Genomic DNA, 144,179 nt, shown 5'->3' with positions numbered 1-144,179 from the left:
GAATTGTGGGGATTGGCACAGAGGCTTGTTGTTCGCCTGGCTAAGGAGCAACTGTACTCCAAAGGCAAGCATGCAGTCTTCATGACATTGCAGTTGTAATAACCAGCACCACCTCCTCCCACTTCTCGAACATCACAAACCAAAATGGCAGAACTAGCCCACTTGTGCTGTGTGTAAAAATGATAGTTAATAATCAAAAAATTGAATGGCTCATATGTAATGTTTAACCACACCTCAGAGTTCCCATGCCACCACTTGATCTACTATGTTTTATTACAAACAATTACCACCATCTGGACTACAATACAAATGTTTAAACAGTTCTAGACCATGCTGTGCCGAGTATCAGTAAGCTGCAGATTTCTGAGAGAGCTGTAGAATGGGCTACAAGCTCACCATGAAAGATCTGAACTAGTTCCATGGCATTCAGATAGCAGTCACACAGATACAAGGCAGATGGGGCATCCCGGCCAATGATGCTATGTGCTCATTTCATTTTTCCAGGGCTTTTGGAAATCACTCGGTCATTCACAGCTCCCAGCCACACCAATGCAGGCTAAGTCTAATGACACAGTGAGGTAAGGCAATGACTGAGCTAGGAATGGTGAGACACATAGTAAGCATAGCCGTAACCTTCATAATATATATCAAGCACAACTGGTGAAGACAAATACTGGCAGATATTTTACTAGTTGTATAATATTGGACTTCAACTATCAGAATCAGATACCTGCAAGACTTGTAATAGGCTGTACAACATACTTACCAATCCATGGAGTCCAAACGATGGGAAGAATGAGGTCCTTAAACAAAAAGGGCTGTATTTCAGAAGAGCTGAAGACTTGATGGTGAAACATGAATAACCAAGTGCCACAGCTAAACAATGCCCTGAAAACATACACACAATTTCTATTGATCAGCAGCAAACACTAACCACACCAAAAGTATCTTGTGGGCCAATTTTCATTTGAGCAAGACTTTAACAAATAATGTGAACACTCAAAACTGTGCCACAGATGTCAGAATTATCCTAATGTGGGAATGGAGTTTAGCTGCTATGGGCAGTAACAAGATGGGTAGCCGTTTATTGAAGTACATCCATAATATTAAGACACAAAGGAAGAGGATCATATTTCTGGACAGCTGTAATGGGCAGAATAAAAATTGCAATACGGTTGCCTTGTACAACTATTGTATACCTATATGGGACATAGAAAAAAATTTAACCTTGTTTTCTGACTCCAAGCCACTCTTTCATTTCATTCAACTGAAATTTTACAGAAATTGAGAAATGCTGAAGGAAATAGCTAGCTATTATCAACAAAACAGACCAGTCGAGGGTATAAAATGAAATTTATAGTTGCAGTTTTAACCAGTGAAGATGGTTTTGAGCATTTCAGATAGAAAACAAAACTGCACGCAACAAAGAAAAAGTGTATTGATGGAAAAACATCAAGTTCAAATGCATTGTTTGTGATAAATTTGAACATACAAACTGCATGTCAATGAAGGTCAAAATCACTTGAATGCAGATTTTTTAAATGTTTCATTACAAAAAAGAGGTAGGGAGCACCTTAGAGTTACCAAGAAAATGTAACAGAGTACATCCTGTCAATCAAAAAGTAATTGTGTGATATAAAACAGCTGTTTGCATACATACCACCTATACATAATTATTATTTTGAATACTTTCATGTTCAGTACTTCTCGAATAGACAGAGGAGATCTAGAAATACTATCTGGCTGTCAGTTTTATTGCATGTGTGGAATCTCCATGTATGTAAATGTGAGAAGTTTTGACTTTCAAGTATTCTGTTTTCTGATGTAAAAGAGGATGGTTGCAAAAGTTCAGAAAAGCTTTGTGTATTAATTTAGCCATTACAGACAAACTGATGTCATTACTTTGTGATTATATTAAGGCCCTTACTGTAATAGTAATTCTTTTTTCCTTTCTTTCTTATCTTAAGTGACTCTGGTATACTACTCTCTGAAGCAAGACAATAAAATCACACTCTTGCTCTAATAACTCTTCCGGGTGTTTTTTGAGGAACAATTTTTTTACCCATCTAACAGATTACATAGAAAAAAATAGTGTAATAATTTGTGGAAAAGTTACAAACAAGTCCATTGAGATTTACCACTTACAGTTTTAACCAAACGCACAACACAGAACTCAAAACTACGCTCTCTTGGGTTAGCACTTCCTTTCACCAACCCCTTCAATTTTTCCCACAGTCTCTGTTCCATTCTATTCATTCATTTGGCCTCATATTAATTCATTTTGGCTATTCACAAAAACTGCTGCTGTCTAGAAGGATGTTGCAATGGTAAAAGACTGAAGCAGACTGCAGGAACATCTGTGGAGGATTAATAATCGGTGCAGCAACTAAACCTGTCAATTACTATCAAAAAGAAATTTCCATTTTCAAATATTGCCTTCAAGTGAGCAACGCTTTCTTTCTTGGTGAATAGATTGCCTTGTGAAATATTGTCTATTTCTGTCAACTGAAGCCTTCACTAAAGAACTGCTTCCTAACATGGAGAGATACAGCTAAAACAATGTGATGTGGCTGCTTACGCATTTATGCAGCAAATTGACACACAGTCCATTAAGTACTTTGTTTCTTTGACAATGATAATTACATTGTAACTTTGGGTGTGCCCCAAAAAGTGTGTTGGGACACTTGCTGTTCACATTGTGTAGTAATGACCTTGCAGACAATAGTAAAATCAGGAATTTTGAAGGTGATGCAGCTCTCTATACTGAAGTATTATCTGAGAGAAGCTGCATAAATACTCAGGCAGATCTTGATAAGATTTTGACTCAGTATAGAGACTGGCAACTTGCTCTAAATGTTCAGAAATGTAAAATTTTGCACATTACAAAATCAGTGAATATAATATCAACGAGTCACTGTTGGAACTGGCCATCTCATACAAGTATTTGAATGTAGCACTTTGTAGGCTTATGAAATGGAATCATCACATAGGTTCAGTCATGGGTAAAGCAGGTGGTAGACTTTGATTTATGGGTAGAATACTGGGGAAGTGCAATCAGTCATCAAAGGAGATACATACAAATCACTCATGCAACCAGTCCTAGAATATTGCTGAAGTATGTGTTGCCCATACCAGATAGGACTAACAGGGGATACTGAACATATACCGAGAAGGGCAGCATAGATGGTCACAGGTTTGTTTAAACCTGAGAGAGTGACACAGAGATACCACAGGAACTGAACTGGCAGGCTCTTGAGTACTGTCCCAAGAAAGTCTATTAACAAAGTTTCAAGAACTGGCTTTAAATGATTACTCTGGGGATATACTACAACCCCCCCCCCCCCCCCCCCCCCCCCACATATCACTCACGTAGGGATCGTGAAGATAAGATTGGAATAATCACTGCATGCACAGAGGCATTCTTACTGCCCTCCATATGTGAATGAAACAAGAAGAAACCCTAATAACTGGTACAATGGGACGTATCCTCTGCCATGCACCTCACAGAGTACAGATGTATATGTCAATGTAGATCTCCTTTGCTGTAATGTCTAATTCTTCATACTTACTGATACACAGTTTAGCTTATGAATTTCCAATTATGCTGTATGTGGTATTAAGCGACATAATTATGAAGTACTAAAACCACTATAATGACAATGTTTTGACTGGACTTCTCAATAGTGCTCTTTAGGGAGCCCTAGAACAGACCACCACTAAGTCACTTGAAACGTCAGAATTTTTGTTGTCTGTCAGCATTCTGATATATGTCAAAGGTAAAATTACCTGCTAGGACAGGTTATGTGACGAGATTTTATCTGGAAAAAGCACTGCAATTTCCAAAATATATAGGATATTATAAGACAGGGTGTATACGCGGACAAGGAAAAAAAATTCCCGGATTTTTTCCGGATCTCCCAGTTAAAAATACATTTTCTCCAGGATGAAAATACACATTTTCCGTAGTAAGTGACACTATACTTTCCGTCGGAACTGTAAAATTTAATTAATCCTTTGAGTGAATATGGTTTTATACAGCAGCGTAGAATTTCTCGGTACTTCAGAAAACGAAACTCAGGGGAAAAAAAACACGTTTTGGAAAGATCTTTGAAGTGCAGCAACATGTACGCTATTTATTTTCGTATTACGGAAGTATAAATTCGAATTCCATCAACAGGAAAAGTTAATGGTTTAAGTTAATATACATAGTGTTGCTACAAGAAATGCAAAGCTTTCGCATGTAATATTTGTCTCTAAGATTAATAAGCTACAAAAGCTAAGCTTCCACATATAATGTTGATCTGTTTAGCGCATGTTACACTTTAAGATACATCACACAAATACGCCAGTAAAATTTTTAATACTGACAAATTTCTGATCTTCTGGTCTCGAAATTCTTCTAAATGCCTCGTCATCGAAGAGTTGAATTTTTAATGAGAGTAAACGCTCTGAGATTTAAGAAATTCATTGTACATTCTCGCACATAGTTCATCTTGTGTAAAAGGAAATTTACTTTGAAACTAACTCTTTTCGAACCGCAATTCGCAATATTTTCCCGCGACCTGTTAAAAATAGATTCATTTCAGCAGTTGCCAGAAAGCGCCAGGTAAGAGGCGTCGCAGCACTTGCGCAGCTACGGTGACGTAGGAAGCCCGTACGTTCGTAAAAACATTGAAAAATCTTTCCTAGATTATGTTATAAAAGAAACAAGACATCAGAGGACACTCCAAGAGCGTCGGAATTTTGTGAACCATACTAAAATGCATAGTTCGCCTTAAAGCGCACATTCGTTATGTCCAGATTCCAAATGACTTAGGCCTCGACCTGATATTAAGCTTTTCGGTGTGTTTTTCGGGATGTAAATTTTCTTGCAGTACCAGTACTGTATCATCTCATGTTTGGTTCTTTATTATGGCATAATGCCATACGTGCTAGAAGATGAAAACGTGCACTTGAAATGCAGCGAACAGTTGAAACTAGCCAATAGTGTGGAATTAAACACTTCGTTTCAAATAAATTAACTGCCTCAGCAGGAAAGTTTAATAAAACCCAAATTTCTTTAGCAAACCGACAAAAATAACTTCATTGTTCTGCAAGCCGATTAATGCTTGATTGTCAGAAAGGTGGAAATAAAATAAAATCTGAAACTAGTAACATATATTAGCCTTCCGTAATCATGTGAATGTGTTTTAGTCCACTCGATCGCTCCCAGCCACGGAAATCCGTCTTGTTTTCATTTGACGTGTGAGCAGTAAACGAAGAGGAAACAGAAAAATCACTAAATGTAAATACGAGTCACGTGGGGACTCTCCACCCCCCGCCCTCCCCCTCTCCACCACTATAACTGATCTGCGCATCGCTCTGTGGAACTCAAACATGTATATTTCGTAATGGATGCCATCAAACTATTTCAGGGCAGTGGAAATTAAAATGTCATGTAGTTCCTCTCCTGCTCCCAGTCGGCCGATTTGACATCCTGTCCCTCTTAAAAATTAAAAAAATCGCAATTAATACTGGATGGAATTATTTGTAACAGGGAGAAAAAGAACTCTTCAGAAAAATCTGACTCTTTATGCCTATTAGCTAATAACCTGCTTTCTGTGTGACATAAAATTAAATATAAGATACCTAAAACAAGTAAAGACAAGAGACAAGCCCGACAGTACACATTTCTTCAATCCTTAGGTCCTAGCGATTTTTCTCTCTAATCTTGCTACGGCTTAACTGGCGTGGTTTCCTTTCTGCGAAAGAACTATTACTTCATCAAAGTTCGTCAAACGTTTTGCTACATGAAAAATCGAAATGTCGTCGTCTAATACTGAAAAAGCTGTTAATACAAATAGCACCCAAGACTGGTGGGGCTTCTCAGTCTGATTACGTCTACTTGTCACTCTGTGCTGGATAAAACAAAATAGCCCTTTATAACGTTGCAACAGTTGTAACACAAACGACTGTTTTGCCAGTAATCATCATTTTTATAGTACGACAATATAATTCACTAAGTACCAATACGAAATACCTATTTGGCCTACTACAATCAAAAAGCTTTATGTTAGGAAATAGTTTCACATTTCATTCATACGCTCCAGTCTCTCATGCGCGAGACCAAAAAGTGGTAGAACGAAATTTTTGTATAAATTTGGAATAGTCATATTCTTCTATAGTTTGTGTGATGTCCCCGTTTCTTCTCCTTCCTCGTTCTGGAACAGCCGCCCGATGTGGCCGAACGGTTCTACGTGCTTTTGTCCGGAACCGCGTTGCTGCTAGTGTCGCAGGTTCGAATCCTGCCTCGGGCACGGATGCGTGTGATGTCCTTATGTTAGGTTTAAGTAGTTCTAAGTCTAGGGGACTGATGACATCAGATGTTAAATCCCATAGAGTCATTTTTCTAACAAACAATCTTGTTATCACTAATTCTGTAACTATTCCTACCACCGTCAAAACTCATTCCCCAGTTACCTTTACTAACCCCGCCACAATCACCGGTTTAGTTATCCAGTGATTATTCTCCGGTTAGGTGTTATTACGTGTTCGAAGAATGCGTTTTCCGCGCTGCTCCCAGAATGGAACTTAGCGGCTGCTAGTCGGGGACTACAACTGGCCCTGTCTAGTGTAGCGATCTGGCCAACAATTTTCTGTCAAAATTTCACTTTCTTGGATACACGGAGAAGATAATACATAATCTCTCTTACCTGTTATTCCTGTTAGTCGTTTATTTCCATCCTGGTAGTCTGAATCTATGGATTTCGCTAGGAATTATGACAACGCTGAACATTTGTAAACCGAATCAACCTCATAAACAAGCAGCAGTTGGCATTCACCGGTTCGGCTTTATTCTACTCAACCCGTATAGCCCGGTCCCGTTTTGTCTGCAGGAAAGTTCATTTCCAGCTGCGACAAGGATTCCCCTGGCAGAGACATCACGTACATTATGCACGCAATCAAAAATCAACTTACAATTCATTCAGAAATCAACTTAGGATGCGTTCAAAAATGTCCAAAAACCAGCAGGGGTGCGTTTGATGCTAGGTGCTTAGTGAAACAGGGTTTTTTCCTCTCAAGAATATGAATTTGACCACCCCCCTCCCCTTTCCCGAAATTGCCGTCCGGATCAGATACCCCGATTTGCCAGTCCCCCGTCTAGATCCGAGCCCACTGCGCACGCGTGAATCTGGCAGCTTGGTCGCACCAGTAAAATTTTTTCCGTGTACCCCATGTCGCTGGTTGCTGCTTACACAGCCAACAGCCACATTTCTGTAGCCAGAAGCGACTCAACTGCGCGTTTGCATGAGCCCGCTCGTAACTGTTTAATTGAATCTAATGTAAACAATTGTGACGTCACGCTCATCGGAGGCAATTTGTTGTTACGATGCATTGCATAGTATTCTAAAGCCTTTGACACATTTTGCTGTTGGCAGACGCTTGTACGCGCACTGCGTTATTTTATATGGCGCATTTCCTTTGCAATTTAAGTTTTATTTTCTTTTTTCCTCTCGTTGTTGTTTTAATGCTATAGTATTATCCTACAGTAGCGGTATACAGTGGTATCCTTTGTTAGAGTATCGGTTCTTACCAGTCAAAATTACAAAAATTTAACTGAAAACTAACACAACGAAAAATTCCCGGAATTTAAAAAATTCCCGGATTTTTCCGTTTTTCTCCCGGATGAAAAAATTCACGTGTTTTTCCCGGATCTCCCGGGTCGTATACACACTGTAAGAAAAATGTATATGTTTATATTTGTATGTTTATGAGGGTCAAAACTGAAGGAGGTAGCTCCAATTGCTGTGAAGGGCAAAAAAAAAAAACATAAAAAGGCTCTAACACTCTTTACCTATGTTAAAAGTCTTCAAAACAAAGCAGAAATTACTGATCATAAATTTCTTAAATCTAGGCATTCGTACCTTCCAGATGACATCGATTTTGGTTTAATTAACAAGAAAGCAAACCTTCAATGTGAAATTTGTTAATTCAGTGGTTGTTAGACATACTGATGGCAGCTAAAAGAAACCATTTCAACACACAGATTTCGTGTCAACTGAAGCCCTCGAAATTGTGTAACAGAATGAAACAAATCACTGTTGCTGGAAAGGATGTGAACTAGTTCAAAATTATGTAGTTGCAATTTGAGATGGGTGCAATTTACCACTAAGTTTGAAAAAACACACAACTCTGACTCTGAATTCTACTTGGTAAATCTGAAGATGGGAAGCACCCGTGGTATAGGGGTAGCGTCTTTGATTAATAATCAAAACGTCATTGGTCCTGAGTTCGAAGCCCACCACTGCTTAGATTTTGATTAATAGACTTCCAGCATAAGAAATCACCCTCATTCTGCCAACAGTCTTGTCAAAGAGCGCGTAGGAGCGAACAGACGTTCAGGGCACTCTCTTGTCTTTGAGGTAAGAAACTGCCCCTGAAAGGCGGAAGACTCAGCAATGATCAACGACATGAGGATGCAGAAGGCAATGAAAACCACTGCATTAAAGACACATAACGTCTATGCACAGTATATGTGACCTGTAATTGAAAAAGCGTTTGATGATCTCTCCATTGGCAAAAGAATCCGGAATAGTCCCCCATTCACATCTCTGGGAAGGGACTGCCAAGAGGGAGGTAACCATGAGAAAAAGATCGAATAACCAATGAAAGAATAACATTTTACGAGTCGTGACGCTGAACGTCAGAAGCTTGAATGTGATGGGGAAGCTAGAAAGTCTAAAAAGAGAAATGCAAAGGCTCAGTATAGATATAGTTGGGGTCAGTGAAGTCAAATGGAAAGACAACAAGAATTTATGGTCAGATGAGTATAGGGCAATATCAGCAGCAGCAGCAGCAGCAGAAAATGGAATAATGGGAGTAGGATTCATTATGAATAGGAAGGTAGGGCAGAGAGTGTGTTACTGTGGACAGTTCAGTGATAGGATTATTCTTATCCGAATCGTCAGCAAACCAACACCGACAACAATAGTTCAGATATACAAGCCGACGTCGAAAGCTAAAGATGAAAAGATAGAGAAAGTATATGAGGATATTGAAATGGTAATACAGTACATAAAGGGAGATCAAAATCTAATAGTCATTGGAAAGGGGGGGGGGGGCTAGATTGTAGTTGTAGGGGAAGGAGTACGAGAAAAGGTTACAGGAGAATAAGGGCTTGGGACAATGGATGAGAGAGGAGGAAGACTAATTGAGTTCAGATACAGATTTCAGCTAGTAATGGCGAATACTCTGTTCAAGAATCATAAGAAGAGGAAGTATACTTGGAAAAAGCCAAGTAATAAGGGAAGATTTCAGTTCTATTACATCATGGTCAGTCACAGATTCCGAAATCAGATGCTGGATTGTAAGGCATATCCAGAAGCAGATATAGACTCAGATCACAATGTATTAGTGATGAAGAGTAGACTGACAGGGTGTATACGGCCTGGGACATCCGGGACAAATCCGGGAAAAACCCAGGATTTTTTTCATCCGGGAAAAACCCGGGAATTTTTTAGAATTCCGGGATTTTTCATTGTTTTAGATTTCAGTTAAATTTTTGTAGGTTTGACGTGTAAGATCTGATACGCTGACAAAGAACTTTAGCCCACTACTGCTGAATAATAGGCCTACTGCAGCAATGAAACATAAATCAGAGAATAACACCAAAACAAAAGTTTAGTTACATAGAAAATGGGTAATTTACACAATGCACAGACCAGTATGCCGACACCGAAAAGTGCAAAAAGCTTTAGGTCGAAGATTATGCAGTACGTCCGTAACTAACGTGCATCCAATGTGCGTGACGTCACAATTGTTTACATTTCTAACAGATCACTGGAAAATATTACGAATAGTGGCTTGAGAAGCGTTACTTTCAAAGTAAATTTCCACGCAAGAAGATTTACGTTACGTGTGAGAATGTGCAGTGAATTCCTTAAATCACAGGGCGTTATAACTCTTATTCATAACGTAACACTTGAGGATCAGCCATTTGAAAAAGATGTCATTTATGTCACTATTTAAAATTTTACCGGCACATTGTATTTGATATGACTTAACGTGTAACAAACGTTAAAAAAAGACCGAGCTTCAAGTTGGTTTTCACATTTAATGTTGCTCATTCATAGATAAAAAAATTATGCAATCGATGGCAAAAAGTATAATTGACCTTCAAAAAAGGTGCATAATGTGTTACTGAACAATGTCACAAGTCTCTTCATGCCAGAACACTTCGTCTTTTCTATACTATACTATAGTATAGAAAAGACGAAGTGTTCTGGCATGCAGAGTAATACCAGTTAGCTTCTTTTCCACTTTTTTTGCCGGTGATTTGTCCATCTTCGTCTCCGAACAGCTCTAACGTTCGCTACTATTTCTAACTAATCCTATAAATGGGCAACAGAAAGCAGCACCAGTCAAGCGACAGGTAGCGGGACATCCGTACCTTGCTCTCGTACGAAATTAGTCCAGTTTTAGAGCGAAAACCTGTGTCAAGCGCAGCTATTATATTCCCCGCTCTAAAATTTGCTTTCAGTAAGGACAAGTATGTCTTTTACCTCTTCCATTCCTCAATTTTTCTGATATTTTTTTATTTAAATACAAAAGTTTGCGGTCTAATCGTTGTTACAGACGTTTAATTACTTTCTTTCGTTTTAGAATAATAAGAGATATTTTCCTTAAAATATTTTGTGCATTTTTACAGTCCTTTCTTTTCGGATTTTCGTGTTGCTTAATTTTACCTCTGGTCTTTATTTTAATACTTAATTTCTTAAATTTGGTTTATTTTTCAAATATTTTTTAATCACGAAAGTTATTGTTTGAAATGTATATTTAAACATCTGTGGGAGTTAGCAGTTTAAAATAAATAACGCTATAATATTCATTTGTTTTAAAAACATTTTAATTATTATTAGGCAATAATATTCATTTGTTTTAAAAACATTTTAATTATTATTAGGCAATACAACAAATAATTTAGAAGGAAGTACCATGTTTAACAACAAATACTGCAATTTAGAAATTGACTTTGGAGAATAACTCACTTGGAGCTGTGCACGAGAGCATTGAATAGTTCTGTAGTAGATTCTCGCTCTATCTGAGCGTTTTGAAGGGTCCCCTCAAGTTTTGCCTTCTTCTCTTTAAGCTGTCTTATTTCTGCGTCAACAATCTTCCTTTTAGTCAGATGATCTTTTTTCCTGGATGATTCGTCGTTTCGATTTTTGAGGTCTTCAGCGTATTGATCTCGTAAGTTTCTTACAGAGTGTATAAAGGACTTTGTTACAGGCACTCCTTCGACTCCGCCGTGGGTCTTGACTGCGTCGTACACCAGTCTTCTGCTCACTACAGATTGTTCCCTCATTTTCTCGAAGAGGCACTCTTTGTTCACCGAGAATCCTCGCTCCGCAGCTGCTTGACCTTGCGACAAAGTGAGCGCGATTTCCATTGCCTTCTGCAGCTCGTGTCACGTTGCATTCTGGTTCTTGAGACATTTCATCCAGAACTCATCCAGCCGTTGCTCCTTTTTGTTGAATGTTTCGAATTTTGTTTTGCAGTTCTTCTTTACAACAGAAGCGTATTGCGCTTCTGCTTTATCGGCACATACACCGTCCATCCAATTGCTCTCCACCATAATCTGTAGAAAGGAATGAAATCGTTTGGGACCAGCTTCCCTGCACGCTATTGTGGGATCAAAGCAGCTTACAGCTTTTGTCAGCCTGAAGCGTAGGGGAGATTTCTCCATCAACTTTGACACAAGTCTGATCATTCCTCTTCTGCATTCGTTCCGGAACTTAGCGATTTCAAGGGCTGTGAGAGACCTGCACTTTCTGAACTCATTCTTGACGGTGAACCCAATCTTGACGTGGTTCACACCCAAAAGATTGGATTCTTTGTCCAAATTAACTGACGGCGAGATTTTCGTCGGCTGGACAAATGGTGTAACCGTTGTTTCCATTATCTCTGTCAAAGCAGAGTGGAGGAACGGTGCTAGCAGCCAATCGGATTGGAAATCCTTTAGGAAAGGTGTCAAGTCTCCAGCAAGAGTCTTGAAAAAGGCAATTTTCGGACCGAGTAGCTTGTCCTTGAGGTGATGCTCCACCACTCTGTAGCTAGAACATTTTTTTTTTTTTTTTCTTCTTCCAGTTTTCCAACAAATATTCGCAGAAACGGAAGCATTACTAGAGCTCGCTCAGCAACTTCCACATTCTCCAGCCATCGGATCGCGCAAAACTTTAAGGGAAACAGTTCCGATTCCGTTGTCGAAATATTCAGAGCTCTTCTGGCAGGGACATCCTTAAAAAGACTGTACAAGGCACGTAAAAACTGAATTATCATCCACTGTGTTTCTTGAATTGCGGACATGAAGGCGCCGTGAACAGCGTGAAGCCCACACGTTCCAATTTCCAGTAAAACGGTGTCTACTCCTCCAATTACTTTCAAAAATTTTTTAAGTTCCCTTAAGAACGCGAAGTTGACGTTAGGGCCGTCCATCGATACTCGTGAAAGTTTTTTCATTGCTTCGCCGGGAATTTTTTTCTTCAAGGACTCGAGTAGTTTAGCTGCCGTCGAACTGCGTAGAGAAGCCGATGCGTAGTAACGGGTGCACAGTAGATTTTTTTTTAACGTCCCAATAACGCACTAAAATGTCCACCTGGATTCTTTTGCACACCTTGTTCAAGGATTCGTCAAAACAAACAATCCTTGATGCGTTTACGAGGTCAGATTTAATTTCAGACTCAAAGAAGGGAGCTAGTCCATACTGCACGATATAACCGATTTTGTCCTTTTGCAAAAGCATGCTCTTGGCCACTTCACTGCCGGGGAACATTGCGGGACAAAGCAACACGTCGTTCGCAGAACTACGCAGTGACTTGTGTGAAATGATGCACTCCGAACACCACAGCATTTCCGCCTTTGTTACTTCGTCCTTTATTGTCATCCAATGAATTCCTCTCAGTTTATCCCCGGGTTTTGACACTGCAGTGACATCCTTCTGCGGAGGCGCAAAAATTCCAGCCGCCAAAGCCGCTGTTGTTGACGCAGCTGAATCCGCAGATGTGGTAGTGGGAGTGAAGTCAGTCTGCTGGGTTGAAGTGGTCGCCGCCGGCCGGGTGTAGACGTGCGAACTTGCTGTGCTTCTCATGGCAGATGCTTTCGCTACGTGCTTCTTGGATTTTGTCATGTGACTTGTAAGAGCCAATCTTGCCTTAATACGGATGTTAATGAGGGTCCCTGGACATAATCCACATTTAGCACTATAAAGGACTGTGGGTACTTTCACCAACCAGTCCTTGAATGCTGGATCTGGATCTATCTGGATCTATCTTGAAAACCAATCGACATGGCGCAGTCGCAGTGATAGTTGGTGGGCAACCTTTATTGGAGAAAGAGGAACGATGGATGTAAATAAGACTGCGCCTCGTTATTACGCATAATGAAATACGACACAATGAGTGTTACCTACCTGGTCAGTTTACAAAACTTTGCCCCGCACGTACGCAGAACTGAATTCAACAGGTGAGCCGAGCACACTGACTACTGACAAAATGTGAGATTTGAAAAGCGAGCGAGGCAGGTTTGACAAAGCTGTCTCTGCCAAGCAACATCAGCGTTAATTACGATATTATTAGTAGCGCTGCGTTTGTTGACTCTTTAAGAAACTATGAATCACAAGATTTATCAACGAGTCTTACTCCAGTAATCTGTTGCAAGTATCTAGCTAATTTTACATGCACAGTACGGATCTCAGTTATAAAGACTAAAGATATTAAGGCCACCGCGCTAATCGACCAAAGTTCTGAAGGCTTCGCCACTTTTTCGTTCTAGCTTATTCCTTACCATGAGGCTTCTCTCGGCTGCTATTGGTTGCTTGCTCTCGTCTCCCATCCACGATTTCTAAGTTATGAAGTCTGCCGGTTACGAACGACTTGGCCTCCCAGTTACTTTACAGCTGAGGCGCTCTACTGTATGTAAAATTTCCGAAGTGCTTTAGGACTTGGCAGACCTTCTGTTGTACATATACCGACTTTAATTTGAAGTCTAGATTCTGTAGCAGCGTACATGATGATTTACTTGTAGAGGAATGATTTACTCGCTTAATTTTAAAATATGGTTTTACTTGACATCCAGTACATCGATAACGTCGCTTTTTTTGCATCCCTCCGTACCTAGAAACGTAATAAACGCTGTTCAGCTGTTATTGTTGTCTTCATGTTATGTTTTTTTGCTGTTCTTTGACGTACTTGCAAGCCCCCCCTCTCCATATTTTTTCTGCTAATCAAGTCCGCAGTAAAGGAAACACTCTGAATGATAATTCAGTTTGTACATGCCTTGTAAAACCTATTTAAGGATTTCCATTCCAGACTAACACTGTATATTTGGACCACGGAATTGGAACGTTTGCCCTTGAAGTTTTGCGTGATCCGATGGCTGGAGAACTTAGATGTTGCGGAGTGCGCTCTAGTAACTGTTTCTGCATTTGCGAATGTTTGTTGCAAAGATAGAGCACAAAAACAACCCGAAAGGTGCTAGCTACACGGTAGTCTATGATCATCTGAAGAACATGCTACTCGGCTCAATAAACTCGTATTTCAAGACTCTTGCTCCAGACTTTTCTTCTTTAATTATTGACCAACTTACGTAATGTTTTTGTTTACCACTTATCTGCCACCTAGTATTTTCCTGTAGTACTGTCTCGACGTTTTTTTTTCTCTCTTTACATATACCAAGTTATATTTTTTGGCAGTGGATGTATAAACGGCAATTGTTTTATTTGTATTTAATCACGGTAACAGCGGCTGTATTATTATGGCGTTTCACGGTATTGGGATTTTGTGCAGGCATGTAACTATGTTAGCTGCTGAAAGCGATGGCTCGTCTTTCGTGTGATCGATTGCTGGCTTGGTCGCCTCACCTCACCATCTCAGCTCGCAGTGATGTCTCTTCCCACTTCATCCAGTCACTGGATCGCTTTGCATTGACCAGCTGACGCCGTGGTGACTGCTCCTATTCTGTCCCATCCTTCATTTACACTCCAGTCCCAGTCAGGCAGAACGCAGAATGCTCTCAAAGATCCTTAGACCTTGCTGTGAGCGCTCGCAGCCTTACGTCAGTGGGTGTTTAAATGTTGTACAGTATATTCGGAGTTTCGAATAAACACAATGTAAAATTGGTTGCATCACTCTTCGAGAAACCATGACACCGACTACAGCTAAGTACAATCGCTGCACGAAATAAAAACTAAATAAATTGTGTTATTGGAAAACGGCTTATGGAAAGGTTAGGGGTTTTGTACTTCCGAGCATTTTAAGAAACGAAATCCAGAAAAAGACAACGCGTTTTGGAAAGATCTTTGATTCGCATCGGAATTTGGACTGCATGTTTGCATAATGCGAAAGTATATGTATGAAATACATCAAATACAGCAGTTTAGTTTCCGAAGCATTCCTAGGTTCCTGCCTAACCATGCCCTCCGAGAAAAAACAACAAAACATTGTTAATGCCCAATATTATACGTGAAAGTTCAGCTTTTCGTGAAGATATAGTGTACTTACATTACTTTAACCTATTAACCTTTCGTCTTTGTATGGTCGTGCTACGTAACAATGATGCTGCTAGTGGTTTAGTACATAACATGTCTTATGCACTGAACGAGGCCCACGAGAAAGACAGGCCGCGGCGCGTACGTCACGAAAAACGCGGCCTGAGCTCGCTTGTTCCCGTAACTCAGCGGGCAAAATGCGTTTTTAAATCAGTTAACTCGCAACCGGGTGCGTGCATACTAACGAGAATTGCATCTTGTACTGGAATCCGTTATAATGAAGTCTTACTGATTACTGTTTTTACAACAAAATTTAAAATCAATTCTCGATAGAAATGGTATAACCGCTCGTTTATAGCATTTAGTCTCTTCTTCGTAACAGTTCTCCTTTCATAGAAGATGTGGTGCCTTGCGCAACTGATAATCATTTTGGCATGATTTTAATTGCCAAATTAGAGCCTGTTAGTAGGCCTACGGACTTCCTATCATTGTAGGACTAATAATAGTGGATTCCAATAGACGATGCAACTCTCGTTCGTACATACACATTTACTTATGAGTTAACCGGTGTAGAAACGCACTTTGCTGAGCTGAGCGAGCTCGGCCTACGTTCGTAACGTACGCGCCTCGGCCTGTCTTTCTCGTAGGTCTCGTGCTCTGAATAACTGCCGTCATTCGCTAGCGAGATCACGTCACATGAGCTATGACTGGCTGACAAAAGTGCGTCGCTCAACGCAATCTCTGTTTTAAGGCTTCGGATCTTGTGGAATTTGTGTATATACTTTCGCAATACGAAAATAAACTCTGTCCATATTGTATCGCATCAAACGTATTTCCAAACGCATTGTTTTTCCTGTTTCCTAAAGTGCTGGGACGCCCTCCGCCGGTATAAGACCTTCACCATTCAAAGGACTGATAGGTTTTACAGCTCCGAGGGAAAGTATACTGTTGCTTAACACGGATGTATTTTCCCCCGCTTTATACGTAATTTCATCCGGGAGAAATTGTGTTTTTAACCGGGAAATCCGGGAATTTTTTTTCTTGTCTACGTACACACCTTGACTGAAGTTTAAGAGATTAGTCAGGATGAATCAATACGCAAAGAAGTGGGATATGAAAGTACTACAGAATGACAAGATACACTAGAAGTTGTCTGTGGCTATAGATACAGAAGTTAAGAATAGCCCAGTAGGCTGTACAGTTGAAGAGGAATGGACATCTCTAAAAAGAGCAATCACAGAAGTTGGAAGGAAAAACATAGGTGCAAAGTAGGTAACTGCTAAGAATTCGTGGGTAGTAGTAGAAATATTTCAGTTGATCGATGAAAGAATGAGGTACAAAAGTGTTCAGGGAAATTCAGGAATGCAGAAATACAAGTTCCTGAGGAGTGAAACGAATAAGAAGTGCAGGGAAGCTAAGATGAAATGGCTGCATGAAAAATATGAAGAAACTGTAAAAGAAATGATTATCACAAGGACTGACTCGTCATATACGAAAGTCAAAACAACCTTCGATGAAATTAAAAGCAAGGGTTGGTAACAATGTAACTTAACCTAACCCAACCCACGGAGTGCAATGGGAATTCCAGCATTAAATGCAGAGGAGAGAGCGGATAGGTGGAAAGAGTACATTGAAGGCCTCTATGAGGGGAAGATTTATCTGATGTGATAGAAGAAGAAGATCCAGTATTAGAATGAGTTTAAGAAAGCTTTGGAGGAATTAAGACCAACTAAGGCAGAAGGGATAGTTAACATTCCATCAGAATTTTTATCATCATTAGTAGTAGTGGCAACAAAACGACTATCCATGTTGGTGTGTAGAAGGTGAGTGTCTGGCTACATACCGTCTGACTTTCAGAAAAGTGTCATCCACACAATTCCAAAGGCTGCAAGAGCTGACAAGTGCAAGAATTATCGCACTATCAGCCTAACAGCTCATGCATACAAGAATAATATACAGAAAAATGGAAAAGAAAACTGAGGATGTGTTCAATGATGATCAGTTTGGCTTTAGCAAAGGTAAAGGCACCAGAGAGGCAATTCAGACAATGTGGTTGATAATGGAAGCAAGACTAAAGAAAAATCAAGACATGTTGATACATCTGTTGACCTGGAAAAAGCATTCAATAATGTAAAATGTTGCAAGATGTTCAAAATTCTGTAAGCTATAGGAAGAAAAAGGTAATATACAGTATGTACAAGAGCCAAGAAGAAATAATAAGAGTGGACCACCAAGAACGAAGTCTTCGAATTAAAAAGGTTGTAAGACGGGGATGTAGTCTTTCGCCCCTACTGTTCAATCTGCACATCGAAGATGCAATGATGGTATTAAGAAAAAGGTTCAGGACTGGAATTAAAATTGAAGGTGAGAGGATATCAATGATCCTGAACAGAATGAACGGTATAATGAATACAGAATATGGACTGAGAGTAAATCAAAGAAAGACGAGAGTAACGAGAAGTAGCAAAAATGAGAACATCTAGAAACTTAACATCAGGATTGGTGATCATGAAGTAGATGAAGCCTGGTGATCATGAAGTAGATGAAGCCTGATGTTCACGAAGTAGATGAAGTTAAGGAATTCTACTATCTAGGAAGCAAAATAAGCAGTGATGGACGAAGAAAGGACGACACCAAAAGCAAACTAGCACTGGCATAAAAGGCATTCCTGGCCAAGGGGAGTCTACTAGTATCAAACATAGGCCTTAATTTGAGGAAGAAATTTCTGAGAATGTACATTCAGAGCACAGCATTGTATGGTAGTGAAACATGGACTGTAGGAAAACCGGAACAGAAGAGAATCAAAGCATTTGAGATGTGGAGCTATAGATGAATGTTGAAAATTAGGCGCACTGATAACGTGAGGAATGAGGTGGTTCTGCACAGAATTGGAGAGGAAAGGAATATGTAGAATACACTGACAAGGAGAAGGGACAGGATGATAGGACATCTGTTAAGACATCAGGGAATAACTGCCATGGTACTAGAGGGAGCTGTAGAAGGCAAAAACTGTAGAGGAAGACAGAGATTGGAATGCAGCCAGCAAATAATTGAGGATGTAGGCTGCAAGTGTTACTGTGAGATGAAGAGGTTGGCACAGGAGAGGAATTCATGACAAGCCGTGTCAAACCAGTCAGAAGACTGATGACTCAAATAAATAAATAAATAAATAAATAAATATGAATGTATGAATCTGAAGATTGAGCAGAGTCGTCAATCAAGTTCTGTTGCCCTTGTTGATAAGGACAAACAGTATACCAACAGAAGGCTAGTGTCAGTTCAGGAAATGAATGACAATGCTTTCTTAAAAAATTTCCCACTAATTGTAAACGCAAATCAGGAAAAAAAAAGCATGTAGACATTGTAAGTGCACAGGAAGAAACAAACCGACATTATGATGAACCAGTTCCCAATATGTAACTTGTTATGATAGTTGCAGTTTAGATTCTTTATTCCAGCCTGTAGTCCAAGGCCTTCATCTTCAGAGCAAGGCCATTGTAAGTCCAGTTTATTTAAAGTTTCTCGGTTTACAAAGTAATGTTTACTTACCAGCACAATAATTTCTTTACCAACAGGTGAGTTGGTTCATTGTATATGTGACAATTTAAATAAAATATCTCTTCACCTTACATATAGTTTTGGTTTCACATTTCCACAAAACTCTCATTTTCGCAATATCATGTTTTTGGACTTGCACCTCTTCAGTTCTGCACCTGTCATATTCTCTTCTTTTACCACATTTACATCATCTCTTTTGTTGAATGCACTGCATCACACTTACATGTATAAAGCTGCCATTTATGTAGTAGTTATTACAGTTACAAATTTAGATTAAAGTGAAGCAGAAAAAATAACCTCATGCATGCGTGCGCGCCCACACACGCACGCACGCACGCACACACACACACACACACACACACACACACACACACACACAGACAGAGAGACAGAGAGAGAGAGAGAGAGAGAGAGAGAGAGAGAGAGAGAGAGAGAGAGGTGCAGCTATATTATGTCGGCTGAATACATAATGCTGGAATTGCAGTTTGGCAGGTGGACTATACTGTTTGTATAAAGCGTTTTTGTACTTATTTGCTGCGCTTAGCTTTTAAATAGTTTTTCTGGGAAAACCTAGCGTAGTTTTCGCGTCTCGTATTTCAGTGAGTGTTTCTTGATTATCAGAGTAGCTCATCAGAAGATTATCTTGGGAATTTGTCACCGTATAGAGTAGGGTAAACATAGTCATGTGTAGGGACTGTGGTTGTTGTGAGCGGACGCAAGGAGAATTGGCCACTCTTCGGGGGCAGGTGGAGGCTTTGTCTGTTAGGCTCATCGAGCTCGAGGCGCAGGCGTTGGCTCGTAGTGGCGTTGGGGCAACTGTGGTGAGACCTATGCCTACTTCGGTGGCCTTGGAATCACATGGAACCCCTGATGTCGCTGCGTCTTCCGGCAGTGAGCATCTTACCGGTCAGCCATCACTCCAGGGTGAATGGCGGACAGTGGTGGGCTCGCGCGTGCCTGGCCGAAAGGCGAAGGTGGGATCTGGCCGCGTGGCAGCTGCCTTACCCCTTTCCAACAGGTACGGGGTGCTTCCTAGTGGTGATGACATCGTTTCCGAGCCACCACAGGATGCCTCGCCTGTTGGGCCAGTGGCCGATTCTCCGGCAAGGTCCCGACAGTCACAGAGGGCGGGCCTATTAGTTATAGGGAGCTCCAACGTTAGGCGGGTTATGGAGCCCCTCAGGAAAATAGCGGGTAGGTCGGGGAAGAATGCCAGTGTGCACTCGGTGTGCTTGCCGGGGGGTCTCGTCCGTAATGTGGAGGAGGCCCTTCCGGCAGCTATTGAACGCACTGGGTGTGACCGGCTGCAGATAGTAGCACATGTCGGAACGAATGACGCCTGCCGCTTGGGTTCTGAGGTCATCCTTGGTTCCTTCCGGTGGCTGGCTGATTTGGTGAAGACAACCAGCATCGCACGCGGAGTGCAAGCTGAGCTTAATATCTGCAGCATAGTGCCCAGAGTCGATCGCGGTCCTCTGGTTTGGAGCCGTGTGGAGGGTCTAAGCCAGAGGCTCAGACGACTCTGCGACTATAATGGTTGCAAATTCATCGACCTCCGTTATTGGGTGGAGAACTGTAGGGCCCCCACTACACACTGGAAGCAGCTACTAGGGTAGCAGAGTACGTGTGGCGTGCAACGGGGATTTTTTAGGTTAGAGGGACCCCCCCTTGGGCGAAACGATAAAATACCTGACGGCTTACCAGAGAGGACATTATCATCGTTGATAAAGAACGTCCGTCCTCAGAGACCAAAAACAGGAAAAGTTAACGTAATATTGGTAAACTGCAGGAGTATCCAGGGCAAGGTTCCTGAATTAGTATCTCTTATTGAAGGAAATAGTGCGCATATAGTATTAGGAACGGAAAGTTGGTTAAAACCGGAAGTGAACAGTAACGAAATCCTAGACACAGAATGGAATATATACCGCAAGGATAGGATAAACGCCAATGGTGGAGGAGTATTTATAGCAGTAATGAATTCAATAATATCCAGTGAAGTTATTAGCGAATGCGAATGTGAAATAATCTGGGTTAAGTATCAAAGGTGGGTCAGATATGATAGTCGGATGCTTCTATAGACCACCTGCATCAGCAACCGTAGTAGTTGAGCGCCTCAGAGAGAACCTGCAGAACGTCGTGAAGAAGTTTCGTGATCATACTATTGTAATAGGGGGAGACTTCAATCTACCAGGTATAGAATGGGATAGTCACACAATCAGAACTGGAGCCAGGGACAGAGACTCTTGTGACATTATCCTGACTGCCTTGTCCGAGAATTACTTCGAGCAGATAGTTAGAGAACCAACTCGTGAAGCTAACGTTTTAGACCTCATAGCAACAAATAGACCGGAACTTTTCGACTCCGTGAATGTAGAAGAGGGTATCAGTGATCATAAGTCAGTGGTTGCATCAATGACTACAAGTGTAATAAGAAATGCCAAGAAAGGAAGGAAAATATATTTGCTTAACAAGAGAGATAGGGCACAAATCGCAGAATATCTGAGTGACCACCATCAAACGTTCATTTCTGAGGAAGAGGATGTGGAACAAAAATGGAAAAAATTCAGAAACATCGTCCAGTACGCCTTAGATAAGTTCGTACCGACTAAGGTCCAAAGTGAGGGGAAAGATCCATCGTGGTATAACAATCATGTACGAAAGGTACTACGTAAACAAAGAAAGCTTCATCATAGGTTTAAGAGTAGTCGAATCATAGCTGATAAGGAAAAGCTGAACGAAGCGAAAAAGAGCGTAAAGAGAGCAATGAGAGAAGCATTCAACGAATTCGAACATAAAACATTGGCAAACAATCTAAACAAGAACCCTAAAAAGTTTTGGTCATATGTAAAATCGGTAAGCGGATCTAAATCCCCTATTCAGTCACTCGTTGACCACGATGGCACCGAAACAGAGGACGACCGAAGAAAGGCAGAAATACTGAATTCAGTGTTCCGAAACTGTTTCACTGCGGAAAATCGTAACACGGTCCCTGACTTCAGCCGTCGCACGGACGCCAAAATGGAAAATATTGAAATAAACGATATCGGAATTGAAAAACAACTGCTATCACTTAGTAGCGGAAAAGCATCCGGACCAGACGAGATACCCTTAAGATTCTACAGTGATTATGCTAAAGAACTTGCCCCCTTTCTATCAGCAATTTATTGTAGATCGCTGGAAGAACGTAAAGTACCTAGCGACTGGAAGAAAGCGCAGGTCGTTTCCATTTTCAAGAAGGGTCATAAATCAGATGCGAATAATTATAGGCCTATTTCGCTTACGTCAATCTGTTGTAGAATAATGGAACATGTTTTGTGTTCTCGTATTATGACGTTCTTAGATAATACAAATCTCCTTCATCATAACCAACATGGATTCCGCAAACAGAGATCATGTGAAACTCAGCTCGCCCTATTTGCCCAAGAAATTCACAGTGCCGTAGACACTGGCGAGCAGATTGATGCCGTATTCCTGGACTTCAGGAAGGCATTTGATATGGTTCCGCACTTACGTTTAGTGAAAAAAATACGAGCTTACGGAATATCGGACCAGGTTTGTGATTGGATTCAGGATTTCCTAGAAGAAAGAACACAACATGTCATTCTTAACGGTTCAAAATCTGCAGATGTAGAGGTAATTTCGGGAGTACCGCAGGGAAGCGTGATAGGACCTTTATTGTTTACAATATACATAAATGACTTAGTTGACAACATCGGTAGCTCCGTGAGGCTATTTGCAGATGACACGGTTGTCTACAAGAAAGTAGCAACATCAGAAGACTCGTACGTACTCCAGGAGGACCTGCAGAGGATTAATGCATGGTGCGACAGCTGGCAGCTTTCCCTAAACGTAGATAAATGTAATATAATGCGCATACATAGGGGCAGAAATCCATTCCAGTACGATTATGCCATAGGTGGTAAATCATTGGAAGCGGTAACGACCGTAAAATACTTAGGAGTTACTATCCGGAGCGATCTGAAGTGGAATGATCACATAAAACAAATAGTGGGAAAAGCAGGCGCCAGGTTGAGATTCATAGGAAGAATTCTAAGAAAATGTGACTCATCGACGAAAGAAGTAGCTTACAAAACGCTTGTTCGTCCGATTCTTGAGTATTGCTCATCAGTATGGGACCCTTACCAGGTTGGATTAATAGAAGAGATAGACATGATCCAGCGAAAAGCAGCGCGATTCGTCATGGGGACATTTAGTCAGCGCGAGAGCGTTACGGAGATGCTGAACAAGCTCCAGTGGCGGACACTTCAAGAAAGGCGTTACGCAATACGGAGAGGTTTATTATCGAAATTACGAGAGAGCACATTCCGGGAAGAGATGGGCAACATATTACTACCGCCCACATATATCTCGCGTAATGATCACAACGAAAAGATCCGAGAAATTAGAGCAAATACGGAGACTTACAAGCAGTCGTTCTTCCCACGCACAATTCGTGAATGGAACAGGGAAGGGGGGATCAGATAGTGGTACAATAAGTACCCTCCGCCACACACCGTAAGGTGGCTCGCGGAGTATAGATGTAGATGTAGATGTAGAACAGGGGTGTGACAGATGGTGTGGATCAACAAAGAGGCTGGAAGAAGGATGAGTGATTGGGGATAGGTAGCTGGCAGTTCAGAGGAAGACAGCACATGGGCTAGGCATACGACACACAGGCATCATAGCCGGTGAGTTCTGTATTGAATACTATCTTTCACAACATCTTTCCAACTCTAAACCCACTACTTTATTTCTTATACACTCACCAGTTATATCCTCACACACAATTACTACTTCTTTGGCACAAATATGTAAAAACAAACCTGCAGTATGGCCTTGGACATCTGCATGGCACTCTCCTACGCTACTTTGTTTAAGGGCCATCTAGAGAGAAAGTCTTCCTAGCCTCACAAAACCGCGGGCTAGTTCAGGTTCATTGATGATATCTTCTCCATCCGGACACAGAGCCAACACATACTATTCTCATTCCTCCACAACCTCCAACACCTGTTTTCTTATCAAATAATGTGTAATAACTACAACTGTACCCCGAACTTTGTATTGATTTTCAAATTATGATGTTTATTGTGGAGCAGATGACAAACATCATTATCATTAGTATTTTATTTAGATTTTATCATTCACCTGCACAATCATGCAAGTATTAATTCTAAGCTAAGAAATGTTAATGAAAATTCACTTTCACATTAAAACATGCTTTTTGCAAGTGGAACATTATTGTTTTTGCTTCTGCAATGCTAGGTGTCATATGTCAGTGATTTTTCTACAGAAGATAATGCTAATTTTGATCGTCCGTTACAACTGCCGAAGAGTGAAAACCCATTCAAAACAAACAAACATAGCTGTCAACCTTGAGAAGAGGCAGTCAGTAATTACATAACAAACATGGATAGGTGTCTCGGGGCCCTTCCTTGGAATATTTTAAAAAATAGAAACCTCATTTAGACCTTTAAACACTATATTTCTGATACTTTCGGACCCTAAATAACAAAGATCTTCCAGGGATAAAAAGAACTGTAAATGGAAAAAAATCAAGTTAAGTGGAAAACTCTATAAATCAGTTTAGTAAACATCAAGGGTGCTTTAGAAACATTTCTGTAATTTTCAAATACTGCAATATTAATACACATATATCTCACAAATTAGTAATGAAAATAAAAGTAAACATGGAAACAAAATCCACTTACATTAGTAAATGAGAGGCCTATCTTCAGTGTTTTACACAAAAATATTCACAACCCTTCCTCATCCACTGCCTCTTCTTTCTGCATCTTCCAATACTTTTGTAATACAGAACAATGATTTCCACTGGTGACTGAAGATAATTTTTTCTTAGGCGATAATCTTGTTGCATTCTTCACAGAATTTGTGAAACTATTTTTGTAACATGCTCTGACACTAAAAACTCCATCACAGGCAGTATTACAGTAATGAAAGCATAAGTTTGCTCAGTGACAGATACTTCTTAATGTGTGATGTATCACATAGTAGATTTTTTGCATCAAGCAATATCTGCTCTCTTTTTCTACTCTTCAAAAGTTGTCAGACTTCACTTTCATGTTTTCTTTCCTTCTTATTACAATCAATGTAAGAAGTAAATCCATGACTGCTGTTACTTGGAACATCTACAGATGCTTCCACCTTTTTTATTTTTTTCACTTTCACTCCTGGTGTCATTTGCACTGTTTAATTTCAAATCTTCATTTGTATCACACTTGTCTTTATGGAAACTGTAAACAGTTGCCAAAGGCACAAGAAAGTCTAATTTCCTTGAATTTTTGACAAAACAACTAAAAAATCCTTAGCAGCTAACATCATATAAACAGCTTTTCTCTTCTAATAAGATCAATAATACCACCGAATACAGATGATGTCACAAAATTACTGGAAGTTTTATTAAGTGAATAACTGTATCAGATACTGTGCTGTGTGTAACAACCAAAGACGTTGCTCCTTGCATAAGAAAAGCAAACGTTATTATTGCACTATACCTGATTTTCCTTATCTCTGTTGTTGAAGGTAATGTTAATGTTTCTGACTTTCTTCTTGCTCTGATAAAGATGAAGAGAACTTATAATTGAGAATATTATGACTCATTAGTAAAAGTTGTATTCAAGATAGAAAGAAATGAGTGTTCACCTCTGACAAATAATTAAGTGAGACTTGAACGTAAATATTACTCTTTCCTCCTCTTTCTAATTGCTACAAGGAAGTTTCAGCTACACTGCATCGATTTGGAGTAGGAGAGACGCTGAGGAGATACAGCTCTTTACCAACATATTATCACATGACAAAACACATACAACATGAGCTTAGTTTCAATGAACATTTCGATACACTATTTGAAAACCAAGAATACATGCTTATCTTGTCTATAAAATATAAAGTACCTTAAAAATTTAATGTGTATTATTAAGAATGGATAAATAGGTGCCCTCTCGATACGGAAGTCATGTAGTTAAAAATACCGCAACAGCTCACAGGCGAATGCCTGGAACTTTGTGATGTTGTTCAGTTCCAAAGTCGTTTTATTCCTACTCTTTTAGCCTGACATGGACAGAATGAAAAATTTTGCCACTCAGCATATGCTACCTTAGTAAGCTGTGGTGACAAAATCATGCAGACAGGCTTACTACGTACACAGGAACAAAATCATTACAATCCATAAAACATTTTAGTAGCATATGATTGGTGAAATATAAACAGTACCTTTCCCAATTTTTGTATATCAAATTTTCGTAATTTTTTAGCAACCTCTCATAGTTCTGCAATTAAGGTGATACACCAATAATGATTATGGACAATCTGTAAAAGGTGACAGTTCTGCACAAGCAACATTGTATTAACATGTTACATATTACTAATGATGTCTCAATGGTTGTCAACCCATTACAGCTATTAATTATTTATGTTTATTATTCATTTATGTGTATATTAGAATATAAAGTATGTAATTCTAATTGGATGGGATAAATACGTAGTTAACCTGTCAATGACAGTCACAAAATGGTACTCCAATTTCATTGACAAAAACCCCATTGTATAAAAATGGATTGCTTTGTCACACCATTGGTCAATAATATACACAAACAACTCCGTTTTTATGTAGCTCAAAATACTTTGTCCAAAAACTTATGGTAGGTTTATGTTGTGAGTTTTTCAGGTTGGTTACGTCTTGTTGGACTCTAGGAGCAAATTTGCCACCGATTTCTGGAAATCAAACAAAATTTGTTGGTAACAGTTTTTCTTGAAATTCTAAACCCATAATGGGATGGATTTGAACACAGTACAGAAAAACTTGAAATTATGCTCTTAGCCACTGTAGCACCAATTCATTTCGTTTTATGCTGCATGAGCAGAGTGATAAAGTGATATCAAAACTTGAACAATCATTTTATTGGAAATTATTCTCAGTACACAAGCCAAAATATGTGACCCACTGCTTTCATTCTTCAAGGCTTTGACAGTGTCAGAGAGTAACCTATGGAGGGTTCCCTTCTGAGCTACCAAATAATGGCTCACAATCCATCCTCACAACTTTACTTCTGTCAGTCCCTCTTCTCCTACTTTTCAAACTTCTCCACAGCAGCATGAAAATTCATTCAGGAGACAATCTCCTAGGCTGTCATTATGCCATTAAACCGCATTGTCCTTTGTTCCAGGAGTACTACCGTATTTACTCGAATCTGAGCCGCACTCGAATCTAAGCCGCACATGAAAAATGAGACTCTAAATCAAGGAAAAAAAAATTTCCCGAATCTAAGCCGCACCTGAAATTTGAGACTCGAAATTCAAGGGGAGAGAAAAGTTTTAGGCCGCACCTCCAAATCGAAACAAAGTTGGTCCATTGTAATATGAGACACAATTAGGTTGAATGAATGATGATACAGCTACAGTAGTTTGGTTCGAGTCATAAGCTTAGCAGTTAAGCTTTACCAGGTAGCCATTGCTATGCATCAGGCGCTCCATCCGTATTTATACGGGTTTCCTTCCTTTTTCATGTGCTTTGTCTGGTTTGAATTGACTGCTTATTTTGCTTTGATATGATAAGTGCCGTTCTCTTTGTTATAGGTGTTAAGCTGAAAATGCAGTACTGTACTGTGTCATGCATTGTTTGTCGCATTCTGATAACGAGTGTTTGCGGCCTGTCGCCGCTTGCAGCATGGCTTGCTTTTGTGCGTGCTACTGCCGCTTACAATAAAAACAAAAAGAGAGGAATCATCTAATTAGTGAAACAATGGCAAGACACTGCTATTTGTTGTTACTTACACTGCTGCTTTCTTTGATAATGATCAACAAGAACCAAATAATAGACTGCGAATGATAGAAGATGTTCTGAACGAGAGTTTAGCGAAAATTTTTCTCCATTTGAAAATCTTTGCAGGCGCCTCTTTAGTTCATTACATTCTGCACAGAAATTAGAGTCATCTTAGATTTAAAAATCTAGTCAATTGCCGTGCTTCCTTTCTGACTGTATCACTATTAGGCATAAGAATAATATGAATATAAACATGACATGATATATATATATTCCAAAGATGAGGTGACTTACCGAACAAAAACGCTGGCAGGTCGATAGACACACAAACAAACACAAACATACACACAAAATTCAAGCTTTCGCAACAAATTGTTGCCTCATCAGGAAAGAGGGAAGGAGAGGGGAAGACGAAAGGAAGTGGGTTTTAAAGGAGAGGGTAAGGAGTCATTCCAATCCCGGGAGCGGAAAGACTTACCTTAGGGGGAAAAAAGGACAGGTATACACTCGCACACACGCACATATCCATCCACACATACAGACACAAGCAGACATATTTGTCTGCTTGTGTCTGTATGTGTGGATGGATATGTGCGTGTGTGCGAGTGTATACCTGTCCTTTTTTCCCCCTAAGGTAAGTCTTTCCGCTCCCGGGATTGGAATGACTCCTTACCCTCTCCTTTAAAACCCACTTCCTTTCGTCTTCCCCTCTCCTTCCCTCTTTCCTGATGAGGCAACAATTTGTTGCGAAAGCTTGAATTTTGTGTGTATGTTTGTGTTTGTTTGTGTGTCTATCGACCTGCCAGCGTTTTTGTTCGGTAAGTCACCTCATCTTTGTATTTATATATAATTTTTCCCACGTGGAATGTTTCCTTCCATTATATATATATATATATATATTCCTTCGCGTTTGCTGTTGTCTCACTCTAGTTTTGTAGTTTATTAGGCAGACAGGATTTAAATGAGATAGCAGCAAACACGAAAGAATACATGGTAAAATGTTTATATTCATATTATCCTTATGGTGAAGAGAATACTGCATGTGATTCACAATTCATAAAAGCTCCTATTAGCAACCATCTCTTCTCAAAGGTAGGAAAGAATTCAGAACGTAGAGTTGGCCATATTGACAAACATCCCAAACAGTCTTGCCAGTCAGATATTCGTAGTACATTGAAATGCTGTTACATTCGAAGACGAACAATACGGAATTTGTATTTACTTCGTTGGATAATGTATGAAAATGCAGTGGTCGAAACTCGGGGCGGAGAAAAAAAGCTCGTCTTCCACTTTTTTTTTCCTTTTTAATTTATTTACTGACGCAGACGTTTTGGCGCCAGTATTTATCTTTGTGCCTGCAAAGCATGCCTGTGTAGCGCTACATATATTCGACGGCAGAAGTTAGTTGTGGCGGCACCTACCAACATATTTCAGAACTTCCGCTTACTTTGCACTCGATTCTAAGCCACAGGCGTTTTTTTGGATCACAAAAACCGGAAAAAAAGTGCGGCTTAGATTCGAGTAAATACGGTAGTCTCGCAAGGAATTTGAGAGAATTTTTGTCAAGTTTAGAAGATAGGAGCAAAGGTACTAGAGCAAGTAAAGAAGTGATGGCAGGTTGTGAGTCATACCTGAATAGTCTACTGCTACAACACTTGCTCACTAAGAAGAATGGTTCCAGGTTTGAATCCCGGTCCAGCACACAGTTTTAACCATCCAGAACGTTTCAATGTATGACCTATTGAAAGTACAGAGCGAGTTTTTACAGATCTTTCGTTAGTTAAACGTACTGGACAAAATGTGAAACTGTCAATTGTATCTTGATAGAATATAGTTTACTATTATATTTACTTGTTTTCTCAGTATCAACAATTTCAACTTGCGGAGGAGTGGGCAACTTTTAGGCAAGCTGCTAAATTGTTTATACATTTCCGCTATTCTGAATTGCACTCACAAGATGGAACCAACTTTTCTGCTCGCAGCCTAATAAATGTCACAGGATGTGTATATGCCAACTGCATTGTTGACAAATATACAATGAAACATGAGAAACTGAAATGCCACTTTTGAAAATGAAATGACTATTTTGAAATGTGTTGTACAAAAATGAAATAAGTAGTCCAAAAACACTGAGAAATCAAATAAAGTATTTATTATCTCATACATTACAAGTGCAAGTTTTATGATTTGGTCCGCTGAACCCTCAGAAAGATAAGTGAAAAGGAACTGGGATTTTTCAAGGATAGGGGGAAGAGAGGCCCCCCCCCCCCCCCCCCTCTGTGTGTGTGTGTGTGTTTTGTGTGTGTGTGTGTGTGTGTGTGTGTGTGTGTGTGTGTGTGTGTGTGTAGGGGGAGAGAGGGGGGGGGGGGGAGAGAGAGAGAGAGAGAGAGAGAGAGAGAGAGAGAGAGAGAGAGAGAGAGAGAGAGAGAGAGAGAGAGAGGGGGGGGGGGGGGGGCGTACAGGGATAAAATATCTTACTGGTACCATGCATAATATATCCACTGGAATCAACACACATAGGAAATACTATATGTCCAGATAAACTCTAATTTCATAATACTTCAGGATCACAGACACAGTCGATTCACTAAGTTACCTCAAAAGTCAACCACTACAGACAGTGTTTCTATTACTTCACCAACTACGATGTTAGTAGAGGCTTCGTTGTGTACTTTAACATGCTCCACATGAGTCATAGATGTTTATGGATTCGGTTAAGTTTCTCTTGTTCTAAATCGCTAAATTTGAGCACTGCTGCAATAGCATTTAGCATGTGTTTCTTGGAATTGGACTCATTCGTCGTAAGAAAACAGAGAACAACATTCTTCAGATACTCCAAGTTTGCTCCTTCTCTGGACTGACAACGATTTAATCTGAAATAACACAACATATTGATGTCATTTACAATAATAATAATAATAATAATAGTGATAACAATGCAAACAAAAGAAATAGTCTATTAATAAACAATAAATAGTTTACAAATTAACATTCAAAATATTTATATTTACAAAATAGTTTTCCATAAAAATAATAGAAGTGAAAATACAAGTGGTTTGTGGTCAAACACTACACAAATTTCTCTTCAGATATAGTACATCACATGATAAAATAAATTATCTGTTAATTATAGTATCATAAACTCAATTAACCAAGTCAAGAAAAATAGGGGAAAGATCAATTCAGTGTCAGTAACGTGCAAGGAGTGGCTAATGACAGAATATTAATTTAGTTTGCATTGCTACAATGTTTAGATATTATGAATAATCTAAGATTAATGTATTTGAAAGTTCTGAATGGAAAACAACTGAATAAGTAAAGATAACCACAAAGCAAACATTGAGATTGTAGGACAGTGTATAGGAATATAAACAAGTACTGGAAGAATGCAACGTCATTTCTGTGTTCTTCAAGTACACAGACATACTGTTTGGCCATGATAAGCTGCCCCACGTTAGCACTACTGAGAGGAAAGGAGCAATGAGAGAAGACAGCATGAACTCCTTCCCACAAAGTTGGAACCATTACTTGTATCTTGTGCTTACATGAAAGCAGAGGTAACAAATGCAGAAATATTGGCAGTGCTTGGAAAAAAATCATTATATATGAACTAGTGCCAGTTTTCTCTGCTACAGGCAACCAGTAAAAAGTATTGTGGCCAAACAGTACACAAACACAATGGGTTATCACATTTTGGGGAGAGGTTATGGTGAGATAAGTAGATGAGATAAACAAGGAAGGAAAAATGAAGAGATGGGAGGCATGAGAAAGGGCAGAAAGGAAAGAGGATAAGAATATGGCATTTGGGGTAGCTCTCCTTCATACAGGCAGAGGTAGAACTGATTTACCTCAAAAAGGTGTGAGAAGGCAAGGGATAGGGTAAATAGGTATTTACATTTTGCGGCGTGCAGTTGCAGCTGTAGTGGTTATCAGTGTTGGGGCCACTCCCCTGTTTCTTATTTATATAAATGCTATGCCCTCTAGTATTACGGATAACTCTAAAATATTTCTGTTTGCTTGGTAGTAGGGGATGTTGTGTGCAACACTGGCTCGGTTTCAAATAGTGCAGTTCATGACCCAAGTTCATGGCTTGTAGAAAATAAACTAACGCTAAATCACAGTAAGACTCAGTTTTTACAGTTTCTAACACACAATCTCACAAAACCTGACATTTTAATTTCACAGAATGGGCATATGATTAGTGAAACTGAACAGTTCAAATTTCTAGGTGCTCACATAGTAAGCTGTCATGGAAAGCCCACGTTCAGGGTCTTGTTCAAAGACTTAATGCTGCAATTTTTACTATTCGAACGGTATCTGAAGTGAGTGATTGTTCGACATGAAAACTAGCCTACTTTGCTTATTTTCATTCGCTTATGTTGTATGATATTATATTTTGGGGTAACTCTTCCCATTCTAAAAGGATATTTTTGGCTCAGAAACTGACAGCTCGGTCAATAAGTGGTGTAAGTTCACGAACCTCTTTTTGACCCCTGTTCAAGAGTCTGGGTATTTTGACATCAGCCTTTCAATGTGGGCCTCATAGGGGTAGCATATCCAAGCCAGACTGTGTTAATGTATACAGTGTGTGTACAATTTCATATGGATACAAGCCATATGGAAGGGATGGACACAGAAATGACAATTTAGATGAGAATATTTTGTAAGCTGGTTGCATAGGGAAATATCACTTCAAGGGAGAAGGAAAGGATTTTGAGAAAATGAATTCTTTCCGAGCACAATGAAAGGCAATCACAGCCATAGAAAACCAGATATGCTTCTTTGGAGCCTTGGAAGTACTGGAGGATATGATTTGGGTTATCTGTGCATCATGTCTAGACATGGTACTGGCTGTTTAGGCCTTGGCAAGCTCTTCGGCACATTGGGAGGAGGCCTGCTCATTAGTGTCGATGTGCCTTCTGCAAGTGGAAAGATTACAAGGGTGAAACTTTTTGGTGTGGAAGAGATGGCATTTGTCAAAACAGAACATTACTGGAAATTGTTAGGAATAATAAGTCCTCACAGGGTTATTAAAAAAGTGAAAGTTGCCTTGCAGGAAAGCAGCTTGTCTGCGCAAAAGCAGCTTGTCGGGACGACGACGACCAGGTGTAACACACAGGAGACAAGATGTTACACTGTAGAGGAATAAGTACAAAGTGCCTAGTCTTGGGTCAAGATCAAGAAGATATCATCAACAAAGTTGAAACAAGAAAGGAGTTTACAATTTTAAGGGAGGTATCCTCTTCATGGCCCTCAAAGGTTTGGTGTGCACATGTTCGTAATTGTGTTGTACATCTGTTTGTATGTCTTTCTTTCACAGTAACTCAATGTATCGTCTTTATGGTGAGTAGTAGTCTATCTTTTTCATATTGTTGATATTACTTTCAAAGGAGACATAGATAGTTATGTGTGAAGATGCAGTGTATCATCTATAAGAGGAATAACACAGTATGTGAGATTTTAAATGACATCATAATCGCTGTTGAATGTAGCAGCTATTTAACTCACAATTGCAGTTTCAGCCTCTGTGTAATTTTCAAGTGGTACTGCAAAAGCTAAAAGAATACAAAAACAAGGCACAGAACACACACACACACACACACACACACACACACACACACACACACACACACACATATATATATATATATATATTGAACTGTTGAAATATATCATGTAGACAGCATTACATTACTAAAGTGGTGAAAATAATAAATCACTTACATTTTGCTTCAGCACATGCCCGACTTTAAAATCCTCCTTCAAGTGTACATGTTATTGTTGAAAGTGAGCCTTTTCACTGTAGAAATACATATCAGATGAGTGTGCAGCTCTGTACATCATGGAATAATGTAAATTACATGAAATTATTTCATGTAATTTACACCATTTCACAATGTACAGAGCTTCACACTTGATGTTACTGTATTTCTACCTTGAAAAGCCTTACTTTTGACAATGACATGTATACTTGACCCAGGATTTTGAAGGCTGACGTGTGCTGAAGGAAAATGTAAGTGACTTATTATTTTCACCATTTTTATAATGCACTGCTGTCTACATGACATATTTCAGCAGTTCTCATTTTTGTATTCTTTTAGCTTTTGCAACACGACATGAATATGACTCAAAGGCACGAAATTGCAAATGTGAAATAAGTAACTTCTGCAGTCAATAGCAAATATGACATCCTTTAAAAATTCTACATGACTGTGAACCCTGACCATGAGAAGTACACAGAGAAGTGTTGTTAGCAGTGACAAGCTGCTGTAAATATCAGGACATAATGGAAGAAGCGGTTGGTGTCTGTGATACAGCACGTTAGGCTGCAAGCAGTTTTCAGAGGCATTTGTTTGTTATGATGGAAATCTTCACAGTGCAGTTAGGTAGGTTGGTTTTGTGTGTGTGTGTGTGTGTGCGCTGAAAAAGAATGCAAGTTTTTGGGCTGACCTACAATAGTCAGGTCTTATTTACACTGCTCTTTTTTTTAAAAAAAAAGAAGAAGAAGAAGAAGAAGGAGGAGGAGGAGGAGGAGGGGGAAGATGAAGTCCAGAAGACATGATGGTTGGATATACATGCGCCTGTGTGCATACACAGTTATCGGATTTGTAACTGATTAGACTTGCAGTTCTCTGTAACAGGTAAATCACCCATCAGAGTGCATTAGTGTTGCTTGTGACAATGGCCTGGTGCTGGACTGCATGAGAACATGCAGGCAGGTATACCCGTCGTCAGAGTTTTGGTTGACCTCACATCTGATTGCCACAAGGGAGGACTGCCATATTATACATAAAGCACATCAAAAATCCTTCACATCTCCACCTGCCATCCAAGAGTAAGTAATGGATAACCTGCAACATTCTGTGCCATCCCACAATGCTAGTCGGAGATTAGCAGTAGCCAGACAGGGAACTGCCACAATGCAAACAGCTGCGTTTGGAGTGGTGCCGTGACCGGGAAGGATGAACAACTGACAATTGGTGTCACATTGTGTTCAGCAATGAATCTTAATTCTGCATGACCTCTGATGACCATTACTGGTGATTATGGTAGCAACATGGGGAGGATACAAATCTTCCAGTGTTTCGGAGAGGCATGTTAAGGATCAGTTACCAAACTGTGGTCCAGCTTGCCTCAGGAGAGGATCCAATTGCTTTATGACACCCTTCTTAACTGAATCAGGGCATGCATCCAGATCGGAGGTGGTGCAGTGACATACTGCTAAATGGGCTCCTACTGTCAAGTTCTTTGTAAATATGATTCGATTTTGTAAAGACTGACATAACGTCACACAACCCATCAGCCCATGACATACCATTTCATTTCCTCCTCCCCTTCTGGATGTTTCACTTTTGGTCATGCAATGTATGTGCTGCTCCAATATTCATGCAATGTATGTGCTGCTCCAATATTCAATGACTTCATCAATGTGATATTATCTTTACTCATTCCACTGTAACCGACCCAGAGATTAGGTAAGAAAGGCTCCCAGAATCTTTATTCAAAGGAGAGAGAGTAGGATAGTACAAATGAATTATGTAAGTCAACAAACATTAACCTAAAAACAAAAGTCTACTGTTAGTGCATTGTTACCTACTGACCTATCAATTTCCTCCTGTAGGCTCTGTACCTCATCTGCATGTTTTTCACGATCAGTGGCAGAGAGTCTCCTGAGTTCACGGAGTGCCGCTTCCAACTGATGGCGTTCCCTCCGCAGTGATGAAATCTCCACATCACGCCGAGCCAATTCGTGGGCATAGTGTAGTACATGTGGGCTGTCACTGGTGTTCCCCAAATTTGCCAGAACGGTTTCTGCATCCTGGACCTTAAAATTAATCCCAAATATTGGAAATCAATGAATCTGATATCGACACTCAAACTTAACAGCTAGTGCTTTGCTTCCTTAAGAAACGAAATGTAAGAACAACTCCAACAGCACACACCAAAAATGTTACGTGCGGTTTCCAGAAAAGCTTTCGGATCATTATGTACGCCCCACGAATACACAAAGACAGAGTGTATTGAAACACAATTGTTGTTAATTAACTATGATTTAACTTTGTGGGAGACAATGATACACTGATTAGATAAAGAATGTCACACTGTCACATTGTATATATCACTCGCTTTAGATTATGTCATCCAAATAGACAAAATGTTGTGAAAGACTAGACTCTGCCAAATATATTGTTTGGGCTGTAAATTTTGAGTTTCACACTCAGATGATCGTATTTTATGGAGTCATAAGCTTGACCATGTATGTCAAAAATTATATCCACTCTATATGTAATAAAGAGATTATCTCCACACCTTATTTTGGATTACCATATCCTTTCTCGTCTTTCTCATCTCTGTGAGGCACGACTTACCAATTTAATATGAAAAATAATTTTGTACTGCCAAAGAAATCCTCGAGGATCGTAGTGAAACTTAAATCAGGAACATCTAGAAAAACCTATTTACTCATGTAAATTCACAACCCTGATGTGAAGCTTAAAATTATTTCCATACGAACAACGGAACATTAGGTTTGACAGCAAAAAGCCTGTAGGTAAAAGAAACTGTTTTTCATAATTTCTATTAGCCACAAATGCCCATATAACTTGTAACTAACAAATGATAATATAAGCAACAATCTTGTCCTAAGCACTAAGAGTAGTACTAAGTTGCATGTAAAACCAACTCCTCACAATCGAATGAATTACTGTCCTATTGCATGCACCAAATAAATGTTTTCACTAGCTTGTTATCTGCAATGTGAATAATGATTCAATTACCTGACAACAGCATCTGTAACAGCCAGCAAAAAGTGTGTCATCTTGTACTGGCAGCAACTTTGGTTGAATTTTAATAAAATTTGAAAGCCTTTTTCTTTTCTGCACTAAGTTGTATGTCAAATTCTTTTGTTATATGTGGCACCATACTAACCTATCTTTTACAATTTGTGGTGGCTTGCGGAGTATGTATGTAGATGTAAATGTAGATGTAGATGCATATGAATGTCTGTTGATTTTTCAATGTATTGACTTTCATGTTGCCTTTAATACCTCTAGTAAGACTAGCAATTTTCTCAGGCCAGTTGTTAATATAGCTTTCTTTTGGGTTACTCACGATGTATATCGCCACTGCTCCATTAAATACTATACCCATAATTTGTGCATATTTGATTTACTGAATATAACTGCCTAAAATACAGCTGATAGCCAATCCACAACACTTTTGTCTAACTTGAAAGTACATATGTATAATGGTTAATCTTTTTCTTAAATGGACAGCTTTGCACCAAAGAAATTTCTTAGGTCTGTTAAGAATTACTACTCACCTGATCACTATGAGGCAGAGTCCATCTTCTATCATCACGTGATGATGTCTTCCTAGGCAACAATGATTGAAAACTGGATTTCAAAACTTGTATCTCTTGGTCCTTCTCCTCCAACAAAGCTAAAGTCCTTTCTCTCTGTTTCTGTAATTGTTGCTCTAATAAGGACAGACGAGCTCGAAATTCTGCTTCACAAGATGCAACTGCTGCCTTGCAGTTTGCCCTTTCAGCTTTCAAAAGCTGGAAAATCCAAATTGTTATAAATTTTAAAAAATCCATAAACACAAATTAAATATTTCAGTGAAATTTAGTATTTTTGCTGGTCAGAATATTTGGACCAGTAATGCCTCATCCTGTTCGGGACTGTGTACTTCAGCCACCAGTTTACTTGCACATGCCATTGAAATGCTCGGACTGAATGCTGACTGACATGGCAACAATGTAGAAACAACTCCCTAAACCATATTACTTTTGGGTAACAGTGGAAGACCCATCTGGAAGTAAGCAATACACTGAAAGTAAGCAATACCACTCCCCTGAACTTTCCATTTTTCGGCTAAGTGATACAATATAACTGTCAGTCGAAACAAAAGTTCTAAATCCAATTCCAGCTGTCAACTGGTAAACTTTTATGATTTCAATTCAGTATTTCCCAGTGCACAAAACTCTCACATGTTTCCACTTGCATTATTATCAAATGAGTATTTCACAATGATGTAACAGTTTTGAATAGCCAGTAGTCACTTCAGAATGTCAACAAGTAATAGGAGGAGACAGAGAATCCCTGCAGAATTTATAAATTTGCCAATTATTACCCAGCATACCAAACTAAAGATGTGGCCAGGATGGTAGGAGTGTCATATTTAGACTCAAGAAACAGGGTGGGGAGGCTCTGACCATATACAAATCTCCCACTGGCACATGCTGCATGTTTGTAGCATAACAACCACACGTAGACTGATGCTTCTGTTTCACAATACTCCTCAGACACTATCACTTTGCAAGTACTTATTCACAGGATGAAAACACATTTTGTCTAAACAAACCACTGGCAACTTTATTTCTTATGCCTCATATGTTCATGAAAATCAAATGTAGTTTGCTATTTTTGGAACTATGTTGTCTCATTCATACATGATAACTCATTTATTTGGGCACATTTTAAAACAAATTTCAGAGAGAGAATGATTTTTCTCATAAGTGGAGGACATTAGCTGGGAACAGGGGTTAGTGAGGATATTGAACGGTGATGTAGTTTAGTGTGCCAGGAAACTGAATGGTGATGTAGTTTAGTGTGCCACCTATCTCTTAGCAAAGCCATTCACACTGATGGGCCTTTCTAAAAAAATAATATCCTCAGTAACCAGATGAAATATATTTATCCATCATCTATCAACAAAGCAACAACAGTTAGAATGGTGAGATAGATGAGTAAATATACCACTGGACTGGCACACTACAGGTCTTGGGTTCAAAGCTAGTAATATGACTTTTTTTTCATATTTCTGTTGGGATCAAAATGTATTGGTTTATATGACCAAAATTACGGTAGAAACCATTGAATTCATGTTAGATGCTGGTATATGGCTGCAAAACTAAATGAGGAACCAGTATCGCAGAATGTTAATAACGTAGGTTTCCCTTTAAATCTATAATCAAATGCCACAGTAGCAAGGTGTCCTTCACACAATGTTCATGGTGTGAGAACAGTTTATGTTACAAGTGTTTCTATGTGACTACCACTCTAAAAGTTATAGATCTTAACACAATAAAAAATATGTATGCTCTTGTAACATATTAAGTAAAGTGGCTGGCAGAAGAAATACTAGCTCACAAGAGTGTTTTTGATTTATTCCACTTTTATGTTCGGTTGGATTCAAGAGACGAAAACAGAAATAGAATAAGACAACACAAGTCCTCAATCTTTCCTCTCTTGCCTTTCCGGAGGTGGGAAACCAGGAGATTGGATAGTTTTTTGAGGTGGAGGGTGGCATGCTGTTCTAATTTGCGATTGGCCTGTAGGAGGATGCCGTAAGTCCTCAATCTTTCCTCTCCCACATCCACACCGGCTGTTCAGAGCATCCTCCTACAGGCCAATCGCAAATTAGAACAGCATGCCACCCTCCACCTCAAAAAACTAGCCAAGCTCCTGGTTTCCCACCTCCGGAAAGGCAACTCACTCACCCTTCACAACCTTTCCAGCAAACCTCAACCTCCTCTCATTGCACACAGACCTAGTCTCTCCCATCTACTCAATCTCCCACTTCCAGCTCCACTCCCCCCAAAACCTCAAAATTCCAATCAACACAATCTGGAACCACAACACCCTAATTCAGTAGTTAACCTTTCCTCCAAACCTCTCTCCCAATCCGAAACCTCTGTCCTATCCAAAGGCCTCACCTTCAGCCCCACTCCCAGATTCAACCAAACAGCCCTTGTCAAAGATTTACTGTCCTACACCCGTACTCTCTGCTGGAAATATCACTTTGCCACGAAGAACAATGATCCTAATCCTACTCCTAATGGTCCAACTCCCCAAGACACTATCCAAATTGAGCCCTGCCTGGAACAGTTCCGTCCTCCGTCACAGCGGGACCCACCTCCTCTTCCTCAAAATCACCCTCTCCAAACTTTCCAGGAATTTCTGACTTCCAGCCTTGCCTCTCAATCCTTCTTAAAAAACCTTAATCCTACTCCCAACATCACCGCTGCTGAAGCCCAGGCTATCCGTGATCTGAAGGCTGACCGATCCATCGTCATTCTTCCGGCGGACAAGGGTTCCACAACCGTGGTACTTGATCGTCGGGAGTATGTGGCTGAGGGACTGTGTCAGCTTTCAGATAACACTACATACAAAGTTTGCCAAGATAATCCCATTCCTGATGTCCAGGCGGAGCTTCAAGGAATCCTCCAAACCTTAGGCCCCCTACAAAACCTTTCACCTGACTCCATCAACCGCCTGACCCCACCTACACCCCGCACCCCTACCTTCTACCTTCTTCCTAAAATTCACAAACCCAATCATCCCGGCCGTCCCATTGTAGCTGGTTACCAAGCCCCCACAGAACGTATCTCTGCCTACGTAGATCAACACCTTCAACCCATCACATGCAGTCTCCCATCCTTCATCAAAGACACCAACCAACGCCTGGAATCCCTACCCAGTCTGTTACCCCCGGAAACCATCCTTGTAACCATTGATGCCACTTTCTTATACACAAATATTCCGCACGTCCAGGGCCTCACTGCGATGGAGCACTTCCTTTCACACCGATCACCTGCCACCCTACCAAAAACCTCTTTCCTCATTACCTTAGCCAGCTTCATCCTGACCCACAACTTCTTCACTTTCGAAGGCCAGACATACCAACAATTAAAGGGAACAGCCATGGGCACCAGGATGGCCCCCTCGTACGCCAACCTATTCATGGGTCGCTTAGATGAAGCCTTCTTGGTTACCCAGGCCTGCCAACCCAAAGTTTGGTACAGATTTATTGATGACATCTTCATGATCTGGACTCACAGTGAAGAAGAACTCCAGAATTTCCTCTCCAACCTCAACTCCTTTGGTTCCATCAGATTCACCTGGTCCTACTCAAAATGCCATGCCACTTTCCTTGACGTTGACCTCCACCTGTCCAATGGCCAGCTTCACACGTCCGTCCACATCAAACCCACCAACAAGCAACAGTACCTCCATTATGACAGCTGCCACCCATTCCACATCAAACGGTCCCTTCCCTACAGCCTAGGTCTTCGTGGCAAACGAATCTGCTCCAGTCCGGAATCCCTGAAAACCTGAAAACAGATTTCGCATCCCGCAACTACCCTCCCGACCTGGTACAGAAGCAAATAACCAGAGCCACTTCCTCATCTCCTCAAACCCAGAACCTCACACAGAAGAACCCCAAAAGTGCTCCACTTGTGACAGGATACTTTCCGGGACTGGATCAGACTCTGAATGTGGCTCTCCAGCAGGGATACGAGTTCCTCAAATCCTGCCCTGAAATGAGATCCATCCTTCATGAAATCCTCCCCACTCCACCAAGAGTGTCTTTCCACCGTCCACCTAACCTGCGTAACCTCTTAGTTCATCCCTATGAAATCCCCAAACCACCTTCCCTACCCTCTGGCTCCTACCCTTGTAACCACCCCCGATGTAAAACCTGTCCCATGCACCCTCCCACCAACACCTACTCCAGTCCTGTAACCCGGAAGGTGTACACGATCAAAGGCAGAGCCACGTGTGAGAGCACCCATGTGATTTACCAACTGACCTGCCTACACTGTGAAGCTTTCTATGTGGGAATGACCAGCAACAAACTGTCCATTCGCATGAATGGACACAGGCAGACAGTGTTTGTTGGTAATGAGGATCACCCTGTGGCTAAACATGCCTTGGTGCACGGCCAGCACATCTTGGCACAGAGTTACACCGTCTGGGTTATCTGGATACTTCCCACTAACACCAACCCGTCAGAACTCCGGAGATGGGAACTTGCCCTTCAGTATATCCTCTCTTCTCATTATCAACCAGGCCTCAATCTCCGCTAATTTCAATTTGCCGCCGCTCATACCTCACCTGTCTTTCAACAACATCTTTGCCTCTGTACTTCCGCCTCGACTGACAGTTCTGCCCAAACTCTTTGCCTTTACAAAAGTCTGCTTGTGTCTGTGTATGTGTGGATGGATATGTGTGTGTGCGTGAGTGTATACCTGTCCTTTTTTCCCCCTAAGGTAAGTCTTTCCGCTCCCGGGATTAGAATGACTCTTTACCCTCTCCCTTAAAACCCACATCCTTTCGTCTTTCCCTCTCCTTCCCTCTTTCCTGATGAGGCAACAGTTTGTTGCGAAAGCTTGAATTTCGTGTGTATGTTTGTGTTTGTTTGTGTGTCTATCGACCAGCCAGCACTTTCGTTCGGTAAGTCACATCATCTTTGTTTTTAGATATATTTTCTGTTTTGTGTTATTAATTAAATTTTCTATATAATGGAAGGAAACATTCCACGTGGGAAAAATTATATATTACAGAACGTATCTCTGCCTACGTAGATCAACACCTTCAACCCATTACATGCAGTCTCCCATCCTTCATCAAGGACACCAACCACTTCCTTGAACGCCTGGAATCCTTACCCAATCTGTTACCCCCGGAAACCATCCTTGTAACCATTGATGCCACGTCCTTATACACAAATATTCCGCACGTCCAGGGCCTCGCTGCGATGGAGCATTTCCTTTCACGCCGATCACCTGCCACCCTACCTAAAACCTCTTTCCTCATCACCTTAGCCAGCTTCATCCTGACCCACAACTTCTTCACTTTTGAAGGCCAGACATACCAACAATTAAAGGGAACAGCCATGGGTACCAGGATGGCCCCCTCGTACGCCAACCTATTCATGGGTCGCTTAGAGGAAGCCTTCTTGGTTACCCAAGTCTGCCAACCCAAAGTTTGGTACAGATTTATTGATGACATCTTCATGATCTGGACTCACAGTGAAGAAGAACTCCAGAATTTCCTCTCCAACCTCAACTCCTTTGGTTCCATCAGTTTCACCTGGTCCTACTCCAAATCCCATGCCACTTTCCTTGACGTTGACCTCCACCTGTCCAATGGCCAACTTCACACGTCCGTCCACATCAAACCCACCAACAAGCAACAGTACCTCCATTATGACAGCTGCCACCCATTCCACATCAAACGGTCCCTTCCCTACAGCCTAGGTCTTCGTGGCAAACGAATCTGCTCCAGTCCGGAATCCCTGAATCATTACACCAACAACCTGAAAACAGCTTTCGCATCCCGCAACTACCCTCCCGACCTGGTACAGAAGCAAATAACCAGAGCCACTTCCTCGTCCCCTCAAACCCAGAATCCCCCACAGAAGAACCACAAAAGTGCCCCACTTGTGACAGGATACTTTCCGGGACTGGACCAGACTCTGAATGTGGCTCTCCAGCAGGGATACGACTTCCTCAAATCCTGCCCTGAAATGAGATCCATCCTTCATGAAATCCTCCCCACTCCGCCAAGAGTGTCTTTCCGCCATCCACCTAACCTTCGTAACCTGTTAGTTCATCCCTATGAAATCCCCAAACCACCTTCCCTACCCTCTGGCTCCTATCCTTGTAACCGCCCCCGATGCAAAACCTGTCCCATGCACCCTCCCACCACCACCTACTCCAGTCCTGTAACCCGGAAGGTGTACACGATCAAAGGCAGAGCCACGTGTGAAAGCACCCACGTGATTTACCAACTGACCTGTCTACACTGTGACGCATTCTATGTGGGAATGACCAGCAACAAACTGTCCATTCGCATGAATGGACACAGGCAGACAGTGTTTGTTGGTAATGAGGATCACCCTGTGGCTAAACATGCCTTGGTGCACGGCCAGCACATCTTGGCACAGTGTTACACCGTCCGGGTTATCTGGATACTCCCCACCAACACCAACCTATCCGAACTCCGGAGATGGGAACTTGCCCTTCAGTATATCCTCTCTTCTCGTCATCCGCCAGGCCTCAATCTCCGCTAATTTCAAGTTGCCGCCACTCATACCTCACCTGTCTTTCAACAACTTCTTTGCCTCTACACTTCTGCCTCGACTGACATCTCTGCCCAAACTCTTTGTCTTTAAATATGTCTGCTTGTGTCTGTATGTGTGGATGGATATGTGCGTGTGTGCGAGTGTATACCTGTCCTTTTTTCCCCCTAAGGTAAGTCTTTCCGCTCCCGGGATTGGAATGACTCCTTACCCTCTCCTTTAAAACCCACTTCCTTTCGTCTTCCCCTCTCCTTCCCTCTTTCCTGATGAGGCAACAATTTGTTGCGAAAGCTTGAATTTTGTGTGTATGTTTGTGTTTGTTTGTGTGTCTATCGACCTGCCAGCATTTATATATAATTAAATTTTCTGTTGAATAAATTGCAATTTCTAACACTGTATGATAAATCTGTATTTTTTTATCAACATTCCTCTGTTTAATGTTACAAATTAACAACTTTCAAATAAAATCTGAATTAAACATTGACAATTTCAGTTTTGCTCTACATACTGCCTATTCTTAAGTAACAAACAGTACACTAAATATTAAGTACAAAATTTTTCCATAAGTTACCTGACCCCTTATACATCCTCACTTAGCTTCTTGGCCATTCACTGCTTCCAGTGTTTAGAGGAATCTAGTAAGATGCTGAATGCATACAAAAAGAAAGCAATCATTAGGAGGTAATGACACCCCCCCCCCCCCCTTCCTTTTAAAAAAAGGATGATGGTGCCCTGTCAAATAACCATTATGATGTGGCAATTCCTGGATGAAACATTTGTTGAGAAGTGGGTAGGTCAATGAGGAAGTGTTGAGTTTCCACCCGGATCTCCCAATCTAATTCCATTAGACTTCTTTCTGAGAGGAACCGAAGGATATTGTCTGCATCAGAAAGTCACATACACTGGATTACAATCCATTTCAATGGGAACCATAACACATGTATGTTGATTAGTTCTGAAATGTTTCAGATACTGTATTGGTGCTGATGGAGGACATTCTGAACAGATCTAACAGTAAGAGATCATCAGTAATGTCGTGACTATCTATATCACTTAAAAATCCATAGTTTTTGTTATACATTTTCAAGTTATTAAAATACAAACGGTGTACGTCCCTTTGTGAGAAACCTTGTATTTATTGTGTGCATTTTGCTGCAAAACCTTGTCCAATCTGTTGTAATCTGCACAGCTTCAACTTGCTCAGTTGTAACATTTTGCTTGTACATTCAACTACCTTTTATGTCTGCAATGGTACTGTTTTTTTTTTTTTTCTTCTTCTTCTTGTCACCAATAAATTTTATTTTATTAACAACATGCTGCCACCATCCGGTAACACACTAAATTCTGTAACAGAGTGTGATTCTACCTATTCATGAGAGCGACTTTCATTGCTGCTGCACCTATGGTTCATTTATTGGTAATAAATGTGTATATAATGATGAAAAAGAATAAAATTATAGTTTTGTATCATTATCTATAGAGTTACTTGGTAAATTTATAGATTCGGTAATGGTCCTGTGTCTCTTTCTATTGACACTTTGCGGTTGACCAACAAAGGTCAGAAAAAGCTACTGCATTGTGTAATGAACATGTGACTGTTTCACATAAATTACCAAAAATAAAACAACATCAGTGTCAATAACTTAACTTTGATGGAAAGCATGCCATTTTTTCCCAAAATGTTTGTTTTCCCTTCTATAATAACCTTTGTAATGTAAAAAATTGAAGGTATTGTGGCAATAAGAGATCAACACAAACAAATGCTGTTGAGCTTTCGGTCAACAACTAGCTGTGTTAGGTGAAGTGGGTGGGAGGATGATGGTGCATAATGATGAAAAAGAATAAAATTATAGTTTTGTATCATTATCTATAGAGTTACTTGGTAAATTTATAGATTCGGTAATGGTCCTGTGTCTCTTTCTATTGACACTTTGAGGTTGACCAACAAAGGTCAGAAAAAGCTACTGCATTGTGTAATGAACATGTGACTGTTTCACATAAATTACCAAAAATAAAACAACATCAGTGTCAATAACTTAACTTTGATGGAAAGCATGCCATTTTTTCCCAAAATGTTTGTTTTCCCTTCTATGGCACCCCTCTGCCATGCACTTCACAGTGGTTTGCAGAGTATAGGTGTGGACGTAGAAAGAGATTGTGTGGAGACAATGGGCAAGTAGAGGGAACAGAAGCTACTGTCAGCCAGAGAAGAGCACAGCAAAATTGCAACTTGCTGCAAGTTGGGGAAGAGAGAGAGAAAGAGAAAGAGAAAGAGAGAGAGAGAGAGAGAGAGAGAGAGAGAGAGAGAGAGAGAGAGAGAGAGAGAGAAGAAGGGGGGGGCGTTTGTCAATAATATAAAAAATACTATAATAATAATAATAAAAATAGTAATAATTAACAAAAACAACAAGCTTAGTAATGATTTACCTTTTCAAGATGGTCAATTTCTTCTTTGTATTCTTTTTCCACATCTTCAAGCTGTGTAGTCAATATACGAATCCTCTCCTTTAAACTTTTTATTTGACCTTTAAGACTGCTTATCTCCAGTTCTGTATCTTCATTTCTGCAAAAATTAGAAAATAAATGACAACATAAATATAAAAGAGAAGTAAGTATAGTGAAAATTAAATTTTTCACATGTCTTTGTACAGTAAAATCTGCATGTTGTGCATTTTCTCATCATGCAATCAATATTTTTATCCAGTCAGATCTTCAGAAGCATATTGTACTGGAGCAAATAGTGTTATCTCTTCAATCAACAATAAACAAGATTTTTATTATGAATGTTAAAAAGTGGAGGAGGCAATCATATGGGCAAATCTGAGTTAGTATAGTTCACATTATCTCAATGCCCAGCTTTCAATGGCTATATCAACCTCTGAATTAGTTGGTAAGCCCACCAAGAGTGTCTGCCATCTTCCACAATAGGTGGCAGGTGACTGACTATGCACCTGCAGACTGTGACGTCAAATCAATACTTATGTATGTTGCTGATGCACTGGACACCACCTGCAGTTTAGTGATAATGCTCAGTGAAGTAATCAGGTCAGTTCATATGCAACAGACTCAGTGACCAGACTGGTGCAATATTTGGAGCCCAACCAAGCCACACAGGGACTGTCTGCACATTTCATTGTAGCTGTCACAAAACTGGTTTCTGTACTCATTAAGAATACAAATAGCAACTATTTCTTGTTTCAACATTATGAGAGTTCCAGAAACTAGAATCATGGTTTATGAAAGCATGCTCTGCTGAAAATGTTGCAGCAGCAACAGCAGCAGGAGAAGCACCTGGACACTCTGAAATAGCAAAAGACAAGTGTTGCCTACCCAGCAAGAGGCAGCATTTATTCTCTCAGCTTCCACCACGTTCACTGAAGGAATAGATAAGTGTAACATGTATTTGTTGTCTTAATATAAAACTCTGCTGGATCCCAGGCACAAGGCCCTACTATTCAATTTTTCTCTTGTTTCTGTCAGTTTTTGAAAAACTTTTATCGAATACTTATACCCACTGCTAATGCACATGAAATAGCCTTTCCTTATATCTTTGGGGCATTACAGCTGCAAAATGTATGCAGTGTCCATATGTTTAGAATTTAGTCAATATTACTCCATTCTAAGCAGGATGGGTTACTAATATAAAAGGTTTCAGTAGAAATAGTCACTTTTTGTGTAATAATGATGCAGATTCTTTGAATTACAGGTGAGGAGGGGTGCAATCAGCATGAGATTTGCAATGTGGGGGCAAGAATTTGCAGTGCTTATTTCATGCATATGTTATGCATGATATGATATATATTTATATAAACAAGTGAACTGTTCTGTCAATTTCTTCGCTATTAGCACAGGGTGCACTTGTACTCATTACTTATATAGCGAGTAATGCAGAAATGCTGAATTTCGTTTGCATGCCCTTATTACACCAATGGCAGCGATGCATAGACAGAACTTCAACTTTTTAGCACTTGAAAATGGTGACATGTCCAATGAATGATGAAGAAAAGAAAAATTTATTTTAAAAATATTAAACAGCAGAAATTCGCAAAATGATTTTTGTATTCAAAAAGTGAACAATGGCTGTGGGCATATCCATACATAAATTGATACTTTTTATTAATTGATGAACCACGTAACCTCCTGTCTGCACAATGCATCTTTCTGGAATATGTAAAAGAATTGTTTAAAGAATTTTTGAGTCTGTTTTTTCCCATTTTTGGACTAGCCTCTGATACACTGATGCACACCATCGTACAACTGCAGACAATTTCAAAATTTGTATGAGGAATGTTTATGAAGTTTTAAATACAACTTCAAAAAAATTAAATTATATAATTATATCTAAAAACGAAGATGATGTGACTTACCGAACGAAAGCGCTGGCAGGTTGACACACAAACAAACACAAACATACACACAAAATTCAAGCTTTCGCAATCAACGGTTGCTTCATCAGGAAAGAGGGAAGGAGAGGGAAAGACGAAAGGATGTGGGTTTTAAGGGAGAGGGTAAGGAGTCATTCCAATCCCGGGAGCGGAAAGACTTACCTTAGGGGGAAAAAGGGCAGGCATACACTCACACACACACACACACACACACACACACACACACACACACACATCCATCCGCACATACACAGACACAAGCAGACATTTGTAAAGGCAAAGAGTTTGGGCAGAGATGTCAGTCGAGGTGGAAGTACAGAGGCAAAGATGTTGTTGAAAGACAGGTGAGGTATGAGCGGCAGCAACTTGAAATTAGCGGAGGTTGGCCTGGCGGATAACGAGAAGTTGCCGCCGCTCATACCTCACCTGTCTTTCAACAACATCTTTGCCTCTGTACTTCCACCTCGACTGACAGTTCTGCCCAAACTCTTTGCCTTTACAAAAGTCTGCTTGTGTCTGTGTATGTGCGGATGGATATGTGTGTGTGTGCGTGCGAGTGTATACCTGTCCTTTTTTCTCCCTAAGGTAAGTCTTTCCGCTCCCGGGATTGGAATGACTCCTTACCCTCTCCCTTAAAACCCACATCCTTTCGTCTTTCCCTCTCCTTCCCTCTTTCCTGATGTAGCAACCGTTGGTTGCGAAAGCTTGAATTTTGTGTGTATGTTTGTGTTTGTTTGTGTGTCTATCAACCTGCCAGCGGTTTCGTTTGGTAAGTCACATCATCTTTGTTTTTAGATATATTTTTCCCCACTGGAATGTTTCCCTCTATTATATTCAAATTACATAATTAATTTCTTCTTTTTTTTCCCCTTTAGGTACATGACTGCAATCCTGGTACACACTGTAGCCTCCATGCCACCATACCATAAGCACACCATCATAGAAGCCAAAACCAAATTGTGCAGCCCATATCCATTTTATTAACTGGCTATGCCATTCTCTTTTGGCTCCTTAGCAGTGTGTTACAATACTATAGTGTCAGAATTTCAAAGTGTACCAGGACTGCAGATGTGTACCTATAAACAAACAAAAATTTAATTACAGCATTGCCAATAGCAAAAAAATATGTGGAAAAAAAGTGGTCATCACTAGCTCCAGAAAAGCCATGAACCCTGGACCTTGCTCAGGTGTGATAGCTTGCCTGCCTCAGCTATAAAGATTGCTGAATCGTAGCTGGAACTGCACTGAAACATTATCTGTTGAGAGGCCTGACAAACATATCGTTCCTCAAGCGGGCAACAGCCTTTCCAATAGTTTCAGGGATAACAGTCTAGATGACTGAATGATCTGGCCTTGTAACGTCAGCCAACATGCCCTTGCTATTTTGGTACTGTGAATGCCTGAAGCAAAGGGGAAATGTATAACTGTTATATTTCCCAAGGCCATGCATATCTACTATATGACTTGATAATTATGGCATCTACCTCGCTAAATTATTCCAGAGATAAAATAATGATGATGATGATGAGATTTGGTTTGTGGGGCGCTCAACTGTGCGGACATCAGTGCCCGTACCATGTCCCAGGTTCTACACAGTCCAATTTTTTAAACAGTTCAAGCAAGCCACTGTCACGAATGATGATGATGATGATGATGATAAGACAAACACTCAGCCCCGGGCAGAGAAAAATTCCCAACCCGGCTGGGAATCAAACCCAGGACCCCATGACTGAGAAGCAGCAACGCTAGCCACTAGACCATGAGCTGTGGACAGAGGTAAAATAGTTCCCCATTTGGATCTCCATGTGGGGATTATTCAGCAGGATGATGAGACCGGGAGAGACAGAATATGAAGTAAATGAAGATGCAATGGAACATATGAGAGTGAAACAAGGCCCCAGGGGTAGATGACATTTCCTCAGAATTATTGAGATCCTTAGAAGGAACAGCTGTGATAAACTGTGTTACCTGGCATGTAATATATAAGAGACAGGTAGAATACCCTCAGATTTCAATTCGAATGTAATATGTGGAATAATCAGGTCTACTGCCGGAAGTTTGTGTCGCTTTGGCACAATATTTCGGCCACGTAACTCGTTGCCTTCTTCAGGTGCTACCTGAGACTGCCGTATTGGAGGATCTTGTCCAGTATTTATGCCCAGAGGGTGGTGGACAAGACAGGTGCAGACATCTGTCGGAGCACCAGGGAACTGCCAACACCTCAGGACCAGGACCAGCACCAAGCGTGCGCGGACCACGAACAGAACGCCAAACGTGGGTCCGGCCCCAGACAGCTGCCACAACCACAGATGGTGAACAAGCCGGACACAGACGTCCGTGGGAGCACCAGGGAAGGGCCAAAACCTCAGGAGCAGCACCAGGGGAACACGGACCGTGAACGGAACGCCCGACACAGGATGCGCCTCAGAGAGCTGCCACAGATAGCGACCAAGTCGGGTACGGATGTCCAAGGGAGCACCAGGGATGAGACAACACCTTACAAGTAGCACCAGGCGGGTGCGGATGGCAAAGAGAGCACCCAGCACCCTCTGGGCATAAATACTGGACAAGATCCTCCAATACGGCAGTCTCAGGTAGCACCTGAAGAAGGCAACAAATTATGTGGCTGAAATATTGTGCCAGAGCAACACAAACTTACGGCAGTAGACCCGATTATTCCGCATGTCAAGATCTCGCCGGGAAAGCCAGAAGAGTTACATTAGAATGTAATAATTCATATTCCAAACAATGCAGTCGCTCACAGGTGCAATTATTACTGAAACACTAGTTTAACAAGTCATAGCTGCAAAATACTGATGAATTATGCACTGAAGAATGTAAAAATTGATAGGCAGGTGACATCAGAGAAAAACAGTTTGGGTTCTACAGAAATGTAGCAACACACAAGACCATACTGATGCAGAACTTATCTGAGAAGATTAATGGAAAACCTGCATTTATAATATTTGTAGATTTAGAGAGAGCTTTTGACGTACAGAAGCAAGAATGTAATTGTAAGGGTTGAAGAATGTGAAAGAAAAGCAGTAGTTGAGAAGGAAGTGAGACAGGATTGCAGTCTATGCCCTATGTTATTTAATCATCTGTACAACGAGTAAGCAGTAAAGGAAACCAAGGAGAAATCTGTGAAGGAAATTAAACTTTACGGAAAAACTTTTTAGGTTTGCCAATGACATTGTAATTCTGACACAAACAATGAAGAACTAGAAAATCAGTTGAAATGAATGGATAAAGTCTTGAAAAGAGATTATGAGATGAACATCAACAAAAGCAAAATGATGGTAATGAGATGCAACTGAATTAAATCGGGCAACTTGCTCAGCAGCTTGTTGCTGAGCATGACACACTCACCAAGTTCAACAGCTATTTCACAACCTGTGCCATTTGGTTCCTCCCTCCAGCACAAGTTTATCTGAACTACCTAGATGGGCATTATCCTTACAACACACTCTTCGCCCACATAATCCTCGGGGGCCCAATTTTTGCTAAGGCACTATCCCCCCATTCTCTACCCAAAAATTTCTCCTTTATCTGTACTGTCGCCCACTATCAATCTATACATCTGAATCATCATCACTGTGCACCGCACAATGGTGTCCATGTGTCACATGCCTAGCCTGTGTACCTGCCACCCTTCCCTTCTGCATTCTTACAACTTTGCCACAGGTGTGTGTGTGTGTGTGTGTGTGTGTGTGTGTGTGTGTGTGTGTGTGTGGAGGGGGGGGGGGGGGGGGCGCACACTCAATCATCAAAGGATGTCTTCCAAAAGTTACCGAAGTTTTCATTCTTTTTTGTATGCCTGTCAATGACTCAAAATGTCTGCTCTTCAGTGAGTGGTCTCTTTTACACCCACATTATTTTAGGTTTAGAGACTTATTTCAGGTCATGGAGGATAAGACTGTGACACTCATTTAAACTTTACAAGTTATGATCCTACACAGGAGTTTTTGCCTGAAGAGTACTGTCTTTGTCATGACTCTTACTGTGATTTAAGCTTATAATAACTACAGCTGCCATCACAGTTTTACTGTTTGGAGCTTTCATTTTTTTTCCTACTCGAATTTTAAATTTCTTACAAAACAAAAATATTAACAATATAGTGTTGACAACACATTTAAATACTGTGTGTTAAACTGTACATAAGCATAAATGTTTCACATAATAACTACTACCGCAGATTAGCTGGCACCTGTCGTTGATTCTGTTGTTTATATAACTCAAATTCTTGCTTCAGTAAGTTGTATTCATCTTTGCAGGCTCTGTGCTGAGCTACAGTATCAATAGGAAAGCCAGAGACATGGTTCCACAGCACTGAAAGAAAAGCAGAGTTTTTCAGTAGTTCTTGATTTTGTCCTATTTTAACAGTTCACAATTTGAAATAATTAAAAATAATTCCTACACTGACCTGGAAAATCAACTGTTTTCTCTGCATGTTTGCTGGCTTCTTCCAACAAGCCTTTCAGATAAAATATTTTATCTATAATTGACTGAATATCATCTGTTCCTCCAATTTCCATCTTCATTTTCATCTCTGTTGGGTTTGCAACACTTTTGTTATCTTCGGGCACTGTACTTATTGTTGGATCTAAGTTAAGTTGCAATAACTGATCCTGAAATACATTACTAGTCAGTGGTCCTACAAGTAAAGTTAGACGATACAGAAAACAACACAATGCTGTGTTTACTTTTAAGCAGCTTCCTGAGAAATAGTTAAAAATGAATTAACCTGCCCTGTATCATTATTCTTGCAATGGAAGAAAAAAAGGAATTTAGTGTGTTCGAACGACGATGCGTTCATTAGAAATGGAGTAGATCCTCAGAGTAGGTAATGAAATCAGCATTGTCCTTTTCAAATGAAAAATTTCGGCATTTGCCTCTCTTCTACACTCTGTGATCAAAAGTATCCGGACACCTCAAACATATGTTTTTCATATTAGGTGTGTTGTGCTGCACCTACTGCCAGGTACTTCACAGCAGTGACCTTGGTAGTTATTAGACATCGTGAGAGAGCAGAATGGGGTGCTCCGCGGAACTCATGGACTTCAAATGTGGTCAAGTGACTGGGTGTCACTTGTGTCATTCGTCTATACGTGAGATTTCCACTCTCCTAAACATCCCTAGGTCCACTGTTTCCGATGTTTAATAATAATTAAATTAAATAAATAATAAATCAAATAAATAATTAATTAAGAGGAAATGTAGTAAATGAAAAGTAAAATAAATTTAAATATTTCACTCACACACACAAAAATCACTTTCTTAATCTATTTTAACTTTTTTTGCTGTTTGAAGTGAAGGTCAATAGACTCTTCACATGCTGAAAAATGTTTAATTTACTTTCCTATGATCTCAGGGGTATGATTAGCTGTCTCCTCGCCTCATGAGGAAATTCAGAACAGTTTTAATTTAATTTCGTGGGTATCGTGTTGGCAACATGAGAAAAAATGTAGTAAAGCAAAATCAGTAATATTTTATAAATTGGGTATAAATGATTGTTCCTATGAAATGAAAGCAGAAATACCAAATTAAACAATTATTATTTCACAAAGTAAGGTTTTTTATACAGACATCTGACATCTCACGTTCTAATCTCACAGTTTTGGACATAATAAAGAATTATTTATAATAATCTTAGCTCGGCTATGGAGTGGAAGAAAAAAGTGTTTATAGTAAAGTCATATTGGTAATCGCCATTGGCAATAGTAATGGCACAATTAAACAAATTCCTAACAGGAATACAATTTCAGTTCATTTGAACAAACATGGAAGAAAATAGGAGTCTGATAACGTAAGACGCTGTCAGAAAGGCGCGCGACTATAGAGAGAAAGAAAAGACGAGCGCACATTCTTATATACGACAAAATACAGATAATAATGCTATGCCGCTCTCATTATCCTGGGTGTATATATTCACTGGCTTGCAGTGCAGTTAATTGGCACAAAGATTAAATTATATCTTTAACTTCTGACATATCAATAGGAGAGGAAGACAGTATGTTATTGTGTCGCTGGCAGGGCACACTATTACAATATGTTTTCCATATTAGGTGCGTTATGCTGCCACCTACCGCCAGGTACTTCATAGCAGCGACCTCAGTAGTTATTAGACATCGTGAGAGAGCAGAATGGGGCGCTCCGCGGAACTCACGGACTTCAAACGTGGTCAGGTGATTGGGTTTAACTTGTGTCACATGTCTGTACATGAGATTTCCACTCTCCTGAACATCCCTAGGTCCACTGTTTCCGATGTGATAGTGAAGTGGAAACGTGAAGGGACACGTACAGCACAAAAACGTACAGGCCGACCTCACATGTTGACTGACAGAAACCGCCAACAGTTGAAGAAGGTTGTCATGTGTAATAGGCACACATCTATCCAGATAATCACACATAAATTCCATACTGCATTAGGATCCACTGAAAGTAGTATGACAGTTAGGCAGGAGGTGAGAAAACTTGGATTTCATGATCGAGTGGCTGCTCATAAGCCACACACCACACCGGTAAATGCCAAACAACACCTCACTTGGTGTAAGGAGCATAAACATTGGACAATTGAACAGTGGAAAAACATTGTGTGGAGTGACGAATCACGGTACACAATGTGGCGAGCCGATGGCAGGATGTGGGTACGGCGAATGCCCGGTGAACATCATCTGCCAACAGTAAAATTTGGAGGCGGCGGTGGTATGGTGTGGTCATGTTATGAGGAAGGGGTACGCACTCCTTGTTGTTTTGTGTGGCACTATCACAGCACAAGCCTACATTGATGTTTTAAGCACCTTGCTTCCCACTGATGAAGAGCAATTCGGGGATGGCGATTGCATCTTTCAACATGATCGAGCACCTGTTCCTAATGCACAGCCTGTGGCGGAGTGGTTACATGCCAATAACATCCCTGTAATGGACTGACCTGCACAGAGTCCTGACCTGAATCCTATAGAACACCTTTGGGATGTTTTGGAACACCGACTTCATGCCAGGCCTCACCCACCAACATAGATACCTCTCCTCAGTGCAGTACTTCATGAAGAATGGGCTGCCTTTCCCCAAGATTCCTTCTAGCACCTGAGTGAACATACGCCTGTGAGAGTCAAGGCAAGGTGGGCCAACACCATATTGAATTCCAGCATTACCGATGGAGAGTGCCATGAACTTTTAAGTCATTTTCAGCCAGGTGTCTGGATACTTTTGATCACACAGTTTATATCTGAATGCTCGTCGGGGATCTGTCATCTTCCCAGATACAAGTCTAATACTTCAACTAACTACAATGCAGAAAACTGATACATGGTTTCAAGGAAAGATGAACAAACAAATCTGGATCACATCCTTGAACACCGTCCTATGTCAAACTCCTTATGTGTGATCTAGAGGAAATTTTCCTAGCCACCCAGCATCCAGAACTCTTTGTCTGATTCATGTCCACTGATATCTTGATGATCTAGACTGAGGGTCAATATATTCTATCCTTACTCCTCCACAGCCTGAACGGTTTCTCTCCCACCTGCTTCACCTGGTCCTCCACAGCCCTGTGTGTAACCTTCCTAATGTTGACCTTCAACTCTCCAACTGCTCTATTAAAAGCACTTCCCATATCAAACCCACTGGCCATCAAGCAACAATTTGGCTGTATGCTGAAGGTGTCACTGAGGGCTTCATAGCGAGCCATCACTGTCCAGATACAGTCCATAAACACATCTCCAATATCACACCCACACATATTCCTAATCCTTCGACCACCTCCATCAACTAACTGAAATAGGATACACTACTTCTCCCCCACCCCCACAAAAGAAGCCCATTAATGAGGAACAGTCAGCGATTCTTCTGACACCTTACAAAGTGGTATTCCACTGCTCATGCAATTTACAGAATAGCCTGATCCATTCTTACGTTACACCTTATTCCCAACACCTTGCCACACAGGTTATACCCATGTGGCAGAGCCAGGTGCAACACTTGTACTATGCACCCTCCCAGTATATCCTATTCGAGACCTATCACAGGCATATCCTGTCCTATATGAGGCACAATCAACTGTCAAAGAAGTCACATCATATACCATTTGTGCTGTAAATTCTGCTGAGCCTTTATGTGGGAATGACCATTAACCAACTGTCAATGACCACGCAGTGATACAACATGGTGTTGCAATGTGTCAAACTATTCCACACACTACGTTTCTCAAGAGATGAGTTATGTAAGGTGAATGTGCATTATTTTTAAGTAATGGCTTCAATGTATTAGGATCAAAGTAGGTTAACATGAATACTTATGTTACTGAGCGAGACCAGTGCCACAGGCCTCTTTTGTGTTGGGTCTGATTAGCACCATCGTGAAAAACCTACCAGCCAATGGCCATAAGAGAATAGGCCACTCACTGGTGTACTACATCACTGATATTTAATTATTGCACATTGTTGAAGACAGATGAAATGTTCTGATAACACAAATCAGTTACTCAGTGTCCAATTGCCACACTGTGGAGCCTGTTTTATCTACGAAGCTGTTAACAGTATTGAAAGTAATACATTTGATTATGACAGAATGTTGAGTTGTATATTGTGTGTGATTATTTATAAAGAATATAATAAAGTTTATTCACGAGTCTTTGACTACACATTATGAGTGGGAAATGTGTTGAAAAATTTAAAAATCTATCAGAAAAAGGTTGAAGACTATAAATGTACATCTGTGTTGAATTGATTTTAAATAAATTGACATGGGCAGTGTTATAATTTGACAGTGATTAAAACAATTTTAACCAAAACTAGGAAGTGAATAGTCCTAGTGATCTGGTATTACCTATTTATTTTTGCCAAGGTACATTATTACCTATTTATTTTAATCATGATACAGGAAAAATCTACAATCAATAATGAACTTTGTAGCAGCCAAAATTCAGAAGTAACATGTTGGCTGCAATGTATGATTTATGTAATTATCTTTGAAGCAACAGTGTGTCACTGTACATTTATCATACCTACAGAAAAATCAACATGACAAAACAAGATATTTTAATAATAAATTTTCTGCTCCCATTAGCTTTACTCTGTGAGAATCTAAGAACCAACCTATAATGATGGATGAAAACAATAGACCATAAATATTACTATGATGAAGGGATGAAAAAAATTGAAAATAGCAAACACACTGAACCAACGTACAGAACATAATGAGGGTTCCTGTCCACTTCCACTATATCTGTCTGCTTACTGCTACTGCACTGCAGCAGGGCCTAATTGCAAACTAGAATGTAACACTACACTGAGCACAACATGTTCAATTTCAGTAGCTGCTTCACATTCTACACTGTACAAAAATTCCCTCACCATCATAAACACCGGCTTCTCTCAAACCACATAGATGGGAACTATCCTCACAACACATCCTTTCATCACACAATCCTCCTTAGTCCCTGCCCCATACCTGCACCTAGTACCATGTCTCCTCATGTCACCCCATCCTTGCTTCACTCATTCTACACTCACATCCTACTCTCCGCAGCCTCTCTCTTCCTCTTTTCTATCTTTTCCTACCAGTCTATTCCTATACATCATTGCGTACCAAACATAACACCCTCTAGCTGCACAAGAGCAAGCTTACGGATGCCACATCCTTGTCCTGAGCATTTTCTGCCTCTTTATCCCAGTTCTGTAGTTAGTTCTGAAGAAGTAAACTGTCACATAGCTTAGAAACAAATTCAGTCATATTTATGTGCCTTCTGGCAACTCACTGTATAACCTACACAATGAATTGTTAACTTCAGTCTTTCTCTCTCTCTTTTTTAGTTTCTTCTACTTCAGAATTCTCGGGATCCAAGAGCAACAAAACTGAAAACAAAAGCAAAATTAAGTGTTAACACAGAGGAATGCAAATTACAATTATAGATACCTTGAGTTTTTGTATAGCAACTTGGTCCTGCTGAAGCTGGCGGTCATACATGCCAACTGCTGATGACAACTCAGCAAGCCGAGCTTCTAAGCTAGCCACACGTTCTTCGTGCATAGCAGCCATATGCTTTGCTTGTTCCTCAGCATCAGCAGTCTTTTTCTGTTCCTGAAAAATTAAAATAATTTCACAGCAATAACTCACTGTAAAAATCTGATATTTTTTGGAAGCACAGAGAAATATGTTTCTCAATACCATTGCCAACAGATGAATAGAGTCTATTTTTAGACAATGCAACATTTTAAGAATCATTAGAGGAGTGACACTTACAGAAAATCTTATGATGAAATAAGGTGTGCATATGATTTGTACACAGTGTGTCTGCACATTCATAGGCTCCGTAAAACCTTGTGAATAATTGTATAAGATCCATTGGATGCAATTCCCTCTTTTGCATCATGCAAGGATTTTCCAACATCCCGCAACTGCAAACTCATTGAAGTGTAAGTGTGCCTTGTCACATGATGTTGCTCAGAAAACTACCTTCTTCTCATCTACTTCAAAATCATTCAACAAAACCTAACTTATTTTTGTGATCATCTCCATTCATTCAGCTACTGCAATAACTGAATTCTGTAAAAATAAGAAAGTGGAACATCCTGGAGAATTTGCTATACTAAAGAATATCCACTAGCCAATTTTTCAGAATGACAAACAACTGACTTCACTGGACAAACAGCCACAGTGTCATTAATCATTGCAATGTTTTGCACGGAACAAGAGTACGCATAACTCAGTAGCCGCACAACTTATTCCATTCCGATAAAATATTTTCATTATTAGCATATGATGTGCTTTAGTAAACTGCTCCATGGTTAGGCACACAATAAAGAAATGTGAGAAATTCAGACTGGAACAACAATTAGAATATTTATGGAAATTGATGAATAAACAAAAATATACTACGTAATTCAAAGCTGGGGCACTTTTTTAAAGACCCTTTATTGGAATGTTTTCAGGGGTTGTGTAAAAGTGGTGTATCAGTATTAGAGAAGTCATTACACCTTTAATATTTTAAACAGTGTCATGTAAGTAAATATCAGAGTTTAAACCATATTGAGCAGGTAGCCTGCAAGTAGTATTTTCACAATACAATGTATCACAATTTGAGGCAACATAAAAGCAGTGAAATTGGGAAAAAATGGAAACCAACCATAAATGATGTGACAAAGCAATGATGTACCTACCAGCTTCTGTCAGCACAATACAGGAGCCCTGCCACACATATGGTAATGTCTGCTTCCCCAATTAGTTGTTACATACTGCAGAAAATTAGAGTAGGGGCACAGGTACACATGCACACACTGACACGTGTGTGTGTGTGTGTGTGTGTGTGTGTGAGTGTGTGTGTGTGTGCGTGCGTGCGTGCGCCTTTCAATTAATAGTTATACATAGGGCATAGAGGAAAATATAGACACTGTAAGGTGATTTGTTCTTCCAATGTAATTGTAATTAAATAAATTTTAGGTTTTTCCCCTGAAAAAGACAGCATAAAATGACCCAACAATATAGCCTGGCTGTTAGACCCAATGAGATGATTCTCAGATAGCCACAAATATACCTGTGGCACAACCATCAATAACATTTTAGCACAGTTCATAGCAGATTTCAATGGTCCTGATTTTGTTTCCAGGAACTAAACAATGATCTTAATAATTTGTTTACATTTATTATTAATTAATCTATAGTAAATATGAGTTACTTTTTGGCAGCACTTTTACTACGTTGCAATTTTACAAATATGAGTGCTGCTGCTGAAACTATAGTTCTTTTGCAGTGATGACAATAATGCTAAAGAGTTGGTATCGACCAACTTTCAGAATATGAAATGCTATGGGTCTAAGAAGAAATACAGAATAATGGCTGCATTCAGAAATGTCGGGCAGAAATGGAAGCAAATTTTAGTAAACGAGGAAAAGCAAAAATAGAATTACATACACACAATAACACAGTTAAGCGCTATAGCGCTATTCCTTACATTACCTGTTTATCATTCAATGCTTTGCACCAAATACCAAAATGCATCCCTGATACCGTTTTAACCTCTTATCTCTCATTTGCTAATCCTTCTAATCTACCTACCTGTCTCCCTCTTAGCTGCTGTTTGCTGTAGAGCTATACCTTCTCATCAAGTCAAGTCACTTAGGTGGAGGAAATGAAAGGCCTTCATATCTAATTGTACTGAAGAATTCACATCTTGGTCTCATTTTGATTTATTTTAACAGATAACATATAATCTGATATCCATATACCCATCTTCCATATTAAATATTTTTACAAAAGAAACTCCAGGTAAAAATAAATAAAGACACGCATGCTTATACTTGTGGATGTTTAAAGGCTGTCACCAAAACACACACACACACACACACACACACACACACACACACACACACACACACACAGAGAGAGAGAGAGAGAGAGAGAGAGAGAGAGAGAGAGAGAGAGAGAGAGTGCGCATTCTGACTGGAGGGGAGAGGACGGGACTTGTAGCATCTCTACTTCTCCCTACAACTAACAGCCCCACCAGGAAAGCACTAGCATCCTCCCCCAGATCTACTATGTTATCCCCTCTCCCCACCTTGTGCCTCCTTTTTACCCTCACCACCCATCCCAGCAGATTGCTGCTCCAGCAGACGCAGTCGGGCTCTAGTACCCTGAGACAGTGGCCACATGTGTGTGTGTGTGTTCGTTTTTCTACTGCAGAAGGCCTCAAGAACTTGTCCAAAAGCTTTAATATTTTGGCAGTCTCTTTCATTGTGCCTTTCTCCGACTCAATGCTTCTTTATATGCTGAAAAGTAATGCGCTATTTTAATTCCATCCTGGACTGTCTTCAGTACAGCACAGTGTTTACAGTCCAAATGATGTTATTAAATAACTCCTGTTTCACGATGCAACATGTTTATTTACAAATTCACTAATATGGATGCTTTGAAATTAACTAGAAACAGTATATTAAGTTCTACGAATGATACTAACAACTAATCAACTTCCTTCTCAACAAAATTATTATTATCAAACAGTAATATTGTGTAAGATGATATACTATAAGTTTTATCTGTCAAAGCCAGTTTATTATGGTAAAAAAGGAGTCTAGGGAGTCTATTTATAATGTATAAAGTTTTCCACCATGGAAACAAGATAACTTTCACCAGTTAAAATCATCTTTTGACTGTATTTCTTTTCTTTTTTTCTTCAAGTACAACACCATCAGTGTTACATATAGGCAATAAAAAAATCGTAAACTCAACACAACCTTACTTACGAATCACCTTTCATGAAAAGTTAAAACCTCAACTTCAAGCTCTGTTACCTTCTGGAAGACTATGTAAAGATTTTCCAAGGCAGCATTTTTGCATTCCTTGTCATAGATAAATGTCATCTTTTAATGTATTTCTATGTGCAAGGGTTATTCGGAAAATAAGGAACAATCGGTCACGAAATGGAAAATACAGTGAAAATCCAATGAAGTTTTGCACAGGTGTGTTGGGCTATGTCTAGTATGTTCGCCGATCGCGTTACATCATTCTTTTTAGTTCTGAGCACACAGGCAGCACCTAAAGATACCTAGAACAATAGTATCTCCCGCCAAGTACAGGGGCCTGGTGAGAAATTTCACCTGAAGCTATGCAGCCAACATTACATAACTGTCATGTGTCTTCTTTTTCGAGACAATTCTCAGCCGCATTCTGCAGGGGCAATGAAGATGCTCCTGCATTCTTTTCAATCGGATATATTTGATTACCGACAATGCAGCCCGTAATTGTCTCCCTCTGAGTTTCGTTTCTACTCAAATGAACTGCTGGCTAAGGAGACAACATTTTGGCGCAGACAATGAGCTGTACGCCAGCGTAGAGAATAGGCAGAAAGCATAGGCAGCTGCCTTCAGTGACGAAGATATCAGGAAGTTGGTAGAATACTAAGTCCGACAGGTGACTATGTACATAAGTAGCTGGAAGTTGTAGCTAACTGTTGCAAATAAAAGTTTTGATTTTCACTGTGGTTTCCATTTCGCGATCTATCGTTCCTTACTTTCTGAACAGCCCTCGTATTTTAAGTAACTACTTCAACATTCACAATACTAGCAGCATGTGAACACACACACACACACACACACACACACACACACACACACACACACACACACTCTCTCTCTCTCTCTCTCTCTCTCTCTCTCTCTCTCTCAATACAGTGCGAAGACTGGGATTGAAAATTTAATTTCACATTAAAAATATCTGATAGAATTACAGTTTGTGCAATAAGGTCTGTCAATAACACTGCATAGCTCATAGCAGCAAAAAGTATTACTATCTAGCTTAGCACAGATTAATTGTTCACGTACCTGTAAAATTGCAATCTGGTGTTGAGTTTTCATGTTTGCCATTTCTTCCTGTAATTCCAGCAATGCAGGTGGAGTTTCTTTGGCTTTACCTTCTGCCTTTTTCAGTTTTTTCCTTACTGACTCAAGTTCATTCTGTAGTTCTCTAATTCTTTTTTCGAATAGTTCCTTTTGATTTACATTTAGTTCTGAAACAACTGATTTACTTTTTAGTTCTTCGACTTGATTTTCCAGCTGTTCTTTCGTTCTTCTTTCTTCAGATAACAACATCTGCAACTCCCTAAAAGAGTACCCACGAAATTATTACAAATTTCTTCACTGCTACCCTGTCATACATTTTGAACCAGGAGCAGATGTTGAAATATAAACATTATCAACATGGCAGTCCAGTAGCAAAATCCTACGTTATCCCATTTCTATCTTTTGTGATATATAAAGGGCTTACAAGAATGATGGAGCACGGTCCAGCAGTTCTGCATTTCACCTTCAATGTTTGGTATTTCGAACCCTCAATATGCGTGGCACTGATCTAAATGAAACATCAGAAATGTGACACACTTGCTGCACCCTGGCCTATTGGCGTGGTATGATCTGTCATAGAAGTGGCGCTGGCTGTGAAAGCCTTAGTACATACTAATATCTTTTCTGTTTTTCCTTTCTTCCCATTCATTCATTATTTCTATTGGCAAAATGCCAGAAAATGTAGCAAACAAACAGAAGGTAAAAAACACCATAGCTATTGAAATGAGAAGTCACCTACCCAACAAAATAGAGCAAAAGATTTGAGGGAATAAAAACATTTACATCTAAATTTGTACTACCGGTATGCAGACCATTTTATGGTGTGCTGGAGATGGTGCATTGCGTACCATCTCTATCCACCAGCCTTTGTGTATCACTGGTTCCCTCCCGTTTGTGAATGTTGCATAGGAACAATGACTGAGGGTAGCCCTCTGCATAAGCACAAATTGCTTGTGCATCATTGTTACAGTTATTTTGTGAGAGATGTGCAAGAGAGGAAACAATAAATTTTTTGAAACATACACACTCAGAATTTGATCATCTTCATGAAGCATAATTCTGCTCTTGTTGAGTTTGCCACTGAAGTGGAATGAATTTCCCCCAACTGCTTTCCCATTCACTAAGCAAACACAGAAAAAAAACACACAATTGTTCTCTGAATCTTTCGTATTAATCTTAACTAGCAAAAATCCTAAACTGTTAAACAATAATCTCCTTTGGATGAATTATATTTTATTGTAATTCCTGTAACGAATTTCAGTCTGGCATATTCCATTAATAATTTTATGTGGCTGTTGCACAATAAACTTCTCCTAATACATGTGTCAATGTATTTTACAGTTTCCAGTGACTGGTATCCAGTAGTGCAACTGAACCATAATGGATCTTTTTAGCTATTTATACACTACATCTACACCTATACTCAGCTAAACAAGTTTGAAGTGCATAGCAGATGTCACTTTACACTGTACAAAATGTTAGGGTTTCTATTCATGTATGCCACCTGTGACAAATGACTGCTTAAACTCATCTACGAACCTTGTCTTTGTAGACTCGGTGGGTGTGCTGTGTAGGCACTATAGTATATTCACAGATTCCTCACTTATACTGATTCTTAAAACTTTGCCAAGGTACAATGCGTCATTTCTTCACGCATCTGTAAATTTGGATTTTTCAACTTTTCTGTGATATTCTCCAATGAGTCAAACAAGCCTGTGACAATACATTCTGCTCTTTTTTGTACACCTTCAACATTCCCTGCTGTACTCCACACATTTGAGCAACATTCTAGGATGGATTGCAAAAGTGTTTTGAAAGCAATATTCTTTGAAGATTGCATTTTTCTAGTATGTTACAAATGAGTCTAGTCTACCACTTACTTTAAGTGTGATTGAATCTATGTAATTATCCCTTTTCATAACCCAACAAATAGTGACACCCACGTATTTGTAGGAGTTGGCTGATTCCAACTGAGTGATACTTTGAGACACTGTAATCATGGGTCGTTACATTTATGTACTTTTGTAAAACGTGCAGTTTTACATTTGTAAATGTTTAAAGCGAGGAAAACCTTGTTGTTTGATGCAATGGACCTGTGTTCTGTCTGAACTTCTGATATCAATGCACCGTCTTTCCTTGCTTACATCAATAATATTTATCGACCTGATGATGCTTTGGATCAAAACTAGTCAAAAATAACACAGATTGTTCATAAAGCAGCTTTTGGTGGTTTTAAAATGTCTTAAGAACTATAGAGCATTATCGATAGAAGGTGTTTTGGATACATGTATCTTTTCTATTAGTCATATATAAAAACAAAGATGAGGTGACTTACCGAACAAAAGCGCTGGCAGGTCGATAGACACACAAACAAACACAAACATACACACAAAGTTCAAGCTTTCGCAACAAACTGTTGCCTCATCAGGAAAGAGGGAAGGAGAGGGGAAGACGAAAGGAAGTGGGTTTTAAGGGAGAGGGTAAGGAGTCATTCCAATCCCGGGAGCGGAAAGACTTACCTTAGGGGGAAAAAAGGACAGGTATACACTCGCACACACGCACATATCCATCCACACATACAGACACAAGCAGACATATTTAAAGACATTGTCTTTTCTATTAGTCATTTCTTTTTAGGTGTTATATGGAAAGAAAAATCTGCAACAAACATGGCACTCACATACACTATAAAAACGCAAGACTAATGCCAAAATTCAAATGCTGCACTGGACTTCCCCATGTCAGAACTTAGTGAATGATATGCTTAAAAGAGTCCCAATCCTCAGTAACACTAATATTCAAAATGTCACTAATGTACTAATTTTTCCATATATTATTAATTTTTTTGTTATCTAGTCAATCCACTAATTTCACACAAAAACCTGACAAGATAAATTATTTGTTTAGTACATACAGAGCATCAACAATGTTAAACATAAGCTTCTCTATTCAAGAACTGCCAAACAGTGAAACTGTAAGCTCTCCTTCATGTTGCATCAACTACAAATGAGTAAATTTATTGCAAAGACAAATGAAAATTGAAACTAAATACTTAAAAGTGCAACAGACACAAATTTTGATATTTAACTAGTAACACCCATACATTACACAACTTCTTCAGCAGTTAGCTCAGCACATACAAACTGACAAATTTTTGCCTACATGGATACTAATATGAAACAGCTGAATATACAGTTACTGTGAACTATGTATCTCTTACTCCCCATAAAAAGTCCTGTAGAAGACCATCATCAAGAGTTTAGAAGAACTACAAATGTATCAGCCACCCTCTTTGTCTTGACCGCTGCACACAGCTATAACTACAATGCTGACAAAATAGTAAGGAATTTCTGGCAGAATGTAAATAATTTAGGAGTAGAGGAGACTACTCACTCTCACTTTAATCCTAATTTACATTTATAATGGTAACTCTGTACCCAACTGTCACTGCCAACAACATTATTTAACTTGCTATGGTACTGTATTGCCAGATATTACAAAACTTTCTGAAGATCTCACTTGTGAAACCGTATAACTGATATGTATTGGTTTTTTACCCTGCATCACATGCCAAGTTATATGTAATGACAACTTGCCTGCCTACAAAAGTTGCTCTATCTGAATATAATTTTTTAAATTGTTAAACTGTTCAAAACTTGCCCATGATCTTTTGTGTGACAACTATACAAACTTATACAGGTTACACCCATTTATTTATTTACTTATTTCCACAAATCAGATGATGAGAGCAAGCTTCTGTCAAAATCAGTCATAGTAAAATAATTCACATTTAGTCATCTTGACTTCAGAAGAAATTTCTTTGCATTATACAAACTTGCTGGGCCTGCTTAACTTTAATCTATATTTTTTATATTAACAATAAGAATTAGTAAGCAAAAGATTTTACAGTCAGCTTCACAACACTTTATACTTGGAAAATTTCAAAACAGATGTGTGTGTACTTTGGCACTAACATTTTCAATGTGTCTGTGCAAGTGATGCAAACTGTATTTTAGCAGCCAAAAGGAATGAATGCAAGAATAACTATATTTAATAGACAGATCCAAATCACCTTCCCACACTTCTAATAGTAGTGGAATCATTTTGATAACATTGGCCAGTTTCACTCAGATCCACGAAACAATATTAAAAAGGTCAAAGTATAACACCATTAAATCTCTACTTCGTGGCAACTCAGACAACCTCAGGTTAACAAATCAAAGTACCAACAGCCTCCCTTTAACCTCTTAACTGGCTCCTTTCAGCACCATCAAAGCCTTAGGAAAAGATAATAGGAAGTTTGCGAGTCATCCAAATGAAATCAAACATTAGTTTCCACTGAAACTGCTATATGTGGACATTTTCGTCTTTGTTTTTTGAGCTCTATTTCTGCAGCTCCAGAAAGTGACCATTGAAGATGCTTTAGAATTATGTAAAACACGTTCGGTCTTAATAAGACTTTCATTACTGTTGCAGAAGACAGTATGTAACCAATATTACATGTACTATATATGCTTTGCACACATTTTGAAAAACCTAACCACATTCCTCCCTTTAAACAGAGCCTTCTCCAACAAGCTGTTAGCGCCATATATTAAGGTAGAGGTGCCTCCAAAAAGTCCTGCCCATTTTGTCTGATAAAGAATCAGGTCACTCCAGACGACTATTCCACAGCATCTGATAACAAAAAGAAACTTGAGACATAACTTTGCCCCAGCTTGCATCTTAAGAAAATCTCAAAAGCTGGAAATATATCATTGTCTTTATGTGTTTCACACAATGCTACAGCTTGTATTCAGTAACATATGCAGATCCACAATTGACTATGCCCAATCGAATCCAGAGCAACTTCACAAAATTATTGAACATTAACCATTTTAGCTTACATTTTGATAACCCACTACTTAGTTTTCTCCTCAGTACTGAGCATTCGTAGTAATTTTGTTTCCTCTATCATTACTTGCAATCTTCTGTATGGAACTCCCCTCTTTTAGCACTTCTTGTTACTATTATTTGTGTTATAGTCAGAAAAGTTTCCACTGTTATTTTATTTAAACCATTCTCTGTCATTATATTAATGTATTTACTTAAATATGACTCAAGCTCTAAGTCAGAGATTTAATCTTCCAATGTTTCAGTCTAGTTTCTTTTAAATTGGAAGTCACCTTCATTGTTGCAGAAATTGCAACCTTTGGATGAATGTGAACAAGAGTGGCTTCAATGACTTGTGCATGGCTACAGTGTTCATGCATAGTCCACTGAATGGAAGCCTTTAGAAGACCTGAGTAAGACATTTTCTGTGATATATTTTTTGAGTTGTCCCAGTAGCTTGCACTTAAACACAATAGCGTATCAACTGGGGGAAGGGGGTGATGCAGGTGGTGCAGTGCACCCCGCCCTGCTTCCCCCCGCGCACTTCAAATCCTGGGGGGCGGGGGGGGGGGGGGGGGGGGGGAGTTGGAGGGGGGGGGGGGCGAGATATGGTTTCTGCGCCGCCTGCCCCCTCGCCCCCCAATTCACTTGGAGTTTTATTTCATCTATAGGCAGAACCAGTGAATAAACCTTGCTCCCATCAAGAAAAATGCAATCAGTATTTTTGTTGGCAGTGATTTTTGCTTTTGCTCTCCCTTCATCTCATTTTTCATTCTGTGACTCCTAATGAAGCACAGCCTCTGTATGCATATGTAACAAATTCTGCGATGCAGTTTCAAACAGTAGTCGAGATTGATCAGTCCCTCAGGGCCGGCTATGTCATATAGATGAACTACAGTGAGGCCAGTGCACTGAATTTGGGGGAGGAGCGTCAGACGTAAGGCAGAAATCTTGACTGTAAAAAATTTGTTTTGCTGTCCCTTTACATTGGTAACTGTTGTCTTCTGCACCTTCATAATAAAATACCATTCAAAACACACATTGCCACCACTCTCATGACTTACTGTTCAGATCCCCTTGAATCTAAGTCCACATTACGTTTGCAGATCTGTAGTTGATTAAAACTTTTTTTGATCAGTTTAGTCTCGAGGTCACACAGACGCGAGCCAAGTGCAGTCCTATCAAAAATGACAAACACCGGCCAACAATGCTATGCCATACACACAGTGGAAATGCTTTTGAGTTACAGGGAGCACCACATCTCAATACAAAAGCAACAAATAGTGCCTGGATCTATACTGGAATACTCAGAACTTGCTTGACCATCTGTATCAGTGGCAAACAGATCAGCTCCAAGGACTTAAGCAGGAAAAAGGGAAGAAATGTTCCAGAAATAATTAACAACAGTCAGTGAATAAACATTCCCTACCACTATGACAAGGCAATCAGAGGTTCAATCAGTAAATGTATCAATAATCACTATGTAACAATATTAGTTAAACTTGTACAGAAAGGCTCAAACAACGTACATGAAACATTGTATCGAGAACTAAGATGGAATAATTCTTCTTAGTTGCACGAAAACCAGTATCTGGACGCAAGCATTTGAGCTAGGTGTAGAATTGCAAGAAAATCCCTCCATAACCCACTGCAGCTTGTCCTGAAATTAGGCATCCATGACAGTGTACGTGGATCATCCTTTTATTCCACAGCAAGAAAAAGTCCACTCCTGTTGCAGGATCAGAAAAGTGAGACGTAATCATCAGAATATGTAATACATTCATGATTTGACACTCACTGCTTTGTTTAGCGGCCACATTTCTCATAGTCAGCCCTGTGATACTAGTTAAGTAATGCACTCAATCTGTTGTGACAATTATTGCTTGGATAATGTCTTTCGTACTGAAAACAGCCCTCAGTTTACTAAGGCTTTATAGACAATTTTATTAAGAAGTCTAGTACGCACTGATTTATTATCCAGACTCATTATCACAATCCCTCCAAGGGGACACTGCCTTATCGTAGGCACCTTCATTGCCGGGCAGGAGGGTTTGCGTACTCCGATGAAGCCGAGAGCTGTGCCAGCGGTAGCGTAGCTACAGTGTCACCCAAGTCTCGATGGAGGAGACAGACAAAGTGAGTCCTGCAACATAGGGAGGGGGGAGGGGGCAGGGGGGGGGGGCTCTCTAGGTGTAGGGAAGCCAATCCTCCTAGGGGAGTGAACCCTAAAAAATCCAGGTCCTCCAAGATGGGGGTTGGGCGTGAGGCTAACAACCTCAGCCCAGAAATAAGAGCTTGTTACGGAACCAAAGGACAAAGAAAGCCGGATGGATGTAATGGATAAACGGCCTTGGCAACGGAAACGGCATACAAACTGGTATTTAGCGACATGGAATGTGAGAACACTGAACAGGCCTGGAGGACTACAGAACCTGAAAAAGGAAATGAAGAAATATAGTGTGGCGATGGCGGCAGTACAAGAAGTGAAATGGAAAGGAAGTGGAATATTAGCATCTGGGACACGCACACTGTTTTACAGCTGTGGAAGCAGACTATACGGAGGCACAGGTTTTCTGGTTGATAATGCTCAAAAGGCTGCCACATTGAACTTTAACGCTGTTAGTGAAAGAATCTCTGTATCACAAATGAAAGCCCGTTTCTTCAATTTATTCTTTATATGTACATATGCACCAACAGAAGATGCAGAGTTGGTGGAAAAAGATGTGTTATATGCGTAACTGGACCAGGAAATATCAATGGTGGCAAAGCATGATGTTAAGGTGATTATGGGGGACTTCAATGCTGAAGTAGGAAAAGAAATCGCATATAGGAAAACAGCTGGTAAGGGGAGTCTGCATGAAGTTTCTAATGATAATGGTATCAGACTAACTGGCTCATATACACAGTATTATTAAAAGCACATGGATGCAAAGGAAGGATATAAGGAAAGTTACATGGAGCTCCCCAGATGGGATCACAAAAAATCAGATTGATCACGTACTCATTGATAGACGACATGCTTCAGATATATTAGAGGTGGGTAGCTGTCATGGTGCAGACGGAGATAGTGATCATCATTTGGTAAGAATCCAATACAGACAGAGGATAGCCAATTATAGACAGATCAAGAAAGCTATCACACCAAGGTTTGATGATACCAAGTTAAAAAAATAATAAAATACAGTACAACAGTATAAAACTATCTCGACAAATAGACTTAATGAAGCCGAAGAGCAGGCAGGAGAGGATATTGAAGAAAGATGGGAAATGGTTAAAGGAATAACATAAGACAGCTGAAACTGTACTGGGCGGAAAGAAGCAATCGAGAACCCCGCGCTGGTTTAATGAAGACTGTACGAGGAATATAGAAGAAAGAATTGAGGCAAGAAAAAGAATGCTAGAAGAATACCAGGAGGAGGGAAGCAGATAAGGAATACAGGAGGAAAAAGAGAGAATCTGAAATATAGTGGATTGATGAGTTAGAGGAGAGAAATACTGCTCAAGAAACAAGGATATTCTATATGAGGGTTAAAGATAAAAGGAAAGGATTCCAACCCAGAGCAGTTTTCTGTAGAGATAAGGAGAGAAATCTGATTGGAGCAAAAGAGCAGATTTTAGACAGATGGGTGGAGTAGTTCAGTGAACTATTGAATGCAGAATCAGAAAACGAAGGTGGGGTTGATGCTAGTATGGCAGAAGAGGTGGAGCAGGAAGTAAACAGAGATGAAGAGCACCAGGGATCAGTAGCAGAACCCACACTGGAAGAAGTTAAAGTTAGTATCAAGACTTTTAAAAACAATAAGGCTCTGGGCAATATTACTGCAAAAATGATAAAATGTGGTGGAGAAAAACTAGTAAGGCTTTTGCATGAGATTTTCGTGGAAATATAGCGGAAAGAAAATATGCCGAAACAGTGGGGTACAGCAATACTCTGCCCTATACACAAGAAACATGACTAAGCTGACTGCGGGAATTATAGAGGAATTGCACTACTCTGTATAGTATATAAAGTATTAGGATAAATCGTGGCTGGGAAGTTAAGAACATACATAGAAGAGTATCTAGGAGACTACCAGTGTGGTTTCAGAACTAATAGATCCACTACAGACCAGATTTTCACTATCAGGCAGATCCTTGAAAAATGTTATGAGTACAACATCAATGTCCACCAGCTGTTCAGTGACTGCAAACAAGTTTATGATAGTATAAAAAGGGATCAACTTTGGAAGGCAATGCAAGAAGCAGGAGTCCCTAACAAACTGATACGATTGGTTCAAATGGCTTTGAGAAGAACAGTATGTAAAGTGAAGACTTAGGGCACTTTATCAAAGCCATTTGAAGTTAACCAAGGACTGCGACAGGGTGATGTGCTCTCCACTATTCTGTTTAATGTCGCCTTGGAGATTGGAAAGTGTAATGCGAAAGACACAAAGCAACAACCCTGGGGAGAGACAGTTTAATAGAATGACTCAGGAGCTTACATATGTTAATGATACTGATTTGTTATCCAGGAAAAAACAGGACCTGGAAAAAAAGCTTGAAAAAGTAGAAAGAAATGGTGCGGAGATGGGGGTGACCATTAATCACTCAAAGACTAAGCATATGTTAACATCTAGGAAAAGATATAGTGAAGGAGAAAGAAGCATGACTTCGAACAGAAAAGAATATGAACGCTGTGAAAGCTTTAAATATCTTGAGTCACTGGTAACTGAGAATAATGACATGAGAGAAAAAAAACATGCAAGGATTGCAGCTGGTAAAGTATTTAAAGCAAGGAGCCTTAGTAGGAACCTGAAGCTGACTGTGTATCATACAGTAGTTAGACCTGTGGTGATTTATGGTTCAGGAACCTGGACTATGACACAAAATGACAAGGAGTTGTTGCTGAGATGAGAAAGGAAAATACTTAGGAGAATCTACAGGCCAGTGAATGATAGGGGTTTTTGGAGAATCAGAAATAATAAGGAGCTCAGAGAGTTGTACAACAAACCAGATATCATGACTGGAATAAAGAGTAATACACTACGTTGGTTGGGACATGTAGAAAGAATGGTGGAGAACAGTACAGTCAAGAAAGGTTCCAAAGGAAAACCCGGTGGACGTCGTATAAGGGGCAGACCAAGGACCAGATGGCTAGACAACGTGGAGGAGGAGTGAGAAGATGGAGAGGCAAGGCAGTGAGCAGAGAAGAGTGGGTGGAGGTTGTCCGGGAGGCCAAGGCCCTACAAGGGCTGTAGTGCCAAGGAGTAGTAGTGGTGGTGGTGGTGCTGGTAGTGGTGGTAGTAGTAGTAGTAGTAGTAGTAGTAGTAGTAGTAGTAGCAGTAGCATCGCAATTCTTTATCCCTGGCTCATATACACAGTATTATTATTGTGGACTGTTTGTGGAAAACTTCACTGTCATCCTGTTCTCACCCTACAACACATAAGAACCACATCAGAAACCGATTTTCAGTCACTTGGGCCATTCTTTTATATAAATGCGGCAGAGCTACATCCTTGTAGCTTGTTCAGGAAACATTTTACTATTTGCACACAAAAACTACGAAAATACTGTTTTGGATTTGCGTGTGGTTTTTCTTTTTGCTATGCAACGTTTCTCATGTCATTTCATAAAAAATTGATATGTTATAGCTGAACATTCATATTTAGCGGTGAAGTGGCTACCTTTTTGTTATTAGTCACAGGTTTTATGATGTTTATAAATGAAGTACCAAAACTCATTGAACGTAATTTGGAGAATTTGCAGTGAAGAATAACCTCACTGCATATTTCACATATTGTGCACTTTTGGTCATGTATTGCAGCATACCAACTGAAGCTAACGTACTGAAGTAATTTCTTATCATGGTAGGAAAGCTGTATCTTCCCAGTGAAGAGTAAATGGATTGTATGTCTTGGTGGTACGCCACACATGATAAGTTTCTGCATGCCACGCAGAGTGCAGCATGACAAGTCACTACACATAAACAGTTCAAGATACTGAAACGATGTTTCCAGCACATAATGTACGCAAAGAGATAAGTAGTTCTCTGTACAATAAATACTGAGATGTTTTTACCTCTCATAATGTGGAAGTACATTAATGCCATTTGTTAGCTTATGAAAGGAATATAGTGCTATAATGCAAATCAATGTTTTATTTAGACTTGTCAAAAACAGCAGCAAGTAAAAGTACAAAGTCGTATCTGGTAAGAAGTTTTAACATATTGAGAAAAGCATTCTATACCAGTTTCATCACAAATGTTACATGTAATGGTACAAATACAGTTCAATTTACTTAAATTGATTTAACAACTGAAAATTGAATGTCAAATAAACACTAAAACACAGTGCTTTACACAACAGCTCACCACTGAACAAATATAGTAGTACACATCATCTTTACAGCTGAAAATATTTTGTGTACCATGTGAGTTTCCTTCCAATAAATCATAAATCACAATCGACTTGGTATGAATTTTGCAAGTTTGTTTGTTAGGTCCAACACTGTTCTTCCATTTACACTGCAGTATTGCTTTAAGGTCTGATTTGTACCCTCTTTTGTAATTTACTATATAGATGTTCAAAAATGTTTACAGTGATTCCTCTTACTTGCGACACATACAATTAGTGAGTTGGAGAATCATTCTTAAATCTCAGTATTTAACTTTTTATTCCCTTTTTATGTGTACATCGTTTCATGGGTCGTGGCTGATATTTATATATGACTATTACTATTTTGTTATTTTAGGTGTGGAACTGCACAATGTCACAAAAATCTATGAAGGAATTTTTGGAGGTGGTACTAGTGCTAAAATATCTCAGATCATTTGTATTAGCATTACTAATGACAGTGGCCAGTCTCAATCTGATAGTAGTAATATTAGTCAAAGATACTTCGAGAAAGCACAAGCACTGATACTGTTAGGCTAAATATTTCATATGAATGTTTCTTCTTATGCTTGTGTTGTTATACACAGAAGAGCCAAATAAACTGGTACACCTGCCTAATATCATGTAGGACCCCCACAAGCACACAGAAGTGCCACAACACAATGAAGCATGAACTCAACTAATGTCTGGAGTAGTGCCGGAGGGAACTGACACCATGAAACCTGCAGGGCTGTTCATAAATCTGTAATAGTATGAGGGGGTGGAGATCTCTCCTGAACAGTACGTTGCAATGCATCCCAGATATGCTTGATAATGTTCATGTCTGAGGAGTTTGGTGGCCAGTGGAAGTGCTTAAACTCAGAAGAGTGTTCCTGGAGCCAGTCTGTAAAATTCTGGATGTGTGGGGTGTCGCATTGTCCTGCTGGAATTGCCCAAGTCCGTCAGATTACACAATGGACATTAATGGAGGCATGTGATCAGACAGGATGCTTACACACCCAACACCATTACAGAGCCTCCACCAGCATGAACAGTCACCTACTGACATGCAGGGTCCATGGATTCATGAGGTTGTCTCCATACCCATACACGTTCATCCACTCAATACAATTTGAAATGAGACTCGTCCGACCAGACAACACGTTTACAACTAGCTCCAATGTTGGTGTTGGCGGGCCCAGGCAAGGCGTAAGGCTTAGTGTCATGCAGTCATCAAGCATACACGAGTGGGCCTTCGGCTCCAAAAGCCTATATCAATGATGTTTTGTTGCTGGCACTTGTTGGTGGTCCAACACTGAAATCTGCAGCTCTTTGTGGAAGAGTTGCACTTCTGCCATGTTGAATAATTCTCTTCAATCATCATTGGTTCAGTTCTTGCAGGATCTTTTTCTGGCCACAGCAATGTCAGAGATCTGATGTTTTACTGGGTTCCTGATATCGACAGTAGACTCGTGAAATAGTCATACAGGAAAATCCCCACTTCATAGCCACCTCAGAGATGCTGTGTCCCATCACTCAACTGTAGCACCACATTCAAACTCACTTAAATCTTTATTATCTGCCATTGTAGAAGAAGTAACCGATGTAACAACTGTGCCATACACTTGTCGTCTTACATAGGTGTTGCCAACCACAGCGCCGTATTCTGCCTGTTTACATCTCTCTGTATTTGAATATGCATGCCTATACCAGTTTCTTTGGCACTTCAGTGTATTATGTGCTCAACATTAACATACATTGCTTGATGAAAGCTATTTCTATGCTAGTGTGATGTGAGCAAGATACATCATGTTGCACGATTTTATCCTTAACGATTTCAGGTTGAGGCAATGGACAAAAAAGTTGTGGCCATAGGACTGTCAAAGCATGCAGACACCCCAGTCTCACATGAAAACACAATGGGCTCTACTTCAAGTATACCTGTTTTTCAAAAAAAAATTCCACCCATCACAGAAGCATAAGAAATCGAAGACCTTGTAAATCAGAATGGTTTGTGGCTTATCCAGGGCTACGTTATGAAGAAAAGAGCATTTGGCCCATCCACTTAGTGAACAATAGAAGACCACAGAAAGAGATGACTTTTCTTAAAAAAGGTTTATGAAGAAAAAGAAAAGAAGGGAACAGAAGAAGAAGAAGAAGAAGAAGAAGAAGAAGAAATGGAAAAGCTCAAGATACACAAGAAGAGTCTTTTTCATCAAAGGCCTCTCGCAATTATTCAGCAACGCGAAAACAGCAAACCTGTGATTGTCCAGGTCGCGATCAGGAGAAAGCTAGAACTGCTTTACTAGTAATTACCAGTTCACTCAGGTTCCTATGTTGAATAGGAAACACACTGAGAGGTCATGAAACGGTCTCTGGGAACCCCTTGATACTTCTTGATGAGAAGAAGAATGCTGTGCCAGAACTGAAGATATGGCTGATACACCGTGACCATGTCATTTGGGTGGTGCCAGCAATACAAAATTAAGTACTGGAAATTATGGCTCCCACGATCCAGCGAGAAATTGTGCAGCAAATAAAAAATTCCCCACTTCATAGAATTATGGCAAATTCGTTGAAGGATGTGGCTGGCCAGGTGCAGTTCACTCTTTGTGTACCTTGTGTTGACCCTGAGACACTCAAAATAAAAGAACTTTTCCTGGTTTTTTTTCTAGTCTGCCGGACTCCAAGGTGCAAACACTGGCAACTATCATTAAAGACATCCTTCTAAGACTGTCACCAGATATTGGGTTTCTACACGTCCACTGTTTCGATGATGCAGCTAACATGTCTGGGCGGAACAGAGGTGTGAAGGAAATCTTTATTCAAGATCAGCCAAGGAGTTGTTACATCCACCACAGCAATCATTGTTTGGATCTGGCACTATAGGAAATTACAAGAAGCTGTGATCCATTGTGTGATGTACTGGTAACTGTGAAAGACATCTCATATATAATTCTAGAATCTGCAAAAATAAAAGACATGCATGCAGATGTGGTGGTCAATGTGGTGTCAATCAAACAAATCCAAGCCCAAAAGCTCAATGACTGATTCCAATGCGTCTTTAAGAGTAAAATCTTTGACACGTTTCAGGGACAACTATGAGCAGGTCCAGAAAATGGTGACACAGATAGTGAATGTATGCAGCTCAGTTAGAGACAAAAGAAGGTCAGTCCTTCGGACCTATGCGAAGTGGCTCAAAAAGTTTGAAACTATTTTTTATATACCAGTAGCAACTGAAGTGCTTGGACTGTGTCAGGGACTGGCCAGATCCCTACAGAATCGAAATTTCAATGCACCTGGAGTGAAACATTCTGTAGATGTTTTGAAAGTAGCTCTTGCAAGTCTTAGAACTATGGACACATTTGATATGCTGTTAGAGAAATCCAAAATTTTCTAAAAACCTAAATATGAAAACCCAAATATCTGATTGTTGTTGTTGTTGTGGTCTTCAGTCCTGAGACTGGTTTGATGCAGCTCTCCATGCTACTCTATCCTGTGCAAGCTTTTTCATCTCCCAGTACCTACTGCAACCTACATCCTTCTGAATCTGCTTAGTGTATTCATCTCTTGGTCTCCCTCTGCGATTTTTACCCTCCGCGCTGCCCTCCAATACTAAATTGGTGATCCCCTGATGCCTCAGAACATGTCCTACCAACCGATCCCTTCTTCTGGTCAAGTTGTGCCACAAACTTCTCTTCTCCCCAATCCTATTCCATACTTTCTCATTAGTTATGTGATCTACCCATCTAATCTTCAGCATTCTTCTGTAGCACCACATTTCGAAAGTTTCTATTCTCTTCTTGTCCAAACTATTTATCGTCCATGTTTCACTTCCATACATGGCTACACTCCATACGAATACTTTCAGAAATGACTTCCTGACACTTAAATCAATACTGGATGTTAACAAATATCTCTTCTTCAGAAACGCTTTCCTTGCCATTGCCAGCCTACATTTTATATCCTCTCTACTTCGACCATCATCAGTTATTTTGCTCCCCAAATAGCAAAACTCCTTTACTACTTTAAGTGCCTCATTTCCTAATCTAATTCCCTCAGCATCACCCGACTTAATTAGACTACATTCCATTATCCTTGTTTTGCTTTTGTTGATGTTCATCTTATATCCTCCTTTCAAGACACTGTCCATTCCATTCAACTGCTCTTCCAAGTCCTTTGCTGTCTCTGACAGAATTACAATGTCATCAGCGAACCTCAAAGTTTTTATTTCTTCTCAATGAATTTTAATACCTACTCCGAATTTTTCTTTTGTTTCCTTTACTGCTTGCTCAATATACAGATTGAACAACATCGGGGAGAGGCTACAACCCTGTCTTACTCCCTTCCCAACCACTGCTTCCCTTTCATGTCCCTCGACTCTTATAACTGCCATCTGGTTTCTGTACAAATTGTAAATAGCCTTTCGCTCCCTGTATTTTACCCCTGCCACCTTTAGAATTTGAAAGAGAGTATTCCAGTCAACATTGTCAAAAGCTTTCTCTAAGTCTACAAATGCTAGAAACATAGGTTTGCCTTTTCTTAATCTTTCTTCTAAAATAAATCGTAAGGTCAGTATTGCCTCACGTGTTCCCGTGTTTCTACGGAATCCAAACTGATCTTCCCCGAGGTTGGCTTCTACTAGTTTTTCCATTCGTCTGTAAAGAATTCGTGTTAGTATTTTGCAGCTGTGACTTATTAAGCTGATAGTTCGGTAATTTTCACATCTGTCAACACCTGCTTTCTTTGGGATTGGAATTATTATATTCTTCTTGAAGTCTGAGGGTATTTCGCCTGTTTCATACATCTTGCTCACCAGATGGTAGAGTTTTGTCAGGACTGGCTCTCCCACGGCCGTCAGTAGTTCCGGGGGCCTTGTTTTGACTCAGGTCTTTCAGTGCTCTGTCAAACTCTTCACGCAGTATCATATCTCCCATTTCATCTTCATCTTCATCTACATCCTCTATATACTCCTTCCACCTTTCTGCTTTCCCTTCTTTGCTTAGAACTGGGTTTCCATCTGAGCTCTTGATATTCATACAAGTTGTTCTCTTATCTCCAAAGGTCTCTTTAATTTTCCTGTAGGCGGTATCTATCTTACCCCTAGTGATGGCCACGAAAAATACCAGCAAAACTGCACCACACAAAAACATGTCTGTTCCGAGAGAACTGTCTCAAGAACATAAATTTAGGAAAGATTTTTTGAAATTCTTGATCTCCTTTTGAATGAGACTGAACAAAGGTTCAACCAAAAGGATCTAAAGTGACTATCCCATCTTGAAGAGATACTTATTACATCCTCCCAAACACATCCCCCATCCACAAGATGTTTGGAGGAATTGCTTGGAGTACATAAAACAGACTTTAACCAGGACAGGCTTCATGCACAGCTCAAAATGCTGCAAACCATCACGACTGGTATATAACCATGTAATGTATTCTCTAGTGGAAGAAAACTTATTTCTGAACCTGGTAGGGTTAAAGACCTCCTTTACGAAGTTATTCGCCTCATCAATCTGATTCTGACAGTTCCCATATGGTCAGCATCCTCTGAGAGGTCCTTCAGTGCCTTGAGGTGACTTAAAACTTGTGCCACATCAACAATGTCTCAGTTGAGACTCACCCATCTAATCCTCCTCCATGCTCATCAAAACAAGGCTAGAAAAATTAATCTTATGAATGTCATGAAAGAATTCGTTCCCCAAACTGTTCAAAAGGAAAATTACATTTTTTAGTCTAAATAAACACTAAATAAATGTCTTCTTTTTCAAACAAATTATGTTTTTTCCATTAAATATCTGTAAAATAGTAATAATAAGATATTGCAGTCTAAATAAATATGAACTACTTTTCGTAAATGGTCTCAAAACAAAGTAGGACCAGTGTCTTGCCAGATAAATGATATCTTTTTAAAAATTAAAGCAACAAAATTGCTTTCAAGAGCATGACCTATAAAATTGGGTCTATATTAGTATTAATGAGTTGTTTCTCCCTGTAGAACAACATAGCGCTGATTGCGTAACACACCTTCCAACAGTATTGGTATGCCTGTATTCTTAAAGGTTTTGCTGAAAGACAAAATCGGTTTACTGGCCCCCCTCAAGAAATAGTTGGTACACCACTGTCTACACAAGAATACATGCAACAAATGAAAACAGTAGAAGGAAGATTACAGTTCTAAGTCATATCACTTGTGCATATGCTCAGATTGCAGAAGGCTGTGGAAGGAAACCATTGTGGAACTCCCATAAGAAGTTCAAGGAAACCACAGAAGGAAGAAAGGAAGATTGGGTTTAACATCCCATTGACATTTGACATCAAGGTCATTAGAGATGGAGCACAAGCTCTGACTGTCTCAAGGTCTGGGTCGATTTAGGGAAATTATGGGAAATCTAAATCTGGATGGCAGGATGCAGGTTTGTAAAGTCATCATCCCAAAAGCAAGTCTGGTGTACCAACCACAAGGGGGGAAAAAGGCCACAGAAAACCTAAACCTCGATGGTTGGACAGTTATTTGTACTACTGTCCACTCAAATGAGAGAATGGTGATTTAACACTGCACCACCTTGCTTAGTAAAAACAGCAGATGGAACATCATTTTGGTCCATCATCAATTTGCTTGTTAATACACCTCCGTTGGTTAATATGAAGGAAATGGCCTAAACATATTTATTGCTCTTACATACAATGAGGCTATTAAAACTAGAAAATATCTGTTTCCTTCAAAATGTTTAAAGCACTGAACTTTTGAGATAAGCAGACCAAGGCAGTAAGTTCATACCTCATCATAACAGCGTGGTCATTTCTTTCTTTGTCTCTCTCATGTCTTTCAACAATTAGTCTGGATTTCACACACTCCATCTCAAATAGGTGTTGTTTTGTTAGGTTCTGCACCTTTTCTTCCAGGCCTTTGATAACCTTGTCTCGCTGAAAATAAATGTTTATTCAGAGTCAGTTATTTGATGTTTATGCACTATGGAGAAACTTATAAAACTTAAAAGTGCTTAAGATTTCAACAAGCAGATCAGTTATCTCCAAAGCAGTACACAAAACCATTAATTTTGACAAGATAAAATTACAGATAACATTCTAATATTTAAGTGTCACCAGTGATAACAAATCCTTGATCAAATAAAGATGCACTCCTACCTGCAACTATTCTTTAGATCTATTGATTCTATCAATGTAGCATTTCATGCTGAAAAATTGTCCTCCTGTCAACTGTAGTAAGGACTAGCTCTGATAAAACTACATGTGAAGTCAAAAACTGGTCACTTGTTGCACAATATACGTAACTGTTCACTTTCTAACAATTGTATACTGCTCACTCAGAGTGGTGTGTGTGTGTGTGTGTGTGTGTGTGTGTGTGTGTGTGTGAGAGAGAGAGAGAGAGAGAGAGAGAGAGAGACCAGTGTGTGTGTGCGTGAGAGAGAGAGAGAGAGAGAGAGAGAGAGAGAGAGAGAGAGAGACCATCAGTACACCTGTCTGGCCTGTGTGCACAGAAGGGCAGGGGGGCGAAACACGTGCATGCTCGCGAGTTCTCTCCAACACCCTATGTTGCAGCTGATAAATCTCCTGACGACTGACAATGCAGTTACATTCTCCATTACAAGATCCTGTTTCTGTTACCAAACAACTGATATACGTGGATTATGATTTTTGTTGTTCATGTAATATTTGTTGTTTCCATTATGTGGTACCACGCGCTGCCGGATTTGGAATACGCACCAAATGGCATGGACTTCGAAGACCCCTACAGGTCTCTACACCATCGCACCGTAAGCCATGGCGGCACGTGCCTCCTGGCCCACGTTTAATGTGAGGGCACCACAGTGGAACAAGTGGTCCCAGCGGCCAATAGCGGCGCCCTCGATCATGTATTTAAGTGCCTGCCTCTCGCTCAACAAGCGAGTCTAATCACTGCGTGCATCTTGACATATTGCCTCGACAACAGACAGTGTATTTACCATTCTATGTTTCCATTATTAGTGGATGTCTTGGGTTCATTTGGTTGTCTCTGTCACCCCGTTGCTTCTTGCGTGTTGTTGTCGTGAGGTCTCTATCAATCGTCTGTCATTGTTTCGTGTCCGTCCTTTCTGTTTGTTTGTTTGTTCGTGGGCCACCGCACTTTCTCGGCAATATCTTACCCAATAATTATGATACTTTCTAAGCGTATATAGGGAATCACAGACACAGGGTCACTTATGGCTTTCATAGAAGAAAAGGATAAGAACATAGGGAAAGTTCATGCAACAATTATCAAGAATCTACCAATCAAAGTCCTCATTTATGTACAGTATTGTTAACATCTGTAATGCTGTCTGGAACAGGACTGAAGTAGAATGAAATCAACTCTTTCATCAAGTGATATAGCCCTAGGAGAATTTGAAATATTAGTGAGTAAACCAAAGACAGTATGTAAAGCCTTCACAGAATACTTAAAAGAAAGCAATTAACTCAGCTAAAATGAGTAATTCATTTTTCCAAAGGAGTGTAACAGAACACAAAGTAATGACAATAATTTCAAAATAAAAACATCTCATGGCTGGGATGATATATCACCTACATCACTTGGAGTATGCAGAAATTAACTAACAAAGCCACAAACACATTTAATAAACAGCTCAACTGAGCTGTCTTTTATATTATATGAATGAAGTTATAATGAAAATAGACAGATAAGACTCTGAATTGTGGGGTGCCCCAGGGAATTATTCTTGCATGTATTAATAACAAAACACTGTGTTATAACTTCAAGTTGAACAAATATATTTCAAGGAAGACGCAATACATGAAAGTCACAGATCAAGTAAACAGAGTAAGACGTGTGCACACTTTCACAGTCAAATCATAACTGAGTCCAAGTCAGCGGCCGCTGGCCGGCTGGCCGCTTATGTAGCGCTGCTGCTGTGTGGCTGGCAGACAGCGCCACATGTAGAGGACGCGCATAACTGCACGGCGGCACTTTGAAAGATTGGCGAGTCACAACACTTTTCCCCCCTTTTAATTTTTTGCACAGGTCTTGATGGAGGTGGCCTGTAGATTGCTAACATCCATAGGTGTTGTTTGACTGGCCGTGAAGTCTCGAGGAGGAGGCTTCCCGTACGGATGGAAGTGTCCCCGATGATAACAGGTCGAGATGACAGGAGACGTGGGGGTCCAATCTACTGGGGCCCCGTGCATCAACCTGCCCGTTGCAGCAAGTCCGGTTGTTATAACAGGAGACATGGGCAATGTGTCCACGTCCGTAGGAGGAGGAGGCGAGAAGAGATGCTCCGACAGATGATGGTCATCTGGTTCCTGCATGAGCACGTCTCCTGGTGACGTCAGTTCTTGTGCTGGCACCGTTATGATGGTGAGAGGACTGCGGTGTGAGTAATGAGAGATTCCAGTATCCTGAGCATCAGGTAGAGCCGAATGTGGTGTAGCGGCATCCGTAACAGGCGTTGCAGGCACACGAGGCCAAAGCTGGTCCGAATGACACACTGCAACACCCGTGTCCGTCTGGATTTCATACAGGCTTCGGCCACGGTGTCGTAAGATGTGGCCAGGACTCCATTTTGGCTGCCTGCCATACCCCCATACCCACACAAGGTTGTCTGCGGTGAACCGGCCAAGCGAAGGCACCCGTGGCCGTGAGGTGGAAGGCCGCAGAAGATGAAGTAGCGTGCGGGGCTGTCGGCCATGTAAGAGCTCAACCGAGCTGTGGTCGCCCATGGGGGTGAAACGGTAAGAAGCCAGAAATTGGAGAAATGCATCATCAGCAGAAGAAGTCAGGAGTTTCCTCATCTGAGCCTTAAATGTGCGGACCAGTCGTTCAGCCTCACCGTTTGACTGTGGTTGGAACGGAGGGGCCGTGATGTGCATGACACCGTGAAGGGCACAAAAATCCGCAATATCAGAAGAGGCAAATTGCAGACCATTATCAGTAACAAGAGTAGAGGGAAAGCCTTCCAAAGAGAAAATGCGAGCTGGAGCATTGGTGGCTGCCGCAGTGGTAAGCGACGTGCAACGGACAATAAAAGGAAAGTTAGAGTAGGCGTCAATAACAAGAAGCCAATAAGTACCTAAAAAAGATCCCGCAAAGTCAGCATGAATTCGCTCCCAGGGCTTCTCAGGCGAAGGCCACGATGACAAAGATGACTTCGGGGCGACGGCCTGTGACGCACAAGGGCCACAGGCAGCGACCATGTGTGCGATTTCAGAGTCGATGCCAGGCCAGTACACATGACAGCGCACCAGAGATTTTGTGCGAGACACACCCCAGTGCACTTGGTGAAGGAGGCGCAAGACCGAAGCATGCAAAGACGCAGGTACCACAACACGCGGCGAAGCATTTTCGGTGGAAAGGAGGATAACACCATCCCTAGCCGTGAGGCGGTAATGCAAAGTGTAGTAGTTCAGCAACAGATCAGAAGTCTTAGCGGACGAACGATCTGGTCAACCTTTCTTAATACAGCGTAAAACCCGGGAGAGGGTAGGGTCAGAACCCGTAGCAGCTGCCAGCCGGTCCCCGGTGATGGGGAACCCATCCACAACCCACTGCTCGACAACATCCAGATGGAAACACAAAAGTTCGTCCCTATCGAATGCCAGATCAGGACCCATGGGAAGGCGAGACAGTGCATCAGCATTCGCATGTTGAGCCGTCGGCCGGAAATGAATCTCATAATTAAAATGAGACAAGTAAAGAGCCCAATGCTGGAGGCGGTGTGCAGCCTTGTCGGGAAGTGACGATGGATGAAACAAGGAAACAAGTGGTTTGTGACCCGTAACAAGATGAAATTTGGAACCATATAGAAAAACACCAAACTTATGAAGATCATAAATAATGGCCAAAGCTTCTTTTTCAATTTGAGAATACTTTCGTTGGGCATCCATGAGCGTTTTGGAGGTATAAGCAATGAGTTGTTCGGAACTGTCAGAAAAACGGTGCGCAAGGACTGCAACGACCCCGTATTGAGAGGCGCCTGTGGCAAGACCAAGATGTTGGCCAGGACGATAAGTAGCCAGGCACGGAGCCTGTTTCAGCATAGTCTTCAATTTCTGGAAAGCCGCATCGCATGACGTGGACCAGTGAAAAGGCACTTTTTTATGCAACAGGCGATGCAACAGCTGAGCCACCAAAGCAGCAGAAAGTAAAAACTTGTGATAGTATGCTATTTTCCCCAAGAAAGCCTGCAGCTACTTAACGGATGTAGAGCGACGAAGGGCATCGATCACAGCGACAGTTTGCTGAAGTGGACGAATACCATCCCGAGAGAGTTTAAACCCCAAGTACGTGATAGATGCCTGAAAAAATTGTGATTTCTGAGGATTAACCGGCAGTCTGTAAGACATGAAAAAGTGTGCGGAGATTTTGAAGATGTTCGTCAGTGGTGGAGCCAGTGACAACAATGTCGTCCTGGTAATTTATACACCCACGGACAGTCAGCAATAATTGTTCCAAGAATCGCTGAAAGAGAGCAGGGGCACTGGCAACCCCGAATGGCAATCGTTGGTATTGATAGAGGCCGAAAGGTGTGTTGAGGACCGGAAACTGCCAGGAAGCAGTGTCGAGAGGAAGTTGATGATAAGCTTCTGACAGGTCAAGTTTAGAAAAATACTGGCCTCCAGCAAGTTTAGTGAACAATTCTTCAGGTCGAGGCATAGGGTAAGTGTCGATAAGGCATTGAACATTTACAGTGGCTTTGAAATCGCCACAGAGACAAATATCACCACTTGGCTTAGCAATGACAACGACAGGAGAGGACCACTCACTGGAAGTGACAGGAAGCAAGACCCCTGAAGCAGTGAGATGATCCAGGTGACAGGATTGGAGAACCCAACTGAGAATTGATGATAGTGGCAGCAGAACCAGTATCCACCTGCATGCTAACATCTCGACCAAGTATTTGGACAGTGAGGAATAACTTCCCTGAAAGGGAAGAAGTACAATTGACAGACAACACAGAATCAGAATCAGCGTCATGTTCATGAACATCATGTATGTGGTCGGATTTGCAAACGGATGACACATGACCCTTTTTCTTTGCATTTGTGACACACGGCCCAACATTGTGGACAATCTTCTCGTGAATGTTTCATAAAACACCACAGACATGAAGGAAGTTGCCAAACACCACGGACATGAAGGAAGTTGCCGTGGGTTTTGCTGCAGTTTCTTAGAGGTTTGTTTACGGGTAGGCTGAGGCTGCGCTTGGGAGTGTACTGTGGCCACGTCGGCTGGCGGTGACACGCCACACGCTTCGTCAACATCGCGCAGGGGTTGTATTTCCCCGACATTGCCCCACGCCTCTATTTGCGCTCCAGCGGCACGAGAAATTTAAAAAGACTGAGCGATGGATAGGACTTCATCTAGAGTCGGATTTGCCAACTGAAGGGCATGTTGCTTAACTTCTTTGTCGGGCACCGATCGGATAATAGCATCCCGTACCATGGAATCGGCATAGGATTCTTTGTGAACTTCAGTAGCAAATTGACACTTTCTACTGAGGCCGTGAAGTTCAGAAGCCCAAGCGTGACAGGATTGATTTGGTTGTTTTTGACAACGATAAAAGGCAACACGAGGGGCTACCACATGCGTTTGCTTTTGAAAATAGACGGACAGAAGTGAGCACATTTCAGCAAAGGACAAAGACGCAGGATCTTTCAAAAGAGCCAATTGCGACAACAACCGATACATTTGAGGTGAAATCCATGAAAGGAACAGAGACTTACAGGTTTGTTTGTCCGCGACGTGAAATGCCAAGAAGCGCTGTCGAAGACGTTTTTCGTAATCAGACTAGTCTTCCACCGTCTCTCCGTAAGGAGGAAAAGTAGGTAGAGACGACAAGAGATGTCGCGACGAAATCACAAATCACATTTGTGAAAAGTGTTTGCTGTTCTATGAGACCTTGCAATAGTTGCTCTAAAGTAGCCATGGAAATGTGGGTCAACGATGGAAAAGAAAAATCACTACCTCGCCACCAATTGTTATAACTTCAAGTTGAACAAATATATTTCAAGGAAGATGCAATACATGAAAGTCACAGATCAAGTAAACAGAGTAAGACGTGTGTACATTTTAACAGTCAAATCATAACTGAGTCCAAGTTTAGCGGCCGCTGGCTGGCTGGCCGCTTAGGTAGTGCTGCTGCTGTATGGCTGGCAGACAGCGCCGCATGTAAAGGACCCGCGTAACTGCTCGGCAGCACTTTGAAAGATCGGGGAGTCACAACTCAAAGCCACAATACTCCAAGCTAGTGAACTATCGAGACAATACATCACTTATTTCTAGGACCATACTTAAAGCAAGCATTGAAAAACAATAAAGAGAACTTTGATTTGAGCACGGAATATCTAATCATTAATCATCAATAAACTTTCACAGAGTAAGGACAAGACCATTGTAATGAAGTTCTTGTTAAATTATAACCCATCTCAAGTGGACATAAATACTAAATCATTGTCTACATTTGAAACATATGATAAATTTACATTTTTAGGCACAGTGACTGATGGACATCTTACACGGAATGAGCATTATCAGCTACATTTGTAAAAAGTTTAAGTCCAAGGTTTATTTGCTAAAATGTCTCATGTTGTTGTTGTGGTCTTCAGTCCTGAGACTGGTTTGATGCAGGTCTCCATGCTACTCTATCCTGTGCAAGCTGCTTCGTCTCCCAGTACCTACTGCAATCTACATCCTTTAGAATCTTCCAAGTCCTTTGCTGTCTCTGACAGAATTACAATGTCATCGGTGAACCTCAAAGTTTTTATTACTTCTCCATGGATTTTAATACCTACTCTGAATTTTTCTTTTGTTTCCCTCACTGCTTGCTCAATATAAAGATTGAATAACATCGGGGATAGGCTACAACCCTGTCTCACTCCCTTCCCAACCACTGCTTCCCTTTCATGTCCCTCGACTCTTATAACTGCCATCTGGTTTCTGTACAAATTGTAAATAGGCTTTCGCTCCCTGTATTTTACCCCTGCCACCTTCAGAATTTGAAAGAGAATATTCCAGTCAACATTGTCAAACGCTTTCTCTACGTCTACAAATACTAGAAATGTAGGTTTGCCTTTCCTTAATCTAGCTTCTAAGATAAGTTGTAGGGTCAGTATTGCCTCACGTGTTCCAATATTTCTACGGAATCCAAACTGATCTTCCCTGAGGTCAGTTTCTACTAGTTTTTCCATTCGTCTGTAAAGAATTCGCCTTAATATTTTGCAGCTGTGGCTTATTAAACTGATTGTTCGGTAATTTTCACATCTGTCAACACCTGCTATCTTTGGGATTGGAATTATTATATTCTTCTTGAAGTCTGAGGGTCATATCTCATATTTATACTAATTCCACCTGTCCTTTAACAAATGCACAATGGATTAATTCATTTGCATTAGCAATAAGGGGTTGATATCTGGGATTGAGTCCCCACAGTCTATACGGATAGGTACCCAATAATAATTTACTGCCTGTACTCTTCAAACCTCGAGTACGAGCACCATTTTTCCTAACATGAGGGGGTGCACGGTGCACTTTGTGCACATCTAAAGAATAGCTGGATTTATGTTACCAAGGGCCTCTGGAGGAGCCAAGGTGGAAATCTGCTCCAACTCGATGCAAAACTTTTAGACCCGTCATACCCATATATAAAAGGTAATTCTTTGCGCAAATCCCATAAAAAGCCTTTCATTGGAGGCCAAGCAATGGCATGGTATGCAGGTTTGTATGGTATGGACAGTGTTTTATATGCCTGGCACACCATAAGTAGCCATTGCCTGATGTGAAGTGGTCGTTCAGCAGCCTCCGCACAAAGGCTTGGTATGGGGCTTGTTCTGAACACCCCAGTGGCCATCCGAATCCCTTCATGATGCACCACATCAAACATCTGCAAATAAGAGGGTCTTGCAGATCCATACACTGTGCACCATGATCTAGCTGAGAGCGCACAAAGGCTTTGTAAAATTGGAGCAGACAAGTCCTGTCTGCTCCCCATGTACTGTGGCTAAGACATTTTAAAATACTTAAAGCCGTAAGGGACAGTGTTCTCAGATCCTTAATATGTGGCAACCATGTAAGTTTACAGTCAAATATGAGGCCCAGAAGTCTCACCGTGTCTTAAAATTAAGAGCAGTGTCCCTCATCCTCAGCTCAGGAAAGTTTAAAATGGAACGAGAATGGTTAAAAAGAACACAACAGACTTCTCAGTTGAAAACTGAAAACCACTATTCTGCACCCAATCATCCAGAAGTTGAAGAGTTAATATCAACTGCCGTGTTTTCGTTGCAAGGCTTGCAGAAGAGTAAAACACAGAAAACTCAACCACAACACTGGCCAGGACTTTTTACTACTGATGTAATGCTACTAACAGCTATGGCACAGACAGTCACACTTAAAACACTACCTTGAGGAACACCATTCTCCTCTTCAAAGCAATCAGACACTACGCCACTGATTTAGTATTGAAAATATTGTGGTGAGAGTAAGCACCGAATAAAAATTGGAAGACATCCATGAAGGCCCCATTTGTGAAGTTGCTAGAGGATAAGATGCCTCCAAGTAGTATTTTAGGCCTTCTCTATGTCGAAAAATATACCTAGATGGTGGCGCTGTTGCAGAAAAGCCTGTTGTGTAGCCACCTCCAGGGGGGCCAGGTTATCAAAGGTGGAGCGATACCTCCTGAACCCACACTGAAAGCGACTAAGGAGTTGCCTGGAGGCCCAGACCCAGATAAGACAGCAGTTGACCATCTGCTCCAAGTTCTTTCCCACGCAACTAGTGAGGGCAACACTACAATAACTACTTGGGCATGTAAGGTCTTTTCCCAGGTTTTAAAAGAGGAATTAAAACTGACTCATGCCATGAGTTGAGAAAGTGACCTGAAACCCAAATGGTACTAAAAAGTGTGAGGAGGATCTCTTTGTTTTGCCTAGTGAGGTATCATAACATACTTTTATAGATTCTGTCGTGACCAGGGTATGTGTCACAAGCGGCAGCAATGCAGAATCCAGCTCCCACATGCAAAATGGGCAGCTGTAATCTTCATCAACGGTGGACCGGAAGTCCAAACTGCTCCTCTCAACTACTGCCCCCTGGTGCTTGAGGCCTGGATCCTGGCTGGTGGTTGCAGAAACTGTGGCCAAGTAGGCTGCCATAGTCTGGGCACAATGTCTCATGGACTGGTTTGGACAGTGTCATTCCCCATTACAGCAGCCATGGAGCACCTCCCTCCTCTCCCAGTAGTTCTCCTGATGGTCTCCCATGTAACACAACTCTTCATGGGATGATTAATGGTGTTCAAGAATTGTTGCCATGACCTTTTCTGGCTCTTGTGAATAGCCCTGCAACATTTTTCCCGTGCCACTCGAAATGCTGCAAGATTCTCACAGTTGGCTGGCACTTGAATCTATGCAGAGCCATGTGCCTAGTCCTGATTGCAAAGTGGTATTCGTCACTCCACCAAGGGACAGGCTGCCTCTTCAGTTGTCCCGTGGACTGTGGAATAGATGCTTCAGAAGCGCAATGGATCATTATGGTAATAAGATCCACCCGTACATTGACAATGACCCGATGCTCAAACTGGACTAGCCAACTATGAAGTGTCCAGTCTGCTCTACTGAGCACCCATTAATGCAGTTTCTTTTGTCCCCCTACATCTGGAAGGTGAATCCAGATCAGAAACTGATCACTTCCGTGCAATACATTGGCCACTTCCCACTGAGCAGTGTGAGCAAAGGCCGGAGAGCGAAGCGAGAAAGCAACGGCAGAGAACGACCCAGTTGCAGTGCAGAAGTGCATGCTCTGTCCTGTATTTAGCAGACAGGTACATGATGACATGCGAAGCCTCTCAACAGATCTATCACTGCAGCAGGTAGTTGCAGAGTCCTAAAGTTGTCATTAAAATCACCACAAAGGATGAAGGGGCAGGGGAGCTGTGTAAGGTTGTTGAGAGCCTTTTCATTGGGCACATCATGTGGGGACACACAATGGAATATATTGTCAACAGATAAAGCATGTGCACTGAGATAGCAACTGCTTGTAAATTCATTGTAAGGGAGAGAAGCGAGGAGTGGTAGTTGGTACTGACGAAAATACCTACACCTCCTCTAGTTCTCTCTCCACTCAAGACATCCTTCTTGTGGGGTACGTAACCTTGTAGCTCACGGGTGTATGACTGACGGAAATTAATCACCTGGAAACACAGATACAATGGTCTACTCTGAGATAGTAGTCGAAGTTCCCTCACATGTGTTCTTAACTCCTCCAAGTGTCTCTGAAGTATGGGAGCCATCTATCATGGGGTAGCACATTCATCCTGTCTCTCCACTGGGGTGGGGAGACTGCAGTGGGTGGAGCTTCTGTAGTGGGATGAGATGATTGCTCCACACATACCTCATACTCCACCAACTCTGGGGAAGAGTCAGATGAAGTATCAGGGAGAATCACATCAACATGGTCCAATGGTTTATTACTGGATTTGACCTATTGCTGCTGCTTGTCATTAGCTTTTTTCTGTTTTGATGGCTTTCTTGGAGATGAAGTAGGAATAGTAACGGCCATGCCGAGCTTCTGAATAGCCTCTGCCATTGAAGGTGCCTTGGTTTCTCCCATGTTGACCATTGTTGTACCTTTTTCTGTCATTCATGGAGGGGGGGGGGGGGGGGGGGGCTACTGGCACTGAAATACTTGCTGTCTTGCAAGAGCACTGAAACTTACAGTGTTAGTGTTGACATTCGTAACCTCTGGATGGGTAGAGGCATCAGCTTTTGGAGTAGGCTTTAGAGGGATTGATGCAAACGATGTAGCAAATGTGGGAGGCTGCAAGGACTTTTAGATCTTCTTGGCCTCACCAAAGGGGATATACTTTGTTGTTGTTATTCCATGTACTCAGAATTCCTTTACAAAGATTCTGTAGTCCCTCCTCCACACAGGGCAGTTTCAAGGACAGTTTACACATTTGGCAGGAGACAAACAACTAACTCTTTCATGAGTAGCCTTACTGCAGTTGCCACATTTTCCTTCTCCCTTATATCCTAGGGTGATATGCCCAAAACACTGGCATTTAAAACACCGCATCGGGTTTGGGACATATGGCCATACATTTAGGCAAAGAAAGCCAGTTTTAATGTGCTCCAAGAGTTTGCTGGTATTGAAGACAAGAATGAAGGAGCCTGATTTCACCATGTCTCCATCCACCCTTTTCATAATGTTCTGAACATCAACATTCCTCTCGGGAGCCCACTCACTCTTCGGTTCTTCTATAGGAATATTAACTAGGTCCTTACATGACAACACCTTGCTGAAGGTCAGGGTGCTGTGGAGCTCCATGTCCATGGCATATTCCCCCAGGCATTTAGCTCTCTGTAGGTTCTAAGCAAAGAAGGAAAAGCAGAAAGGTGGAAGGAGTATATAGAGGGACTATACAAGGGCAATGTACTTCAGGAAAATATTATGGAAATGGCAGAGGATGTAGATGAAGATGAAATGGGAGATATGACACTGTGTGAAGAGTTTGACAGAGCACTGAAAGACCTAACTCGAAATAAGGCCCCTGGAATAGACAACATTCCATTATAACTACTAATAGCCTTGGGAGAGCCAGCCCTGACAAAATTCTTCCATCTGGTGAGTAAGATGTATGAGACAGGCAAAATACCCTCAGACTTCAGGAAGAATATCATAATTCCAATCTCAAAGAAAGTAGGTGTAAAAATTACTGAACTATCAGTTTAATAAGTCGTGGCTACAAAATACTAACACGAATTCTTTACAGATGAATGGAAAAACTGGTAGAAGCCGAACTCGGGGAAGATCAGTTTGGATTCTGTAGAAGTGTTGGAACATATGAGGCAATACTGACCCTATGACTTATCTTAGAAGATAGATTAAGGAAAGGCAAACCTATGTTTCTAGCATTTGTAGACTTAAGAGAAAGCTTTTGGTGATGTTGACTGGAGTACTCTCTTTCAAATTCTGAAGGTGGCAGGGGTAAAATACAGGGAGTGAAAGGCTATTTACAATTTTTACAGAACGTAGATGGCAGTTATAAGAGTCAAAAGGCATGAAAGGAAAGCAGTGGTTGGTAAGGGAGTGAGAAAGGGTTGTAGCCTATCCCTGACGTTATTCAATCTGTATATTGAGCAAGCAGTAAAGGAAACAAAAGAAAAATTCAGAGTAGGAATTAAAATCCATGGAGAAGAAACAAAAACTTTGAGGTTCACTGATGATATTGTAATTCTGTCAGAGACAGCAAAGGACCTGGAAGAGCAGTTGAACGGAATGGACAGTGTCTTGAAAAGAAGATATAAGATGAACATCAACAAAAGCAAAACAAGGATAATGGAATGTAGTTGAATTAAATCAGGTGATGCTGAGAGAATCAGATTAGGAAATGAGACACTTAAGGTAGTAAATGAGTTTTGCTATTTGGGGAACAAAATAACTGATGATGGTCGAACTAGAGAGGAAATAAAATGTAAACTGGCAATGGCAAGGAAAGTGCTTCTGAAGAAGAGAAATTTGTTAACATCAAGCATAGATTTAAGTGTCAGGAAGATGTTTCTGAAAGTATTTGTATGGAGTGCAGCCATGTATGGAAGTGAAATGTGGACAATAAATAGTTTGGAAAAGAAGAGAATAGAAGCTTTCGAAATGTGGGCTACAGAAGAATGCTGAAGACTGGATGGGTAGAGCACATAACTAATGAGGAGGTATTTAATAGAACTGGGGAGAAGAGAAATTTGAGGCACAACTTGACTAGAAGAAGGGATCAGTTGGTATGACATGTTCTGAGGCATCAAGGGATCACCAATTTAGTATTGGAGGGCAACTTGGAGGGTAAAAATCATAGAGGGAGACCAAGAGATGAATACACTACGCAAATTCAGAAGAATGTAGGTTGCAGTAGGTACTGGGAGATGAAAAAGCCTGCAGAGGATAGAGTAGCATGGAGAGCTACATCAAACCAGTCTCTGGACTGAAGACCACAACAACAACAACAACTACTACTACTACAGGTTAACAGCCTGTTGTGAACTGGATGTTTCAAAAAACAGCATCCCATTTCACAATCACTTTATAGATCTGAGAGTCCCAGCACTTCCTTTTAAGCCTTCTGGATATAGAAAGGCAAGACTTTCTCAAAACTTACTTCTTTCCTTTTTATTACTAAAAACACATCCTGTTTGCCAGCCAACATTCTGTTACTCTTTAAAGTACACCTAGACAAAGCCCCGTTTGCCTAGGTAAGCCTTATACAACTGAGGTCAGCAGCTTCCCCAGAGGTTGCCCACTACCAACTGTTCTACCTCGACAGCCACGCATCTCATCTCATAAACGTGATGAAAACCTCGAGATTGAGGGTATTTTTATAGAGGTTTATTCCATCCTCGCAATGCGAGCCATCAAGCCAAGATTCCCATTCCATGTGACACACACAACGTCCTGCCACCACGCCGCATAGTGGTTGCAGAGGCACGTCCAGAGTTTATGGTGACAGAGGGCAGAGCCCAGGGACTACAGGGTCGCCAAGCCAGTGTTCAACAAAAGAATGCTTAGCCCCTGAGAGGGCTGCAGATTAGAAGCATTTTGTTGGTGCAAGAATGAGCATGGCTAAGGGCTCATTTGATGGCCACCAAATCAGCAGTGAAGAAACAGTACCCATTTGGCTGAGAGCATAGTTTGCTGCACCTTGCACGTATGTATGCAAAACCAGTTCATCCATCGACCGCTGAGCCAACAGTGTACACCATTTCTGAACCCAGAAATGCATCGAGGACAGCCAGGAACAGGTGGCGAAATACCATGGGGTCAACCGAATCTTTCAGTCCAAATGATAAATAGAGACAGATCCAAGGTCAGGATACACACCATGGGGGCAGACGTGATTGCCCCCAGACAAGAGGTGACAGTGGGGGGAAGTCGAAGTTCAGAGCAGAGTGTAGGCGAACTGCAATTGTGACCCCACTTCTGGGTCTCTGTTGGGGGTGTGGGGTGGGGGGGGGGAGTGTTTGGGATTTCTTTTTTTTTGGGGGGGGGGGGTGTATAGGGTATATTGTGAGGTTGTGAAGGGAACAAGGAGGCAGGTTATGTCCCAGGTCCACCCGCTGCCACTGGTTGAGAGGCCATGGTATCAAGAGACACAGGTTCCGAGACATGTTGTGTGGTGTGATCTGGAGCCTTAGCGGCCACCGCTGCCACAGAAGCAGAACATGTGGGATCAGGTGGCATGGTGATCCACAGAATTTCCTTCATTCTGGAAGACTTCTTCTTGGTTTTCTTTTCCTTCGGGGGTCTGGATGACTGGAGAGGCTTCCCTGAATTAGTTTCAGGGATTGAAGACCGTGAAGCCCTACAAACCAGCAGCATGTGGCTAGTTGAGCCACTGACTGGTATCCAGTTGCAGACCAGCAGAAACCTGAGAGGGCAGTGTTCCAAAGGACCCTTCCTGACATGAGAAGCCGGACAAGGGTCATGCACCTCCAGCTGGGGGTGGGGATCAGCATCCCCTGTGGGAGGGGAGCCATTGCTCAAAAATTGGGTGTGGGGTAAGCAGCAGGAGGAGAGCCTCTAACAATGAGAGGGGCAGGTGCAGTCGAGTGGCCCTGACAGCTCACAGCAGCATGTTTAATGGAGGATACAGTGACATTGTCACAGCTGTAGCATACAATATCGTCATGCATGCAGGCAGTAGATGCTGATTACTTTTCCTTGGCCTCTTGGTATATCAGTTGGTCCAGAGTCTTATATTCCTGTTCTTTTTTCTCCCTCTCTGAAAAACAGTGCAGTCTCGTGAGCAAAGAGAATGGTGCACTCCACAGTTGACGCAGATGGGGGGGGGGGGGGGGGGGAGGGGATGAGGAGAACAAGGGGCACTTGTGTGTAAAGGTCATCCACATGCCTTACAGACCAGGTTGGCATTGCAATGCAAAGAGGCACTCAAATTTCATACATTTGAAGCACTGCATGGAGGGGTGGGGGTGGGGGGACATACGGCTTCACGTCACATCGGTATACCATCATCTTGACCATTTCAGACAAACAAATCACCTTCAAAAGCCAAGATTAACACCCCAGTAACAACCCTTTTGTCCTCTGGCCCCCTATGGACACAGCAGACAGAAGTGTACACTCCACCATCTCAAGCAGGAGCACAGCACGTCATCAGACTGCAAGAGGAGGTCGCGATGGAAAATGATGCCCTGAAACAAGTTCAGACTATTATGGAGAGTGACAGTCACCAGGATGTTAGTGGGTTTGTCACAAGCAAGCAAGCCTGTGACTGGGCACAGGATGCTGTTTTTGCTGTTTTATTCAAAACTGACACACTTTTCATTTTGAAGGTGGCTGCAACTTCCCCAAACTGGTCCTCTATAGTCTCTACAAAGAATAAACGCTTTTTGGCTAAAAAAAAAAAGTCCCCATTTGTCCTTGTACAAACCAGGTATTGGGGGAGTATTTCTCTGCTTATCGCTTAGCCCTATATTCCTCCTATGGCATAGTCAGGGCAGGAAACATTTTTGGGACTGCATCTCTCTGCATTGAATGAGTTCTTTCCTTCTGAAGAGACTAGTGGCATATGACCAGCAATGGGACAAATCTCCATTCGCTTCATGTGCAGGTCATCCGCCATGGCGCCACCTACTCCAAACGGGGGCTCTCCCCAGCCTCAGCAACTACACGACCAGTAATCCATTGCTCAGAGTCCTTGTGCCCCAATCACAATCGGCACATACTTCCAGGTATACATGGTGAGGTTTCAGCTCAGGCACCAACCATATGATCTCTGCATGGTGTGGGGGCTACTACCATGCAGGTACTTGGCACCCCCACCCCCCCACCCCCTCACCCCCCGCCCATGGGATGGCTAGTGAGCTAGGTTTTCGGCATACTACCTGAATGAAAATGAAATGGGAAAGGCACAAAGGTGGAAAAGATACCACACTGGGTGATCTTCCCTGCACAGTTCACCCTTCTGAAAAATTTGGAAAAGTGGTCAAAGGTCAAACCCAACAATAGGGACCATGTACTTGTTAATAAAAAGGTGTAGAGTCCATCAGAAGCAAAATGGAAAACTATAGTCCTAAATCATGTACCATGTACAAGCGGGGTCTACATCAAAGGACCATCCAATGGAGGAGGCAGAGGGATGAAAGGGATAGTGGAAGCAGAAGCATAAGTTTGCAGCACAGAGAGGGAAGTAGTGCTCCAAAGGATGGGGCCCTGTGGTACCCAAGCACATGCTCACAAAAGAGTGGTGGCCAAATGAGCCATAAGGTGCTGAGTCAGGAGGGTTGGGAGCAGGCATGGAGTAGGGATGGACAGGGGTATTGTGTAGGTTTGTTAGTGAAGGAAGAGATGGGTAGTGGGCAGAATATTCCTCATTTCAGGGAAACGATACGTAGTCAAAAAACCTGACAGAGAATGTGGTTCAGTTGCTTAAGTCTTGGGTGGTGCCGAGTCATGAGGGGAATGCTCCTTTGTGGCCGGACAGTGGGTATGTCGGAGATAACTGGAGAGAGGAAGCACAGGAAATTGTTTCTGCACAAGGCTGGGAGGATAATTTCGGTCTGTGAATGCATCAGTGAGACCCTCGGTATATTTGGAGAGGGACTGCTCATCACTTCAGATGCAATGACCACAGGAGGCTATGCCATATGGAAGGGATTTCTTGCTGTGGAATGGATGGCAGCTGTCGAAGTGGAGATACTGCTGGTGATTGGTAGGTTTGATATGGATGTAGGTGTTGATCTAACGATCCTTGAGAGGAAAGTCAACATCAAAACATGTGGCTTGTTGAGCTGAGGAGGACCAGGTGAAGTGAACGGGGGAGGTGTTGGGGTTTTGGAGGAATGTGGATTGGGTGACCTCACCCTCCATCCAAATCATAAAGATGTCATAGATGTATCTGAACCAAGTGAAGGGGTCAGGATTCTGGATAGACAGGAAGGATTCTCTAGATGGCCCATGAATATACTGGCATAGGAAGGTGCCATGCAGGTGCCCATTACAACAGATTTGTTTTTAGGTGATGCCTTCAAAGGAGAAGCAATTGTGGGTGAGGATATAGTTCGTCATGGTGACCAGTAAGAAGGCTGGGCTGCAGACTTGCAGTCAGTTGAACACTGTGAAAGGTGGTGTTCAATAGCAGCAAGGCAATGAACATTGGGTATGTCAATGTAGAGGTGGCATGCATCTTCCTTTGCCACATGGTACCCTACTCATCACTGTTGCAGTTGGAGATACATTTCTTGTTGTAGATATTTTGGGTAAATTGATACACGGTTCCATTTATGTGCATCTAATTTCATTTGCTTTTATCCATTTCCTGAATAGTTTCACAGATATATTAAAATTGTGGAACCTGTTAAATTTTGACATTTTTCATCTCCATGAATTCTGATACTTTTTTTCAGGTCATGTATTCTGTCTTTTTAAAAGACATCTGGGTGCAAACTTTTTCTGCAGTTTCTTTTATTCCGTTTTTGGGCTGTTATAAAGTTAAGATTTCTAAAGGGTCTGCAAATGCTATGCAATGCAATCTGTAGGTAACTTGCCTCTGCCTATGGTGATTGTGTGGTCAAATTTGAGGATGGATTTCTGTTTCCACCATTCGATATCACTTTCTCAAGGATTTAGATGAAAAGTAATGGAGAAGATGAAAAGTAGTGGAGACAGTCAATCTTTCTGTTTTACCTCCATTTTGATTTCAAAAGGATCAGTGATTTCCCTCACAAATTTAACCTTGGACTCCAAGTCTGTCAGTGTGTGTTTTATAATAGCAAGTGTTTTCAAATCCAGGCCTTGTTCTTTTAATACTCAGAAGAGTGGTTCAAGGTCATCTGAGTCACAGGCTTTTTGAAACCCATGACGAACTAGTTGGTAACAGTACTGAAATCAAACTCTTAGGACTTTGGCTGCAGAGCAATGTCAGATGGAATAAGCCTAATGAGTATCTCAATGCAGAACTGAGCAAAACATGTTACCTTCTTTGCTCATTAAAATCATGCTGTAGTGAGAAAACAGTAATGACTGTATATCATGCCTACTTTCATTCTCGTCTCAGATATGGGGTCACCTTCTGGGGAAACTGTAAAACAGCTAATAGCACATTTAAACCACAAAAAAGGGCCATTAAAATCTTGTATGGGTGCAAGCCTGGAGAGACTTGTAAATCTCTGTCTAAGAAATCTCGTATTCCTCCATTACCATGTATATACATGAAGGAAACCCTTTTATTCTTTAAAATAAATGTAATAGGTAAGGACTGCAGACTGCAAAAATACTGTGATATACATGATCATTTTACCAGACAAAACAGAAAGTTACATATAACTCAAATCAGCACAGCTCTGTGCCAAAAAAGTACTTTTTACATGGGAGTTAAGCTTTATAACAAACTTCCTGTCTTAAATAATTAATTTGGGTGCTCATGTTGTTTTGCCCAATTTGCTTTTGAGCTACTGCCAATTGTTTGACTGATTTGTCCCTAATTTTTCTGTGACAGATCATTGTTATTGTTATTATTATTTGTGTAACAACAAAAAAAGGGAAAAACCAGGATCAAATAATCACGAAAAGGATAAACTGCTACGCCCATATAAGGGGCATGCTGATTCACAGATAGGCTTAACAAGGAGACTGCTAAGCAACTAAGCTTGTGGCCAAAAGAGCTTCTCCTGAAGCGCACACACACACACACACACACACACACACAAAAAACAACACTGATTCTGGCTGCCGAGGCCACACTGTGAGTAACAGCGCATGATAGGAGAAACAGTCTGGGTGGGGGGGTAAGTAGGAGGCTGGGGCGGGGAGAGGAAGGGGCAGGAACAGCAAGATAGGGGTGCTTTTTCCTCAACTTAACTTGTGTGTGTGTGTGTGTGTGTGTGTGTGTGTGTGTGTGTGTGTTTGTTTGGATGCACACATCTGACTACCATTATGAACTGTTTTAAGGAAATAAAGAAACATACAAACAACTGACACATTATACAGAAATCTTTGTCAACCAGTATAATGTTTAGCCGTGTTACAGCAAGAAGTGCTGCAATTAATAAAACTTTCAAACCCATGTTAAAGTGACAATATTGTTTGAAAATCGTATCAATGGCCTAAGTCAAAATATTCAAACATAGATCTTGTTGGTGGATAGTTGCTCGTAAGAGTTTCTGCGGCATGTATTTTCATTGGTACACACTGCTCAAGAGCTAAGGATCTGCAACCTAAAAATTCTCCCACCTGTCGTTATGCTAACTTTACACTGTGCATTCTATTGTCAGGGCACCTATCACCTAAATCTAACTTTTTGTTCACAACTACAACATACATTTTCCTACAACACCATGTTTCTTCACATTTCCTTTATAGTCCAGTCAAATTGCCAGAAAATAATGTACCTTGCAAAAGGTGGCACAGAAGAGTTTTTTTCGTGTACCTAGCAGAAGGTGGTACAGAAGATTTTTTCAACTTGTTCATATTGTTGGAAAGATTGGGAAACCAAGTTTCTCCAACAAAATTTATGCTCACTAACCTTCTGTAGTAAAAAAAAACCTTTGAAAATTTCGGACTATATTCAGTTTTATCAAAAAATCTCTTTCTCATGCTCATAGCAATTTGACATCTACCTCCTTTTTAAAAGAGCACAAAATTATCTACAAACTGGATTCCTACTTTTTTGCTGCACCCAATACCAAGGCCACAATAGTTTGTCAAAAAACAATGATTTTTCAAACTTTGTGCACTGTTCTACACTGAAAATGAACATCATATTTTGCAGCACAACCAGCATATGTAGCATAACTGACATTACATCCAGCACTTACTAAAAGAGTCACGTCAGATTCCATTAAGTTTTGTTATGGCATATAAACTAACTAATTGCAATAGGTGCCATACATGGTGGTGTCAGATTGGATAGTGCTAACTGTGATACATGTGGTGAAGAGGAAGAAAAGATATGAAAAGAATAGTTGGTGACAATTTCCAGAATGTCAAGTTCCATAGAAAAGATAAGGCTGTAACTCTTCTTTCTGCGGTCAATATTATGAACACTGGGAGTGCCAAAGTTGCTTTTGATAATCCTGAACTCTTTTCTAAAGGCTTTTCTCAATAAAACAAAGTGAAGAAGAATTACAAGCCTTTCTGAAATATGAACTTTTTCCTTATCCAGTGTGTCTATTCTCATAAAAAGGTACATGAAAAGGAACAATGTTCTCATTCTACATTGCTTTTGTTCCAGCGAAGCACGTGAACTCAACTGGACCGAACAAATTTTTTGCCATTGATGGAGGGTGCCTTATACACAAAGTAACTTGGTCTCAAAATGTTTCCTTTGAATCAGTAGCCCAAAGTAACATTTCTTAACCGTGGTGTCATTCTGGATCACGATTTTCTATTGTATTTTATGGGTACTCATGCAAGAGAGAGTAATGTAGCACAAACAGTGCAGAGAGAATTCGGAGACCTAGAAAACGTTCTTCAGTTGAAGTAGTTGTTGAATCAGAGATGGTAAACCAAGTCCCTGTGCAAATGTTTTTGTATGATGAACAAAACACGAACCACTCAATCACACTTCTTAAAAAAGAATTTCCTGAGTGCATCACTGAGGTGGACCAGGCACAAGAAGATGCTAAGATGCTGGGATTATGATTGTAACATCTGCTATTTCAAGGACCGATGATTTTGTAAGTGTGGTCAGGGTGGAAGAAGATGTTGATGTCATTGTGCTGAAGACTGGTTTGGAAGAAGGCAGCAAAAACTTATTTCTGAACATGGTCTGTACACTCTCATTGTTAGTGGAAATGATACAACATCTGCTTTTTTCAGTCAAGGAAAAATGAAGTTTTGCAACATTATTAAGAAACATGAACACCTAAGCTCAGCACTTAGCACCGTCAAGAAACAAGATGCTATCCATGAACAAATAATAACAGCTGTAGAACAGTTTATCATCACATTGTATAGTGTTGGCATCAGCAGTTACCAGAAACTAGATTACCTGCATTACCACCTATTGACCAGGTCTGCCATGAAAAACGAATTGAATATTGCAAGGTTGCAACCCACAAAGGATGGTGCAACCCACAAAGGATGGTATGCATAATTAATTACGGAGTTAGCAGTAAGTTCAGAGTTGGATGGGAAACTGGAAATCTCCTGACAAAGGGGGCTGGACTCTCAGTAACCATGATCCAAGGCCTGTTGTAATGAGCCAAGACCTAGAAATTGGGTTTTTCTTCAAGCTGTTTTGTGTCCATGCAAGTTGGGCTGTGGCAAAGCATGCTCCTGCACGAAAGCTAATTTGGAATATTCTTCTATTTGCAATAACTGCAGAGGAGTTAGCTGCAAAAACATGGCAGAACTTTTATATAAAGAAAGTGAAGAAACAGATTTTATGGCAATTATTGAGGATACATATGTTGCAAACAATGAACAGGAAGAGGCTGACTCACTGTTGGAAGAAGAGGCCGATCAGGGACCCAATCAATCTACTTACCCCAATTCTACTACTTGCAGCAATTCTGGTGACACCGAGAACTTTGTGTATCAAGACATCAGAAGTGGCTCACATATCCACCTTTAAGTGCACCAAATGTTGAAATAACTGTCAGAAGTATTATGCATCCAGAAGTGGTAATATTAAATGTTAGCAAGTGTTAATGCCTTTCTAATTGTATTAAAGCTACCTATATTTCATTTGTATTGCATGGTTTCTTTATACAATTATAACTAGCTACCTACTTTGGTTTACCTATTTCAGCTAATAATAATTCAATTTTCTGTTAGTAAATGATGGAGTTTTATAGTCCAAGCAGTAGTTTGAAGTGCTGTGATGAACACTTGCCAGTCCATTCACAGTAAGGGAAGTCAAATAAAATAACATTCAGAATAAAGCCAATTAAACTGTCAATTTTATCAATAAATTGTAGAAATATTCATAATAAAGTTCCCGAATTTACTGTCCTCCAAGAAAGTTTTCAAGCTCACATTATTCTAGGGACCAAGAGTTGGCTGAAATCCAAAGCCGAAAGCTCCGAGGTATTTAGCGAGTCATGGAACGTACATCGGAAAGACAATGGTTCAAATGGCGCTCTGAGCACTATGGGACTTAACTTCTGAGGTCATCAGTCCCCTACAACTTAGAACTACTTAAACCTAACTAACCTAAGGACAACACACACACATCATTGCCCGAGGCAGGATTCGAACCTGCGACCGTAGCGGTCGCGCGGTTCCAGACTGTAGCGCCTAGAACCGCTCGGCTGGTTCGGAAAGACAGATTAGGGGTCAAAGGACGGGGAGTGTTCATTGCAGTTGACAAAAATATTGCCTCTAGTGACTTCAAAGTTGAGTGTGACAGTGAAGTCATCTGATCGAGTATAACAGGTGTAGGTGAAACTAAGTTAATTGTTGGACATTTTTCTGGGCACCCCATCCAACTGTGACAGTTCTAAAGTCATTCAAAGAAAGTATATGGTCAACAGTGTGTAAATACATGGATCATGCCAAACTAGTTGGAGACAACATAAACCTGCCAGGTATAGACTGGGATGTCTATGGATTCACTGCAGCAGGTACAGACAGACAGTCATGCCAAATACTTTTGAATATGTTTTCTAAAAATTGTCTTGTGCACCTAAATCAGCAGCCCACAAGCAATGGAAATATCTTAGACCTTGTAGTTACAAATAGGCAGGACAATATCAACATCAGTATAGAAACAGGGATTAACATACATGATGTCATCATAGCAACTATGATTATGAAAGTTAATAGATCAGTCAAGAAGGCTAGGAATGTTTCTGATTGCTAGATCAGATAAGCAGTTATTAACATCTCACTTAGACAGTGAACTGGCATCACTTAGTTCCATTAAGATGGATGTAGAGGAATTGTGAGCAAATTTGAGACAGGTTGTAAATCGTTGTCTGGAGAGTTACGTGCCTAGTAAGTGGATAAATGATGGAAAAGACATATCATGGTTTAATAACGAAATTCAGCAGATGGTCAGGAAGCAGAGGCTCTTGCACTCTAGGTTCAAAAGGGGACGCACAAATGATGACAAGTGAAGGTTAGTAGTGTGTGCCTGTGGAAAGATCTATGCGCAAAGCAACAACTACCACCATCACACCTTAGGAAAAGATTTGGCAGAGAACCCAAGAAAATTCTGGTTGCATGTCAGATGGCTAAGCTGATCTAAGGCTTCCATTTAGTCCCTTGTTGGCCAGTCTGGTGTGGCACTTGAAGAGATCAAAATGAAAGGCAATGTTATAATTCCACTTCCAAGAAATCGTTCACACAAGAGAACTGTACAAACATGCCATTATTTGACCATCAGACAGACTTCTGTATGGATGATACAGAAATAAGGATACCTGGCATAGAGAAACTGATAGATTTGAAAACAAATAAATCAGCAGGTTTGGATGTAATCACAATACGGTTTTACAAAGAGTACTCTATGGCATCGGCCACTTACCTAGCTTGCATTTATCATTAATCTCTCGCCCAGCACAGAGTCCCAAGTGACTGGAAAAAAGTGCAGGTGACTCCAGTATATAAGAAAGGTAAAAGAACAGACCTTCAAAATTATAGACCAATATCCCTAACTTTTATTTGCTGCAGAATCCTTGAACACATTCTCAGTACGATAATAATAAACTTTCTTGAGGCTAAGAGATTTATGTCCACAAATCAGCATGGTTTTAGAAAGCATCATTAGTGCAAAACTCAGCTTGCCCTTTTCTCACGTGAAATACTAAGAACCATGGACGAAGGGCAACATGCAGACTCCATATTTTTAGATTTCCAGAAAGCATTTGACACGGTGCCCAATCACACGCTATTAACGAAGACATAAGCATGTAGAATAAGTTCAAAGATATGTGAGTGGCTCAAAGACTTCTCAAATATTAGAACCCATGATTTGGCTGACAGGATGGGCAACAATCTGCAGTTGTTTGCTGATGATGCTGTGGTGTATGGTAAGGTGTCGAAATTGAGGGACTACAGGAAGATACAAGACGACATTTCTAATTGGTGTGATGCATGGTGGCTAGCCCTATATGTAGAAAAATGTAAGTAAATGCAGATGAATAGGAGATCAAACCTGCAACGTTCAGATTATTACTCGTGTCCTGTTCGACAAGTCAAGTTGTCTAAATACCTGGGCATAATTTTGCAAAGCAATATGAGGTGAAACGTGCATGAGAGAGCTGTGGTAGGGAAGGCAAATGGTTGACTTCGGTTTTTTGAGAGAATTTTAGGAAAGAGTGGTTCACCTATATAGGAGACCACATATAGGACACCAGTGTGATCTATTCTTGAGTGCTGCTCGATTGTTTGGGATCCGACCAAATCAGATTGAAGGAAGACATCAAAGCAACTCAGAGGCAAGCTGCTAGATTTGTTACCGGTAGGTTCAAATAACACAGAGATGCTTTGGGAACTCAAATGGGAATCCCTGGAGGGAAGGCGATGTTCTTTTCAAAAAACACTATTGAGAAAATTTAGAGAACTGGCATTTGAAGCTGACTGCTGAACGATTCTACTGCTGCCAACATACATCGCTTGATAAGGACAACAAAGATAAGATATGAAAAATTAGGGCTCATACAGAGGCGTAAACTCGCTCAATCTGTAAGTGGAACAGGAGGGGAAATGACAAGCAGTGGTACAGGGTACACTCCGCCATGCACCTATGGTGGCTTGTGGGGTATCTATATCGATGTAGATGTAGATATGCATGAGTCAGGGCTGAAATGACCTGGAGCTGAACTTACATTAGTGATGTATGAATCACTCCATTCCACACTGAGTAACTGAATACTGAAAAATGAGATATTTAGTTCCAATATGTAACATACTATATAACATATTTCTACTTGATTGCTACTTGATTGGATTACTAACTACATTAGTATTTAGTAAGTGAATTCTTTTATACAATAAACCTAATTCATTTTTTACAAAAAAAACAAATACAGAAAACTGTACTATCGTGAAAAAGTAATTTAATATCACAAAAGTGACCTCATCTCTCTCATGGCGGAGTTGCTTCTTGTCCGCTTGAAATCTTGCTTCCATGCGAGATTTTTCAGCTGACAAAGTAGCTAATGAGTCTGTCAGAGTCTGGAGTTGTACTTTAAGTTGCTCCACAGATTCCACATCTTCCGCACTTTTACTGTTCTCAGCCTAGAAAACATATAAAAGTAAATATCAGTTGCAGAAACATGGAAATATCAATAATACAATCAATAAGAGCTCTTTCACTATTGCTCTCTCTCTCTCTCTCTCTCTCTCTCTCTCTCTCTCTCTCTCATGCGCATACATAAAGATCATCACAAGGTTTGGTGTTCCAGAGTTTGTCCAAATATGTGATAGAAGTTACTGGAAATGCTATGTAGCACCCGCCATATTATACTAAATATTTTGTTCTGAAAGAGAACTGCAATAGAAAACATTCTAATTTGTGGCAGTTTGATTATTTAAAAACATTGAACAGCCAATTACTATGAAATCTGTTGAAATACTTATCACACTCTTCAAATTTGTAACTAAAACAAAGAATGCCTCCCAGTAAAGTGAGTACATGCTAGTGAGAGATATAAACACCTTCCAATTTGAATTATTTCACTGAGGGGCCATTCCACGCCAAGTGGTCTAATTTTGGAAAAAGTTTCTGCGTGACCATCACAGAGTGGGACAAAATATTGTGTGAACGCTCATCCATGTTCCCAATGAACAACTGCTACAGTTCTACTTTCACCAATTCAATACTTGCAGAGATACAGTCATTTGTTTGACCCCGTAGCACAGCTTTCAACAGTGCACCTGAGTTTTTGGCAACTTTGAAACATATCATTATCCCAAGCAGTATTAGCTTGAAATAAACAAAACTAAGCCATCTTATCAACTTTTTGCTCTCTTTTACATGGAATAATAAAAAAATGTCATGAGCAATTTTCATATAGATAATTTGAAGCAGTCACTCAAACAACAGCTGGTTGAAGGAAATGTGAAGTTTTGGCTATTTTATCTCTGGAAGTAAGTGTGTGATAAACCTGGGTTTGTTCAGCCCACTATGATGAAAAAAGTATTTCCTGCAAACAATTTTGTACAAATTTTATTAGAAAGGCTGTGTTCTAAGCCCCCCTAAAAAACTAGATCTGGTTTTGTAATGTGACCATATAAGGCTCTAAAAAATACTGACAATGCAAAGGTGCTGGTACTCAAATATGACATTTTTCATTACACTTTACAATTGTTTAGTAGTATCTGGATAAAGTAAAACTGGAAGTCCTACTGAACAGGAAGTGAATTTGAATCACAAAACTTGAAATGACACAAAAAGGTGTTTTTTTTGTTTTGTTTTTTAACATCTGTAAAGTGTTCAGCTCTATAAAATTCTTTTTATAGAAAATTAAATGGCATAAAGAATCCAATAATAAGGATAGTGTTCTCTTTGTGTATATCTCTAATAATCTCTGGTTATCACTTGAGCTTCTCAGTGTGGCAGTTTGAAATCTGCTACGTAAAGAGTGCATGCTACTTTGCTGTGAAAAATGTCCTGGACCAACAGCTATAGCATCTACATTTACTAGCTATTTCATATAGCATGATCCACAGGAAATTACTGTCTATAAGTAATGTATCCATACCAATCAGGACAGTCTGGACATGAAGCAAATGGAATTGGATGATTTTATTGAAGAAGTAAGAATAAAAATTTAGTCTGCCATGCTGTCATTACATCACCAATCGATTTTGGTGAAGATTATCCATTTACGGTTCAGGATACACTGCAATGTTTCCATGAGGAAAATAGTCAAGCAGCCACAAAATCGGAAGGTGGAGTCTTTGAGTTTCTGCATTGTCAGTGCCTGTGACACGGCATAATTACTGTTCATGTCTTTATCGAGGTGCTGATCAAATATGTAAAAACACAGTTTGCTCACATTTTCCACATCCATTACTTCAGTGATGGCTACAATGACCAATACATAACTTTCAAAATGACTTGGAATGACAGAATGGAATTTTTTAGCTCCAAGTCATGAAGGTCCCTTTGCAATGGGACTGGAGGTTCAACAAAGTGATTAGCAGCAAGAGCAAGCTTGCAACAGCCAGTTAATAAGCAGATTCTTAGTCCCATAGATCTGTTTAGCTTCTTCACTGAAAGCATTAATTGCATTAAATTAGATTTCCTCAGCAAAGAAGAAATTGAAGAAAATAAAGTGTCACACGAAGAGAGATTTTAAACTTGGGCATATTCTAGCAGGAACTACAGAAATTTGTCATGTTTTGCCAACTGATGGAGTAACAGTTCAGGTCAGCTGTGTTTGAAGTGAAGCATCCTATTTTCCAAACAAAATTAGTGACAGAGAAGGAAATATATTAACATTGGGGCTCCAGCCAGGACAATATGCTGCATGCATTTATGAAAAAGAGGGGTGGACTGGAAAATTCCATAAGACTTCCACTGGGCATAAAGACACTTAAATAAGCTTGGCTCAGCAGATTCATTTTACTGGCTGTCAAGAAGTGAAAAGTGCAGGGTGCTGAACAGCACATTATTGTAGTTATAACATCTCTATCAGTGACAGCATCTGGCTGGCAGTAGAGTTTTCCTTGTGTACTACACAGAATTAATGAAACCTCTAAAAAATATTGTTGTGCTTTTGCTCTGAAATATCATGTGGGTGCACAACAGTATCTAAACTCTTGTGGGAATACAGTTAGGCTATGAGCAAGTGGATTAGTGGGAACGTGGCACTACTCTGTAGCATATGGCATACAGAGATTTGGGTTGGACAGAGGATGTGCTCAGACAGCCAAGGTGGTTAACATGACCGCTCATGTAAAGCAGAAAATCTGGGTTCCGGCACAGATTTTCATCTGTCACCATCGAGTTCGCTTAGTGCCCCATTACAGCTAAATGTCAGATATTTCTTTCATCATGTATTGAATACAGCTGCCAATCGAATCAATGCTGTCTATTCTGTTGGACATGCATATCTAAGGACATGCATATCCAAAAGATTACAAACCATCCCTAAATAGCAATGAAAAATGTTGGATTAAATTTAAGCGCCAGCAGCATATGGACATATTTTCACTGCACCTATACCTTGTCATTACTTTTTAGAGGCTTATATGCTCGAATTGCAAAACCAAATCTCATTTTTAGGTTTTTATAACACGGCTTTCTAATGAAAATGGTTTATAAGAGTTTGCTGAGTATAATCTTTTCTAGAAGTGAGCTGAAAATATGAATTTCTTGTATTTTTTACAAAAATCATCCATTTTTCCCTAAATTTGTGAACTACTGGAAAGCAAGAGGGGAATGTAATTTTATACTTGAAGACCTTGTGTTGGTAAGCCATCACATGTGACATTTCAGGTTACTCCCGGAGACTTGAAAATCTAAACTTAATACTTTTTCCAGCTTTTTTTTGTCTGCCTTTGCCTCAAATTATCGATATGAAAGTTGCTAATAAAATCTTTTTTTTTATTATTCCACTTAAGAGAACACAAAAGTTGTTCAAGATGGCCTAGTTTTATTTCTTACAAGAAAATATTGTTGGACATGTCATGTCTCAAAGTTGCTTACATCTCTGCAAGTACTGAACTAATGATTGTGAGACTTCACCAATGTTCACTGGGAACACGTGTGAATGTTCACACAAAATTTCACCAAAATACATGCTGGCCACACGTGAAGCTCTAGACCACTTGGCATGGAATGACCCTAAAGGAAAAAATCCTCAGTGTTATACACAAGGTGCCACATTTGGGTAAGAAAATATTCACCAAAAATGACAAAAATGATTATTGAAAGTAACCGACTTCTTGCTGATAAATGCTCTATTCCAAATTATCTTTGAGTTGTAACAAATTTAATCTATTTTTTTCTTCATTTTTTCTCCATAGTGGTGTTCACTCAGCTTCTGAAACACCATGGAATGCAATTTATTTCCAGCAGTCAGCAATATCTCAACCACACCACCTGTAATTGGGTGATTGGTCTGCTAGTAACTTTAAATTGCCAACCATTATCTCCACACTTAATACATTTAGATGTTTTCTTGTAAGGTTAAATGAAAACAGCACTGTACAGAAGATAGTTGACTACACGAGATAAAAATGCAATAGTGGGTCATGGGCAAGGCTCACATTTAACAGATTTGTGATTGGAAAATTCCATTTGTAGTTGTAAGAAATCAGTAAGATTTCTGACCTTCACATTTAAACTTACCTGGTTGACACACCTAAGTGAAAGCTTGGGGTAGTGACAAGTCTGATTTTAGTGACTCCCAGGCAAGCAATATGCAGCTTACATTAAAGTTGTGTTAAGAAAATAACAACAACTAGATACTTCCAAAATCCAACCAGTAAGAATGAAATCATTTGACACGATAAGAATAAAATTCCATTCCCAATGAAGCCTAAGACAAAGGAATAATAAATGAGAATCTTCAGGAAAGTATGTAAAGGGAATAGTATAGACATGAAAATTATATTTGTGGACACATTGATGTATAGCATGGAGAACACAATCACAGTATTGTAGACTGAAAATAATGGAAATGACAGTAAAAGAATAAGACAAGGCAAAGCAAATTTAGCTCTGTAGCGCCCCCAGAATTTTACGAAAGTCTGGAGACACTTGTGTTCCAGCCGTTTCGACACGCGTTATTTTAAAGCAAGGCGTAAGGATGAGCATAGGATACTGCACCCATTTACTGCTTGTGCAGTTGAAACTGGAAGGGAGATAATTAGTCGGCGCTGGCAAGTGTTCAGCGCGACCTGCCAAGAATAAGCAAATGCGGCCCGGAAGCTCCGTGGCCAGCTGCAAAGAGTAATGTAACATTGTACTGTTAAAAAAGAAATGGAGAGACTCCAAATAGTGACTGTTTATTAGACGTTGAACTGTTGTTGAGAGAACGTGGACTGGACGCGGATAGTCAGCCACGATGAAAGCTTATGTATTAATTGTGTTCAAAAATGTGTAATTAACTGATTCTGGGTGCCCGGTAATGTGTGGGTTTACGTCATAAAGTCTAGTGGTTTTTTTGTGCAAAGTGGAAATAAATATGTTCTTGCGCATTGAATGATATTCCAAGAGCAGCATATTTTTTAAGTAAGAAGAGAGAGAGAGTGAAAATTTCCCCTTCCTAGCAGTGAAATCTTCAGAGAAGCGTCCGGTGCTAGCAGAAGACATCGGTGCTGCAAGAAAGCAGAACCAGCATTCTTCAACAAGTAAGTCCACGAAAACACTTAAGCTGTATAGAGAGAGCTTAACATTACACCAGGCCACTGCAGCTACTTGGTGACGAGTAATGAATTAAACAAAGGAAGAAACAACAAAATGAAGGAATTGCCAAAATTTGGGGTTAAGGGCGCATTCCTGTGTTGGAAAAAGAAGGGGGAAAAAAGATTAGCGATAATACCCCACACACAGGAAGGTCATTAGAGATGGAACACAAGCTTAGATTGTTGAAATGATGGGGAAGGAAATCGGCTGTGCCCTTTCAATGGAACCTTCCCAGCAACTGCCAAGAGTGATTTGGGGAAATCACACAAAACATAAATCACTATGGCAGATACAGTTTGAACAGTCATTCTCCCGAATATGAGTCCATTGTGCTAACTGCTGTGCCATTTCACCCAGTGAGGACAGAGAAAGAAACCAGCAGTTGTCCTGTTCAAGTAAGCAACCCAGTATTAAGTGATTTACAGAAACAAAGGAATCTTAAATCAAAATGAGTGGTGTGCATTTGAAAGCATATCTTCCTGAGTGCAATTAAATTGTGTAAATAACTGCATCACATTGTTCTCTGATGTACAAGTGACTGTAATGTAGAAAAATATAATTGCCTGTTAGCTGTCATGTAGAATATGTTCTGCAGTATGGTTCTATGTGTGTTCTGGATTGATTCAATTTTACAAACATAATATTTCGAAGATGTAAAATCTGTGTACCTAACCAAATATGTCTCACCTTAGGTAACTTTTTCTGAACACAAGCTAAAAACAAAAGAAACAATATTATGAAAATGTTAGTTGCTACTCACCATATAGCAGAGATGCTGAGTCGCAATAGGCACAATAAAAATACTGTAGGGAAGTGAGCTTTTCACCAACAAGTCCTTGTCGAAAATCGACAACTCACACACACACACACACACACACACACACACACACACACACACACACAAACTGACACATATGTGACCACAGTCTCTGGCAGCTGAATCCAATGTGCGAGCAAGAGCACATGATGGGAGAGGCAACCGGGTGGTGGTGGCAAGGAGGAGGCTGGGAGGGGGAGGTATAGCAGGATAGGGGGAGGGGTAGGGGATGGTAAAGTGGTAAAGCATTGCTTGTGGGAGCATACAGGGAGAGATGGTAGTAGGGCAGCTATATGCAGTCGGGAGGTTAGACGGAGAATGAAGGAGGAGGAGGAAAGGAGGGAAAGAAGAAGATAAGTAAAAAAATGAGGGTGCATTGATGGAATTGAGGGCTGTGAAGTATGGAAGGGATTTCTTGGTATGGAGGTATTGCTGGTGGCTGGTGAGTTTGATATGGACAGAGGTACTGATGTGGAGGTCAACATAGAGGAAAGTGGCTTGCTGGGTTGCGTAGGACCAGTTGAAGTGAATGAGGGAGAAGGTGTTGAGGTTCTGGAGGAATGTGGATAGGGTGTTTTCACCCTCAATCCACATCACTAAGAAGTCGTTAATGAATCTTAATCAGGTGAGGGGTTTGGGTTTCTTGGCATTTAGAAACGATTCTGTGGAAGGTCCATGAATAGGTTGGCAAAGTATGGTACCATATGGGTGCCCATAGCTGTACCGCGGATTTGTTTGTAGGTAATGACTTCAATGGAGAACTAATTGTGGGTAAGGATATAGTTAGTATGTGGTGACTAGGAAGGAGGTTGTTGGTTTGAAATCCGTCAGGCACTGGGAAAGGTACTGCTCAGTAGCGGTAAGGCCATGGGCATTAAGGATGTTAGCATAAAGGGAGGTGGCATTAACAGTGACGAGCAGGGCACAATGTGGTAAAGGCACAGGAACTGTGGAGAGTAGGTGGAGGAAGTGGTTGGTATATTTTGTATAGGAGAGTAGGTTGCAGGTCCCTCCTGTCCGAGATACTTTCCACCCCTCCTGAAGCAGTGGTCTGTCGCCCACCCAATCTCCACAACATCCTAGTCCATCCCTATGCCACTCCCACCCCCAGCACCTTGCCACAAGGATCATATCCCTGTGGAAGATCCAGGTGCCAAACCTGCCCAATCCATCTACCCAGCAATTCCTATATTATGGGCCAGGCCACCTGTGAAAGCAACCATGTCATTTACCATATCTGATGCAATCATTGTACAGCTTTTTATATACATATGACTACCAGTGTGGTATGGTCTCTAGACTGTGAACACAAGAACAACAACATAACTACCAACCAGCTGTCCACCAGGATGAACAGCCACCACCAAACTGTGGCCAAGACCAAAGTAGACCGCCCTGTAGGACAGCATGCAGCCGATCATAACACACTTTATTTCAATGACTGCTTTACTACCCAAAACATCTGGAGCCTTCCCTCCACTACTAGCTTTTCTGAACAGTGCAGATGGGAGTTATCCTTACAACACATTCTCCACTCCCATAATTATCCTGACCTCAACCTACTGTTACATACCATTCCCACACCCTCCACCCTACAGTTTCCACCCCCTCTGTCCTATCTTCTCCTCCCCATTCTTGTCTACCACCCTGTTTACCTGCAGCCCTCTGCCAATGCACCTACCTGCCTTTCTCTGCTCCTTTAAGTTTTTGTTCCTATTTTCCCCACCTCACTGCCCCACAACCTCCTGATGCTGTGCCTGTTGGCAGTCTAGTCCTAGCACACTCTGCCAGATAGCGTATGTCTCTCTCCACACCCGTAGACCACTATCCCTTCCCCTTGAGTTGGTGGTCGTGTGTGTGTGTGTGTGTGTGTGTGTGTGTGTGTGTGTGTGTGTGTTTTTTTACTGACAAAGGCTGTGGCCGAAAGCAATATGTGAGTGTCTTTTAATTGTGCCTGTCTGCAACTTAACATGTCTTCTTTACAATAAGTAGAAATCTTTCTTTTCCTGCATTATTGATATTATTACCTGGAATTTCCATTGTCTGAACATTAACATTTTTATTTATATACATAGGTGGTTGGTTGGGTGGATAGCCAGGAGTTTGGCTCAAGCTGATGTGTCTGCATTTGGGAAACAAAAGTTTTGGAGGGGTAATCATCCCACGGGTATGTGGGTGTGGGGGGCTGTTGTTTCAGGGCCTGGGTTTTCTGATTTTGTTTTTAGGGTGGTTGGGAGATGGACACAATTGGTAGCTGCTCTTCCACCTTGAAGTCACATTTAGAAGAATGCTGCTGGAGGAACAGAGTCCCGAATAATTTTTGTTTGTTTCAAAGTTTTCCGAAGGTTACTGAGAAAATGTACAAGATGAAGGTAGTTAAATGTACAGGATGAAGGTTGTTAACTGAATATGTTTTTGGGGCAGGAGGCTTTTCTTGGTGAGGTTTGGGGGGAGGGGGGATGTGAAGGTTTGATGGATTTTTGTTGTTTAAGAAATAATATATAATTAGTTATATTTATGTCTTATGTCTGAGTATTGCATGTAGGATAGGTATTAGTTGGTGGGCTGTGGTTGGTGGTGGTGGTGGTGGTGGTGGTGGTGGTGGTAGTGGTGGTGGTTGGGTTTGAGAGGCAGGGGTGACATTTATGATTGTTTCTAGGTTTTTGTGTGTTTGGGGGGGGGGGGGGGGGGGGGGGGAAGCTATGTCCAGTGTAGTTTTGTCTGTCATTGGACATTGGTTGACAAATACTTATTTTCATTGTGATTGTATGATGTTTATGTGTGTGTTTGCAATAGTGTGTTTCCTGTATACTGAAATTACTGATGATGCAAGATTGTAGAGTTTTTAGTTTGTGTTGTAAGTTATTGATAATGGTGTTGGATTGTGACTGGCAGAAACTGCAGAAACATTTCCCCTACCAGTCACAATAAAGGATTATTTATTCGTGACTGGTAACGGTAATTTTTCTACACCCTATAAAGGAACAGTCATGAAGTTTGCCAGCATCCACTACGGATAAAATTCACTAGACATTGTGGAGCTTATTGTACCTACATTTGTGAGGTTAGGCTTTTGATATTAGTTATGTGCGCAATTTTTGCTTTTGTGGTACAGCAAACTTCGTTTTATCTACATAAATCACGTAAAGTGTAGATATCAGATTTGTAAACTTGTGTGTGGTTTCTGTGGGATCATGGACTTCGTCTGGGCTATACAGGTCAACTGAAACTCCCTACAATTTTTTTTCTGGTTTTTTATTGTAGTTTTGTTGATTGCTGTGGATTTTGTATGCTGGATTTCTGCATCAGTATTTGTTTTGGTATGTCTTCAACATTAGCACTGTTGTATAATTAGTTTGTCCCTATCCAAAACCACGCAGCTGTCCCGTTAGTTTAATGGTATTTCTGCGATTAAATATTTTTCATATTATTTGTGTTTGTATGCATGTGTAGTGACAGAGGTAATGATCAGTATATTGTGTAGGCTTGAAATAGAGATGTCCATCATCTTGATGTCAGTGGTTGGCAGTGTCATCTTTAGCACCTATGCAGGATGTTCTTGAGTTTACATCATAAATTACGTGCTTTTGGACTCCGAAAACTTTACCTTGGCTTGATGAGTTACCACACAAAATGATCCCTATGACATTATTGAATGAAAGTAGGAGCTAAGTAGTAGTTGTTCTTGTTGTTGTTGTCATTGCTTCCAGTCTGAAGACCGGTTTGATGCAACTCTTTGTGCTGCACTATCCTGTGCACACCTTCATGTCTGAATAACAACAGCAACCTACATCCTACATCCTTCTGACTCTACTTACTCTGTTCATCTCTTGGTCTCTCTCCACAATTTTACTCCCCCCCCCCCCCCCCCCAAAATATTTCCCTGGAACACTAAGTTGATGCCCTACTAACAGAATCCTTCTTCCAGTCAGCTTGAGCCACAAAATTTCTTCTCTCTACAATTCTATTTAGTTCCTCCTCATGAGTTATATGGTCTATTTATCTAATCTTCTTCATTCTTCTGTAGCACCACATTTCCAAAGCTTCTATTCTCTTTTTGCCTAAGCTGTTCCTCATCCACATCTTATTTCCATACATGGCTACATTCCACACAAATAATTTCTGAAGACTTTCTAATACTTAAATCTATATTTGATGTTAACAAATTTCTCATCTTCAGAAATTCTTTTCTTGCTATTGCCAGTCTGCATCTACACTCTGCAAACCACCATGAGGTGCATGGCAGAGGGTACATACGATTGTACCAGTTATTAACATTTCTTCCTAAACCATTCAAAAGCATGGAGCATGAAAGAATGATTGTTTGAATGCCTCTGCAGGTGCAGTAATTATTCTAATCTTATCCTCATGATCCCTATACGAGCAATACACAGGGGGTTGTAATATATTCCTAGAGGAATATTTTAAAGATAGTTCCTTAAACTTTGTTAACAGATCTTCTCGGAATAGTTTATGCCTACCTTCAGGAGTCTTCCAGTTCAGTTCTTTCAGTATCTCTGAGACACTCTCCAACAGATTAAAAAAACCTGTTATTATTTTGTGTTGTCCTTCTCTGCGTAATGTTCAATATTAACTGTTAGTCCTGTCTGGTATGGTTCTAGAACCAGTCGCAGAAGAGATTTGTAAGTAATCTCCTTTGTAGACTGATTTTCCATTTCCCCAGTATTCTGCCAATCAACTGATGTCTACCACCTGCTTTTCTCATGACTAAACCTATGTGATCACTCCATTTCATATCCCTACAAAGTGTTACAGACAGGTATTTGCATGAGTTGGCCGATTCCAACAGTGACTTAGTGATACTATAGCCATAGGATACTACGTTTTTTTCGTTTTGTGAAGTGCAAAATGTTATACTTCTGAACATTTAGAGCAAGTTGCCAATCTCTGCACCATGTTGAAATGTTATCTAGATCTGAATGCATATTTATGCAGCTTATTTCAGATGGTACTTCATTATAGATAACTTCATCAACTGCAAAAAGCCTGATTTTACTGTTAATATTGTCTGCAATGTCATTAATATACAACATGAGCAGCAAGGGTCCCAACACACTTCTCTGGGGTACATCCAAAGTTACTTCTACATCTGACAACGACTCTCCATTCAAGATAATATGCTGTGCCCTGGTGCAGTACTGAGTCAAATGCTTTTTGTAAATCAAGAAATATTGCCTCTGCCTAGTTACAGGGTGTTTCAAAAATGACCGGTATATTTGAAACGGCAATAAAAACTAAACGAGCAGCGATAGAAATACACCGTTTGTTGCAATATGCTTGGGACAACAGTACATTTTCAGGCAGACAAACTTTCGAAATTACAGTAGTTACAGTTTTCAACAACAGATGGCGCTGCGGTCTGGGAAACTCTATAGTACGATATTTTCCACATATCCACCATGCGTAGCAATAATATGGCGTAGTCTCTGAATGAAATTACCCGAAACCTTTGACAACGTGTATGGCGGAATGGTTTCACATGCAGATGAGATGTACTGCTTCAGCTGTTGAATTGTTTCTGGATTCTGGTGGTACAGGTACACCTGGTCTTTCAAGTGTCCCCACAGAAAGAAGTCACAGGGGTTCATGTCTGGCGAATAGGGAGGCCAATCCACGCCGCCTCCTGTATGTTTCGGATAGCCCAAAGCAATCACACGATCATCGAAATATTCATTCAGGAAATTAAAGACGTCGGCCGTGCGATGTGGCCGGGCACCATCTTGTATAAACCACGAGGTGTTCGCAGTGTCGTCTAAGGCAGTTTGTACCGCCACAAATTCATGAAGAATGTCCAGATAGCGTGATGCAGTAATCGTTTCGGATCTGAAAAATGGGCCAATGATTCCTTTGGAAGAAATGGCGGCCCAGACCAGTACTTTTTGAGGATGCAGGGACGATGGGACTGCAACATGGGGCTTTTCGGTTCCCCATATGCGCCAGTTCTGTTTATTGACGAAGCCGTCCAGGTAAAAATAAGCTTCGTCAGTAAACCAAACGCTGCCCACGTGCATATCGCCATCATCAATCCTGTGCACTATATTGTTAGCGAATGTCTCTCGTGCAGCAATGGTAGCGGCGCTGAGGGGTTGCCGCGTTTGAATTTTGTATGGCTAGAGGTGTAAACTCTGGCGCATGAGATGATACGTGGACGTTGGCGTCATTTGGACCGCAGCTGCAACACGGCGAACGGAAACCCGAGGCCGCTGTTGGATCACCTGCTGCACTAGCTGCGCGTTGCCCTCTGTGGTTGCCGTACGCGGTCGCCCTACCTTTCCAGCACGTTCATCCATCACGTTCCCAGTCTGTTGAAATTTTTCAGACAGATCCTTTATTGTATCGCTTTTCGGTCCTTTGGTTACATTAAACCTCCGTTGAAAACTTCGTCTTGTTGCAACAACACTGTGTTCTAGGCGGTGGAATTCCAACACCAGAAAAATCCTCTGTTCTAAGAAATAAACCATGTTGTCTACAGCACACTTGCACGTTGTGAACAGCACACGCTTACAGCAGAAAGACGACGTACAGAATGGCGCACCCACAGACTGCGTTGTCTTCTATATCTTTCACATCACTTGCAGCGCCATCTGTTGTTGAAAATTGTAACTACTGTAATTTCGAAAGTTTGTCCGCCTGAAAATGTACTGTTGTTCCAAGCATATTGCAACAAACGGTGTATTTCTATCGCTGCTCGTTTAGTTTTTATTGCCGTATCAAATATACCGGTCATTTTTGAAACACCCTGTACCTTTATTCAAGCTTTCAGTATGTCATGTGAGAAAAGTGTGAGTTGGGTTTCACATGATCGATGTCTTCGAAATCCGTGCTAGCTGACACTGAGGGGGTCATTTTGTTCAAGAGACCTCATTGTGTTTGAACTCAGAATATGTTCTAAGATTCTACAACAAATCGATATCAGGGATATTGGACGGTACTTTTTTGGATAACTTCTACTACCCTTCTTGTAGACAGATGTGACCTGTGGCTTTTTCCAAAAACTTTGCAGTTTTCTGTTCAAGAGATCTACAGTAGATTATACATGGAAGAGGGGCTAACTCAGCTGCTAATAGTGTAGAATCTGACAGGAATTCCATCGGGGCCTGGAGCTTTGTTCAGTTTTAATGATTTCAGCTGTTTCTCAACTCCACTGACACTAATACTTACTTCATTCATCTTTTTACTGATATGAGGATTACATTGGAGCAATTCTCCTCGGTTTTACTTTGCAAAAGAACATTTGAAAATAGAGTTAAGATTCCAGCTTCTGCTTTGCTACCCTCAATTTGAGTTCATCTCATTCACTAGGGTCTGGATACTAACTTCGGTGTCACTAACAGCATTTACATAAGACGAGAATATCATTGGGCCCTGAGAAAGAGCACTTGACAATATTCTGCTATGGTAGTCATTAAAGTCATCATGCATTGCTCTCTTGACAGCTAAATGCAGTTTCACTCAGCATCTCTCTATCTATAGCCCTACGCTTTGTTTTACTCTTACTATGCAGTAATCTGTTTCTTTAGAAGTTTCTTTACAGTGACTGTATACAGAAGAGTTTCCCTCCCCTTAAGAATTGTTCTACTGGGTTCATATCTATCTAGTGCATGGTCAACTGTTCTCTTAAACTTGAGTCAGAGTTCCTCTACATGCTTCTGCCCCATGGTGAAAGTTTCAAGTTGCTCATTGAGATATGACACTACTGATTTTTTATCTAGTTTATTGAAGATATGTATCTTTCTACTTCTTTTGGTTGTCCTTTGTACTTTGGTAACAATTGTTGCCACAACCATGTGATGGTCCCTGTTACCAATTTCAATGTGAACATCCTCAAAGAGGTCAGGTGTCTATTTGCTGCCATTAGATCCAATGTATTTCCATCATGAGGGGTTCCTAACTACCTATCATAGGCAGTTTTCAAAGAAGGCATTCAGTAAAGTTTCACACCATGTCTCATCATGCCCTCCACTAACAAATTGGTAATTTTCCCAATTAATTGTTGGATGATTAAAGCCTTCATTGGTGATTACATGATATGAATGGGGATCGTACCTACAAGTCAGCTGAGGTTTTCTGTAAAGTTTTCGGTTACTTCAGGAGATGAGTCTGGTGGGCAATAGAAGGGTCCAATTATCATTTTATGCGCAGCCCTTATACTTAGTCTTGCCCGAACCGTTTCTGCCTCTGTGGATTTGAATTTCTTGTCTACTGCAAAAAATACACCACCTCCATTTCCCATTTGCCTGTCCTTTTGATACACACACAAATTTTCCCCAAAAATCTCACTGCTATCAATTTCAGGTTTCAACCAGTGTTCAGTATGTGAGCTAAACTGTTTTTCATGAGCACTTCTGACTCTTGCACCTGGGGGTGGAATTTCTTTCAATCTTAAATTGTTACTTGTGGATTTCCTACAGCTACTGTTATCTGGATTGGATGGAGAGTCGCCCAATCAAAAAAAAAGTGTGCACCTCACACACAGTCAGCTACTCGAGTTGCAGCCTCAGTTTTTTTTATTTTTTTTTATTAATTTTGTTTTTAGGGCACCAAAACAACTAGGGTCATATGCGCCCATGTCAAAATTGTACAATTATCAAATGAGCAGCAACCAGTTGCAAGATCATGTTTTCTTTATTTACTTTTGCAAATCGATTTCAACTGATTAACAGCCATCATTGGTGCTTTCAATGTGACCCTGAGTAATAACACTGTCTTAAACAGACATCAAACATAAAGTTGACGTCTGTTTAAGACAGTGTTAATACTCAGGGACATGTTGAAAGCACCGATGATGGCTGTTAATCAGTTGAAAACGATTTGCAAAACTAAATAAAGAAAACATGATCTTGCGACTGGTTGCTGCACATTTGGTAATTTTAAGGTTTACGGTCGCTGCACAACTTGGGAACCATATGGAGCCCCCCATTCAAAACTGTACAACATGAAGACAAAGAGAAGAGTTAAAAACAACTACATATCAATACTAATCAACAAAAGAGAACACAGCTATGAAAAGGGATGTGGAGAAAGGTCTGTGAAATACGCCATAAAGAAATGGCGGTCCAGAGCAAAAACTTAAATGGCCTTCATCATATTGCTAAGATGGATAAAAAGTAAAACGGGGTCAACAGTCAGTACATTGTTGTCTAAAATGGCTGATAACTCAGACAGCAAACAAAAACGGAAATGTAAGCAGATAAAACAAGGGCATTCCATCAGAAAATGGCAGACAGTTAAAAGTTGGATGCAACATGCACAAAGTGGTGGGGGAGCACCACTTAACAACACAGTAACCAATACGCAGCCTAGTTAAAATGATATCCTCGCAGCGAGAGGGCCGAGATAAGGTCATCCAAGCCACTGGGATAGGCTTCATAGCACGAAGCTGGTTCCCATGAAGGGAAGACCACTGGTGATGCCAAGGTGATACCACCTGCAGACAGATGGCAACACAGAGATCATCAGAGGGAATGTAAGAACTAGCAGACTGAGGTACGAAGACTGCAGCCTTGGCAGCAGCAGCAGTCTCGTTTCCTGTCAGACCGATGTGACCAGGAACCCACATAAATATCACAGTGGCTCCATTAAGGGTGAGCAAGTGACAGCTTTCCTGGACCCCTTGCGCTAACAGATGGATGGTGTGCAGCACACAGAGACTTTGAAGGCAGCATCTGCGTACAGACTCTCAACCAGGCTATGTAAAAGGTGTCAGTGGCCAAAAGGATGCCACAATGGTGGATAGTACTGTGATGGCGTAAGAGGGACGGACATGCAGATGCATAAATGAAACACCCATAGTTCAGTTTGGACCAGAAAAGGGACTGGTACAAACCGAGGGTAGTTTGGTCTGCACCCCAGGAAGCACCACTGAGGACACATGGGACATTGAGGGACTGCATACAGCAGGCTGCCAGGTAAGTAATACACATGGGAGGACCAAGAAAGTTTCCTATCGAAAATGAGCCCCAGGAATTTCATGGTTTCAACAAACAGATGAGCAACAGGCCTAAAATGTAAAGACAGTGGAAGAAACCAATTGGGCCACCAGAAATGCATACAAACAATTTTGTCAGTGGAAAAACAAAAGCCACTGTCAGTGCTACATGAGTAAAGATGATCAAGACATCACTGAATGTGCCGCTAAATGGGACAATTCTGTGGTGAACTGCAATACATGGCAAAATCATCAATGAATAGGGAGCCGGAGATGCCTGGCGAGAGACAGGCCATTATAGGGTTAATGGTGATAGCAAAGGGGGATGACACTCAAGACGGAACCCTGAAGCACACCATTTTCCTGGATACAGGTGTCCGACAAGGCAGAACCCACATGTACTTTGAAAACTTGCTCTTTTGAAAATTCCTGAAGAGTATTAAATGGGGCAGGTGGCCAAAGAAGCCCCACGTGTAGAGAGTATGGAAGATACCAGTCCTCCACCAGGTGTTGTGGGCTTTTTCCAGACTGAAAAACAAGGCCACAGTCTGGGAATTCCGCCTCTCCGGGGGACACCACCTTGACAAAGCACTGTCCGTGTTGGTGGAGAGGCATGCCTATCCACTTGAAGCTGAGGGCTATGCCAAAGATACAGGATCTACTGCCGGAAAGACCTTAGCCGATGGATCAGACTAAGAGTGTACCACAACGTCTTCCTTATCCACACCTGGTCCTTAACCAATTTCCTGCCCCAAACCAAGGTGTGATGCGATCCATGCCAAGGGGTGTATGGCACATGAGAAGATGTGTTGCAAATGGAGCCTTAGGGATACCGGGCGACCTCGCTGAGTAAATAGCCTTACCCCGCATGGGGTTTCCGTGGTCTGGGCTGAGTAGATCCCCAAATCTCATGGGACCAAGATGGACAGGAGTGACAAAAATAAATTAAAACAAACAGAGGGGCAAACTGAGACCTCAGACACCCAAACATCAGGGTCAGGACTGATGGAATGCATTCCCACTACTGAATCAGACCTGAGCAAGAAGTGGGAATTGTAACTGACAAGTTTGACCAGATCACAAGATTAAAGCCTTGTCTGGGGCCCAGAGGAGGAAACTTCTCAAGGGAACAGAAACAAAAGCAAGGAAAAGAATGGCTTCCAAAACAAATGTGGAGGGAATTAAAAGGGCTTGAGCCTAAGAAAAAACTGTCTCAGGTTGAAGGGGATACACAGACCACCACAAAGTCAAAGACAGGTACCAAGAGGAAAAGGGATGAATCTAGGACTCCCTCCTCTCAGGATAAGCAAGCCCAGAAAAAGTTGGGGCAGGAAATAGGGAGACAGACCTACAGTACTGCAGCCTCAGAGTTTAAGATGGCAGTTATCCAGGAACGCTATCCACTGGTAGGCATCACCTCGCAGCAGGAGCAGCTCGTACAGATGGCCCTCTTTGATAAGATTGGGTGGGGGGGATACTGGTCCAGGACCCAATTTCAGGAGGGTCTATCTAGATCGCAGTGCCCTCATTTTTGTCTGCGAGGGGGTGAATACAGTGCCCATGATATCCCTGTGGGAGGATACGAAGCTGCTGGTCAGGACCGCAGCTGAGCTGCTTAAGATCACAAAGGTATCGACATGGGTACTATAGATCCCTAAAGATGCCTCTCTAAAAACTCTGTTTGAGAAGATAGTGGTTCAGAACCCAAAAGTCTCGACAGAGGATTGGAGGATAATCAACCAGAAGGCTATGCCTGAAGGACAAACCTTGGTGGTGGGGGGGTCATAAGGAAGTCCCTGAAGGCGATGCGAAAGCAAGACCTGAAATTGTTTTTAGGGTTCTCGCAGGTTGCCGTCAGGATAATCAAAGACCTCAAAGGCAATGATGGCAGCAAGACGGAGACTCGAAGTGCTACAGATTAATCTGCAACACAGTAAAGGGGCCACTGCTGCCCTGAGTCATCTCCTGGGGACACAGGAAGTTGACGTGGCCCTGATACAAGAACCTTACTTATATAAAGGGGGTGTATCAGCCTCGGTGGCACTGGAGGTAAGCTGACTTATGCTAGAAATCCAAGAAACTCCAGAACATGCATCTATGTGAGACATGGAATTTCTTTCATGCCAATGATGGATTTCTACTCCAGGGACCTGGTGACCATCAGGATGCAGCAACGTGAAGAAGGTATCATGAGGAAAATTGTTTTGGTCTCAGCATACCTCCCTTACGAACACAGCTCTCCTCCTCCCTTGGAGGTGAGGAGACTGACAGATGCTTGCCATCAGGAAGGCAACCACCTGGTGGTTAGATGTGATGCCAATGCCCACGACCTAGTGTGGGGCAGCAAGGACACCAACAGTAGAGGTGAGTACCTTCTTCAATTTCTCTTGTCTAACAACTTGATGGTCCTGAATAGGGGTGACAAACCTACATACAGGAATAGCAGAGGGGAAGAAGTAATTGACATAACCTTTGGTTCCATGATGATGGGCAGCTATGTCAAACAACGGCCTGTGGCATTAGAGCCATCCTCATTGGACCATGTGCATATTAAATTCATGGTTGAAATGGGAATCAGACAGACCACGGCCTATAATAATCCCAGGAAAATGGACTGGGAGACATATAGGAGGGACCTTGATTTAGACTTATTGGAAATTAAAACCTCGATAAGAAATCCAGTAGAGTTTGAGGAAGTAGCAAAGGCGAAAGTGACCTCATACCACGAAGTGCACAAATAGGAGTATGCCTTGGTAGAACACTAACTTGGAAATACAAAGAAAACAGGTATGAAGACTGTTTAACCTCTCGAGATGTAAAGGACAATGGGCAAAATATTGTGAGGCTCTTGTCAACTACAACCTTGCAATTAGATAATCAAAGAAGGCATCCTGGAAGGAATTCTGTGAGGAAGTGGAGGGCACGGCTGCTCAAGCAAGACTTCACAAAATTGTCAATAGAGTATCAACTAATCCAGGAGGTACATTGAGGAAGGAGGATGGGGAATATACAAAGACAGCACATTAGACGCTGGAACTGCTCCTCAAATCTCACTTTCTTCAATATGCTCTGGCGGATAACATACACCAGAATGTGATTCCTGGGAGACACTGGTTCTCAGGCATTCAAAGAGAGGACTGGGAATGACCAAGGAGAGTGTCAACATCAGTAAAATCCAATGGGTGGTGGGATCATTCCAACCGTTCAAGTCACATGGCCCAGATGGAACCTTTCCAGCTCTCCTGCAACAGGCAGGAGAGAATCTTAGAGTCCTATGCAGATTATTCAGGGTTATACTAGCAGCAGGAATCATTCCCAATGCCTGGAGGGGCAGTGAAGGTTGTCTTTATTCCAAAGCAGGGAAAATTGATCATACCAAGGCTATGGATATGAGACCAATCAGTCTGTCCTCCTCCATTCTTACAACGTTGGAAAAACTGGTTAATATACATGTTGAGGAGAGAGGCTAACTAGGGCTCCTCTACATTCAAACCAACACACATACCAACGTGTATGATCTAGGACCACTATATGTAGTGGACAAGGGCCACACTTAGTGGAAGGAAGGTAGAGGCTACCATGATGAATGAAAAGATGGTAATTAATACCACTAGAAGTTGTCCACAAGGAGAACTTTTGTCCCCTTTATTGTGGGATCTAGTGGTGAACAAACTCATTGAGGAACTGAATTCCAGACAATGCTTCTGCCAAGGACACGCAGATGACCTTGTCATAGTAACACTTGGCAAATTTACTGACACAGTTGGGAATTCTTGGACATAGTGTGCAAGACTGGTCTATCAAACAGGATCTCAGGGTTAATCCTAAGAAGAATGTTGTGGAAACATTCACGAAGAAGCACATCGAACACTCAAGTTGGAATCTAAAGCTTTTCGATGAAACTCTACCTGTGAAGGGGACAGTCAAATATCTAGATGAGAAACTAACATGGACCCCACACATTAAGAGCATCTGCCCCAAGGCAAAAGGCACTCCATTGAGTACCAGAAGAGCTTGTGGCTAAAACTGGGGCCTAAGCCCCAGAGGTATGCACTGGATATACACCACTGTGATTAGACCTTGGATCTCCTATGGGGCCGTAGTGTGCTGGAAGAAGGTAGAACAACAGGGTGCAGCTAAGGAGCTTGCTGGGGTACAGAGACTCTTAGCCATAACAGATGGAATTAGCAGCACACCAACCACTGGGATGGAAGCCATGTTGGATGTGCCTCCACTACACCTTTGGGTCAAGATGACGGCAGCAGCTGGTGCATACAGATTCAAACCTGGTAAAAACTTGATCTCACTGGGATATCCAGAATCACACACTAAAATAGTGAGTAAGGTAAATATAGGAATGGCCGGGGAATGCCAGCCGACTATATAACAACTCCCAACTGCTTCAACGCACTTGGGCCGGGGTGTACAGCATTCAGCCAAGACCGGAGTGCATCATCTCTCTAGGAAAACTGGCCTCGGTATTCCAAGCTGAAATTACTGCAATCAGGGCGTGTGTGGAGGAGCACATGTGTAGGTGCTACAAGGACCACAGCATCTACATCTATTCAGACAGCCCTGAAATCATTGGCAGCTCCTGCAACAAGATCTAAGATTGTTACAGACTGTCACAGGGCTCTGGTGGAGCTAGGGGGAAGCAATAGGATACCTATGGTCCATAAACAAAAACATGGTAAGGTAATGATGCCAAAGCCATGTTTTAAAAGAAGCTCTATAATCCTGGGCTTAAACAGGAAAGATACTGAATTCATGGTTGGACTGATGACTGACCACAGCAATTTCAAAACAGACCTACATACAATGGGTATAATGGAAGAAGGCCCTAAATGTAGGATCTGTTATGAGAGTGAAGAAACTATCACACAAAGTCTTCACATTGGAGAGCAAGAGAGACAGAATTTTTGGGACAACTAGACCTGAAGAAACTGTATCCAACATAGAACTGGTAAAGGGATTCAAATCCACATTGTGCAGCAATTAGTAAATTGTGAGACTCGAGCCACCATACCAGTCGGGCATGAATCATACGTCCCATCACCTTGCAAACACAGCTGGTGAGAGAAATGGGGCAGTAGCTGGAAGGAAGATGTTTGTCCTCACCAGGCTTAGGTATGGGTATGAAAGTGTCTTCAGGCCAGCATATGGGAAACGTGTCCTCTGCCCAGATGCGGTTGTACGTATCAAGCAGAAACTGCTTGCCCGCAAGAGAAAGGAGCTGCAACATCTGAATGTTAACAGCTTCTGGCCCTGGGGCGGAGGATCGGGATGAAGTGAGAGAATGATCTAGCTTCCTCAAAGTAAAGGCGACATTACAGCATTCACGATTCTGAGAAGAGAAGGGTATCACCCGATCTGCCTCTACTCGTTTCTGGTGGAGGAACGCAGGGTGACAGTGGGAGGAGCTTGAAATATCTGCAAAATGGTGAGCCAAGGTGTTAGAGATAGCAATAGAGTGCACAATGACACCGTCTGCTAATGTCAGGCCAGAAATTGGGGAATGGATCTCGGTCCCAGAGAGCCATCGAGGGTTGGCCCACGCGACAGAAGAGGGAGTGGAACTGTTAAAAGAACTCGTGAATGAAATCCAACTAGCGTTTTTGCTATCCCGAAGAACGCGACAACACTGTGCACGCACATCTTTATAATGAATGCAGTTTGCCAAAATAGGATCATGGTTAAAAAGACAGAGAGCACATCTCCGCACGCGAACTGCGTCACAGCACATCTCAGGCCACCAAAGGGACACAGCGTTGTAAAGAGGAAGTGTAAGGAATGGAACGTTCTGCAGCTGATGACAACAGGTGTGCGATGAGTCTGAAAACAAGGGTGCTCCTGTGTTAAGGCAGAAGACCTTAAGTTGATTAAGAAGGCCAGCCAAGAGGACACCTCTCCGACAGGTCTGGGAGAACCCCAAAGGGTATAATGCGCATTAAAGTCACCAAGCAACAGAAAAGGGTGAGGCAGCTACCCAATAAGCTGGAGGAAGTCTGCCATGGTGACATCAAATGACGGAGGGACGTGAACAGTCAAGGAAGGATGTGAAAAGATCAAATGAAGAAGGAAAAGGCAAACTACAACAACTTGAAGGCAGGAAGATGGGTTGACTATGAGTATCATCCCATATGAGCAGCATGACTCCCCAATGAGATGGAATACCAACCTCAGGGAGGAGGTCAAAATGGACCGAGAAGAAATGCGAAAGATCAATGCCGTCGTGAGGAAGCAATTTTGTTTCCTGAAGGCAGAGAACAAGCGAATGGTGGATGCTGCCCGAGTCTAAGACCAGCCATAAATCCTCTCTCCTGGATCTAAGGCTGTGAATGTTCCATTGGAGGAAACTCATGACCAGGAAAAAATGAAGGGGTGTCACCTTGGCGGTTGCTGAGTGCCAGCCTGCAAAGACTCACTGCTACAGGGCATGGAGGCAGGATGATTCTGCTCCATGAGGTCTATGGAAGTGTCAGCTTTCTTCTGCTGGCAGTCTGTGGAGTCTAGCACAGAAAAATGGTTAGTGGTATGCACCGGTGATATGGAAGCCGGCCAGGTGATGGTATCATGTGGCGACACAGTCGAAGAGGATCTTCGAGTCAGTGAAGGGAAAAACTGTTTTCCTTAGTTTGACTTCTTCAAGCCTTTCCGGTTAGCAGAGGAAGACTCAGGTGTTAGTTGGCTGGAGGAAACGTACGAGGTCTTCACGGGAGTATTACTTCTGTGTTTTCCAGCATGCCAGTTGTGTAGCTCGTGACTTCACCTCTGAGGCAAGAGGTTGATGGTTTGTTGCATAGCTGGATGAGCAGATGGCAATGCTACCATAACACTGGGCGATTTCACAATCTCAGTGCTGAATCTGATGTTACATGTCTGCATGGCCATGTTCTACACGGAGTGAGATGTAGCAAGATCAATATTGTGAGTGCCTGACGGTAGAACGCAGGGTTTGCGACTAGCCGATAACTTGCGAGTGACCAGTTAAGGCACTTTTTCCTTTACCCAGATCTCCTGGACAGCCCGCTCATTGAGATACATGGAAAAATCTCAAGAGGTGGCGGCATGGTTGCCATTGCAGTTGATACAGTGGGGAGAAGCAGGCGGACAATCGTCCTTGTGCACATCCCTACCACAGGTTACACATTTTGCTGGATATCGAGAAGACATTCGAGTGTCGTTGAAATGATGACACTGGAAGAAGCGCATTGGGTTCAGAATGTATGGTCAGACTGTGATAACATCATACCCTGCTTTGATCTTGGATGAAAGCACCACTCAATCAAAGGTGAGAAAAAGAGAGCACATGGGCACTAAGGAGGCACCTACCTTTTTCATCACTCGATGGATGACACTCCGATCAGAGAGGTATGTTTGGATTTTGGCTTCAGTCAGACCGTCGAGGAGCCTAGGGTAAATAACACCACGGGAAGACTTCAGAGTTCTATGGTCTTTGACATGAATGTGATAGTCATGGTGAAGGAAAGCAGTAAGCCGTTGTGCTCGAGAATCAGAAGTAGTCTCAAAAAGTAAAAAGCCAGTGCGGAAATGAGAGCACGATTTCACAGGGCTTTTTTCACAGAGCCAGGAATTGCATCAACACCTTTCTGAATTATAAACTGATTTACCATTGCAAAGGACTGACCGTCTTCAGTACATGAAACCACAAGGAACTGTGGTGCAGTTGGGAGGGTCTTTGAATCGGGAACTTCGTTCCATTTGTGTTTGGTAAACATGGGCTGCAAAGATGATGATTGCCTCATTGTGAGAAAATTGCCCATGATTGCCACCATCTCCGATGGTGCGCTCCTTCCAACTGGGGGCCCCCTTCACAAAGGGGCGCACCTGCCTCAGGTGATTGTTCACACCTCCCGAAGCCCTGACAGAAAGACCAATCAGAAATTTGGGAAGGTAGCAGCTCAGGCAATCACCCCTCCCCGGGCCTGGGCTGTACTAGGGGGTACACACAAACCCTACCTGTCGACCCAGGGCTGGGAATTACCTGTTACCCAGTCACTTGTATGCGTCAAGATGCATGGACCGGCCTTCAGGAGCACACAGGAAGGAAGAAGAAAAAGAGGAGTCTCGAATGGTGAAGCGGAGGAAGGATAGGAGTAGGTAAACGAAGAAATGAAAAATGAAAAACAGTGGAGAGACTGTTCTTACGTTAGCTACGGACAATGTGGAATGTTTCCAAAAACACTCGAGTTACATTCCGCAAGTGAGGGGAAAAAAGAATAACAAGAGAATAGACATTCAGCACAGAGGGGAAAAGATATTGCAAGGACTGGGGTCCTGTAGTAACCCAGCACGAAACGCCAAAGAGTGGCGAGCCCCCTGTGGGGGCAGCCTCTGATGTGTGGTGCACACCTGACCTATTTAGGGGGACACTACATTCCTCAACCCCATGGCGCTAGTCCAGGATGTCGCAGACTAGCTTGTCACAGAACCTTCAAAGTCTCTGGTTCAGTCCTTCCACACAACTCAGAACCACAATTAATTCTGTGAACAATGCTGCAAATTGTGAGCTTTGTTGAAACCTCGTGAGCAAGGCTGATCATCTTAACCTCTGCCAGTCATTGGAATGACCCAACAATGACCTCGGAGCCCAGACATGCATAATTTGTTCCAACATGTGCTACAATTTGTAGTTGGTTGCACGCTATTTCCTCAATGGCTGCCAGAATAGCATCTACAACATGATGAATGAGGCCCCCAGGGATACACACTAAAAGCTCGTGGTGTCCTTTCCTGTCCCTTGCTGTTATTTCTCTAAAGGCTACAATCATTCGCCATATGTTTGAATGCCTTCAATTAATAGACCCCATACCCTTTTGCATTTGCCTCCTCCTGACACCGGACAAAACATGTTTCCCCAAAACATGTGAAGTGAGTCCCACTGGCTCAGTTTCAATTTCAGTGAAAGACAGCACCTTATTGGTTAGGAGGATCAGTGCAACACACTGACTCTTCCCTGGTCTCCATCCATCCTGTACAGGATGCTTCGATCTACCATTGATATGCCACTCACAGTCAAGTGGACGGGTAATGACAGGTATTGTACTTTCTGCAGAGGAGACAGGTTCCACAGGAGAGAGTAGTACCTGAGTTACCTCTGGTACATGTATCACAGGTACATGACTTTCCAGAGCTCTCCCAACACACTGATTCACAGGAGTTGCCAACTGACAGTAGCCAGGGTGATTTCCAGCTGCTTATGAATGTCAACCAACTCATTCTGTGTTTGAGAACAGCATTCGCAGTGGGTCTGCAACTTTGCTGGTGCAACGTATTATATGGCAGTGAACAAATAACTTTCACTTAAGCTGGCTGATTATCTTTTAACCTGTTGAGATAAAAAGTTACTAATTCCCCATAAGAATTGAAGCAGATAAACAAAATGAGGTTCCTACTAAGGCAACACAAAAACCTGTGGTACAAATTCCTAGTATCTTAAAACATTTTGATGTTAATTAGTTGTTAGCAAACTCAAAAGTAGAGTTAATTTATGATTCCCTCTTCAAGGGAAAAACTAGATTTAACACAACATGTTAGCTAGAAAATCTGTACAGTATCTAATCACAAATGCTGATTTTCTACAAACTGCTAGTATTATGTAAAGGACAATGGCAGCTTCTGAAAATTCTCAAAAACACACATTTATTTGCTCTGGTATACAATGAAATTCAGAGGTGATGCATTCTTTGGCTGAACTGTGACCCACAAATGCTGATTTGCTATGAAATAAATTACATATCCAAAACATTCATAGCGGTAACTTACAAAAATAGTGTGATTGCACAATGAAATTAGAGAATGATTGTTCTGAATGAGGATAGCCCTGTCATTCTCTAAAATTTCAAAAGACAGCCTAATTTACCATGGCACTCGCGAATGTTCAGAATTTCACAATATATCACAATACAAATGGGTATTGATACAATCAATGAAAAATTATGCAGAAGCAATGCGACACTCTACTCTGACAATGCAACTCTCTACTCTGGCCATCAATAGTTATTTTGCTGCCCAAATAACAAAACTCATCTACTTTTAAGCATCTTGTTTTCGAATCTAATTCCCTCAGCATCACCTAATTCCATTATCCATGTTTTGCTTTTGTTGTTGGTCCTCTTACATCCTCCTTTCAAGACACTGTCCATTCAATTCCACAGCTCTTCTAAGTCCTTTGCTGTCTCTGACAGAATTACAATGTTATCAGAAAACTTTGAAGTTTTTCTTTCTTCTCCCTGAACTTTAATGTATACCAAATACGATAGTTTTCTTACTTTTGTATTACCTATGTTTCACAATATCAGCATTGCAAATAAAGGTTCATTTAGGCATCTTAGCAGTTCTATGGCATGCTTCTCCTAATTGAATGTTAACTCAATAACTTAACACAGTCACCCTCCGCTAACTGCTTGTCATCAAATTTTACACGTATGCATGGGCCAAGTGTGGAGAGGGGAATCTCTGTTGCATTTTCTGAACTGCATATGGTTTGTCTTTTTGAAACTTAGTGACCAAGAAATATCTGTGAACCATTTAATAATGACTACAAAAATTTCATTAACAAATATTCTCCGAACTATGCTTGATGCACTATTTACTGCAATGTTTGTACCATCTGCAAACAAAATAAACTTGGGATTTGGTAATATTATTGATGAAAGATCGTTACCACACACGAAAATTAAAAGCTCTGCGATAGAATCTTCAAGGGCGCCACATGTAAACAGGTCCCAGTTGGATAATGGCTGGTGGCTCAATACAGACTTTTTCCCATTGAGACTGTTTCCTGTCAGAGATACCGGTACAATTTGAAACATTTTGCAGTATTTCCTGCTACTCCATAGTATGCTAGTTCACTTCAAGGGATATGATTTACACATTGAAATGCCTCTGACAAATCACAGAATATACCAGTAGCCCATAATTTGTCTAATAATGGAATTACATTATTGTTGTATACAAAGAAAATGTAAAGAATAAAACAGAGCTTGTAAATATCCTTCGCACTATTGGAACCTTTAAGAAATTCAAACTGTAACTTTGACAATATATCATTTGTAGCCACATGCTTAAAAATTTGCTTTTATAACACATGGTTAGTGTGATATTGGACCCTCCCCTCTCCCATCCCCCACCCTCCAAATCTTGGTTGTGGTGACAGGCTGAGCTACAGCATAGCGTAAGGTCTACATCAGATGGAAAGGTGACAACTTTGTTGAATGTGAATGTTACATAAAGGCAGCAGTAAAAGAGTGACCAGTAACATAGCCCAATGTTTACATTCACACCATAATTAAATGCATTTTACCATATTTAACACATTTTTCATCACAAAAACTAAAATTATTAGGTAAATGCACAATGCGATAGAATGGCTTACTTTTATTACTTTCAGTCCCTTGGAGTTTATGGAACAGTTTTCGGTTTAAAATTAACAGACAAATGGAATTTTTACGTGACAGACAAGGGCTGTCTGAATCATGTCACGTAGTTCTATAGAGGTTAACTGAAAGCCCCTATTTAAAAAGTTGTGTGTGCTTGCAGTACCCCCCCTCCCCCCAATACATATAAAAATGTGTATTGATTACAAGAGCTGAACTTTAAGACATGCAAACTATAGTGACTGCAACAATGATAATTCAACTCATAGTCAAACACATGTGAACCACTTTGGTGTTACTCTTTATAATGCAATTCCAACATAAATAAATAGGTCTAGTAAAGAAACAGATTTTAGTGCAAAGTTAAAACATTTCTTGTTGAGAAGATTACTTACAGCACAAGTGAATATGTTATGCTTGCATAAATACTAGATCCTCATTTACTGTTGAGTACTTTTTCATCTGTTATCAAATGTACCACCTATTCTCTGTGTCTCTTTGTATAAAAATGTTTCTACTATTGGTTTTTGGTTTTCTCTGGTGAATCAGATGGAAGAAAAGTTATGATGGATATAGCGTTGGCAGCTGTTCATATGCCTAAGTATATTTTTCATCTTATACACGATATTCTGCAGACTAGGTACCTGTGATTTACTTTCTAAAACAAAAAAAGATAGTTAAGGCAGTGTTAATGCACTGGACTGGAATTTAGGAGGAGCAGTGTTTGTAGCCCACCCAGCATCCTGGGTTTTCCCAAGTTGCGAAGGTGAATGTTAGAATGTTTCTTCTGTTTTACGGCCATGGCCAACTTCCTGCCCTCCCCTTGCCACCTAATCGTATGCTACTTTATATACTATTATTCATATTACACATTCTTGCCTCCAGGATAGTGACTAACTTGAATGTTACATGATTATCCATTTGTTTCCTCCTCCTTTTCTTCCCAAAACCTCTTCATTCTTTCGTTGTGTTATTTTTTTCCTTTGTTCTGTCCACATTTTGCCTCTTTTATTCCTTTCTTTTACTTTAAATTTTGTGTTCATAATTTCTCTCTTTCATTTATTATTTCAATACTGATTCCTTATTTCTTTAGGTCTTTATTTCTTGACACCATTTTTTTTTTAAATTGAACTGTTTATTACATAACAAATCCTCTTTATGAGTCTGTTGTTGTTAATTCCATATATGTGTCCATGGAATATTAGCTGGCATTTTCTGTTCATGTCTGTGTTTTCATATAATTCCTTGGTTGGTCTCTTAATACATATACCATCTCTGTGAACTGCTCTAAAAATTTTCTGATGATTTTATCTTCTATTTTTTTTCTGTCTTGTGGTGCCTGATGTTCCAGTTGTGGTCATTTCTGAAGCACGGAGTGCTTCTGGTAGTACAACTGCACCGAAGTGCCTGAGTTTAGCATGTCATGAAATATTTCTTTTATTGTGGTGCATCCATGTAACTTTGTACACTCTCTGAAGTTCCTCTGTTCTGTTGGATGCCTTGTCTGATCCTCCTTTTTGTATATATTCCCCAAAATATTTGAATTTTTCCACTCTTAATCTTTCAGTATTTTGTGTACATGGCTTGGTGGTGGTCATTCTTTCTGTCCATGTATTATGGTTTATGATATGATATTTGTAGACCTGTTTTCACAGAGATTTCATGCAATATTCCAGTGCTGCTTGTATTTTGTTGCTGGGTACTGCCAGGTCACTTGCAAATTCCTGGCACTTTGTGATCATCTTGTTTACACACATTCTTCCTCACTGTATTCCTTTCACTTTTGCATCCTATTGTTTGATAATTTTGTCCAAGACAATGTTGAATAAAAATGATGAGAGACTATCACCTTGTCTGTCCCCAGGGGTCTCTCGAATGGGTCTGAGATTTCTCCCATAAATTTTATTTTTGGTTTAGTGTCCCTACGTGTCTGTTGAATGAGTGTCCCAGTTTTTCTCTCTATTCTATGTTCTTCTAATGTATCAAAGAGAATCTGCCTGTCTATGGAGTCCTAGGACTTCTTAAAAGTCCATAAATGTGACTACAGCATTGTTTGTCCGTTTGACCTTCAGGAGCAATTGTTCAATACAGAACCCCCCCTTTTCTGAAGTCTACTTGGTATTCCCTTATCTTTGTATCAGCTTGTGGTTCGAGTCTGTTGAGTAACACCTTGGAGAGAATTTTGTAGGTGACCAGAAATAATGAGATACCTCTGTAGTTATTAGGGTCTGTCTTGTCACCCTTTTTGTGGAGTGGGTGAATCAATGCACATCTAAAAAATGAAATTAAACATATATTAGAGAATGAACAAGTCTCCAATGAGTATTTTGGTGCATATTATGCACATATACTGAAGATACATAACGCAAAATGCAAGGATGATCTGCTATGTGACTTTTACCAAGGACTTCATCTAAAATTTTTGTGAAATATTCTTTCTTATATGGATGTTTAACTTCAGCATGTTTCAGCCAGTGGGGAAATGTTCCAGCAACAAATGTCTGGTTACACAGATAAGCACTAAATTCAAATGAACACATTTTAATTAACTTTTCTGATATTTTATCACAACCACTATAATTTTTATTTTAAAGTTTTTATAGTACACAGTACTTCTCCTGGTATGGAGAGGTTCATATTCAAATTAATGAAGTTATTTGCAATTGTTCGTCTGATATTCCACGTCAGTATCTACTAACTGTAACAGTGATTAACTGCTTGTTCAAAAGTTTTGGATCACTGCACACATCTACTAGCAATGTCTCACTCCTAATGCCATCTGCTTACTATCTGTGGTTCTACCAGTCTCCTGCATCATTACATTACATACTATATTTTTTACCTTATGTAACCATCTTTTTCTCACAATTCAGTTGCTTAGAAGGCTGAATCTTAATATTTTACACAATGTCTTGTAATGAGCTAGTGCATCAACACCTTAGAGAAGGTTGGTGATAAAGTCACTCAACTTTCATAGATGCTTGGAGTTTTAACTCATACATATCAAATTCTAAACACAGTGCAGGTATTCGACATGGAAAAATTGAATGAAGTTATAAAAAAAATCCTGGGCAGTTTTCTGGACACCTCTCACTGGTAAGAAAGTTAAGGTATCTTACCTTCTCTGATGCACCAGATGTACTGGCATCATCTTTCTCAGGTATGGAATTTTCGTCAGTTGGAGGATGAGTTGATGACTTTGACCCACTTATTGCTTTCAGACTGGCTTCCAGGGCTTCCTTTTCTTTTGACAGCCCCTTATATGCAATAACAAGGTCTGCAAAAGAAGTAGTGTTACAAAGTGTTTTATTTATGCACTGCTTAGTCTGAGGTTTTCCCGTTATAAAATATCAGAATATTTTCTCTAGCATAATTTCATCTCTCCTGTAGGCCTTCGTGTCACATACCTCTTAATTTAGTCTCATATCTTGCTATCTGTTGCTTTTGTTTCTCCACAATGCTCACTAAATCTTTTTTCCCCATGCGATCCATGGTGTTATTGTGTTCCCGGCCGTTGTATTATGCTGTACTATAGCTGACACACGGCAGCGAAAGTGACAAATGAGCCATTTTGACATGTGGCAATATCATCGAATTGCTAGCAGTACAAATCACTACTATAACTGCTATGACAAAGTTCTAAGACTTTTCCGCTCCTGGAATATATTGATACAAATTGTACTAATTCAAAGAAGGTAACATTGGGTAACATATTACAGTCCTCACACAACTGTATTCCACATTGTAAACACAACAAACAATATTCTGAAAGAACGCCCACCTCAGAGAGTTTTAAAATTGCAAAGAAGTTAAGCAGTGTGTGAAAGTTATTTCACACAATTCTAAATTAATATTGCTGCTAATTCTAGACCGTTATTTTTAGTAGGTCTATAGTCTAGACGCACAGTAGTTAACTACATTATTTTCTTGTCCAAGACACTGCATTCTGGGACACGTTTATAGCACAGTCTAATATAACAGTCGCGACACTTCGCCTCGATTTTGTTGCCTACAGCGCCAGCAGCGCCCCAAGCGGCTGTTAGGTTACACTGTGAGTTCGGCGCGATCGTGAAGGAGAATAGTGGTTGTTTATTTTGATTTTTACAATGGCTTTTACTGGCGGGAGCGTTTGTAGCGCAATAAATTGCACCAACAACAGAAAGAAGACACCAAAGCTGTCTTTTTTTAGGTTTCCTAAGGATCCTGAGAGGTATAACCATCATGTTACTAAACTGTATCGTCAGGATTCACTTGCAAACTATATGTGTATAAATGATGAATGTTTCGTTTTAGGAGCAGAAAATGGCTTGTTAATAGCAGGCGAGAAGACCTCATGAAGAAAGACCCAGTGTACCTGTATAGTAATATTAGATTTTGTTCGCTACATTTCGAACAAAACCAGTTCATGAACGCAGACAACAACAAACTCGTGTGGAATGCAGTACCCACCCTGTTTGACATTCCAAATAAGCCACCTCAGCTGACGATGAAGAGGAAACTGCCACAAAGATTCGACAGTCAATCTAAAGCAGTAAAACAGTCCTATGACACAGAAGCAGCTGGTTCAGCTCACCATGTATCAGTGCCAGATTCGTGTGAATCGTCAACACAGACCTGCTTTGACGATGAAGTGGTTAGATTAAGTGCAGCTGTTCGTGTCTTGCAAAAGCGTGTGAAGTGTCAGAATGTGCAAATCGCTAGACTTCGAGCGAAACTATTACGGGACAAGGAAAGTGCCTACAGACAGCGACAGAAATTGTATCAGAAGGAGCAAGTGAACAAGGACAAACGAATGTTAAAGACTATAGGATCCTGATATTTAAAAAAAGATGCCCTTGACTTGTTGTTAAGCCAGATTAGCATGCCATTGAAAGAGAAACGTGTGATGACATTATTTTGTCAGCACCTTCTTCACTGACAGATTGTTTGAAAATTATACAAATATTTGGTTTTTCGTGAAATGTAGTGTAATCAGCTCATTATAGTGTTTTCAGCATATTCTTCCCACTATTTGGCAGTTGCTTGTTCCACTTAGAATAATAAAAAGATGAAGGTCGTACTTGTGGCAACAGGCGAAAATGACAAACAAACGCAGTAGGCCTACAGAACGATAAACGAGCTGTCGATCGTTTTTGCAAGTAGAGGTACATGTCTGTGCTTCTGACATGTGAATCTGTGTGTTTATATTCTTTTGATATGAACGTGGTAAGCTGCAATTCTGTCCAATGTCACAAGTGTTTCTTCACGAATGTGTTGTAGCTTGCCACTCTATTCATGATTTTTGTCCGTGCTGGCGCTTATTTTAGAATCATTTTTAGAAACATATATGCCTTCTGATACCACACAAACCCTTGGAGGCAAGAAAATAACTCAAATAATGCGGAAATTACGTAAGAAATGGATGTAAACAAACATTATGCTTACGACGCGTCTGACGTTCACCTTACCTACCGCTTGGAGCGCTAGTGTCGCTCCATCTGTCAAACGGCAACAACTTTTACAGCAGTGAGTGTCGCGACTGTTATATTAGACTGTGTTTATAGCATATATGGTCTACCGTTTAACAGGGACAGAACGAAACACTTCCCCACAACTCCGAGTGTTTCTACTGCGAGTACAAAGCATTTAACATTCATGGCACCCGGCAGACATCAGAGGCAGTAATTGGCGGGTAAAATAAACACTGAACAAATGTGGTTCTAGCCTACTACTAAACAATATTCTCATTGAAAGTGTGTATATGTCAGACTCTACAGAGGCAGATATTGGCGGGCTGTATAATGTCGAACAAATCGATTAATAGCCGACTACTAAAAATTTTTCTCACTGAAAGAATATAAATATCTGGAAAATAAATAATCTACACCACGAGTGAAAAATCATCAGTGAACAAATAAATTACACAAAGTTAATCGAATTTATAGGATTTCATTCATTACAGACTAATAACGGCACAGGTTGTCACGTAATTATTCATTTTTTTCAATCATTTCAATAGTGGCAGGGTATCTATCCATCAGACATAATGTCACTAAAACTCATGAAAGGAAACACATTTACATTCTACGGGTGACATTGCTCAATGTATCAGAAACAACCAATAAACAATATTGAAAAAAAATTGAATATGTGAAACCTTAATTTGTGACATATCACGATACGCTGTTTCTTTTGCACTGTGAACTTGTAGCAATTAAGTTATAATTCTTGTCTGTTTTATACTTTATCTTAGCATTGTATAGATCTCCAAATGGAAATTTTGAATTATTTCTTAATTCCCTTGATACAGTATTATGTAAATTAATAAGAAGCAGGAACATATAAATGTTATATTATTAGGGGATATTAATGTCAACACGTTACAAGATTCCCAAGAAAGCATACGCTTCAAAGACTGTATCCATTCTGTTGGGAGACATATCCTCTAGAAAACTCCAACTAGTAAAGCTCTATAGACCATGCATGCTGTTGGGAGACATATCCTCTAGAAAACTCCAACTAGTAAAGCTCTATAGACCATGTTATTACTAACTGTGGAAATATTGCCACAGCTGCTGTTGTAAATGGTCACATCTCTGACCATCTAGGCCAACTATTAGTGCTAAAGGGTGATCCTTGTAGAAAACCAAAGAAAATTTATGAATACAAAAGAAATCTATTATCAACATTGCCAAACTGAGAGAGAGCCTTGGTCATGAGTCTTGGCATCTAGTATTTCAAGCTGAAGGAGTGAACAATAAATGGGGTGCCTTCCTAGATAAATTATTTTTTCATCTAAATAATACTATTCCCATCAGAAAGATAAATATTAATAAGAATAAGGCAAGACAGTAAAGACCCATGGAATTTGATAATTCTTCCAAAGAACTGAAAGAAAAAAATGGGATAAATGTATTTGATACAAAGAGAGACCAAAAACAATGAGCTTAGGTATAAATATGAACAATATAAATACCAGTTTCGCAAGCAAGTCAAAAGATTGAAGGCTGAAAAGATTAACTCATAAATACAAAACTCAGATTGTATCTCCAAGACCTGCTGGTCAATAGTAAATGAAATAAGAGACAAAAAACAAAACTATAAGGTAACATCAACATACAGATATCTAATAACAATATTGATGTCACCAATCCACAGGTGATCAGTAACATTTTAATGACTATTTCATAGATATCTTAGAATCTGACTTTTGTACCACAGATAAAGTACCTGTTGGAAGTCTTCAGGGTGTATACGACCCAGGACAACCGGACGATCCGGGAAAAACCCGGGAATTGTTTCATCCGGGAGAAAACCGGGAAAAACCCGGGAATTTTTTAGAATCCCGGGAATGTTTCATTGTTTTAGTTTTCAGTTAAATTTTTGTGACTGACTGGTAGGAACCATTACTACAACAAAGGATATTACTGTATACGCGTATGCAGGATAATACTGCAGCAACAAAACGTTAACAAGAGGAAGAAAAAAACGAAAATAAAACTTAAGTCGCAAAGGAAATCCGCCATATACAACATCAAAACAAGGTGCTCATACAAGCGTTTGCCAACAGTAAAGTGTGTCAAAGGCTTTAGAAAGACTATGCAATGATTCATAACGACAAATTGCCTCCGATGAGCGTGACGTGACAGCTGTTGACATCAGATTCGTTTGAGCAGTTGCGGGCGGGCTATCGTTCGTGCGCGGTTGAGTCGCGTACGAGTGAGAACCTTCTCCCGCTTCGCTACGGATGTGCCACTATCTAGTATTGCCCCGGTTCGGAAATATCGTACACCTGGGGCTGATGCACAGAGCAGTCTGAATTGTAGTGGGGAGGTGGGTCGCCTCCACGTTAACTGTGTTTACGTTTAGTGATTTTGCCGTTTCCTCTTCGTTTATTACTCTCACATCAAATGAAAACAAAGCGGATTTCTGTGGCCGGAAGCTATCAGATGAATTAAAATACGTTCGCATAATAACGGAAGACTAACAAAATATGTTATTATTTTCATGTTTTATTTCCACCTTTCTGACAGTCAAGCATTAATCACCTTGCAGAACAATGAAGTTATTTTTGTCGCTTTGCTGAAGAGATTTGGCTTTTATTAATCGTTTGCGCTGAGGGAGTCAATTTATTTGAAACTAAGCGTTTAATTTCACACTGTTGGCTAGTTTCAATTGTTCGCTACATTTCAAGTGCACGTTTTCCATCTTCTAGCTCGCATGGTATTATACCATAATAAAGAGCCAAACATGAGAAAATACAGTACTGGTACTCAAGAAAATTTACATCCGAATCTGGACATACGAATGTGCGCTTTAAGCCCAATTATGCATTTTAGTATGGTTCAAGAAATTGCGATGAACTTGAAGTGTCCTCTGATGTCTTGTTGCCGGCCGGGGTGGCCGTGCGGTTCTAGGCGCTAGTCTGGAACCGCGTGACAGCTACGGTCGCAGGTTCGAATCCTGCCTCGGGCATGGATGTGTGTGATGTCCTTAGGTTAGTTAGGTTTAAGTAGTTCTAAGTTGTAGGGGACTGATGACCTCATAAGTTAAGTTCCATAGTGCTCAGAGCCATTTGAACTATTTTTGATGTCTTGTTTCTTTTGTGACATAGTGCAAGATCTTTTAATGTTTTACACGTACGAACATACGGGCTTCCTGTGTCATCGTAGCTGTGCAAGAGCGGTGGCACCTGTTATCTGGCGATCTCTGGTAACTGCTGAAACGAATCACTTTCTAACAGGTCACGGGGAAACATTGCGCATGGTGGTTTGGAACGCGTTACTTTCAAGGCAAATTTCCTTTTACACAAGATGAACTATATGCGAGAATGTAGGGTGAATTTCTTAAATCACAGGGCGTTTGACTCTCAATTAAAAATCAACTCTTTGAGGACGATCATCTAGAAGAATTTCGAGCCCAGAACAACAGACATTTACGTCGTTATTAAAAATTTTACTGGCACTTTTGTGTGATGTATCTTAAAGTGTAACACGCGCAAAAAAGATCAACATTATATGTGGTAATTTAGCTTCTCTTGCAGCTTATTAATCTTCCAGACTACGATATATGTGAAACCTCTGTATTTGTTGTAGAAACACTATGTATATTAATTTAAACCATCAACTTTTCTTCTTTATGTGTTCGCGCTACTAAGAATGATCTTGCTATTGGTTGACTACATCACGTGTCCAATGTGTCATCAGCTGGCGAGATCACATGACATGAACTATGACTGGCTTACAAAGCGCGTAGCAATCTCGATTTCAATGCCTTGGAAAGTAACATGCGGTGTTTGGCGGAATTCGAATTTATATCTTCGTAACACGAAAATGTGTAGTGTACATGTTGCTGCTGCACATCACAGATCTTTCCAAAACGTGTTTCCCCCCCCCCCCCCCCCCCCTGAGTTTCGTTTTCTATAGTGCCGGGAAATTCTACGTTAGCGTATAAAACCACAAACATTCAAAAGACTGATAAGTTTTACAGTGGCGAGGAAAAGTATACTCTCACATAACAAGGGGAAAAATATATTTTCACCCGGGAGAAAGCGTATTTTCAACCGAGAAATCCGGGAAAAATCCGGGAATTTTTTTTCCTTGTCCATGTATACGCCCTGGTCCTGCTGAGGACAATTCTGAACCTAATCAACTGCATGAACTTGAAATCGAGGATATTTTGCAGCTTATCAGAGAATTTAAAAACAAAAATATGTTGGCTGGGATGAAATTTCTCCATTTTTACTTAAACAGTGCAGAAATAATCTACCATATCCTTTGGTGCATCTAATAAATAGTGTCTTAAAAGGAGGAGTGTTCCCTGACATTCTAAAATTAGCCATTGTTAAATCTCTCTACAAAAAAGGTGATAAACAACTTGATCACAAGTACTTCAGTCAAAACTGGCCAGAGATGGCATAAGTGGACAACTATTACACCTCATCACATCATATTTAAAAAACAGAGGACAGTGTACCCCAATCTTACACAATAATGGAGAAACATTCAAAAGTTATACACCAAGGGCCAGGAATATTAAATTTGGTGTGAGTCAGGGATCGATAATTGATCCCTTCCTTTTTTATATGTTACGTTAATGACTTCCCAAACATAGTAAAAAATGATACCTTCATTACAATGTATGCAGATGACATTTCAGGCCTTTGATGGGGAAATGATATTCTTAATCTCGGCATAGAGGTAAAAATATTTATAGATATCGCAAAAAGAAAGTTTGAAAATGACAATCTAAAAGTCAACTTAGAAAAAAACAAATATAATCCCCTTCAATGTTGGTGTTCTGCAAACTTCTATTGATTCTCAAGATAGTAATATTTTAGGGAAAATCTGCAGTGAGTGTAAATTCCTAGGTATATGCATAGACAGCAAACTACTATGGACACAACAAATTGACAATGTATGTGCAAGGCTATCATCTAGCCTATATGTTTTAAGAAGAATAGCTCCATACGTCAATACCCAAACAATGAGGATGATGTATATTGGTTTGATACATCCATTTCTAGCATATGGTCTTTCATTGTGGGGCAGGGCTTCTACATCTACATCCATACTCCGCAAGCCACCCAACAGTGTGTGACGGAGGGTATCTTGAGAACCTCTACCGGTTGGAAAGAAGGATTGTCAGTATGCTTGTGTGTGGGCTCTAATCTCTCTGATTTTATCCTCATGGTCTCTTCGCGAGATATACATAGGAGGGAGCAATATACTGCTTGACTCTTTGGTGAAGGTATGTTCTCGAAACTTCAACAATAGCCCGTACCGAGCTACTGAGCGTCTCTCCTGCAGAGTCTTCCACTGGAGTTTATCTATCATCTCCGTAACGCTTTCGTGATTACTAAATGATCCTGTAACGAAGCACGCTGCTCTCCGTTGGATCTTCTCTATCTCTTCTATCAACCCTATCTGGTATGGATCCCACACTGCTGAGCAGTATTCAAGCAGTGGGCGAACAAGTGTACTGTAACCTACTTCGTTTGTTTTCGGATTGCATTTCCTTAGGATTCTTCCAATGAATTTCAGTCTGGCATCTGCTTTACC

General features: G+C 40.8%; 1 protein-coding gene across 1 annotated transcript; it reads right to left on the bottom strand.

The window, feature by feature from the left end:
- Window positions 1-30,277: 30,277 nt before the first annotated feature.
- LOC124805277 (GRIP and coiled-coil domain-containing protein 1) lies at window positions 30,278-137,027 on the bottom strand. The gene is made up of 13 exons (XM_047265789.1): window positions 136,922-137,027; window positions 136,548-136,796; window positions 136,260-136,417; window positions 105,692-105,853; window positions 80,453-80,598; window positions 62,431-62,707; window positions 58,031-58,195; window positions 52,539-52,743; window positions 52,306-52,444; window positions 46,158-46,293; window positions 37,183-37,419; window positions 35,462-35,685; window positions 30,278-30,733 (listed from the first exon to the last, which is right to left on the bottom strand). Exons 2-13 carry the CDS (start codon window positions 136,630-136,632, stop codon window positions 30,553-30,555), a joined length of 2,115 nt encoding a protein of 704 aa, XP_047121745.1. The 5' UTR covers window positions 136,633-136,796; window positions 136,922-137,027; the 3' UTR covers window positions 30,278-30,552.
- Window positions 137,028-144,179: the final 7,152 nt, after the last annotated feature.

This window comes from Schistocerca piceifrons, chromosome 7, assembly GCF_021461385.2.
Source record: "Schistocerca piceifrons isolate TAMUIC-IGC-003096 chromosome 7, iqSchPice1.1, whole genome shotgun sequence".
NCBI lineage: Eukaryota > Metazoa > Arthropoda > Insecta > Orthoptera > Acrididae > Schistocerca > Schistocerca piceifrons.
The sequence above is the reverse complement of the archived record's forward strand: the minus strand, read 5'-3'. Positions and strand labels throughout refer to the sequence as shown.

Excerpts from the sequence above, each read along its gene's own strand:
- LOC124805277 (XM_047265789.1), bottom strand. The coding sequence starts at position 136,632 with ATGGATCGCATGGGGAAAAAAGATTTAGTGAGCATTGTGGAGAAACAA. Across the intron at positions 80,599-105,691 it reads TCCGCCATGAGAGAGATGAG|CGAGACAAGGTTATCAAAGG; the intron begins GTCACTTTTGTG and ends ATTTATTTTCAG. Across the intron at positions 52,445-52,538 it reads GAAAACAGTTGATTTTCCAG|TGCTGTGGAACCATGTCTCT; the intron begins GTCAGTGTAGGA and ends CTTTTCTTTCAG.